Raw genomic sequence first — 129,367 nt, forward strand, 5'->3', positions numbered from 1 at the left:
GGCGTCCCTACATTTTGTTTTTTCTAGAAGGAAACTGAAAAGTGGACTCTTGTGGAGATCTACTTCCTTAGTTCTGTTAATTATTCCCATCTTGGAAAACAGAATAGTATCTAAATCTTCACTAGAGCTGATAGCAAAACCATTTGTTACTTGATTTTTTTTTTTTAAGTAATCTCTACACCCAACGTGCGGCTCAAACTCAAATCAAGAGTTGCATGCTCTACTGACTGAGCCAGCCAATCTGTCACGTTTTCCCCCCATATTTGATAGTGCCTAACACTCTGTTATCATTCCTAGACATCATGATTCTGACACTATCATGTGTGCCTCAGTCACTGCAGGCCAGAGTCTAGTTATAAGCCTTACTGATATACTTACATACCTCTCGGAAACCATATTTACTCAGAACAGTGTGGCTCACCATGTTGAACCGCCAATGGTCCTTCTCATACACTATAGGAGAAGCTGCCAGAGGCATGCTCAGGGCTGACCCTCCAGGAAGGGTATGATCCTGACTGGAAACCTTCCTAGCAGGGGAAGGTATGAAGATAGAAATAGTAAGTGCTGGGCCCCACGGACAGTATATGAGAGTTGGCTTCTGTCTACTTATTACGCTGTGACTGGGGAGGTGCTTCCTGGAATATTCTGGGACTTTGGAGACCACACTCAGAAGAGCAAAGTCTTGCCAGGGATGGCAAGAGCCTTCAGGAAGAGTGTCTGCTGGTATTAATTGTTCCCGAGAGTGAATCAGGGCCTTAGAGTATTGGAAAGACCTTCTTCCTAGCAGTAGGTCAGAGAAGGGACACCATCAACCTCTCTCTGCCCCTTTTTTGGGGGCTGGACATTAGGGGTAAAGGTGTCCAGCAAGAAGTTTCTAGTTATGGGGGCTAAATATGATCCCTTTTGTGAGGACAGCCCCAGAATTAGGACCAGAGGTCTCCCTCTTGTAAAGTGTGAGCTGAAGATGAGAAAATTAACATATAAATCATATTAACTGGTTGCAACACTTCAGACATTTATTTTTCTTTCTTTTTCCCAAAGATTTTAGTACATCCCAGTTTGAAGGTCTCAGGTCACTTTCAACTGTCCCTGGGTTTGATAGGAAACCAGAAACCTTTTTAGTAGACTGCTTTATTCAAAGTGCACTGAGTGTGCATGAGTTGGGGAACAGCGCCTTCTTGTGGTCAGCACAAAAGTAACAGCATTAACATTTTTATTATTATTATTTTAATTAAAGAAGGTGTCATTGCCCTGTTGAGCTGTGCAGGAGCAGAAGTTTGTACAAAGGGCTGAGGAATCCATCCTGGTGTGCTAGAATATCAGTGGAGGTGTTGGGGCCCATCAGGGAATCCACTTGAATTCTAGTCACCCTCAGTGTCAGGGCCCACTTCTGTACATGTGGGTGAGAAAAATTAGATGTGCTCCAATTTGAACTCTGGCTCCCCAGGGCCAGGGCAGCTAAAAGACTGAGGCTAGTCATCCCACTCAGCAAACCTGGATAGCTACATGGATTCCCTACAGGAGTCAAAACTCCCTGTCACATGGGAAACTAAAGGTGAAAGGGTTCCCTGTGGCCTCTGACAAGGAATGGAGAGAATTTGGGGGCCAAGTGAGAAGATTTTGGGACTCAGGCCAGTGTAAAATCAGGACCAATTTAAGGGGTGCTGTAGTACAATAGTCATGGCTAATATTACTTTATTTGTTGCTGTGGTAGAATTTAAGGAAGAAGAAAAAAAATCAGGTAAACAACGGACAAGTGAGGACCTTTGAGAGGGAACAGAGGGCAGGAGTTTCACTTGTAGAAAGTGTTCTGAAATGAGGCAAAAGAGCCCTGGGACTGGATATCACCCTACCAAATATTGCAACCTCCTTAGGTGTCTTCTAAGCACACATCAACATAAAACATATATATATATATATATATATATATATATATATATATATATATATATGTATTTTTTTAATTTTTTAATGTTTATTTATTTTTGAGAGACAGAGACAGAGAATGAGCAGCACGGAAGGGGCAGAGAGAGAGGGAGACACAGAATCCAAAGCAGACTCCAGGCTCTGAGCTGTCAGCATAGAGCCCAGTGCAGGGCTCAAACCCACAGACTGTGAGATTATGACCTGAGCCAAAGTTGGATGCTTAACTGACTGAGCCACCCAGGCACCTCATATGTTTTTTTTTTTTTAATACATTAATTTTTAAGTAATCTCTACATCCAACCTAGGGCTCGAATTCATAACTCCAAGATTAAGAGTCACATGCTCTATTGACTAAGCCAGGTCATTTTCATGTTTAAATAAATATATATGTATATATTTTAACTAATTTGTTTTCCATCTTCTTCTCTAAAAAATGATACCTTTTGGATCTGTTTCACTCACTGCTCTACTCCCAAATACCCCTAAAATATAATCTGGCACATAATGGGCAATTTATCAATTTGTGCTGAATAAATGGTACAACAAACACAAATATTGCTTCTTTCCCTCTCCCATTGTCCAGTCAAAAATTGAGACTACTTTTTGTGACTTTTTATTTTATTTATTTATTTATTTATTTATTTATTTATTTATTTATTTTGAGAGAAACTGTGAGTGGAGGAGGGGCAGAGAGAGGGAGCATGGAATCTGAAGCAGGCTCCAGGCTCTAAGCTGTCACCACAGAACCCAACGCAGGGCTTTAACTCAGGAGCTGTGAGATCATGACCTGAGCTGAAGTTGGACGCTTAACCAACAGAGCCACCCAGGCATCCCATGAGACTATGTGACTTTTGAGACCAGGTCATAAATGGTTAAAAGAGTTGGTTTTTATTTGTTTTTCTTGGATTGCTTGCTCTGGAGAATTCAACTACCATGTTAAAAACATTCAAGCAGCCCTGGGGAAGGGCCCATGTGCCAGCAGCTCAGGCTGAGAGGAAGCAACCTAGCCAGACATTTGAGTAAACTCCCTGGAAGTGGATCTTTTAGCCTCCATCGAGCTCAGATGATCTCAGATGCCCAGGCTTTAAATGTCCCAGCTGAGGACATGGCGGAGAAGAGACAAACCATTCCCAGTGTGCCCTGTCTCAAGTTTTGACTCAGAGACCAATCTACTAAATGTTTTTGTTTTAAGCCACTAAGTTATGGGGTGACCTGTTAAGCAGTAAGAGGTAAATAATACATAAGTGGTGCTATGTAACTTCTGAGAATAAGTCATAAGAACTAGCTTCATGGGCACCCGGGTGGCTCAGTTGGTTAAGTGGCCGACTCTTGATTTTGGTGCAGGTCGTGATCTCACAGTTTGTGAGACAGAGCCCAGTGTCAGGTTCTGTGCTGACTCTCTTTCACACAAAGTAAATAAATAAACTTAAAAAGGAAGAAGAAGAAAGAAGAAGAAGAAGAAGAAGGGTGAGAAGGAGGGGGGAGGAGGGGAGGAGGAGGGGGAGGAGGAAGAGAAGGGGAGAGAAGGGGGAGGAGGGGGACATGGGGGAGGGGGAGGGGAGGAGGAGGATGGGGAGGAGGGAGAGGGGAAGAGGGAGGAGGAGAAGAAGGAGGAGGGGGGGGAGGAGGAGGAGGAGGAGGAGGAGGAGGAGGAGGAGGAGGAGAAGGAGAAGGAGAAGAACTAGCTTCTGCCTGGGTCTCTCAGATGATTGTGGCCCTGGCTGACATCTTGACTATAGCCTTGTGAGAGACTAAGTCAAAACAGCCTGCCTCATCTACTTCCACAGGAACCGTGAACGGTAATAAAATGTACTGTTGTTTTAAGCCTCCTGAGTGCTGGGGTACTTTGTCCAGCAGCAGTAGATAGCTCACACATCACTGTCACAATTGCAACCTCTGCTTTCACTTGTCCCCTTAGCACCTGTCACTATCTCATATACTAGGTGTTTTACTAATTCTGCCTTCTCTGCTAGAATCTAAGATCCATGTTTATTATTTTTTGAATCTATTTTAGTCATTGTTTTACACCCCAGTTCCTCGAATAGAATCTGGTACATAATGGACAATCACTGTTTGTGTTGAATAAATGAATGGCAACAAAAACAAAGTCTTGGCCCTCCCTGACGTCGGAGAGCTCTGGTAGGACTTTTTGTCCCAACAGGGCTAGAGGAATATACCTGCCTTTTTTGCCTTTCTTGCTCCAACTATATTTGTATCACTCCTTGAATTACTCAATGGCATTTATTTGTTCATTCACTAATTAACTGATTGATTCCACATCTTGGGTAGGTAATTTAGAAGGCCTCACCCTAGAAACAGGATGACCCCCCCCCCCCTTTCTCCATGGTAAGAAAGTACAGATATATTCTCTGTGCTGTGTTCTACCCTGAACTCCTGTGGGTATAACCAGAGGTTATAGTAACTGGAGATGATTAGTGGGAGATCTGCCTCTTCCCCACCAAAGTTGTGATGCTCTTTTTTCTGCCTTATCAACCTCCTCCTCCCTGAAAAGGCAGTTTGTGAGCCTAGGAAAATCCTGGCACCTTTTACTTTGATTCCTCACACACAAGCTCCCATCTGACAGCTCTGTTCTCCTTCTCCTTCAACACATTCACACCCACTCCTACCCCAACATAACCAGCTCCCTCCAGCAACAACCCCAACTGTGTCCATGTCACTCCCCTCCCCTGAATCTCAGACACCATGTCTTCCCACTTTAATAAAATTTCAAACATGAAACCAAAAATATACATATTTTGACTATAATTTTCTCTTATAGAAAAGAATATTTAAAATATAAAGGCAGGGGCTCCTGAATAGCTCAGTTGGTTAAGCATCTGACTTCAGCTCCGGTCATGATCTCACAGTTCATGGGTTTGAGCCCATGTTGGGCTCTGTGCTGATAGCATGAAGCCTGGAGACTGCTTCAAATTCTGTCTCCTCCTTGCTCTCTGCCCCGCCCCCTGCTCTCTCTCTTCTCTCAAAAATAAATAAATAAATAAATAAATAAATAAACATTAAAAAATACATATAAAAGCATACAAAGCCAGTGAAAACTGCATAACACCTTACCACCCTATGTGTGAGGGGTAGGAGACATAGGAGTTCATCACTATAAAACAGTGGCATGTAGTTTCACCACTAGGTGGGAATCTTAGGGAGATACTTTATTCCTGAACCGCTGAGAGTCCTTGTGTGCATCCAGGGGAGACAGGAGGTCCCAGTGGAGATAGGAACCTAGACTCCTGGGAGATACTGTTATCTCTGGCACCATCTAAGGTTGATCTAGAAAATGAGGAAGCAAGACGAGTGAGACTGGTGATCAGTGATGAAAAAAAACAAATGTGGTCCCTAAGCGGCTGGAGAAACACTGGGCTTATTCCTTTAGGTTCCTTTAGGGCCACTCCTAGCTCAGTTTCTCTAGATGTCAGACTCTCCCCCTCTTCAGGATTAGAGGTTCCCACCTCTTGCTTTGACCTCTTTGACCCACTGTCTCCCAGCTGCCCCCCATTTGCCTCCTGCTCCTTCAAGGCCAATGGGGAAGATGTGTTAAGCTACTCTCAATACCTAGATGTCACCTTAGAGAAAGGAAGGAAGTCCAAAAGATAATTTTCTTCCTAAGACAGTTATCCAAAAGAGACAGTTTATTTGGAAGAGACTAACATACTCTTAATTCACAAACTTAAAGTGCCCAGTGCCAACTTACGGACTACAACTGGGATATATACTTTGATGGCATTCAGATACTATGAATACCTAAAAGAGTAGGATGTGGCCCAGACCAGAAGGTCAGAGAGGGCTTCCCCAAGAAAATAATACTTGATATCTACAGGGTTAGAGTTATCTAGGTGAAGATGAGGAGGGAAGAGCTTTCCAGAAAGAGAGAACAGAAGGACAAAGGCTCTGTGGCAGAAGGGAGCAAGACAGGAAAAGGGGATTTTAAAAAGCTTTTGGTTAGAGCTGAGAGAGTGAGGTATAATCTCATGGGAGATGAATCTGGAGGGCTGGGTAGGTAGGTAGGTAGGTGTCAGTGCAGGGTCTTATAATTCCTGATGAAGAGCTCTGCTTTATCTTAATAGCAATGGGAAGTCACTGAAATAGCTCACAAAACTCTTTTTTGCTGTAATGTAAAAGATAGATTCATGGGGTTGAAGGAGGGATGGTCCACATTTGATAACAGTAGATCAGTTAAGAAGTTACTATGGCTTATTTTTGTGTGTTTCTGGCAGGGGGAATTTTAAAAAATCTCTTATTTTACTCAAAATAATTCTTTTTTTAGGTTTCCACCTGAATTTGGATCTCATAAATCGCATTTCAAATTGCCCAAATAAATGCCTGTTTGTTTAAATTTTCAGTGAATTCTTTCTTTTAAAGTTTACTTAATTTTGAGAAAGAGAGAGAGTGCGACCAGGAGAGGGGCAGAGAGAGGGAGACACAGAATCTGAAGCAGACTCCAGGCTCTGAGCTGTCAGCACAGAGTCCGACGCAGCACTTGAACTCACGAACTCTGAGATCATGACCTGAGCCAAAGTCGAACGCTTAACCAGCTCAGCCACCCAGGTGCCCCTACTCAAAATAATTCTTAAAAAAATGTTTTTAAGTAAATGTTTGGCCCAACTTGTGGCTCAACCTTACAACCCCCAGATCAAGAGTTGTATGCTCTACTGATTTGAGCCAGCCAGGCACCCCTCAAAGTAATTTTTTTTTCATAATTGAGTTTTTATTGATTGTTAGGATCGGTACAGACATTTCAATTTGTACACAATTCTTTTTATAAATTTTATTTACTTATTTATTTAAATGTTTATTTATTTTGAGAGAGACGAGAGAGTGTGTATGTGCATGTGAGTGGGGAAGGGGCAAAGAGAGAGGGAGAGAGAGAATCCCAGGCAGGCTTCACGCTTAGTGCAGAGCCCAACTTGAGGATTGATTTCACAACCCTGAGATCATGTCCTGAGCTGAAACCAAGAGTCAGATGCTTGGGGTGCCTGGATGGATCAGTTGGTTAAGTGACTGACTCTTGGTTTTGGCTGAGATCGTAATCTCACAGTTTTGTGAGTTCAAGCCCCTTGTCAGGCTCTGCGCTAACAGGAGCCTTTTTGGGATTCTCTCTCTCCCCTTCTCTCTGCACCCCCCCCCCCAGTTAAATAAATAAACTTAAAAAAAGAGAGAGATGCTCAACTGACTGAGCCATCCAGGTGCTCCTATGCACAGTTATTAATGTACGTACTGAAAACCTAAAAAATCATGTTATGATTCTTTTGTAAAAGTTATTCCAGTGACCTTACAGATTACAATTTGGAGGCAAATTTTCCTTAACAGTATATCAAGTACCAATATCTTCAAATGTTCATATGCTATCACATTAAGTCCCATTAATTTACTATTTGATATTATATACACTACATACTCAAATTTTCAATCTCGCACAGCACATTAAAAGGTACTAGGAAAACTGGATTACCAGGACCAAGATGTAACAGAGTGCATAAAATTCTGACAGGGAGAGCCAAAATCAAGGAGTGGTTTTCTTTAGGAAACCATTCTACCAAAACAACCCAGGAATAAGGGTAATTTTTAATGTTCAAGACATATTAAAAATACGACTGACTCCAAATTGTTATTTACCATCCTTTGTATTATAGGCTATAAAAACTACCCCATGTATGGAATGTTAAGCTGGCACCCAGGACCATGAAAGCCTCCCACAGTCAATATTCCACTATTTTCTGGTTGTACCAAAAAAATGATTTCACTTCTTTAAGGACAGAGCATTTACACTTTAAAAAGTGGGATGAGGTGGGATTCTCTCCTTCTCTACAACGTTTCTAGAGCTACTACTAAAAACCTTGCATTTGCAAAATAGTTGATAAAAATATTCCTCTGGATTGTACAAGAAGGGAGACAGGGACCTGAAAGACATGGTAATGACATTAATCAGCCTGGGCTTCTCTCTCCTCTTCATTAGAGGCTGGACTCTCCTGCTTTTTAGTTTCTCCGTTTTCTGCAGGTTAAGTCTTTCGTTTCTTCAATAGCCACTCTGACTTTCTTGTCTGAAGATCTATCCCTCCCTACATCATTTCCACTTTTGCAGAGCAGGTTTGGCAGACAACTGCTCCAAACTCCTCTCGGGCGGCTCTTTCCTCTTTGGGTTGGTGGCGGGGTGCCTGCCCTCCCGTGCAGGGCCAACTGTGTGCGGGCGGTGCAGTGCGGTGCGCGCAGATGGGCAAGTGCGGAGCCAGAGGCCAGCCGGTGCAGGCCCAGTGTGCCTGCGGGCGGGTGCGGAGCCAAACGCGTACAAGCGAGTGGGCGCCTGCGTGCGTGTGTGCGGGCAAGGGAGGGGTCTAGATGCATTCATGTGGGCGGGGGGGAGGGGAGGGGACGGGCTGGCAGGGGGTTGGCTGCCGCCTGTGGGCTGCCCAGAGATTTCTGGAAGCAGGGCTGCTTGGCCGTGGTTAGCTCCTCCTGCTCACGGAGCTTCTCTCAAAATAATTTTCTGTGTGCTATTATTCTGTCGTGTTTTAGCAAAGCTTATTCTAATATTTTAAATAGAATTGTATTAAATCTACATATTTATCTAATCAGTACTATCACCTTTCCTGTATTGAGCTAAACAAATGAGCCATATAAAGCTAAGGCGTCTGTATAAGACTCTTAACCTCAGTCTTTTTGTTTGCTTGTTTGTTTATTTTAAAGTAATCCCTACACCCAAGGTGGGCCTGGAACTCAACCTGGAGATCAAGCTTCTCAGACTGTATGGACTGAACCAGCCAGGTGCCCCAACCTCAGTCTTAACTATCAATCATCACTGCTTTATCTGTAAGGGTTAAATTGTAGTGTCGGGCTAATGCGTAGCTTGAAAAGTAACAGCTTTGTTCTGACATTGAAGGTCAAGAGATAACAGCCTTGCTTTACTCTTGTACATTACGCTTCCTACTCTTGTAAATCAGGCTTCACCAACAAAGGAAACAAAAGCTCAAAGAAAAGAGCATCAGAGGGCAAGGTCAAGGAGATCCACTGGTTGCAACTTAGCGGCAGAAAGTCTAAAATAATCACCTCATCCGGCAACTGTTTCTAACTCATCTGGGAACTGTTTCTCTGTTCTGTTCCCAGGTAATGATAAAACGATGTGATCGTGATCGGCTTTAAAAACTCTGTACCCCGGCTGTTCAAGGCCGCACTCTGATCAAGAGTGTTGGTCCCAATCGGTCGGCCTTGCCTCTCATTGCAATAAACTTTGTTGTAACTGTCATTGGTGCCCGTAGCATTGTTTCAGGAGTCGTGTGGATGCAACATATCTATCTATCTATCTATCTATCTATCATCTATCTATCTATCTATTTACCTAAGTTTTGAAGAGAGCCTGTACGAGTGGGAGAGGGGCAGACAGAAGGAGAGACAGAATCCCAAGCAGGCTCTGCACCATCAGCACAGAGCCCCTAGCCGGCCCCAACTCACCAACTGAGATCATGCCCTGAGCAGAGATAAAGAGATCAAGAGTTGGACACTTTACCGACTGTACCATGCAGGTGCCTCCCATTATCACTGCTTTAAACAGTTTTCTTGTAACTCAAAAAAAAAAAGAAAAAAGAAAAAAATCACCAAGTCACAATTCAACTACCTCATACAAAATAAAAAAAAAAAAAAAAAAAGAAAAGAAAAAACCACAAACCTAAACTAGGTTGAGTTTGAGCCAAGCTCCTCTGCTACTCCAAAATATTCAGTAACTTTCTGTGGTATCTTACAAGCCTTACAGAAAAGCCTCATTTCGTACCTTCCAGTTTTGTTAGAATCATTCACATTCAATATGAATGTATACTGCTTGCAACTAACTAAAAAGCAAGAATTCTTATCTAGGAAAATTCACTGTACTTAATATGGTCTCAATAAAGGAGAAATATTCTCTAGATATTATAGAAACAAATGCTGCCAAAGAAAATGTTTCAACTTTTCTTTCAAAACATGGTATGAGTAGGGAGTGATTGCTGTAGTGCTGAAGGCTAATCTCACGCTGGGGAAGCTAAGGTCCAGTCCAGATAACGAGAAGAGACCTCTGTGAGTACCAGAGGAATTTAGTTGAGGTCCAGAAAAGCCACACTTGAGCAATATGGACCAAACTGAGAAAAGGCCATGCCATCCTGGGATGAAACACAAAAGAGAAATAAGCCTGTCTTAATCAAGAATAAAAACAAACCTAAAGAGATCAAAAGGATTTATCAGTCATTTAACAGCAGGCCAGAACATCTTTTAAAGGATGACAACAACACAATGCAGACCCCTTGTGACATACCACACAAAATGTCCAGGATAAAAAATTATGAGCCATGTAACAGAGGAACAGTATAATCCATAATTAAGGGGAAAAAGCAGTCAAGATAACTTAGATTTGGAATTAGCAGATAAGGGGCTTTAAAACTATAAATATGTTCAAGGACATAAGGAAAAGTTGTAATGAGTAAAAGGTGCAAACTCTAAGCAGAGAAGTGGAAAGAATTAAAAAAAAAAGATGGAAATCCAAGAAATGAAAAAGAACAGTATCTTAAATGAAAACTTCACTGGATAGTTTTAACAGATTATGGGAAATTGCAGAAGAAAGGGTCAGTGAACTCAAGAGAGATCAGTAGAAATGATTGAATCTGAAGACTTGACTTGAGAGAAATACAATGAACAAAAATAGTTGAGTCTCTGTGACCTGTGAGACAACATGAAGTGCTCAAATATATATTCTCCAGAAGGAAAGGAGGGAGAGAGAAAATGGGGGGGGGGGAGCGAGAGAAGGGGCTATCTGAAAAAATAAGGAGTGAAAATTTCTCAGTTTTGGCAACATCAAACCATGGAGCCAACAAGCTCAGCGAACTCCAAGAGCATAAATATAAAGAAAACACCTACATCACAGTTGACCAAGTGCTCTCAGTTTTGTAATTTACCCACTGACCTGACTTGAAAAATTTTAGTCAGGTTCTCTCCTCCCCACAGGCTCCTGAACTTTGGCTGGTTCACTAAGGTTTAGCAATTACTAATGTGTAAAACATCCACCTTTAAAAGCTCATTCTGAGTATCAGCCAACCACAGAAACATTGCTGTTGAAATGCCCTGATTTTGCCAACTGTTCACCCATTACCTGCCCCAGATCATGCTGGTCCTGCTTACCCCTCTCTATAAAAGTCTTTTTCTGTTTGGTTTTGAGACATTTGCAGATCCTGAAGTTGGGGCATCCTACCTAATGCAATGGTTTTTATGAATAAAGTCTCCTTGTCTAAGTACAGATTTGTTTTTGTTTAACATAGTCAAACTGCTAAATATATATAATACATAAATATATGAAACTAAATATAAGGAGAAAAATCTTAAAGGCCAACAGAGGGGGGAAAAAAGACATTACAAACAAAGGATGGCTTCTCATTAGGAGCAATGGACACCAGAGAATACTGGAATATCTTTAGAATGCTAGAAGAAGAAAAAAAAAATAACAAGGACCTAGAATTCCACATCAGTAAATATGTCCATTGAAAATGGGTGAAATTGGGGCACTGGATGGCTCAGTTGGTTAAGCATCTGACTTCAGTTCAGGTCATGATCTCATGGTTTTTGAGTTTGAGACCCATGTTAGGCTCTGTGCTGACAGCTCAGAGCCTGGAACCTACTTCAGATTGTGTCTCCTTCTTTCTCTGCCCCTCCCCCACTCGCTCTCTCTCTCAAAAATAAATAAACATTAAAGAAATGGGTGGAAAAACATTTCTCATAACTAAAAAAGGAGAGAATTTGTCACTAGCATACCTGCATGACAAGAAATGCTAAAAGGGCATTCTTCAGGCTGAAGGAAAATAATTTCAGAATAGAAATTCAGATCAACAAGAAAGAGTGTGGCTCTGTTGGGTGAGCATCTGACTTTTGATTTCAGCTCTGCTCATGATCTCATGGTTGGTGGGATCCAGCGACACACTGGGCTCTGCACTGACAGTGTGGAGCCTGCTTGGGATTCTCTCTCCCTCTCTCTGCCCCTACCCTGCTCTCTCTCCCTCTCAATATAAATAAATAAACTTTAAACAAAAAACAAGAAAGAATTAGGAGTACTGAGAATGATGGGAGGTGTGTCCTTTCTGGCTAAGATGTTGATAGGTAAGCCACATGGATCTCAGAAATGTTAACCACTGAAAATACAACCAAAATAGAAACTGAACTGTACAGGGTAGTTAGGTTAGTGCTGGATAATTCAAGGTTTGAATCCCAACTCCACAACTTACCTGGCACACGACCATGGACAATGTTGTTCATTTGTCAATAATTCAATAAGTATTTAGTGAGCATCTATGTCCAAGGCACTACTCCAGGACCCGGGGATTTAGTAGTGAACAAAACAGACTAAGTTCCTGTCCTTACAGAGCTTATAGTCCAGTCATATAATGACTTCATATTTAAGTTTCTTTTTCTGTGAAGTAGATATAACCAATTTCTTAGAGTTTATTTTGAAGGTTAAGATAAAGCATGCAAAGTGTAAAGTGCTTAGCAAAGCACATGGTACAGAATAAACATACGAAATGTCACCACACCATTTATTTCTTTATTATGGTAACAACCACATCATTTAGTACATTAAGTCTCCACTTATAAGTCAGAGTGAAAGAAAGAATGAAAGAGGGAGAAGAGAAATAAAAACAGAAGATGCAGGTAACCTTAACTTATACCCTCTGTTGTATTTTTCTCTTCTCTGTTTGGCTGCATGATTCTGATTCTCTCTCCTTCTCTGTCATTGGTACCAAATGAATCCTAACCTCCTCTTCTCCATGGCCATTATAGAACTCTTTGTACGCTGAGGAAGAATCTGGTTCTGAGCTGGAGGAAGAGCTGTAACTGTTACAAGTCTGTTATTTCACTTGCAATAAAAACCCAAATATGACTAGTTTATATTTCAGAAGAGAGGCTAAGAATGAATGAAATCCAGGTAAAATGATCTCCTTTGTTCTATTTCTGCTGTTGTCAAATGCAAACACACGACTGTGAAGTTTGGAACGAGACAAAAACCACTATTTTTTTTTTTTAATTTATTGTTAAGTTAGCTAACATACAGTGTACATGGTGTGCTCTTGGCTTCAGGAATAGAGTCCCATGATTCATCACTTACACACAACCCCCAGTGCTCATCCCATCAACTGCAATCCTCAATGCCCATCACCCATTTTCCCCACTTCCCCCCAACCCCCCACCATCAACCCTCAGCTTGTTCTCTGTTTTTAAGAGTCTCTTATGGTTTGCCTCCCTCTCTGTTTGTGACTATTTTTTTTTCCTTTCCCTTCCCCCATGGTCTTCTGTTAAGTTTCTCAACTTCCACATATGAGTGAAAACATATCTGTCCTTCTCTGACTTTATTTCATTTAGCATAATACCTTCCAGTTCCAACCACATTGCTGCAAATGGCAAGATTTCATTCTTTTTGAGTGCTGAGTAGTATTCCATTGTGTGTGTGTGTGTGTGTGTGTGTGTGTGTAGTGTGTGTGTATATATATACATACAAACTATATATATACTATATATATATATATATATATATATATATATATATATATATATATACACCAGATCTTCTTTATGCATTCATAAGTTGATGGACATTTGGGCTTTTTCCATAATTTTGCTATTGTTGATAGTGCTGCTATAAACTTTGGGGTACATGTACCCCTATGAATCAGCACTCCTGTATCCTTTGGATAAATTCCTAGTACTGCTATTGCTGGGTTGTAGGGTAATTCTGTTTTTAATTTTTTTGAGGAACCTCCACACTGTTTTCCAGAATGGCTGCACTCATTTGCATTCCCACCAACAACGCAAGAGGGTTCTCCTTTCTCCACATCCTTACCAACATCTGTTGAAAAACCATTATTTTAATAAGTGAATCCCTAATAGCACTGAACCTTGATAGGAATAAAAAAGTATCATGGCAGGGGCACCTGCATGGCACGTTGGTCAAGTGTCCAACTTTTGATCTCATCTCAGGGCGTGATCTCATGGAGTTTGAGCCCCACATCTGCTCTGCACTGACAGTGTGGAGCCTGCTTGGAATTCTCTCTCTTCCTCTCTCTCTCCCCTTCCATTCCCTCTCTCATTCTGCCTTTGCCTCCTTCCCTCTCAAAATAAATAAACATTAGAAAAATATCATGGCAAAAACCAGCTCAAAAATTAATGAATATATATTATTAAAAAGTATGTTAAAAGCTACACTTAAAAGCCTGGGTGGCTCAGTTGGTTAAGTGTCTGACTTCAGCTCAGGTCAGTGAATTTGAGCCCCCCATTAGGCTCCATGCTGACAGCTCTGTGCCTGAAGCCTGCTTCAGATTCTGTGTCTCCCTCACTCTCTGCCCCTCCCCTGCTCGCACTCTGTCTCTCTCTCTCTCAAATATAAACATAAAAAAATTAAAACTAACTACATAAATAAATATATGTGCTGCCGAAGCAAACACACTAACTAAATAAATAAAAGCTATACGAGACCCAGACAGTTTGCATTCAAATGTTAAAGGAAATTTAAATTTTATTTGGGTGAAAATTTTCAAATTAATGTTAACAAAACATTCCTTGAGTTGATTTTGGAGAGTAATGCTGATTATTGAGTTCTGTATATGGCTCAAGGACCTCCCTCCTCAGTCAGGTCCTAAGATGGGAGAAAAGTAGGGAAGATCATAAGCTCAACTGACTGGTGAGAATAAGATAAGATAAGCTGAGACAAGAATACAGAAGACCCTCATGAAGGTCCAGAAAGGTTTATTAGACCCCAGGAATTTTTTCTAGCTCTAAGTTCTCAAAAGGTTCACAATCATAAAAAAGGATTGTGGTATGGTGACATAATAAGAAATATATATTTGACATTGTCCCTAGTTCCTGTCATAGAGCTTATTAAATGCTTGGAATTTCCTGAGTGATGGGGTGAAGAGGAATGTATTTTGTTATTCATAATAACCCTCTTTCAACCATAACTGTTTTTTTTTTTTTTTTTTTTTTTTTAACTTGGAATTTTAATTATGTATATAAATAGCAACATGAGAATGACGAGCTCTAAGGCTGGACATTATCTCTAGGTGAAAAGATTTCCAATTAGTCCACTTGGAGTATGGTATCACCCAAGATAACAAAGAAGTCTCGTTTAGTTTTTCCTGAAGAAGAAAGCCAATTTACTACATTCAGTACTGACTTCTCTGCCATTTTTTCTGTAGAAATACTGGTTTACCGCATGGAGTTTCCAATGTTTACCTATAACTGATTAAAATGGGCAGAGCCATGGAGCAGTCTACTTATTCCCAGGTGAATTCTTCACATTTCCTGGCTTTTGAAAGTTCTCCTTCCACAAATCTTCTACGACTGTGTATCCTCGTAAACCCCAGTCATATAATTTCTCCCCGCTGACCTGGACAAACACGATGGCTTGTTGTGGATAATAAAGAGAGGCAGCTAATCCCATGAACCCAGGGGGATACACCAACTTCTTTATTTTTGAACCTCTAGCCAAAAGAAGTCCAAGAATGCCAGCAAAACCAATAACACCAAGTCTTGGAAAAAATCCAGGAGGTGCATTTTGGAGATATTCATAGCTGTCTAACCCCCACTGAACCAAGCTCTGCATCTTGGGTTTAGTTTGTGAGTACATTTCCTGACACCAACTTGTGTATGGCTCGCAATAATGTCGGATATGTGAGATGCTTTCTTCAAGTTGGGTCCTTGGCTCATCCACATATTTAGATGGACTCTCAGGAATGGAGTAGAGTGAAAGCTCATTAACCTTCACGGAAGTTTTGTGAGGTGAATCCTTTTTAGGTGATGCATAGACTTTGAAGGTGAGCAGACTCAGGCTGGCTGGCCCCACAGACCTCTGAATTACCTTGAACATGTTGCTGGCAGAGGTGGCTCCCGCGGGGTCTCAACCATAACTGTTTATGATAATGAGGTGACTCTTGGTGGGCTCTAGACAGCTTCAGGATAGGTTGCCAGAGCAACCAACCAAGTGATTAGAAGGTTGGAAGTTTCAGCCTCAAGCCTTCCCTAGAGGGAGGGGAGAGAGGTTGGAGGTTGTGATAATCCCCAATAGCTAGTCCCCAATGGCCAATGATTTAGTTGATCATAACCATGGAATGGAACCTCCATAAGACCTCTAAATGATAGGGTTTGGAGAGCTTCCAGGATGGTGAACACTGAGGTGCTAGGTAGGAGTGGGATCCTTGGAGAGGGCATGGAAATTCTATGGACCCCTACCCCACCACACCTTGCTCTGTGCATTTCTTTTATTTGTCCTTTTCTGAGTTGTATCCTTTATGCTAATCTGCAATAGTAAAGTAAACTGTTTTCCTGAGTTCTATGAACCATTCTAGCAAATTATTGAACTGAGAAGGGGATTGTGGGAATCCCTGATTAATAGCCAGTTGGTCAGAAATACAAAAGACTCAGGCTTGTGACTGACTTCTCAAGTGGGGAGACAGACCTGCGGTACTGAGCCCTTAACCCTAAAATCACCCAATACTACTATTCTACAAACATTTGATACTTAAGAAAGAGAAATTCAGGCCAGTTTGAAAGAATCTAATAAAATAATCCAGAGCATTCAATTACTTAACCTGTAGGGTCTGTTAGTGAAAGAATTTAACTGAACTGTAGGATACCCAGCTCGTGTCTGGACAGTTGGAAAAAAACTCACACATTTGGTGTCTGAAGTGCTAGAAGTAAAAATCAAATCCTATTGGGTTAATGAGCGCTCTAACAAAAGACTTCATGTTTTTATCTTCCCCATTTTTCTCCATCCTCAAAGACACAATATTGGGAGCTTACCACCAGGTAGGGGCTGCTCAGTTTTCCTTCAGGGGAACTGTCTAAATCGCTTGAGGAAGCAGTTTTATTGACATGTTTCTTCATGGGTCTTTTCTTCTTTCTGGCTTTTCCATTCTTCTTATTATTCTTAAATGTCCATAAGAGTAAAGACAAAGGAAAACTTATACAGGAATAAAGACTTCACTGGATAAAGGTGGAGGGTAGAGTATCTTACGACCATCAAAATAGCCATAAGAGCCTCTATTGCTTTGAACCAAACACAAAGAAACTTACATGTTAAATGATATAGATTCTTTAGTCTGTGGTTAAAAATCTGTAACTTCTGATTTCTTATTCTGGAATTGCTTAGAGATGGTAGATACATTTCTTAATACATAAGACACTAAATTAATGCATTTTTGCAAAAAAAAAAAAGACAAATTCAAAATTGAATAAGTTAATTAAGACTTTAAAGTCTTTAATTAAATAATTTAAAGCCTTTAATTTCCCCAAGGCAGAACAAGATCAGTGAGTGTTAAAAGCTGGTGTGTTTGGATAGCTGTAAAACAGAAGACAGTTTATTTCTTAAGGACTTCTTAAGGTAGGTCTTAAGGGGATAAAAGATGCAGAAAACAAAAGAAGGTTATGAGGGTCACTCTTTGATACGGGTGATGGCACTGCTATCAGCTCCCAAGTAGTTAGAAAAGCTAAAAAGTCATTAAAAATATTTTTTAGGGGTGTCTGGGTGGCTCACTCAGTTAAGCGACTGACTTGGCTCAGGTTATGATCTCACAGTTCATGAGTTCAAGCCCCATGTTGGGCTCTGTGCTAACAGCTCGGAGCCTGGAGCCTGCTTCAGATTCTGTGTCTCCCTCTCTCTCTGCCCCTCCCCCTCTCACACTCTCTCTCCGTCAAAAATAAATAAACATTAAAAAAAAATCAAATCTGAAGTAAATATGCCAAAAACCATGAAGATTTGCTGAAAGTAGGGGTGTTTTATGAAAATATATTAAAAATATATATATATTATAATCTGTTTAAATCCAAATCATAAACAGTGACTTCCATTTGTTTAAATCATGGAACCTGGTATTTATATTTTCTTTTTTTAAATGTTTATTCATTTTTTGAGAAAGAGAGAGAGACAGAGCATGAGCACAGTAGGGGCAGAGAGAGAGGGAAACACAGAATCTGAAGCAGGCTCTAGGCTCTGAGCTGTCAGCACAGAGCCGGATGCAGGGCTCAAACTCGGGAACTGCGAGATAATAACCCGAGTCTGACGCTTAACCAACTGAGCCACCTAGGTGCCCCTTGGTATTTATATTTTCAAAATAACAGAGGAGGCATGAAAGATAATTAACCTTCCTAAGGCCTAAAAATCATCTTTGTAAAGCATTGTAATTTAATTATATAGATGAAATATCATAAAATTAGTTACATGAAACCATACCTCCTTTGATATTTTATTCTTGACAATAAGGAAAAACAATGTAGGAGAAAAGTATTTTACTTTGGAACATTTTTCTATATATTATCAGGAATAATCTTCATTTTGCTAGCATTACAGATTAAATTATAAATCTGGTACTTTACATAAAGTTTCTAAATCTAGTATTTAGAAAAATGTAAATTTCTTTTTGTAACGGTAATATAAATTAACCTCCTGCCTCATAATTGATAAACTCACAAGTAAATTTATTTTGGTGGAGTATGAGGAAAATGTCTGTGTGTGTGTATCTGGGAGCTGGTGAAGGTGGTAGGGTCTGTAGTTCTGAGAAGGGTTTCCATTTTAGGAATTTCCCATTTGAGCTATTCTTAAAGAACCACAGTCTAAAATTTTGTCTTGATAGAATATTGTGAAAGGGTATGATTTTATTCTGATTTTACACTTAGTGTTATTTTAACTGTCATTTTATTTTTGTCCTCAAGTGGTAAGGTACAAATTGAAATTAAAATAGTCAAATGTTCTGGAAATAATAACTGAATGAAACAGTGCTTTCTCTTTGTAAGTGAATTTAACTATAAAATGGTAATATTTCAACTTGATCATACTCTAGATAGAAATCATTTGCCATTTCTTTTCTAAAACTATCTTATACTTTAGTTAAGAAGGATAATTTCAGGAGCCCCTGAATAGTTCAGTTGGTTAAGCAACCAACTCTCAATTTCAGCTCAGGTAGTGATCTTGAGGTTCGTGGGTTAGAGCCCCACATCGGGCTCTGCACTGACAGTGAGCGGCCTGCTTGGGATTCTCTGTCTTCCTCTCTCTGCCCCTCTCCTGCTTGCTCTCTATCTCTTTATCTTAAAAATAAATAAACATTTTAAACAAAAATTTAAAAAAGGATAATTTCAGGCCAGTGTGGAAGGAATCCAATAAAATAACCCAAAGCATTCAATTTCTTAATTAAAATATATGTTAAATATTCTATACTAATAGTACAGTCACACACCTGAAACTACTGTAACACTGTATGTTAATTATACCTCAGTAAAATAAAAAATGACACCTAATAAAAATGGTATAGTTATAAAAGATGTCAGTTATATACATAAAAAATATTTGTTAGCTCTACCTTTGTAAAACAATGTAAGAACACAAACCATAATAGATATTTAATATTTACTAATTTGTCATGAGAGCAGGGATGACCTACTTTCTTGGCACTTACTTCTATTTGATGGGAAAATGAAGATATTGAGAGTATAAAGGTAGAAATATCTGGGTCACATATATATTTTTGCCTACAGATTTGATTTAATAAGTATTCTTATTAATATATTTAATGATTTAATAAGTATGATAGATTTAATAAGTATAATAGAGCCAAAATATTGGCTTTCTAAAATTTTTTTTTAATATTTATTTTGGAGAGAGAGAGACACAGAACATGAATGGGTGAGGGGCAGAGACAGAGGGAGACACAGAATCTGAAGCAGGCTCCAGGCTCTGAGCTGTCAACACAGAGCCCGACGCGGGGCTCGAACTCACAAACCATGAGATCATGACCTGAGCCAAAGTCAGACGCTTAACCGACTGAGCCGCTCAGGCTCCCCTAAAATATTGACTTTCTAGAGAGAAAATGTTTGAGAAACCACATTAGCAATCCATCTCAGGAGGTGCTGTGACATTATCTGGTTTCCTTATCCTCCTATCCTCTATCCATTTCAGTTCCAGGATCTCAACCTGATGTAACACAACAGTTTTATATAGTTTTAGCAACTATCATTTTCATGTATAGTTTATGATGTTTATTCTTTTCCATTGGGTTTAAAGAAGATGGTAGAAATGGAAGAACATAAAATGCTTTGTTTTAAACTGGTTTTATAAGACGAACTTGAGTGTAAGAGGGAATTTTCAACTTAAAAAATTTTTCTTGTGTGGTAGAAAATACACAAAATGTACCCTTAACCATCTCTTAGTGTATAGCTCAGCAGCTTCAAGCACATGCACACTCTTGTAAAACTAACCTCTAAAGCATTTCATCTTGCAGATCTGGAACTCTACACTCATCTCTAGTAAAAATAGCCGCCCAAGCCCCAGTGGAAGTGGTATCCCCACCTTCAGTGATAGTGGCTTCTCCACAAACAGTGGTATCCACAGTGGCTTCCATCTGAGAGGATTAATACTGCATTGCCTGAGAAAATGGTATTGGCCTCCTCTGAGGCAGTCCCCCCATAAAACAATGCTGATTCTCCATAGGACCCACCCCTATTACCCCTCTTTGCTTCTAGACCTATAACTAGACTCAAGTTCCAGGAGGCCAGTAATACTAAAGTACAAAGTGTAACCCATGAGAAAGTATGTTACATTCCAAAAGAACTACTTGAGCTTTCTAATTTGTATAATCAGAAATCTGGGGAACATGTGGAAATGGACAGTAAGAGTGGGGGATAATGGAGGAAGAAACACAAAGTTGGGATCAGGTTGAATTTATTGATATGGGCTTACTAAGCAGAAATTTTGCTTTTAATGTCACAGCTCAAAGAGTCAGATATCATTTTTTTAATGTTTATTTATTTTTGAGAGAGAGGGAGAGAGAGGGAGGGAGAGAGAGTTCGAATGGGGAGGTGCAAACAGACAGGGAGACAGAGAATCCCAAGCAGGCTCTGTGCTGACAGCGCAGATGTGGGGCTCAAACTCATGAACTGTGAGATCATGACCTGAGCTGAAATCAAGAATCAGATGCTTAACTGACTGAGCCATCTAGGCTTCCTGCAGCTCAAAGAGTTAGAAAGGGCTCTGTTTGGTTGGCTGGCTGAAATATGGACCAAAAGATGGCCTACAATTATCAAACTGGAAATGCCTGACCTGTTTAGTGCAAAGGAAAGGATTTGGTGGCTTATGGAAATTGGTATGTTAGGGTGAATTTGTTAATAAGGCCTACTCACCCACACTGGGAGGGTCTAGAAGACATATCTTTTACCAACACTTTGAGAAATAAATTTGTGAGGGGAGACTTACCATCCTTGACGAACTCCATGATTGCTTGTCTCTGTAGGCCAGACCTTACAGTGGGAACTGCAACCATTCGCAAAACATGAATGCAATAGGCGTAATTAGATCCCAGAGTAGCAGGGTGGCTACAAGTAGTGGCACAACTGCCAAAGGGAAGTCACAGAGTCAAAATAGGTCCTTGAACCCATCTTGTGGTTATTTCCCTAGTTCTAGAATGCATAATTGTAAGAGACATACTTAGCAGATGGCAGAATATCTGTATTTCCTAACTTGTGGAGTTAGGGCTATGATGGCAGGCAAGGTCAATGGAAACCATTAGAACTGCCTCAAATTAGCAAAACAGTAAATCAAAAGCAATACTACATCTGGGCAAGGACTGCACAGCTTAGTGCGACCATTAAGGATGCAAGGGTGGTGACTCCCACCACATCCTCATCCAATTCTCCTATCTGATCTGTGCAGAAAACACATGGATCTTGGAGAGTAACAGTGAATTATCATAAACTTAATCAAGCAGTGACTCCAATCACAGTTGCTGTACCAGATGTATAGCATCCAGTACATTTGCTTATTACTTGAGCAAATTAATGTATCTCCTGTTACTTGGTATGTAGATGCTAATGTGGCAAATGCCTTTTTCTCCCTATCTGTCCATCAGGCAGGCCCACCAGGAGCAGGCTGCTTTAAACTGCAAGGTTAGGAATATATCTTAACTGTCCTGCCTCAGGGTGGTATCAACTCTCCAGACTATCTCATAAGTTAGTTTTTACTTTTTCTTTCTTTCTTTCCTTCTTTCTTTCTTTTTCTTTCTTTCTTTCTTTCTTTCTTTCTTCCTTTCTCTTTCTTTCTTTCTTTCTTTCTTTCTTTCTTTCTTTCTTTCTTTTGTTTCTTTCTTTTGTTTCTTTCTTCTCTTTTTCTTTTTTTTAATTTATTTTCTTAAGTAATCTCTACACCCAATGTGGGGCTTGAACCCACAACACTGAGATTAAGAGTCCCACCCTCCACATACTGAACAAGCCAGGCACCCCCCCCCCCTTTTTTTTTCAGGAATCTTGATCAACTTTTTTTCCTCCACAAGACATCACATGTGTCTTTTATGGTGATGACAATATGCTGACTGGACCTAGTGAGCAAGAAGTAGCAACTACTCTAGACTTATTGATAAGACATTGGCATGTCAGGAGGTGAGAAATAAATCTGACTAAAATTCAGGGACTTCTATCTCAGGAAAATTTCTAGGGGCCTAATGGTGTGGGACATGTTTAGATATCCTTTCTGGTGCCTGCGTGGTTCAGTCAGTTAAGCACTGGATTCTTGATTTTGGATTAGGTCATGATTCCATGGTACATGGGATTGAACCCCATATCTGGCTCCACATCAAGTGTGGAGCCTACTTGTGGTTCTCTCTCTTCCTCTCTCTCTGCCCCTCCCCAGCTTGCTCTCTCATAAATAAATAAATAAATAAATAAATAAATAAATAAATAAAACATTAAAAAAAAAAAGACATTCTTTCTAAGGCAAAGGGTTGAGTTGTTGGATCTGGCCTCTCCTACAACCAAGAGCACAAGCCTAGTTGACTTCTTTGGATTTTGAAGGCAAGACATTCCTCATTTGGGTTTGTTACTACAGCCCACATATTCAGTACCCCCAAAGATGCTAGTTTTGAGTAGGACCCAGAACAAGAGAAGATTCTGCAACAGATCCTGACTGCTGAGCACTCTGTTCTATCACTTTGACCATATGATCCAAGAGAGCAACTGGTGCTTGCTATGGCAGTAAGAAATAGGTATGCATTTTGGTGCCTCTGGCAGGCCCCTATAGGTGAATCATTGGGCAGGCTTTTGGATTTTGGAGCAAGACTCTACAAGGTGAAAAAACATAACCAGCTGAGATACTTACTGAAGGCAAAAGTAATGCAGAATGGAAAGTATAAGGAGATAGTTATAAATACGACCTATTACCACTTGACTGGTTACAGAAAGGAAGACTGTAAATGTCTAGAGTATTTCTTCATTTTTTTAATGAATATGGTACCATATACACACACATATTTAGCTAATGTCTTTGTTTTCTTTCCTCTTTTATTCCCTTATTATATAACAAAAGATGTATTGATTTTATATTAGTATTTAAGTATTATTAATTATTTTATTTTATTTTTTATCTAAGTTACAGGGTATCAGGAGAGGAGTAAACATCACTCATAAATCCATGATTCTCATCTTAGTTAAAAATCTCCCTGATTTAGAGGTGTCCAGGTGGCTCAGTCAGTTAATCGTCAGACTTGACATTGGCTCAGGTCATGATCTCACGGTTCGTGGGTTTGAGCCTTACATCGGGCTCCAAGCTGACAGTGCAGAGCCAGCTTGGGATTCTCTCTCTGCCTGGTTCACACACTCTCTTTCAAAATAAGTAAATAAATTAAAACAAAAAAACCTCCCTGATTAAAAAAAAAAAGTTTAATTAAAAGGGTAGTCAATCCTTGTTATTTAGGCTGTAATCCAGTTCCTTGGGGAATTGGAGATAACTTTGTCTGGCAAATGTCTACAAAACCAGAAATGGAACCCTAGAAACAATTCAAGCCCATTTATTTTTACCAATATTCAAACCTCACCTTAACTTCTGAAAATATTTAGCAATATTGTAAGATGAGGATATTAGAACAAAATTGCCCTGTACTTAAGGGGAAAAAAGGGGAGGTTCCTGGATGGCTCAGTTGGTTAAGTGTCCAACTTTGGCTCAGGTCATGATCTCACAGTTCATGAGTTCAAGCCCCGTGTGGGGTTCTCTGCTGTTGGCTCACAGCCTGCTTCAGATCATCTGTCCCTCTGTCTCTCTCTACCCTTCCCCTGCTTGTGCTCTCTCTCTCTCAAAATAAATGAACATTAAAAAAAAAAAAAGAAAGAAAGAAAAAGGAAGATAAATAGCAATTACCTGAACACTCTTAAGAAAAAAATGCTTTCTTTTTCTATTTCTTGAGGTTATAAATCCTATCAAATCTTTGAAATGTAAACCCCCAGATCACCTGACATTAAAGAACAAAAAAAGAGAAAGAGGCCTTTTTAAAATACAAACTGCTAAAATGGCTCTTGTGCCCAAACTCTAGCAGTCTCTTTTTTTAAAATTATTTTTATTCTTTTTTAAAGTTTAATTTATTTTGAGAGGGGGGGAGGAGCAGAGAGACAAGGGGGAGAGAAAGAGAGAATCCCAAGCAGACTCTGCACTGTCAGGGCAGAGCCTGACTCAGGGCTCGATCTCATGGAACCATGAGATCATGGCCTGAGCCAAAATTGAGAGTTGGACACTTAACCAATGTATCCACCCAGGTACCCCATTTTTTAAAAATGTTTATTTATTTATTTTGAGAGAGGGAGAAAGTGTGTGCACATGTCAGCAGGGAAGGGACAGAGAGAGAGGGAGAGAGAATCCCAAGCAGGCTCCCCACTGTCAGCATGGAGCCTGATGTGGGGCTCAATCTCACAAAATATGAGATCATGACCTGAGCTGAAACCCAGAGTCAAGACACTTAATTGACTGAACCACCCTGGTGCCCCTAAAATGAAATCTTTTGACAACAATCTGAGATGTTCCAGGGAACTCCTGGAACATTTTAAAGATTTTGTGAAAAATTAAACTAATTAGAATTATTTGGTATGTTAAATTACATGGGAAGCACTGCCAAATAAGTGATAATAAACACTGTTAAATTATAGTTGTGTCGACTGTAATTAAAAGAAATGTTCTAAAATTGTATAAAACCCCTAGAAATCTGATGTCCTGGTATGTTATTATCTTGAGGTGTTGTGTGTCTTGAAAATAAACAAATGTTATAGCCAACTGCATCATAATAAACTCTCATCAAATCTTTAACCATGGTCATTTTTAAGTCTCGTCATTTACAGTTAACTGTTTTACACTGATGCTATTGAAAATATGTTTCCTCTTTAGTGAGATTGATGGAAAAACTTTTGAGTACAGGTTTCTGGTAACCTTAAGATCATAAAACTGAATTAGGTAAGAATTTCCAAAATGAGTGTAAAAATTAGATTCAAAGAAAACAAAAACTAATAACATGGGACTGAATGAACTGAGGAAGATAATTATAGTTCTTATAACTTTGTTAAAACACTGCTGACTTTGAAAAATGCTTTGGGGCACCTGGGTGGCTCAGTCGGTCAAGCATCTGACTCCAGTTCAGATCATGATCTCATGGTTTATGAGTTCAAGTTCTGCAATGGGTGAGCTTGGGCATTGCTTCAGGTGAGCACAAGCCCTGTGTCAAGTGAACATGAGCCCCCCCTTCAGGTGAGCCCTGCTTTTCTCTGTCTCTCTATCTCTCTCTCTGCCCTCACTCACTTGTGCCCTCTCTCTCTTAAAAAAAAAAAAAAAGTTTGTTTCTCCAGATCTATGGAAATCTTTTCTCTTAAAGCAACTGGCCTATAGTAATTTGATAAGTTACACCATTATAAGAAGAATTGAAACATTTATCTTTTCTCCCTACCTGAACCCTCCAGAATTAAAAAACTCAGTGAATATTCTTATATTTTTAAAGATATATATTTATTTGCACTAATTCAATAAGAATTCATTCTCCTTGTAAGAGGACACAATTGGAATCATTGGTTGTATTAGCAAGATTTTGACTGGAATGTTTTATTTGAGGGAGACAGGCATAGACTCAGATATGACTAGATTGCCTTAAGGAACTAAAGTAGAGTTATGGAGCCAATAAAGACTGTTGGAAAAACAACCTGATAAGTTTACTTACAGGGTTCCTAGCAGCCTTACCAGGTAAGTAAAGATCACTTCCTGGCAGGGACAGAACTTCAGGAAAATTTGGAGACCTGGAGAAGAAAGGAATTAACCCAAATCTATAGGTATTGCAGGCAAAATATAATGACAAATATTTGGGTTGGCTTCTGGCCTTGAGAGGCAATTAAAAGTTCAATCTGGAGATTCCTTATGAAAAGTTCCAGCAAAGCAGATTCAAAAGAGTCTATGTGACCATTTGCTATTCTTGCTGCACTTATATAAACAAACAGGACTTGCTTTTTAAATAAGTTAGTCTTAATTTGGATATCTTTAGTAAAAATGAGGGTGGTTATAAAGAGAAAAATTACGTTTCAGTAAGACATTGTCAGAGAACAAGAATTCCTGCTCTTCCCTTAGCTAGACTAAGACTCAAATTTACTTACGACAGATTAACAGGAGAAAACAGAATTTAACCCTATATATATAGGACTCCCCATAGACATGGAAATCCAAAGACAGGCAAAATGAGGCAAATATGTCATCCTGAACTAAGGATAAAGGGGATGGGGTCTGGGACTTCAGAGGGAAGGAAAGTACTTCACAGGGCAATAAGAAGAGCAGATGTGTGGTAATTAGATGTTTGCCACACCATACAGATGGGTCACTCAGATTAAATTTATCTGTTAATAACCCTTCTTCTGGCAAAGACCCCCAATTTAGATTCTTCTGTGTGGTTAAGGGAGGACAAAAGTTTCTCTTGAGTCTGTAGGGTCTCAAACGCCTTCAGCTCAAAATGATCCATATGCCAAAGTGGCACATTCTGGCCACTTCAACATCTTTGTAAATATTAGAATTCAGTTCTGCTAATGGTCTTTGAGGTTTTGTTTTCTATTTCAGGGACCCAGGGCAAGTTGCCCCAAGATGGGCCATTTTGGTATGTGGATTATTGAGCTGAAGGCAACCCCGAAGGCTCAAGAGAAAATTTGCTGCCCTCCTTAACTACATAGAAGAATCTAAATTGAAGGGTCTTTCTAGAATAAGGGTCATTACCAGAGATAAGTTTAACTGAGTAACCCACCTATATGGCAGGGCAAACCTTTGTTTACCAAATATTTACTCTTTTCATTTTTTTGTGAATTGCATTTCTTCCCTTTGAAGTTCCAGACCCCTACCTCCTTCCCCCTAGTTCGGAATGACCTATATGCCTCATTTTGCCTGTCTTTGGAATTTCCATGTCTGTGTGGATTCCCATATGCTATTAAATTTGATTTTCTCCTGTTAATCTGTCTCATGTCAATTTGATTCTTAGTCCAGCTAGAAGGACTTTGAAGGGAACAGGAATTCTTGCTTCTCAACACTTGGCAGAGTCAGTAGGATACTTTAACTTGCTGGACACCACTCGCTGGACACTGCTGCAGCTGAGAGACCCTGGGACCTCTGACATTTAGCCAGCCATAAGTGAGATTTCTCACAATGCCAGCTTCTTGGAATCTCTATCTGCTAAATCTGATGGAGCAGGTGTGGTGAGTCCTTTCATCTAAATTTAGATTAGGAGAAAATACTTATGGAACTAGTTCCTTTGGCTTAGGGACTCTTTTTTGAATTAAAAGAATTTTTTTTGAATGTTTATTTATTTTTGAGAGAAAGACAGAGTATCAGCAGGGGAGGAGCCAAGATAGAGGGGAACAGAGAATCTGAAACAGGCTCCAGGCTCTAAGCTGTCAGCACAGAGCCTGATGTGGGGCTTCAACTCATGAACCGCGAGATCATGCCCTGAGCATTGCTGTAGGGATGCTCAACTGACTGAGCCACCCAGGAGCCCCAAGGCTTAGGGATTCTTTGGTCAAATTTGGTACAGTATTGTTTGGTCACTGATCCATTTCCTCCCTGAGATGGTCTTTGTTTTCCTCTGTGTCTTTTATGTTATCATCTGTTGCTAAGGGACATCTTGGAAGTCAAAGCCACAAAATGGGTGGGTAGAGGTCGATCACTTAAAAGCTATTAGAGCACTCGCCTCCTCAAGGAGACTCCTGTGATAGGATAAGTTGGTCATGGAACAGATCAGATTGACACTAGGTCACCTGACAAGGTCAAGAAAACTTCATTGCAATGAAGTATGCTGTAAAACAACACACAGAATCTAACCTCTCAGCAAACCCTCTTAAGTATTACAGTGGCTCCAAAAGACCCAAGGTTTAGATAAAACTGTTAGAATTTTTTTTTTTTTTCTCTATGTCTTGAGATCTTGGCTTTGTGATCAATGAGAATATTCTCTTTGTCTACACTATCTGGAGGGTGTGCTTACCAGGGTGACCATTGGTGGCCAGTTAAACAGACTGGGGTTCTAAGTCTCTCTGTTTGGCTGTGCCAGGTTTCAGGGGTGTTTTTCTAACCTTTGGCATCTCAACCTTCATTGCTGGATTACTGCTAAAAAGTTCCATTCCAGAAGCACCTGCCTGGTATAACAGATTAGTGTGTCTGTGACTGGCAGCATCTCATGTTTTCATGGGATTCCAGAGACATTATTTTCACTATGCCATCCTTATTGCTTATGCAACAAAGGCCTTTGCTTTCTTAGACTAATTTCAGAATAAATCTTCAGATTATAGGGGCTGCATCATCCATATCCTCTCTGGATGTCTCCTGTACCTTTGGTTAAGCCATTAAAAGGCTTATTGGTTTGAGTCACTATTAATAGATTCTACTTGTCAATGGCCAGACAACAGGTCCTTTGACTATATTAAAACTATATATATATATATATATATATATATATGGCACAAAAACAGACACATAGACCAATGGAATAGAATAGAAACCCCAGAACTAGACCCATAAACGTACGGCCAACTAATCTTTGACAAAGCAGGAAAGAACATCCAATGGAAAAAAGACAGTCTCTTTAACAAATGGTGCTGGGAGAACTGGACAGCAACATGCAGAAGATTGAAACTAGACCACTTTCTCACACCATTTACAAAAATAAAATCAAAATGGTTAAAGGACCTGAATGTGAGACAGGAAACCATCAAAACCCTAGAGGAGAAAGCAGGAAAAGACCTCTCTGACCTCAGCTGCAGCAATTTCTTACTTGACACATTCCCAAAGGCAAGGGAATTACAAGCAAAAATGAACTACTGGGACCTTATGAAGATAAAAAGCTTCTGCACAGCAAAGGAAACAACCAACAAAACTAAAAGGCAACCAACGGAATGGGAAAAGATATTTGCAAATGACATATTGGACAAAGGGTTAGTATCCAAAATCTATAAAGAGTTCACCAAACTCCACACCCAAAAAACAAATAATCCAGTGAAGAAATGGGCAGAAAACATGAATAGACACTTCTGTAAAGAAGACATCCAGATGGCCAACAGGTACATGAAAAGATGCTCAACGTCGCTCCTTATCAGGGAAATACAAATCAAAACCACACTCAGATATCACCTCACGCCAGTCAGAGTGGCCAAAATGAACAAATCAGGAGACTATAGATGCTGGAGAGGATGTGGAGAAATGGGAACCCTCTTGCACTGTTGGTGGGAATGCAGATTGGTGCAGCCACTCTGGAAAACAGTGTGGAGGTTCCTCAAAAACTTAAAAATAGACCGACCCTATGACCCAGCAGGTGGGTAAATTCCGCTAGGAATTTACCCAAGGGATATAGGAGTACTGATGCATAGGGGCACTTGTACCCCAATGTTTATAGCAGCACTCTCAACAATAGCCAAATTATGGAAAGAACCTAAATGTCCATCAACTGATGAATAGATAAAGAATTTGTGGTTTATATACACAATTGAGTACTACGTGGCAATGAGAAAGAATGAAATATGACTCTTTGTAGCAATGTGGATGGAACTGGAGAGTGTTATGCTAAGTGAAATAAGCCAAACAGAGAAAGACAGATACCATATGGTTTCACTCTTATGTGGATCCTGAGAAACTTAACAAAAACTCATGGGGGAGGGGAAGGAAAAAAAAAAAAGAGGTTAGATTGGAAGAGAGCCAAAGCATAAGAGACTCTTAAAAACTGAGAACAAACTGAGGGTTGATGGGGGGTGGGAGGGAGGGGAGGGTGGGTGATGGGTATTGAGGCAGGCACCTTTTGGGATGAGCACTGGGTGTTGTATGGAAACCGATTTGACAATAAACTTCATATATTGAAAAAAATAAAAATAAAAAAATATATTATATATATAATATATAATATAAAGAACTCTCAATTGTTTTATTAGTATAATGACTAAGCGTCAGGGACTCCCTTGACAAGATGAAATCACAGAAATTGGATATAAGACAAAAAGAAATGTCTACATCCAATGTAAATTTCCCTTCTTTAAAAAAAAAATTATTTCTTTTACTTATTTTTTTATTTTAGAGAGACAGAAAAGAGTGGGAGAGAGAGAGAATCCCAAGCAGGCTCCATGCCTAGCACAGAGCCCGACACAGGTGTTGATACCTGAGCCGACATCAAAAGTTGGATGCTTAACCAACTGAAGCACCCAGACACCTCTGAAGACATTTTGAGCCTGACATCTAGATGCCTTTTGGACTGGATAACTTCAGAACTGAGAAGTTCTGGCTTATGGAGCACCTGGGTTACTCAGTCAGGTAAGCGTCTAACAAGAGTTAGATTTTGGCCCAGGTCATGATCTCACGTTTTGTGATTTCCAGCCACGTGTCGGGTTCTGCACTGTCAGAGTGGAGTCTGTTTGGGATTCTCACTCCCTTTCTCTGCCCCTCCCCTTCTGACGTGCGTGCTCTCTCTCTCTCTCTCAAAATAAATAAACTTAAGGGGCGCCTGGGTGGCGCGGTCGGTTAAGCGTCCGACTTTAGCCAGGTCACGATCTCGCGGTCCGTGGGTTCGAGCCCCGCGTCGGGCTCTGGGCTGATGGCTCGGAGCCTGGAGCCTGTTTCCGATTCTGTGTCTCCCTCTCTCTCTGCCCCTCCCCCGTTCATGCTCTGTCTCTCTCTGTCCCAAAAATAAATAAAAAACGTTGAAAAAAAAATTTAAAAAATAAATAAATAAATAAACTTAAAAAAAACTGGCTTGTAATTTGATCCAATCACTAATCACTGTTTTTCTTTTGTTCCCATAGATATGCCTCTTACTGACTACCTGATTATTTGAATCATAGACCTAACTTTGAGAACATCCCTGAAATAACCACCTCCTGAAATGAATTTGACTAAACTGACCTATTGTCAGGACTAAGAGGCTGGTTCAGTGAGATAAAACCACCTACCAGCTAACTCTGAATGTGTGCAATGGTAGGCTGCCCCCAAATGTGCCACTTTGGCTTACTATTTTAAATAAATCACTTAAGAAAACCCAAAGTTACTTAAGAAACAGCCAATGCCAAACGAATACTCTGATCCCCCTAAAAGGGACCATTGCTATACCAGGATGTAAAAAGACAACCTTATCACCAGAGACAGGGATTTTAAGGCTGAGAAGGCTGTCTAAACAACCCGTGTTACTTTTTACTAATTTACTATGCCAGCCCAAATTCTGTTTAGAATTCCTAATTAAAGCTCCTGGACATAAATTTTCTTTGTCCTGTCAATTCCTCACAGATTTATCATCTCTTTGTCTAAAAAGTATAAAACCTTTCTGTCTTGGTCATTTCTTTAGGTCTCAATTTCATTATTGGGTCTTTGTGAACACATAATAAAACTTTAGTTTTTCTCCTATTAATTGGTCTCATGTTAATTTAATTCTTAAACCAGCCAGAAGACCTTGAAAGGTAAAAGGAAAAGTTTTTCCTCTACTACATACTCTCCTTCAACTTCCTATGCCTTGACCCAGGCTGGAAAAGGAGAGAAATGAGTCATAGCCATCATCACAGTAAGCTCTGCCAAATTCTCTCTCACTTGACATGGTCACTAAGAGAGCCAACAAAAAGATATTTGGTCTGGGTGTTGCTAAACTAATATTAAGAATAACTCACATGTATATAGCATTTCGTATGGGCCAGGTACAAAGAATCATATACAAGCTCATTTAATCTTCACAACCTTAACAGGTGGGTACCATTAACACCCCCATTTTGGAGATAAGAAAAAATTAAGGCACTAAGAGGTAATTGTTAGCCAGTAGTTAACTAGTGGAACCAAGATGATTCCTAACTCTTGATGGATTTTATGTCTTAATTTCTCCTTCTGCCAAAGAGGGTGAGGAATACAACTAATAAATGATTAAACACATTTTCTTTAAGGCTCCTTATAGAGTTGTACAAGTTATAATGCCAAGGTTGAATTTAAAATAATAGATTGCAATATAGGAGAGGAAGATGGTGGCAGAAAAGGAAGACCCTAAGCTGGCCTTATTCCACAACTAGATAATGATCAAATCATCCTAAATACCTCAGAAATAGATCTGCAGACTGACAAAACAAACTCCACAAGTAAAGGGAGAGAAGAGGCCACACCAAAGAAGGTAGGAAGTGCACAGATGGGGTTTAGGGGAAAAACAGATTGTGGGTGCTATGGTGGGGGAGGGAGGCATGGTTTCAGAGAAGGGTGAGAGACAGAGGAGCATACAGAGGAACACACAAGGAGAACATTTCTCCAAAGCCATTGGCTTGCAACATGAGAGGGGCTGAATTTCCTGAGTTCTTGTAAATCATGAAGCTTAAAGCCTGGAGCTTTAAAGATCAGCAGTCTTGGCTGCTTGGATAGAGCCTTGCTTGGATAGAGCCCTGAGGGCACTGCCATGCTCCTGGAGAGAAGGCAGACAAACAACCAGCGGGACAGACAGCAGCATGGAAAGTGATTTGAAGTACACTTGGGGTACACAAGGGGAAGATTATTTACTCTTCTTGGAAGGTGTTCCTGAGAGGTAGTGTTCATGGAGATGGCCCTCTGGGGACAAAGGAGCAAACTAGTGCAGCCACTCTGGAAAACAGTATGGAGGCTCTCAAAAAATTAAAAATAGAAGTACCCTATGACACAGCAATTGCACTACTACTTATCCAAAGGATACAAAAATGCTGATTCAAAGGAGCACATGCACCCCATTGTTTACAGCAGCACTATCAACAGCCAAATTATGGAAAGAGCCCAAATGTGCATCAACTTATAAATGGATAAAGAAGCTGTGGTATATTTATACAATGGAATACTACTCGGCAATGAAAAAGAATGAAATCTTTCCATTTGCAACAATGGGGATGGAACTAGAATGTATTATGCTAAGTGAAATAAATCAGTCAAAAAAAGGTAAATATATGATTTCACTCATATGTGGAATTTGAGAAACATAAAAGATGAACATAGGGGAAAGGAAGGAAAAATAAGACAAAAGGAGAGAGGGAAGCAAACCATAGGAGACCCCTAAATACATGGAACAAACTGAGGGTTGCTGTAGGGGAGGTAGGTGGAAGAATGGATTAAATGGGTGATGGGCATTAAGGAGGGCACTTTTTGGGATGAGCACTGGGTGTCATATGTAAGAGATGAATCACTGGGTTCTACTCCTGAAGCCAAGACTACTCTATATCTAACTTGAATTTAAATTAAAAACAAACAACCAAACCAAACCAAAACAAAACAAAACAAAAAAGTCATTCATTATGATCAAGTGGGATTTATTCCTGGGTTGCAAGGGTAGTTCAATATTTGCAAATCAATCATTGTGATACACCAACAACATTAATAAGAGAAAAGATAAGAACCATATGATCATTTCAATACATGCAGCAAAAGAATTTGACAAAGTACAACATCCAGTCATGATAAAAGCCATCAACAAAGTAGGTTTACAGGGAACATAATACCTCCATATAACAAAGGCCATATATGGAAAACCCACAGCTAATATTGTCCTTTAAGGGAAAACCTAAATGCCTTTCCTAGGGTCAGGAACAAGACAGGGATGTCCACTCTCACCATTTTTATTCAGCATATTACTGGAAGTGCTAGCTGAAGCAATCAGACAACAAAAAGAAATAAAAAGCATCCAAATTGGCAAGGAAGAAGTAAAACTTACACTATTTGCAGATTACATGATTCTATATTTAGAGAATCTGAATGACGCCACGAAAAAAACCCTACTAGAACTAATAAATGAATTCAGTAAAGTCATAGGATACGAAATAGATATACAGAAATCTGTTGCATTTCTATACACCAATAATGAAGCAGCAGAAAGAGAAATTACAAAAACAACCCCATTTACAACTGCACCAAAGGAACTGTAAATAAACAATAAACCTAGGAATGAACCTAACCAAAGAGGTGAAAGCCCTGTAGTATGAAAATGATAACACACTGTTGAAAGAAACCGAAGAAGACACAAAGAAATGGAAAGATATTCCATGCTCATGGATTGAAAGAATAAATATTGTTAAAAAATCTATAATACCCAAAGCAATTTAACATTTAATGCAATCCCAATCAAAATACCAACAGTATTTTTCACAGAACAATCCTAAAAATTGTATGGTATCACAAAAGACCCCAAATAGCCAAAGCAATCTTGAAAAAGAAAAGCAAAGTGGAGGCATCACAATTCCAGACTTCAAGTTATATTACAAAGCTGAATTAATCAAAGAAGACTGGTACTGGCACAAAAACAGACTCATAGGGGGTGCCTGGGTGGCTCAGGTTGGTTAAGTGTCCAACTCCTGGATTTCAGCTCAGGTCATAATCTCATGGCTTGTGAGTTTGAGCTCCTCTGCACTAACAGTGTGGAGCCTGCTTGGATTTCTTTCTTTCTTTCTTTCTTTCCTTTCTTTTCTTTTCTTTTCTTTTCTTTTCTTTTCTTTCTTTCTCTCTCTCTCTGTCTCTCTCTCAAAAATACATAAATAAATATTAAAAAAATAGACACATAGATCAATAGAACAGAATAGAAAACCCAGAAATAAACCCACAATTAGATGGTCAATTGATCTTCTATACAGGTGGAAAGAATATTCAATCGGAGAAGGACAGTCTCTAAGAAATTGTGTTGGGAAAACTGTATAGAAACATGACAAGAATGACACTGGACCCTGTTTTGATATCACACACAAAATTAAGACTTAAATGTGAGACCTAAAACCATAAAAATCCTAGAGGAGTACACAGGCAGTAATTTCTCTGACATCGGCTATAGCAACATTTTTCCAGATATGTCTCCTGAGGCAAGGGAAACAAAAGCAAAAATAAATTATTGGGGCTTCACCAAAATAAAAAGATTCTGCATAGCTAATGAAACGATCAGCAAAACTAAAAGACAACGTATGGAATAGATGATATTTGCAAATGACATATCCGATAAAGGGTTAGTATTCAAAATATATAAAGAAATGATACAACTCAACATCCCCCCCTGAAAAATAATCTAAAAATGGGGAGAAAACATGAATTGACACTTTTCTAGGGACCATATCCAGATGGCCAACAGACACTTGAAAAGATGTTCAACATCACTCATCACCAGGGAAATACAAATCAAAACTACAAGAGATATCACACCTGTTAGAATGGCTAAAATCAACAACACAATAAACGAGGTGTTGGTGAGGATGTAGAGAAAAAGGAACCCTCATGCACAGTTAGTGGGAGTGCAAACTGGTGCAGCTACTCTGGAAAACAGTATGGAGATTCCTCACCAAGTTAAAAATGAACTACCCTATGATCCATCAATCGCACTACTGGGTATTTATCCAAGAATATAAAAACACTAATTCAAAGGGATACATTCACCCCTATGTTTATTGTATCATTACTTGACAATAGCCAAGATACGGAAGAAGCTTACATGTCCATCGATGGATAAATGGATGAAGAAGATGTGGTATATACATACAACAGGAATATTATTCAGCCATAAAAAGAATGAAATCTTGCCATTTGCAACAACATGGATGAAGCTAGACAGTATAATGCTAAGCAAAATAAGTCAGTCAGAGAAAGACAAATACTATATGTTTTCACACATATGTGGAATTTAAAAAACAAAACAAACAAGCAATGGGGGAAAAAGAAGAGAGAGACAAACCAAGAAACAGATTTCTAACTATAGAGAATAAACTGATGATTACCAGAGGTGAGGTGGGTGGGGCGATGGGTGAAATAGGTATGAAGACGAAAGAGTGCACTTCCATTATGAGCACCCAGTGATTAAAATAAAAACTTAAAAAAAAAGGTGGACAATAAAAAGTGTTAGCAAGGATGGCTGAAGGGAAATGAAAATGGTAAAGACTTTTTGGAAAAAGTCTGGCAGTACCTCAAAAAGTTAAACATAGAGATACCAGCAATTGTACCCCTAAGTGTATGTATGTGTGTGTATGTGTGTGTGTGTGTGTGTGTGTGTGTGTGTGTGCGTGTACATACTGAAAACATAGGTCTACACAAAAACTTGTACATGAATGTTCATAGCATTATTCATAATGGCCAAAAAGTGGAAACAACCCAAATGTTAATCAACTGATGAAAGCATGAACAAAACAAAGTATATCCATACAATGAAATATTATTTGGTCATATAAAGGAGTGGAGTTCTGATACAGGTATCAGGATGAATCCTGAAAACATGCTAATTTAAAGAAAGCAGACAGGGGCGCCTGGGTGGCGCAGTCGGTTAAGCGTCCGACTTCAGCCAGGTCACGATCTCGCGGTCCGTGAGTTCGAGCCCCGCGTCAGGCTCTGGGCTGATGGCTCGGAGCCTGGAGCCTGTTTCCGATTCTGTGTCTCCCTCTCTCTCTGCCCCTCCCCCATTCATGCTCTGTCTCTCTCTGTCCCAAAAATAAATAAAAAACGTTGAAAAAAAAAATTTAAAGAAAGCAGACAAAACTTCATAGAGACATAAAGTAATTAGTGGTTGCCAGGGACTGGGAAGGGAAAGGAATGGGGAATAACTGCTAATGTGTATGGTGTTTCTTTTGGGGTGACAAAATGTTCTAGCCCTATAGAGTGGAGTTCAATGCACAACTTGGTGAATACACTCTACTAAAGAAATAAATCAATACACTTAAAAAAACAGTGAATTGTCAATTTTAAAAGGTTTAACTTCAGGGCATGTGAATTATTTTGGAATAAAGTTATTATATATATATTTTAATGTTTGTTTATATATATACTAATGTTTGTTTATTTATTTTGAGAGGGAGAGGGAGAGCATGCATGTGACCAGGGGAGGGGCAGAGAGAGAGGAAGAGAGGGAATCTCAAGCAGGCTCCATGCTGTCAGCACACAGCCAGATGTGGGGATTGATCCCATGACTGTGAGAGCACAACTTGAGCTGAAATCAAGAGTTGATGCTTAACCAGCTGAGCCATCCAGGTGCCCCTAAAGTTATTATTATGAAAAGGTGAACAGTACTTTTTCTGCCTTGGAATTGACTCCCCACTTAGAGTTAACACAGAAAGATTCTGAGAGGGTTTAGGTCACAGGAATAATCTACTCAATACCAAAACAGTAATTATTACAAAATGTTTGCGAGCTTATGGCCTTTTAATCCTTTATTATTGTTCCCCTTTCCACACTACCTTTATATAAATGTAAAAATAAATTTAGAAAGAAGACTGGTTAGCAATTTCCCCTGTCTTCTAACAACATGCAGATGAATCTGGATACACTATCACTCTATTAGTTTCCTTTATACATGACGTCTTACAAACAGTAAGTGCCTATTATAGATGCAAAGTGCTGATCCTGCCCCCTGTTCAAGATGTTCTTCTTTTTACTAAAAATCAAATAAAAATGTCTGATTTTCTGCTATTAAGTGATAGCACAGACATTCTTCTTCTGCTACATCAAATCCCACCTTAACAACTGTGAGAACAGTAGACTTTGTTAGAAGAGATGAAACTCTTCACAATTTGGTTATCACTCAAAAATCTACTGGTGGAATTCTCTGTAGAGCTGCTCATCCTACTGAAGGCTTAAAATTGTAACATACACCTGAATAGACCAATATAAAAACAAGTCTTTTTAATAGTGCAGACGTGAAAAGCCCATCAAACTTGACACTTGCTTGGCTTATCTATCCAACACCTGTTTGTGGGGGATAAATTTAGTAATCCCCTGGGCTTACACCAATGGGTTGACAAGTCATAAAGAAACACAAAGTCATAAAATACTGACACCCAAGTTTGGCTAAATCAGATTGGCACCCCAAGAATAGGGGGGTGCAAAGAAACCCTGAGAATAGGGAGGCACAAAGGTGCCAGGAATAGGGAGGTGCAAAGGCACCCCAAAATAGGAGGGATGTAGAGCCCCCCAAAATAGAGTGAGGCAAAGGCCTGAAGTAGAAATGACGTAAAGTTGCCCAATACATAGGAATAACAAGATTAGATATTCAGGGTGAAAGCACCCCAAATTTACTATATAGCAGAAAGTTGCTTTCATAGGAGAATAGGGCCGGGTTAGGTAAATTGGTGAATTGGACCATGGACTGTTGCACTGCAGGCAAAGCAGCTCAGAGAAGAGATGGTTAACAAAAGAAAAGGTGCCTTGTCAACCCTGAGGTTATTCCCCCTATCTGTCTCATCCCCTAGGCTAGCTAAGTTAAACAGAGGTGCTGCCTCATGTCCTCTGTAAACAACCTTCCTCCCAACTGCCCGGTGCCTGGATTTAGTTTTGTATGAATCCAAACCTCTAACCATGAATATCTTCAAGACTCCCTTTCCCTCACGTCTACAAGTTAATGTTCACAGATTCATTGTCCCTTTCTGCACGCCCATTGCCATGTTTGTAAGCCTTCTGATCCTAATAAAAATGGGGCAAGGACCCTTATTCTGGGGTCTTGTCTTTTCCCGGACATTAGCCATCTCTCGCTTTCAATCCTGTGTCTGCTCTTTTGCTGGCCCAAAGAGAATTTTAGATTTATAGAGTCTACAACACCAATTGACAAAAAAGCCATTCTAATACTTGTCAGTACCTTGCAGCCTTTCTGCCTGCCCACTTCCTCACTGTTCCAGCTGACTGAAGCAACACATTGGTGTCTAGTGGTTCTCTCAGAATTCATGTCAGCCAGTGAAAACCCTCCCTAGACACCTTGACATTCCTGGAGATCAGGGATGGGGATGGGGATGAACACCATAATGTATCAAGTTTAAATCAAACTACTTATCTGCTGAAAACAATGCTAATGCCCAATCTTCTTTAAGTCTGGTTGAGTACAGATACCACATCTGCCCATCTGTCTTCTTGAACAGTTTACTAAAACTTCTTAAAAGCCACATTTAACATTGAAATCACCAATCCTGAAATCCTAAAATGAAGCAAATCTAACTGCATCAAAGTTAGCTTTTCATAGGACGCCAATGCTGATTAGGACTGAAATTCTAATCTATACATATGTGAAGACTTACAAACCTTATGATTTAATTTTCCCCATAATTCACAAATAGTTTTCTTTTTATTGGTAAATTGCTGGGTTCTACCACCACTATTAATAAAGCAAATGAATTCTCACCTTTTCAAAGAAATTTAAAATCTCATCTTTTCAATCTAAACTGCTGGGTTCACCTGCAAGAGTGATGTATAATGTGCTATTTCAAATACTTTTCCACCTCTAAAAAGATTAAAATTAACACACACACACACACACACACACACACACAAACAAGCCTGTAACCTTGACTACTATTCTTTCTTAGACAACTATGTTTACTGTAACAGTGGTTTTGTAAACCAGCCTGCAAAAATCAAGAGAAACTTCATGTCAGGAATTCTCAATCTCAAGTTTTTTCTTCCACATATTTTCATAGAAATTTTGTGCTTGTTATCACTCTCTTTCAGCAACCCAAAATAATGTTAACAGAAAAACTTGGATATGTGATTTCTTGAAAGTTATGTCTGCCATTTTTGAGATGTGATCTCCATAAAAATTCCTCATTAGATGCATGATAAATGGAAATTAAATACCTTTATTTCACGGAGCTTTGAGCTCTGATGTTACCATAGCTTATAAGTGTGAATGAATAAATAAATGAGTTTCAACTGAGGCCCAGTTATTACCATCAACTGGTAAAACAACTCATGGTGTTCTGCAATTAGAGAACAGGTTTAAGAATTACTACTTACAAGAACAGGGATGATGTCTTTGTAATGTAACTTCAAGGCTGTTCAACAGTATACCTGGGAAACTAAGGATATTTAGATACATGTCTGATGAGTAGCCAAGACCAACTATGAAACAATTACATAATCAAACTCTTGTACTAACCTAGGATTCAAACTCTGTGGGCCCATGAATGACATTTTCATTGAGGACTTAAGTGGTTGGAAAGGCTTCAGAAGGCACAAACTGAACTTGTATCAGAAGGATGTGGAAAATATGGATAAGCACAGGGTTCATGAGGGCATTCCTGGCATCAGAAACATTAAGTAATTTGTCATGAGGCCCTCTAAGAAAACCACCTAAGTGGACAGAAGGATTCAAGTTGGAAAAGGAAGATGGATGGCTAACTACGAGGCAAATCACAGGGAATCTCAGAGGACTTTTAAGCAAGTTGGGTGTTTGCTCATTTACTCATTCAATAAACACAACTAACTATTTTTACATGGTTACAATGGGATGTCTGGGAAGATTAATTTCATTTACCCTTCAAGGTCCTTCTAGCCGGACTAACAATCAAATTGACATGAGACAGATTAACAGGAGAAAATCAAATTTGGTAGCATACCTATGGGGAATCCACACAGACATGTAAATTCCAAAGACAGGCAACATGATACTTACATGAGCCAAGGAGAAGGGTAAGAGTCTCAGGACACAAAAGAGAGAAAGACCACTAGTAGTAAGGTGAAAGGAGATGTCTGGAAAACAAAGGTTGCCCTGTTATATAGATAAGTTTCTTAAGCAAAGAGGAATCTCCATTAATAGCTCTTTTCCTGGTACAATCAGGCAGTTAAGGTGGAGGTAAAGAACTTTTCCTGAATCTGCTGAGTTTTGATTACTTTTAACTCAAAATAACATTCATGCCAAAGTAGCCCATCTTGGGGCTACTTGCCCTTGGCCCCTACAAGGACAAGTACTGGATATAAAAGAATGAACAAAACACACATCACCTTTGTCCTCATGGATTTACATGAGGCAGAAAAGCAATGCACAAATAAACAAACATGTAACTAATTACAAATACTGATAAGTGCCAACAAGGAAACTAATAGAATGCAGAGAGAAGCTTGCTTCAGATCAGTTGATTAGGGAAGGATTTCCAAGGTATGGCATTTGAGACTAGAGTCTCAAATTTATTTACCTTGTTTATTACCTTGTTTAAAATGGAAAGTGGCTTTCCAGATAGAGGCTTCTACATGGAAGAGCCAGGGTCCTGCAGCTGGGGTGGGGGTCAAAGAATTGAAAGGGACTAGTGCGGCTGCAGCTTAGCAGACATGGAGGAGAGTGGAATAAGGTAATGTTTGAGAGGGAAGAATAACCCAGAGGCTAACAGGACAAGACACAGAGTATGGATGCTTTCTATAACGGAGTGCATGCTTTGTAAAAATGCAAGTACCCATGTGCATTTTACAGAGTTGTTGGGCCATAAGCCATCAGAGAACGTGACTTAGTGGGTTTGAGGTGGGGCACCCAGATTCTGCATTTTTAACAAACATCCCTGCTAATTTCTGATACAGAAACTCTTCAGAAAAGCTCTTGCAGTCATACACTAGAAAAAAATCACCTCTCTCACCTTTCCTAAAGTTCATCTAAGGTAAACTTTGATATAATGGCTTAAATTCTTATCTAGAGAAGTTAGGAACAAGGGACCCTTTAGTTAGAACAGTGCAGACTCAGATCCATGCTACACTCACACATGCTAAACACTGATTCGTTATAATACTCTTTTTCACAAGGACTAACTCAAGGCAATTATCAGCCAATGTTTATCCAGAACTAGATGGCACCTCCCGAAGTGCCACTCTCAGGAGAGAGGCCTGGAATGCACTAATTTTGTTTTGATGACTCCAAAACACCTAAGAGTGTGCAGACTTCCAAGGGCAGGGACAATTGTCTTTGATTTCTCCTAGAACCTGACATAGATGGCTACACAGAAGACATGGTAACTGGTACCCATTTCTGACAAGATTATCAATGAGTAGATGAAAAAGGAAATTAAAATTACTACCATTAAGTATACCCACGATTTTCATATTAGTTTCTTCCTACAAAGAGATCATTTCGAGTTGGATTTAATGTTGCAATTCTCACCAGTCCTCATCTGGAGGAAGCTCTTTGTGGCTCAGATAAAATTATCTCCCACAATTCTTTAGAATTCTGTGTAAAATTACTTAGGAACGGAGTAATTCCTAGACTGCTTCATTGACAATAACAAATGTTCAATTAGTGCTTTACTAAGCACTAATAATCTTTTTTAAATGACGTCCAATTTCTTCTAAACTTTCCAGTGCATTTTATAAATAGCAATTTAACAGACTGGAAGGTATACGTCTCCTAGCAAAGGCCGAGCTGCAAAGGGCTCCAAGCCGCGACAGGTAGATTTAAAGGATCTGGATGGTCTGAGGGCCACCCTCCCCCCAGCCCCTGTGCCCCCGACTCACGTGAGCTACGTTCTCGTTGCAGCCAGAAACTTTCCGCGTCTACACCAGAGTGGGTAAACCTACAGACGTCCTACCACTGGACGCCACTGCGCAGGCGCACTCCGCCCCGGACCACCCACTGCCTGCCTACTCCCGCTCCCTCCCTCCCCCGACGCAGAGTAAGAGGCGGGGTCTCACACGGAACCAAGTTTTCGGCCTACCGGTTCTAGTCTCCCGGTAATGCGGTGCCCTGTCCCTGCCTAAGGTGGATCTGAAGGACCCAAATGCTTGCATAGCGACAGGTGAGCGCGCCAGGATCTCCGGCGTTTTAACTTGTCCGCAACAGGAGTTTCTTGGGCCTCTTCCAGGACTGCTTTCTCAGAAGACACAAATCGCCCTAACCGCAGAATTCTGGGTGTCACAAATCGGCTTACCTGAGCTGTGCAAATGACAACGGAGCTGGGACACGGAGGGTGTATCAGAGAGAGGCAAAAGAATAAAGGAAGGAAAGGGTATTTTAGGCAGAACGTTCTCTGAGTTCAAAGAACGGAAAGTTAAGTAAACTGTGTAGAGGTGAAGTAAGGGATGAATGAGGCTGGGGAGGGACATAGCCATCACTGTAGCCTTAAAAAAGTTGAGGAGTTTGGACTTTATCATAAAAATCATCGAATAATTTTAAGCTGGAGAGTGACTTGATATGTGTTTTAGGGAGATGATTGCTGTGGATCAGAATGGATTAGAAAAGACAGGGAGAACCCTTAGGCTGTTGACTTCATCTTGGGAAGAGGTGTTGGTGGCCTGAAGCAGCACTGGGAATAGAGAGAGGTAGATAGACGCTGCATTTATTTTGTAAATATGTGGTTCCTAATATTACTGCCAGATATTTTGGGAAATAGAATACATAGGACTTAGCAATTGATTGATGTAGGAAGTAAGGAAGAGAGATGTCAAAAACAAATTCTGAATTCTCAGAATTCCCTTTGGGCAGCTGTGGGTTTGGTTTCTTCATTGACAGAAAAAACACAAGAGGGCTGGAGAAGGTTTTCCGGCCTGGTGTGGGGAGTTCACTTTAGGACATATTGAGTTTGAGGTACAGCTGATGAACAGATTAATTTAAGAAAGCATTTCACTGGGGAATTTCAGATATAAGGCAGGAAACACAGCAGTGATCATTTGCGACCTCATTTTCAAAGCTTTTTTTGTGTCCTTTGGTTTATTTATCATTTTTTATTGAGATATAATTGACATATAACATTGTTAGTTTCAAATGTACAACATAATTGTTAGATATTTGTATGTATTGCACAGCGATTGCCACAGTAATCTTGTTAACATCCATCACCATATATAATTACGAAAATTGTTTTTTCTTGTGATGAAACCTATGAAGATGTACTCTGTTGGCAACTTTCAAATACAAAAATATGGAATGTTTCACACATGTGCTTGTCATCCTTTTGCAAGGTCCATGCTAATTCTCTGTATTGTTCTAGTTTTAGTATATGTGCTGGTGACGTGAGCACTAGTTTATTTATCTTGATGGAGAGCTTGTCATTAGGGAACCATTTTGTTCAGGCAGTTTTTTGGGACAGGCATACTAACAATTTCTTGCTCTTTTGTTCTCTATTCCTGTTTTCCTTTCTGAATCTTATCCATACTAAATGTGATGGGCTTAGAACAGTAGCAAAAGGAAGCAACATGGGCCTGATCACTTTTCAGTAAATTTATTCGGTTGAATTAAATGGCCAGATCTGGATGAGAAAGGAGAGAATGGCAGCCTAGAATCCCTAAGCTAAATGTTCTTCTCAGCCTAGGGACCTTGCTTTTCTTCTAAGGCCCCCTTGTTTTATCTTTCTTTTGGGTTACTTCCCTGCCTCATCTGGCTTTCTTTTTCATCCTCATAAATCTCCAGTACCCTGTTATGCAAGTGGATAATAATTTGCTAATTGCTGCACTTATTTTGTACTTGTGTGGTTCTTAATATTACCAGAACAATAGCATTTTCAAAGTCCTTTGCTATTCTACACAACTTTTTTAAAAAGGAAGAAATGGATTCAGGTGCCTGGGTGGCTCAGTTGGATAAGCATCCAGCTTCAGCTCAGGTCATGATCTCACAGTTCATGGCTTTGAGACCCATGTCAGGTTCTGTGCTGACAGCTCGGAGCCTGGAGAACTTTAGCTCCGGTCATGATCTCACAGTTCATGTGTTTGAGCCCCATGTCGGGCTCTGTGCTGACCACTCAGAGCCTGGAGCCTGATTCAGAATCTGTGTCTCCCTTTCTCTCTGACCCTCCCCCACTTGTGCTCTGTCTCTCTCTGTCTCTCAAAAATAAATAAAAACATTAAAAAAAATAAAAAGGAAGAAACGGAAAAACAAGGAGAAGGAAAACACAAGCTCCTGCAGTGTTGGAGTTAGGCCTTGTAGACAGAGTTCCTCACTATCCCTTTTTGTTTTTCCTTTCTTCATTTAACAAACATCTCTTGGCATTTATTTTGTGCCAGAAACTGTTTTAGGTGCGTTCCTGTGGATAGTTGGGGGAGTGGGAGTATATGTTCCACCCACTGTTCCCTATCTTGAATTTATTTTTTACATTTCAAACTTAATTCATGCTCACTGCAATAAAATAATTAAAAAATATAAATGTGTAATAGAAAAAGTAAGTCCTCACCCTATCCACTTCCTCTCCCAATTCATTCCACAGAAGTAATAGTTTTTGCTACTTTGGTGTATTTCTTTTCACACATTTTTTTTGCACACATAAGTAAATAAGTCGTGTGTGTGTGTGTGTGTGTGTGTGTGTATGTGTGTGTGTATGCAGATTCCCTAGAAAAGACCCTGAATTGAGGATTATTTTGAAAATCACTTAAGAAAGTGTTCCCAGAAAGAAGGAACATATGTAAATATCATAAAAGCCATTTATGAAAAGCCCACAGCTAATATCATCCTCAGTGGGGAAAACTGAGAACTTTCCCCCTGAGATCAGGAACATGACAGGGATGTCCACTCTCATTGCTGTTGTTTAACATAGTGTTGGAAGTTCTAGCATCAGCAATCAGACAACAAAAGGAAATCAAAGGCATCAAAATTGGCAAAGATGAAGTCAAGCTTTCACTTTTTGCAGATGACACGATATTATACATGGAAAACCTGACAGACTCCACCGAAAGTCTGCTAGAACTGATACATGAATTCAGCAAAGTCGCAGGATACAAAATCAATGTACAGAAATCAGTTTCATTCTTATACACTAATAATGAAGCAACAGGAAGACAAATAAAGAAACTGATCCCATTCACAATTGCCCTAAGAATCATAAAATACCTAGGAATAAACCTAACCAAAGATATGAAAGGTCTGTATGCTGAAAACTATAGAAAGCTTATGAAGGAAATTGAAGAAGATACAAAGAAACGGAAAAACATTCTGTGCTCCGGGATTGGAAGAAAAAATATTGTTAAAATGTCAATACTACCCAAAGCAATCTACACAATCTGTGCAATCCCAATCAAAATTGCACTAGCATTCTCAAAGCTAGAACAAGCAATCCTAAAATTTGTATGGAACGACAAAAGACCCCAAATAGCCAAAGTAATATTGAAGAAGAAGACCAAAGCGGGAGGCATTACAATCCCAGACTTTAGCCTCTACTACAAAGCTGTAATCATCAAGACAGCATGGTATTGGCACAAAAACAGACACATAGACCAATGGAATATAGACTCCAGAATTGGGCCCACAAAAGTATGGCCAACTAATCTTTGACAAAGCAGGAAAGAATATCCAGTGGAAAAAAGTCCCTTTAACAAATGGTGCTGGGAGAACTGGACAGCAACATGCAGAAGGATGAAACAAGACCACTTTCTCACACCATTCACAAAAATAAACTCAAAATGGATAAAGGACCTGAATGTGAGACAGGAAACCATCAAAACCCTAGAGGAGAAAGCAGGAAAAAACCTCTCTGACCTCAGCCGCAGCAATTTCTTACTTGACACATCCCCAAAGGCAAGGGAATTAAAACCAAAAATGAACTATTGGGATCTCATGCAGATAAAAAGCTTCTGCACTGCAAAGGAAACAACAAAACTAAAAGGCAACTGATGGAATGGGAAAAGATATTTGCGAATGACATATCAGACAAAGGGCTAGTATCCAAAATCTACAAAGAACTCACCAAACTCCACACCCAAAAAACAAATAATCTGGTGAAGAAATGGGCAGAAGACATGAATAGACACTTGTCTAAAGAAGACATCCAGATGGCCAATAGGCACATGAAAAGATGCTTAACGTCACTCCTCATCAGGGAAATACAAATCAAAACCACACTGAGATATCACCTCATGCCAGTCAGAGGGGCTAAAATAAACAAATCAGGAGACTACAGATGCTGGAGAGGATGTGGAGAAATGAAATCCCTCTTGCACTGTTGGGGGAATACAAACTGATGTAGCCGCTCTGGAAAACAGTGTGGGGGTTCCTCAGAAAATTAGAAATAGATCTACCCTATGACCCAGCAATAGCACTGCTAGGAATTTACCCAAGGGATACAGGAGTGCTGATGCATAGGGGCACTTGTCCCCCAATGTTTATAGCAGCACTTTCAACAATGGCCAAATTATGGAAAGAGCCTAAATGTCCATCAACTGATGAATGGATAAAGAAATTGTGGTTTATATACAGGATGGAATACTACTTGGCAATGAGAAAGAATGAAATATGGCCTTTTGTAGCAATGTGAATGGAACTGAAGAGTGTTATGCTAAGTGAAATAAGTCATACAGAGAAAGACAGATACCATATGTTTTCACTCTTATGTGGATCCTGAGAAACTTAACAGAAGACCATGGAGGAGGGGAAGGGAAAAAAAGGGGGGGAGCCAAACCATAAGAGACTCTTAAAAGCTGAGAATAAACTGAGGGTTGATGGGGGGTGGGAGGGAGGGGAAAGTGGGTGATGGGCATTGAGGAGGGCACCTGTTGGGATGAGCACTGGGTGTTGTATGGAAACCAATTTTACAGTAAATTTCATATTAAAAAACAATTAAAAAAAAAAGAAAGTGTTCCCAGGGTGCAATATTGTGATTTATAAGAAATATTTATTTCATCATTTAGATGACCAAATTTATCTAAGATATGTTTTCATCTATGGTTCTTGGCTTACAACTCACAGCTCCCCAAAAACCCTTGGTATTTTCTGAGCAATAAGAAAACTGGAAACATCTTTTGTTATAATATTTGTCCTCTTGTCCTCAGTTCCTGAAATCACTTCAGAGCCAGAAAGGTGTAATGGATGTCTTGTTATTCATAACAAGCTCCTGTCCATCACAAATAAGATTATGTTAATAAGATGACTTTTGGAAAGCACCTGCAGATGGGGGCTAGTTGCCAGGGGAACCAACCATGAATAGAGGTTTGGAACTTTCAGTCCCACCTCCTGATTTTCACAGAGGGGAGAGAGGCTGGAGGTTGAATCAATCACCAGTGACCAATAATTGCATTAATCATGTCTATGTAATGAAGCCTCCAGAAAAGCCCAAAAGGAGGAAGTTCAGAGAGCTTGCAGTTTAGGGAACCAGAATGCTTCCATATGCCAACATGCAGGCCCCAAACTCCAGAAGGACATAAGTTCATTTGTTTGGGACTTCACTCTATGTATCTCTTCATCTGGCTGTTGTTTTTACCCTTTAATATCCTTTGTAATAAATCAGTATTTTAGTGAGTAAAGGTTTCCTGAATTCTGTGAGCCTCTGTAACAAATTAATTGAACCCAAGGAGGGGGCCATGGGAATCTCTGATTTATATCTAGTCAGTCAGAAGTACAGGTAAGACCTGGACTTGCAATTGGCCTCTGAAGTCCAAGGCAGGGTGGGCGTGGGGTTTGTAGGAACTTCCAATCTATAGCCAGTTGGTCAGAAGCACAGGTAACAACCTGGGCTTACGATTGGTATCTGAAATGGAGAGAAATCTTGTGGGTCTGATTCCTTAATCTGTGGTATCTGATGCTATTTTGGGTAGATAATGTCAGAATGTATTTGAATTATAGGATACTCACCTTGTGTTACAGAATTGTTCAAAGTGTGGGAAAAACCTACATGCCACCACATTGGGACTGGGTATAGGACATATTACAGGGGAACTGATAAAGAAGTTGGGAAGTGAGATAGGGAAAAGATGAGAGCCAAGGAAGATGCAATATTAGGGACATCTGCAGAGGACTGTTTCAGCCTGATCCCATAGGGGAGTTCTGGAGTATAAATTATATATCAGAGTTGTCTCGACCAGAAGGATGGGAGATGGACTTGCACTCTCTCATTCATGATTTTCACTGGTTAAGGGTCATCCAGTGGGATGAAAAGGCACAGACACATTTAACTCTCTGCACATACAGGCAAAGCCATTCTAATTGGCTAAGCAAGGATGGTTCTCCAAACAAGAACCACTGGTGCAGGCATTTGGAAGTGAAAGCTGGTTGAAATTGATGTGTGTGTACAGAGTGGTACAAAATGATCTGAGGAGGTGTATTAGGGTACTCCAAAGAAATAGAATCAACAGGATGTATATGCATATAGATATTTATTTTAAGGAATTGGCTCACATGTTTATGGAAGCTGGCAAGTCTAAAATCTGCAGACCCAGAGAAAAGCCAACACTACAGTCTAAGTCCAAAGGCCATTATGCTAAATATCCAGGAAAGAGTCAAAGTGGTGTTCAAGTATGAAGGCTATCAGGCTGGTGACACAGAAAGAAGCTGATGTTGCAGAATTCCCTCTTGATCAGGAGAGGTCAGTCTTTTTTATTCAGACCTTCATTTATAGGATGAGGCCCACCTACATTATGGAAGGTGATCTGCTTTACTCAGTCTATGAGTTTAAAATTTTTTTTAATATTTATTTATTTTTGAAAGAGAGACAGACAGAGTGTGAGCAGGGGAGGGGCAGAGAGAGAGAGGGAGATACAGAATTCGAAGCAGGCTCCAGGCTCCGAGCTGTCAGCACAGAGCCCCAAGTGGGGCTCAAACCCATGAACCATGTGATCATGACCTGAACTGAAGTTGGACGCTTAACTAACTGAGCCACCCAGGCACCCCTCAGTCTACCAGTTTAAATGTTAACCTCATCCCAAAATGCCCCCACAGAAATATTTAGAATAATGTTGGAAAACATATTTGGGTGCCAATGCCCAGCCAAGTTGACATATAAAATTAACTATCACATCTGCTCTGTTTTAGTTCTTACTCTCTCCTTGATGCCTAGCCCCATTCCACCCTAGCCCTACTCCACAAGTTCTCTCCTCATGGTTGCAGAATGGCTCATACACTTATACCACACTGATCATAGGAAGGAAGAAGGATCTTTCTTAGTAACCCCAAAGGAAGAGAGATGATCTTCAGCAGGCCTCAAGACGGGTGGATAATACTGGATGTGGTAGATTGTTGCTGTAATGACACCTAATTTGTTTAAACCTCCCTGAAGTACTCCTTTAGGCCAGTTGCAGGTCCCAGGAATGTAAAGGCAATGGGTCTGTGAGGGCACTTCTCACTGCTGCCACATTCCCTGAAAGTCTGAGGAGGACCCAAAGGAGCACTGATCCAGAGGCAAACTGTTCTGAAATCTACCATCTGGTGCCAGATTTTGGAGCTTCAGAGTCACAACAGAGATTCCAGAAGGGTTCACTGGAGACCTGTGGGTTTCTTTTGGATACTTCTTTTCAGTTTACCAAGAAACCAGTTTCAAGAGTTCCCACGAAAGTTATGTAGGGAAGGAGGGATTAGAAGTAGACAATGTGGAGGAGGAAGGCAAGGTTGACAAGGCTCTGGGCTATAGGATCCTAGGGTTCAAATTTCTACTTGAGTTTCCTTGTGTTATAAACCGTAAAGTATAAACTCTGTCCCTGAAAGCCTTGTAGGGATCTCACCCCTGAGGGATTGAGGGAGAAATTGTGAGTCTCTCCTTATGGGTTCTGTATCTGTCAGGACAACTTCACACAAACTCCCTAGCTCATCCTTCTCATAAGTGAATAATCAGTTCCCTTGCCTGTTACTTCCTGGTGTCCACCTGCCTTGTCCTTAAAATTCAACTCTAGTCCCATGTCTTTAGAAAGGGGTCCTCTCCTCCCCCCAGTTAACTATTATTTTTTCTTCAGCACCATGGTTTTGTACTTCATGATGTCACTTGGTATCATGTATTCCTCCTGCTGCTTGGATTTTGGCTCATCTAATTATAGTCTTCTAGAGAATACAGAAGAATTTCTAGTGGAGAACAACTGTACAAATGATAGAAGAATTCTCATTAGAAATAGTTGAGGCCAGAAAGATGTCAAAAAATCATTATGGGGGAATGACTTCTTTAAGTGCTGAAAGAAAAAACAAAATACCAAGGTGGTAGACTTATGCCCACTCATATAGTAATTATAGTAAATTGCTAAACAGAAAAAGAAGGGTACAATTCCAAAGAAGATGGAATAAGCACGTTCTACTTTGTGTCTCCCACTGAATGCAACTATAAATTCTCAACAGAATATATATAGCAGCTATCTAAGGACTCCGGAAATTAAATAGCAAGAATAACAACACAGTTTTAAACAACCAATGGGTCCAAGAAGAAATCACAAGGAAAATCAGAAAATATTTTAAGATGAAAACAAAATGCAACATACCAAAACTGATGAGATGCAGCCAAAGCAGTACGCGACAGAAAATTTATAGTTGTAAATGCCTACTTAAAAATAAAAGATCTCAAATCAATAACCTAACTTTACATCTTAAGTAACATCAAACAGAAGCAAACCAAACCCAAAGCTAGCAGAAGAAAGGGAATAATGAATGCCAGAGTGGAGAATTAGAATAACCATAAGAATCAATGAAATCAAAAGTTGGTTCTTTGAAAAGTTAAATAAAGTTGACAAACTTTACCTAGACGAAGAAAAAATGACGCAAGTCATCAAATTTCAGAATGAATGTGAGAACATTACTACAAAACTTACAGAAATAAAAAGGATTATGAGAATACTATGAATAAATGTACACCAACAAATTAGACAAAACTAGATGAAACAAACACATTTCTAGAAATCCACACATTGCCAAAACAGAACCAAGAAGAGATAAAAAATCTGAACGGTCATATAACAAGTAAACAGAATGAATCAGTAATCAAAAATCTCCCAAAAAACAAAAGTCCAGGACCAGAGGCCTTCCCTGGAGAATTGCACCCAACATTTAAGGAAGAATTAACATAAATCCTTTATAAATTACTCACCAAAATAAAAGAAGATGTAATACTTCATAATTCATTCTATGAGCCCAGTCTTCCCAGATAAAAAAGCTAAAAAAGACACTTCAAGAAAAGAAAAATGTAGTCTAATATGCCCTATGAGTACAGATGTAAAAATCCTTAAAAATACCAGCAAACTAAATCTAAGAAGATTATATACCATGACCAAGTGGAATTTATCCCAGGAATGCAGTCATGGTTCAGCAAAAGAAAATTGATTGATGTCATATACCACATTAATAGAATGAAGGTAAGAAACCACCTGATCATTTCAATTGACACAAAAATCATTTGACACAATTCAATGCCCTTCCATAATAAAAACATTCACCAAACTAAGAATAAAAGGAAACTTACTCAACATGATAAAGAGCATTTATATACTAATCTACATAATAGTACTCAATAGTCAAAGGCTGAAAACTTCCCACTAAGATCAGGAACAAGAAAAGGATGCCTGCTTTTGCCACTGTTATTCAACACTGTACTGGAAATTCTAGGCAGTACAACTAGGCAATTAAGAGAAATAAAGGGAATCAAAACTGGAAAGGAAGAAATAAAACTATACTCTCTGATAACATGGTACTATATATAAAAAATCCTAAAGAATCTGCACACAAAAAATGATTACCGATAATAAAAGATTTTAGTAAAATAGCAAAGTACAGTATCAACACACAAACACCAATTGCATTTTTATACACTTGCAACGAATATTCTGAAAATGAAATTAAGAAAATAGTTCCATTTATCTGACATCAAAAAGAAAAAAAATATACTTAGGTATAAACTTAACCAAGGAAATGAAAGATTCATACAGTAAAAACTACAAAACATTGCTGAAAGACACAGATAGAAAGACATCCCCTGTTCATGGATTGGAAGATGTTAAGATGTTAATGCATCTAGATTCAATGCAATCCCTGTCAAAATCCCAATGACTTTTTTTTGTTTTTTTGCATAAATTGAAAAATCTAAAATTGATATGGAATCGCAAGGGACCCTGAATAGCCAAAACAATCATGAAAAGGAAGAATAAAGTTAGAGGACTCATGTTTCCAGATTTCTAAATTTACTACAAAGCTATGGTAACCAAATAGTGTGGTATTGGCATAAAGACAGACATGTCAACCAATGGAATGGAACAGAAATCCCAGAAATAAACTTTCACATATATGGTCAGATGACTTTCAATAAAAGTGTCAAAGACCATTCGTGGGAAATGACAGTCAACAAATAGTGCTGGGAAAATTGGATATCCACATCCAAAAGAATGAAGCTGGACCCTTTCCTAATACCTAGTCCTCTAATATACAAAAATTACTCAAAATAACTATAAACCTCTTAGATTTATAGCGGGAAATCTTCATAACATTGGATTTGGCAATGATTTCTTAAATACGACATGGAAATCACAGGCAGAAAGGAAAAAACAGACAAACTGGACTTCATGAAAATCTTAAAATTTTGTGTATTAAAGGACACTATCAATGAAGTAAAGGCAACCCAAAGAATGGGAGAACATACTTGCAAATCACATATCTGATAAGGATTAATATCCAGAATATATAAAGAACTCCTAAAACTCAACAACAACAAAAAGCAAACAACCAATTCAAAATGGCAAGGAACTTGAAGAATAGACATTTCTCCAAAGAAGATCTACAAAGAGCCAACAGGCACATGAAAAGATGCTCAACATCAGTAGTAATTAGGAAAATGCAAATCAAAGCCACAAAGAGATGCCACTTCATACCCATTAGGATGGTTACTATAAAAAAACAAACATAAAACAAATGTGATAATGTGAAGAAATTGGAACCTTTGTGTATTGCTGATGGGAATAAAAAATGATGTAGCCCCCATGGATAACAGTGTGGAAGTTCCTCAGAAAATTTAACATGGAATTACCATTCAATAGAGCAATTTTACTTCTGGATATATGCAGAGAGTAATCAAAATTAGGGACTTGAACAGATATTTGTACACCCATGTTTATAGCAGCATTATTCAATAGCTAAAAAGTGGAAACAACCCAAGTGCCCATTAACAGATGAATGGACAAAATGTAATAAGTACATACAATGGAATATTATTAAGCCTTAAAAAGGAAGGAAATTGTGACATGCTACATATGGATAAGCCTCGAAGCCATTATGCTATATGAAATAAGCCCAACAAATTGGGCAAATATTGTATGATCCCACGTATATGAGGTATTTAGAGTAGTCAAATTCATAAAGACAGAGGCAGAATAGTGGTTGCCAGGGGTTAGGAGAAAGGGAAATGAGGTGTCATTGTTTAATAGATACAGTGTTTCAGTTTGGGATATTGAAGAAGTTCTAGAGATGGATAGTGGTGATGGTTGTACAATGATACGAATGTACTTAATGTCACTGAACCGTACACTTAAAATGGTTAAAGTAATTTTCATGTTACGTATATTTAAAAAAAATTTTTTAATGTTTTTTTCTTTTAGAGTGAGACAGAATGCTAACAGGGGAGGGGCAGACAGAAAGAGGGAGACACAGAATCCGAAGCAGGCTCTAGGCTCCAAGCTGTCAGCACAGAGCTCCACATGGGGGTCAAACCCACAGACCATGAGATCATGACCTGAGCCAAAGCCAGACTCTCAACTGACTGAGCCACCCAGGTGCCCCTATGTTATGTATATTTTAAATGCAGTTTTAGAAAATGTTTACTTATTTATTTTTGAGAGAGAGAGATCGTGAGCCGGGGAGGGGCAAAGAGAGGGAGACAGAGAATCTTAAACAGGCTCCATACTGTTAGCACAGAGCCTGATGCAGGGCTCGAACTCACAAACCATGAGATCCTGACCTGAGCCAAAATCAAGAGTTGGATGCTTAACCGACTGAACCACTCAGGTGCCCTAAATGCAATTTAAAGTAACTTCTACACCGATTGTGGGTCTCAGACTCACAACCCAGAGATCGAGAGTTTCATGCTCTACCGACCAAGCAATCCAGGTGCCCCTATCTTATATATATTTTATCACAATTTTTAAAAATGCAATAGCTAAGACTTCAGCTCTGCCAATGATAGAGTTACTTGTATCAGTCTGGCCATCACCAAAAACAGACATAAAAGTTGACATAATAGGAAGCAACTATTTTCAAGCATTGTAAAATAGGCATTTCAGGCCAGGGATACTTGAGAGAACAGAAATGCACATTTTTAGTCCCTCAATCCCTTAGCCCTTTGCTTCACAAGGTACTCTTCTGTTTTGTACAAAGAGTTGGAGCTCGAGTGCGGTAATGGTCCTGCTGGACTAAAGAAGTAACTGGAATTTGTAGGACAAGTTTCTTAAGACAAGGAAATTCTGGTTTGTGTGTGTGTGTGTGTGTGTGTGTGTGTGTGTGCGTGCGCGCGCGCACGTGTGTATGCATATGTGCATGTGTGCACACATATGTTGTAGAGGGAGAGAGGGGTGGCAGGGGTCTGGTTTTAATTCAAAATGGGTCCTTGGCCAAGAGCAGGGTTGAATGGATGCAGGCCAGGTTTCCATGATGCTTACTGTAGGTTGTTTGTTGTGAGACTGAGAACTAAATTACGGTATCAGCTGTTAGACACTGATGGAAGATGTAAGCACTTCTGGCCAGCTGTAGTAGAGAAACCTAGATAGGACCTTGGTGTTTCAGTGAAACCATAGAAAAGTCAGTCCTTAGAAATAAGATTACACCTTGGAGAAAGACCATGTCCTAGAATTAAGTTCAATATTATAATAGACACATCTTATTAAAGATGAAAACAAAGCCTTACATGTCAAAAGGATCCACCAGTAACTCAACTGTCTGCCTGAACAAAATTCAAGATCTACAAATATAAAACAGAATCTCTACAATATATCATCCATAATGTCCATCATCTAATCATTAATTACTAAATACATGATAATGTGACCCAAATCCAAGGGAAAAAAATGCCAATAGAAAAGACCCAAGATGATTTAGATCCTGAAATTAGTCCCTATGTATTTTGTAGCAGCTATTTTCATATAAAGACATAGGTATGGACATAATGAGTGAACAGATGGAGAACTTAAGCAGAGATATATATGATAATTATAAAAAAGGGAATTCTAGAACTGAAAAGTTGAATATGTGAAATGAAAAAATATCACTGGATGGGCTTGATAATTATTGGTGAATATAGAAAAAGTTCATGAACTTGAAGAGACATCAATAGAAATTATCCAAACTAAAGATTAAAGGTAGAAATAGATTGAAGAATTAGAAACAGAGCCTTAGTGATGTGTGGGAAAATAGCAAGTGATCTAACATGTGTAATTGGAAACACAAAGGGAGAAAGAAGGGAGAATGGCAAAATATGTATTTGATAATAGGAAAGACAAACTGAAGAAATAATAGCCTAAATTTTTCAAGGTTGGTGAAAAACATCACATCACAGGCCCCCAAAGCCCAACACCTAAGCTGAGAAATATGAATAAAACTACACCTAGGTATATCATAGAAAATCTCTTGAAATGAAATATAAAGAGAAAATGTTAAAAGAATACAGAGGAAGGGTGTCTGGCTGCCTCAATCTCTTGATCTCAGGGTTGTGAGTTCAAGCCCCACATTGGGTGTAGAGTTTACTTAAAAACAAAATATTTTTAAAAAATGTTTATTTTTGAGAGAGAGAGAGAAAGAGCGCACAAGTATGGGAGGGGCAGAGAGATAGAGGGGACACAGTATCTGAAGCAGCTCTGAGCTGCTTAGTGCAGGGCCTGACGTGGGGCATAAGCTCACGAACTGTGAGATCATGACCTGAGCCGAAGTCTGATGCTTAACCGACTAAGCCACCCAGGTGCCCTAAAAATAAAATCTTAAAAAAAAAAAAAGAATACAGAGGAAATAAAAATGCATGGTCCATAATGGGGAACATCCCTAGAAATGGCAGTAGACTTCTTATCAGAATTAAAATCTGAATGACCTCAAAAAGACCATTATGAGAGAATGACTTCTTTAAGTGCTGAAGGGGGAAAAAAACCCCAAGGCTGTAGACTTAAGCTCACCTATATCAGTTATTATAGTAAATGGACCTAACACTCAAACTAAAAGATGGAGGCTTTTAGGCTGGATAAAAAAGCAAGTTCCAATTATATTTTGTCTAAGAGAGGTATTTTAACTGCAAAGACACAGGTTGATTGAAAGTAGAAATGTGAATAGTGATAGAGCATACTCTGTAAACACCAAGCATGAGAAACCTGATACAGCTTACTAAAGTAGGACTCAACACCGTGGGTATTGCCAGAGATAAAAAGAAACAATTCGTGTGAGAAAGCATCAAATTATCAGGAGGACATAGTCATAAATATGTATATACATACCTAATAGGAAAACTTCAAAATATACAGTGCAAAAACAGAGACTAAAAAGAGAAACAAAGACACAATCTTCCTTGGGAATTTGACACCCTTCTCTCAGTAACCAATAGAAAAAAGTAGCAAAGAAGTAGCTCTAGAAAGGATATAGAAAACTATATGTAGATCTATGTAGAAAACTATACTGAACAACTTCAGAATACACATTCTTTTCAAATATATGCAAAACACTTACAAAGACAGACCGTATTTTGGGCCACAAAGAAATTTGAAACAAATTCTAAAGATTGAAAGGTTAGAGAATGTTTTTCTGACTATAGTGAAATTGATTTAAAAACCTATAATCTTGGGCTGTTGTTCTCTATGTATTGGAGATTTAAATATATTCTCATGCAGTATTTATGGCACCTCCCACAGGCAGTTAGTTCCTTGACTGGGAGTCAGTGAGGTAATGAAATTGCATTCAAGCCGTGCTTATTCTATGAAGCCAGAGATACCATGTGGAACAATTGTTTCTGAGTGGTCCAATCACATTTGTTATAGTTCTTGGGAAATAGAAATGCTACCTGTATGTAAGAAATTGTATCACTGAGGATCAAGCTATGTCTCAAATAATGATCTCTTTTCTAAATTTTTTGTTTAATGTTTGTTTATTTTTGAGAGACATACAGAGAACAAGTGGGGAAGGGGCTGAGAAAGAGACACAGAATCTGAAGCAGGCTCCAGGCTCCAAGCTGTCAGCACAGAGCCTGAGGCAGAACTCAAACCCATGAACGGCAAGATCATGACCTGAGCCAAAGTCAGACATTTAATGGACTGAGCCACTCAGGTGTCCCTGTTTTCTAAAAGGCCTGGGTTCTGCAATCACAGATAGGCAGATGAGAGAATTTCTCATAACTCTTCATATCCCTATGCATCTTTATAATGATCTTCTATCACATAGAAGTATATGTGTCCCTTGTATCCTTAAAGATGCCTTGGGAGATCTCACTGACAGAGAAGTAAGGGATATGAGTGGGTTCTCAATGAAACACTTAAATACCTAGAACTTGCCTACAGCTATAGTGAGATACTGACCTCTGTTCAAAGATGGTGGCAACAGATGTCTATCTACAGGAGTCTTCCAGATAGGTACATGACACACTTCCCTTTCTGTTACAGAGTTCTGCAGTCATCTTCAGAATAAACTCAGCCTGGTTCATGATTTCAATGGAAGAAAAGTCCAGAGATAAGAGAGTTTAATAAGAATTTAGGGTTTTATTTTATTTATTTTTTGCTCTCCCATCTTGGAATGGCCAATATCACAGGGCTTTGCACCTTCCCACAAGCTCCTTTTTAAGAGGAAAGTGAGGCAAACATGTTTATGTTTAGTTTTCCATTTTCTAATTTAATTTTAATTTTTATTTATTTTTAATTTTTAAAAAAATGTTTATTTTTGAGACAGAGAGAAAGAGAGAGAGAGAGAGAGGCAGAGAGAGAGGGAGACATAGAATCTGAAGCAGGCTCCAGGCTCTGAGCTGTCGGTATAGAGGCAGACATGGGGCTCAAACTCATGAACCTGAGCTGAAGTCAGATGCTTAACCAACTTAGCCACACAGGAGCCCCTATTTATTTTTTTTAGAGAGAGAGAGTGGGGGAGAGAGGCAGAAGGAGAGAGAGAGAGAGAGAGAGAGAGAGAGAGAGAGAGAGAGAGACACCCAAATGGACTCCATGCTCAGCACACCTGATGTGGGGCTTGATTCCAGGACCCTGGGGTCATGACTCGACCTGAAATTGAGTCAGATGCTCAACCGACTGAGCCACCTAGGTGCCTCAGGTTTATTTTAGGTTTCTTATTTCCTACAAAGTATTCAGCTGTTGAGGATATTTTAGTCACAGCAGAAGTGTCTCATTCCTTGGTAGAGGCATAAAGTCCTTTAGAGTAAAAACAAATGAAAGACAGTATCTTGAAAACAGACTGTCATCATACTCTAAATCTCTGGGAAAATAGATTTTAAAGGTGCTTAGCACTTCACTTCCCCCTGAAAGCTAAGTGGGGGCAAGGAATGGGGGAGTGTGAATCTCCTTCTCCTTTTACTTTTTCCTGCAGGAAGAAGTGAGAGACCATTCTGTCTAAGAGAGGGGGAAAGGGAAAGGAGAGACAGGAGAGGCATTGAGAAGGAGAGAGTCTGGGGGAGGTAGAGTTTAGCACAAGGCACCCTCATGTACACACCCCTATATGGGACAGATACTGGCACCCTGCTGTGCCACTCAAAGTGATTTCTATCAGTCTGATTCCCACCTGTAATCATTCTGTGAAGAGTGCTTTATCTCTGATTCACAGAGGAAGAATAGAAGTCCAAGGATGTGGAGTGACTTTGCTGAAGTTACATAGTAAGTTGGTGCTGGAACCTGGACAAGACTCAAACCTTCTTATCCCTAGTTCAATTTTCTGGATGGAAAAGGAAGTTGTAACCCCTTCTTCCTTTCAGCTCCTGTTCTGTTTCCAAAAGTGGAAGGGGACAAACCTTTCCCAATCTCCTCCCCTGGCACCACCTGAGATAGGAGATGGAGGGAAAGGCTGGCCCTGGCACCTCTCATTAGTTCCCACTTGCATCGCCTGTTGTTCACCTGCAAGCATAGAAAGGGCTGTGGCTGAACTCTCTCTCAGTGAGATAGTTTATTGTAACCCCCAGTGTCTTCCCAGAAAACCCCAAATCTTCTCATCTCTCATTTCATCTCTCACAGTCCCTTCTATTCACTTGAGACCCTGTATACGATATTTTCTTATTATGAACTCTGATAATGCCAGTAACAAACTCTGCAGCGATGGCAACAGAAACAGCAGGCCTGCCCACAGATCCCAGTGTACTACAGGCCCTCTGGAAATGGGACTGCATATAATCTGGGCCCTTGAGCTCAGCAGACTTTGAGTCCCTCAGTGCATGTCTAACTTTACCAGTATTGAACCGCCTTCAGGATGCTTCCTTCAGGATGCTTCTTTTTCCCTGCCAGAAATGAGAGGTTTTGTGTTTTCATATGACTAGCATTTCTGTTTCTCTCTGTGGGCATTCCTTTGACCATTGATACTCTCATACTCCTGGTCTTAGCTCAGGGGCTCCATGTCAGTAAAAATGAAAGCCCAGCCCCTTATGGTGAGCTTTCTTTGGGTGAAGAGCAACCAGACACAGTGAAGCTTGAGAACAGACCTCCCCTAGTTGGGAGGGACAGATTTGTAATAGACCAGCTTCACGTCTGAGAATCACCCCAGTCCCTTCTCCTAAAGGTCTCTTTCCTGATAAAGATCACCTGAGGATGATACCCACCTTGGATGGTTGTTGAGAAGATGAAATGGAAGGCAAACACCAAGTATCTGGAGTTCTTTATGACACATAGCAGATGATCAGTAAGTGTGAGCTCATTGCCACCTGTCTTTTTGCTTTTGAGTCCCAGATCCTGTAGAGCCAGGCAGGCGGGAAGATTGCCAAGGAAGCCCAGAGCTGGTCCCTTACCCCTTTCCTGGGCTCCTCTCCCAAAAAGCCCTGTCTCGACTATACCCACAGCACTGACTGGGAAGAGGGGAGTGACAGAGTACATCCCAGGTCTGAGTTGGGGATCTCAGGGATGGGATAAGGGTGGGGACAGGTATTTCCTAGGGAAGGTGCTGAGGGCTTTATATTTATATGTCTATATTTATTAAACATGTTTTCTTGAATAATTTAGTAATTTCCTAGAAACATTTACATGTTGGAAGTTGTTTTACATGAATATTGTGGGTATGGCCCTACTTTGGCCTCCTTGCTATCCTAAGGAGGTGGTTGAAGGTTCTCTGGCCCACTGCTCTGAAAGCCAGCCCAAACACATGTCACCTTCTCATTATTTCTTTTCTTGGACCTGTATTGTTGCAAGAGAATTGTTCAATGTTTTACCAATAGCATTAATGTGTGAGAGACATTGCTGTGTCTTTCAACACTTCTCTGATCATTATATTGTTTATTTTTGTCCTAATGATGATTGGAATAGTTCCTTTAGGTTAAAAAGTGAGAAAAAATGTTGAAGAGAGAAAACAAGCTTAAAAATGTTTTGAGATTCTAATCTGAATATTGTCAAGGACTATTTAGTGTTCTCATTACAGAAAATTGACATTTATTCAAGTTCTTTTTTTAATTTTTTTTAATGTTAATTATTTTTGAGAGAAAGAGCACGAGTGGGGGAGGAGAATACAGAGAGGGAGACATAGAATCTGAAACAGGTCCCAGGCTCCGAGCTGTCAGCACAGAGCCCGACACGGGGCTTGAACCCACAAGCCGCAAGATCATGACCTGAACCAAAGCCAGACGCTCAACCTACTAAGCCATCCAGGCACCCATTTTTTTTTTTTAATTTTGTTGATATTTTTTTATTTTTGAGAGAGGGGGAGAGAGAACAATTGTAAGCAGGGGAGGGGCAGAGAGGGAGGGGGACACAGAATCCAAAGCAGGCTCCAGGCTCTGAGCTGTCAGCACAGAGCACAACGGGGGTTTGAACTCACAAGCCATGAGATCATGACCTGAGCCGAAGTCTGACGCTCAATCGATTGAGCCACCCAGGCACCCCTCAAATTCTTCTTAATGTCAGGACTAAAACTTTATGTTTGTGTTCTCATAGATCATACTAACTTTTTAATGACTCTATTTCTTTTTTTCCCCTAGTGAATAAGATCTAATTTGAAAAATCTATTTATCATTGTCATAAATAATTGATGCCATAAAATATTTACCCAAGATATGCTGTTAAAAAGAAAACCACAGGGGCGCCTGGGTGGCTTGGTTGGTTAAGCGTCCGACTTCGGCTCAGGTCATGATCTCACGGTCCGTGAGTTCGAGCCCCACGTCAGGCTCTGTGCTGCCAGCTCAGAGCCTGGAGCCTGTTCCAGATTCTGTGTCTCCCTCTCTCTCTGCTCCTCCCCTGTTCATGCTCTGTCTCTCTCTGTCTCAAAAATGAATAAACGTTAAAAAAAAAAAAAAAAAGAAAAAGAAAACCACAGGCTCAAAGTGGAGTCATTTATGCCAGACCACTGGGGCTTAAATCCTAACCTAATTGCAGTTTCAACTTCCTCCAGAAATGTAGTCTTAGCCAGTCAGTCAGGACTTTTCTGGTCAGCAACAGTAAGGTAATCTGTCACATAGGCCCTCTCTATTCCCCAAAAGAAGATGAGGTAATCCACCTAATAAGACTCGTTTGTCCCCAAAGGAAGATACCTCACCCAAAATAATTTTTTTTTCTGTTTATGACTTTGTTGTTCTGCCTTTAATAACCTTTCATTTTCTGTAGCCCTTTGGAATTCCCCTCTATTTGCTAGATGGGGTCCTGTCTGATTCATGAATCAATTAATGAATCAATTTTACATCTTTAAAATGTAGTTGGTTGAATTTTTGTTATTTAACACCCAAAATATTCTAAGTAGGTGTAACTTAGTAAAAACAAAGTTCCTATAATATAATGACCATATGTCCCTAATTCGGTAATAAGAGAATGCTCACATGATTTAAGTAGAGTCATCTCTGGGATGTGAGTAATTTGCATGATAACCATTTTCTTATTTTGGGTTGTGTATATTTGTATGTATTATGTACTTTTGAAAAATTTATTTGCTTTTTTTTCTTTCTTTCCTGAGTAAGCCCTGCAGATTACAGATACCATTCTTTTGTATGTTAAAGATAAAGCTATTAAACAACAGATTTTAGTTGGTAAACTGGTAATATCCAATTGCGACAGGGAACAGATTCCAGAGAGAACTGAACTCAACTTCAATTTGTACAGAGGTGACTGGGAGTTTTAAAGGAAGAAGGAGGGAACAGAAAGGGGGTGAGTTGGAGCTCAGTAGAATGAGGGAAGTGAAAAATTACAAAAAGCAGAAGGGAGAATTGGTCCATTTGAAATCCACCTGGATTTGCTAACTGGCACTCGTTGAAATTAGGCTCTTACCCTCCTACAGAGACTGAGAGACAGGGGTCCTTCAGGTGTTGGCTGGAACAAATTCTTTTGGCAGCCTTGAGTTTTTCAGGCAGGCCCTCTAAAAACACTCTTAGTGTCATCCTAAGTATGTGACCTTGAGCTGTTAGAGACTTAGAATTTTGTTCAAGTATTTATAGGGCAAAGTTGATAGACCTAGTTGAAAAGAAGGTATAAAGGAGCCTAACTGGAATTTGGGGTAAAGGAGAAAATCTTTTAAATTTAGTACTACTGTGCTTCATTTTAAATTATTTTACTTAAGTTTCACAGCCTTATTCCCAATAGATACCTCTACAAATCTAAATTCTCTTGGCAGCTTTAAATATTATTTTATTTTTATTAAAATTAAAAAAAATATTTTTGAGAGAGACAGCTCGTTTTCATATGTGATCTCAATTATTTTTACACCTAAGAGCAACCCAGTGCCTATTCAGATTTCCTCGACAGTCTCCAAAGCCTTTGACAGCTGTTGTTTATTCAATCGGGATTTGATCGAGGACCACGTATTGTATTTGGCGGTAAACTTCAAGTTTAAGCCCTAACGTTTGGCGATTCTGAGAAAACCTGGGAAGGAGAGATCGTCAAGATCACATCTTTCAACTGTTCAGATAGAGGATACGCTGCCAGGTCACTTCAAGGCGCGGGAGCGGAGCTTTACGGGAAATGTAGTCTGGCGGTATGGACCTGGCTCGTCGCGCAGCATCCTGGGAACCGATCCGGGCTCCATCTGCGCATGTACTTACCTTATCCTACCTCTTTGCGTCAGTGCTTTCCGCGGTCCGGTGGTCAGGTGGCGCGATGGCCTGGGTTCCAACCTCAAGTGAGCGCATGGGGCTGATGCGAAATCTGGGAGGCTTTGGGACCAGCATGGAGGAGGGGGCTTGTGGCCGGGGAGAAAGGAATAGAAGCCTCGGGAATTCCCCAGGCCGGACTCTAAATGCTTGAGCCATCAAAGACCTCTGGGGGACCCCTGGTCCCCATTGGGCACCTGGGGCACAGGTGGGGCTGAATGACGCCAGAAGCAGGTGAGGGGTTGGGTATGCAGAGACCCTCGGTTCGAGAAAAGCCCATGGCGGCGGGAAGGGAAAACTTGTTTATAATTCCCACCGTGAGCCCGAAAGCGCGGAAGAGCTTTCTGCGGTGAGAACCCGATTTCTGGACCTAGAAAGACCCGGGGTAAATTCCAGTTCTGTTACCCTTGTAGGCAGGGGCGGCCGAAGGAACCAGAGTAAGCGTCCGGTTTCTCTTCTGAAAATAATGTTTGTTATGCGAGTTAGAGAAGTTATTACCTGTAAAGCAAACAGCCAACTCAGAAGTGGCAACTGCTATTATATTCGGAAGACACACTTCTATTCACTGGGTGGCTTATGTAAACATCACAACCATTTTATGAGGTTGGCTAACTATCCACATTTAAAAAAGAAAAGGAAGCAAACGAGGCTGAGGTTGGCAGAGCCATGTGCTCAGGTTACAAGCTAGCTGTGAGGAAGCTCTGATTTAAGGGCAGGTGTGCTTTAAATCTCAGGCCTCGTCTAAATATCACACCTGCCTAAAACCACCAATACAGCCTTCACAGCACCTAGCAGAGTGACCTGTCCCTGAACACCCAGCGATAAAATTGAAGGAGAATGTGAATGGACTTAGAACATTGTCATATGTAGTCTGGAATTTCTGGTGCCTCATCAGAATCCTTGGTTCAGATAGAGGCTCCTAGCTTTTCCTGCAGTGGCAGATTGTCTGAAATCACAGTGAATTCCAAGAGTCAAGTTTGTAGCCCTAAAGTGAATTTGTTTCCCTGACCCAGGTCCCAGATCTTGGGAAACAAATTTATTTTAGAACAAAGCAGCTCTTGTGATGTTCGAATTGAGGTCTCCAGGAACAGCATCCCTGTTCTTTTTTTTTTTTTTTTTTTTTTTGCATTCATGAGAAACATATTTATTTTTTAATTTGCAGCAGCACAATGCAAGGTACACTTTCTTACAGATGTTCACTCACTTACATCCCTATTCACTAATGTTGTTTCTCTTTTCTTTTCTATCCCTAAGGAACACCTCAGTGAACTGAGCAGGGTAAGGAACACCAATGGTATTTAAATTATTTTAAAAGTTTGTCCTTTCAAAAATATATTTTACATGCTACCCTTTATTGATTTCAGCAAAGGGAACTTCTGAGAGAAACACAGAATGATGAACCCAAGGTACTAAAATTTTTCTTTAAATAGTGTGGCCAAAAAAAAAAATGTATTCTTGCAGTGGGAAAATTATTTAAGTTTAGAAAAAAGAAGTTTTTCTATGGCATTTATAGTTTCTTAGAACTTTTCAGATATTCAAAATGTGACTTCTGCTGAGAATTCTAAAGAATACTGATTTTATTGATGTTACTTTACACCTATGGGGAGATGAAACATTAGTATGAATGAATGGATGGATGAAGGAAGGGATGTGTGCTTGCATGGATGTGATTGTGGACTGGCCAATTGTTTGTTTTGTTTTTTTTTTAAATTAATTTATTTTTTTAATATATGAAATTTACTGTCAAATTGGTTTCCATACAACACCCAGTGCTCATCCCAAAAGGTGCCCTCCTCAATACCCATCACCCACCCTCCCCTCCCTCCCACCCCCCATCAACCCTCAGTTTGTTCTCAGTTTTTAAGAGTCTCTTATGTTTTGGCTCTCTCCCACTCTAACCTCTTTTTTTTTTTTTTTTTTTTTCCCTTCCCCTCCCCCATGGGTTTCTGTTAAGTTTCTCAGGATCCACATAAGAGTGAAACCATATGGTATCTGTCTTTCTCTGTATGGCTTATTTCACTTAGCATCACACTCTCCAGTTCCATCCACGTTGCTACAAAAGACCATATTTCATTTTTTCTCATTGCCACGTAGTATTCCATTGTGTATATAAACCACAATTTCTTTATCCATTCATCAGTTGATGGACATTTAGGCTCTTTCCATAATTTGGCTATTGTTGAGAGTGCTGCTATAAACATTGGGGTACAAGTGCCCCTATGCATCAGTACTCCTGTATCCCTTGGATAAATTCCTAGCAGTGCTATTGCTGGGTCATAGGGTAGGTCTATTTTTAATTTTCTGAGGAACCTCCACACTGTTTTCCAGAGCAGCTGCACCAATTTGCATTCCCACCAACAGTGCAAGAGGGTTCCCGTTTCTCCACATCCTCTCCAGCATCTATAGTCTCCTGATTTCTTCATTTTGGCCACTCTGACTGGCGTGAGGTGATATCTGAGTGTGGTTTTGATTTGTATTTCCCTGATAAGGAGCGACGTTGAACATCTTTTCATGTGCCTGTTGGCCATCCGGATGTCTTCTTTAGAAAAGTGTCTATTCATGTTTTCTGCCCATTTCTTCACTGGGTTATTTGTTTTTCGGGTGTGGAGTTTGGTGAGCTCTTTATAGATTTTGGATACTAGCCCTTTGTCCGATATGTCAGTTGCAAATATCTTTTCCCATTCCGTTGGTTGCCTTTTTGTTTTGTTGGTTGTTTCCTTTGCTGTGCAGAAGCTTTTTATCTTCATAAGGTCCCAGTAATTCACTTTTGCTTTTAATTCCCTTGCCTTTGGGGATGTGTCGAGTAAGAGATTGCTATGGCTGAGGTCAGAGAGGTCTTTTCCTGCTTTCTCCTCTAAGGTTTTGATGGTTTCCTGTCTCACATTCAGGTCCTTTATCCATTTTGAGTTTATTTTTGTGAATGGTGTGAGAAAGTGGTCTAGATTCAACCTTCTGCATGTTTCTGTCCAGTTCTCCCAGCACCATTTGTTAGAGACTGTCTTTTTTCCATTGGATGTTCTTTCCTGCTTTGTCAAAGATGAGTTGGCCATACGTTTGTGGGTCTATTTCTGGGGTTTCTATTCTATTCCATTGGTCTATGTGTCTGTTTTTGTGCCAACAGCATCCCTGTTCTTATCCTCCTCGCTAGACCTTAAGAGCAGAAGCAAAAAGCAGAGCTGTCAGAAGTAGTTCTTGATCCTCCCTGCTCAGATTTGGAGATGTTGCCACATCCAGAAGCCACCACACTGTGTGATGGTGGGGGATCTGGGCCACCTTTGAGAAGAGGAAGCTGGGGTGGCCCAGAAGTATGTTGCTCAGGAACTTGCACTTGTGAGGGTGAGATCTGGGGTTAAGGGGTAACCAGCCAGAGGGTGGAAATTGTGTCCTGTTGTCAAAACTTAAAAATAGCCAGTTATTTTACCAGGAAATTGAGTTTATTTGGGAATAGCAGAGGAATTGCAATGGGGGACAAGCAAACTATGGCAAACCATAGGCAAGTCCAAAGAGACAAAGGGAAGGTAAACTTTCACTAGGTTTTGGGAGGAAAATGGGGAGGGTTTGGAATAAAAGTCCATTGGAAAAGAACAAGAGTTTGCGGTTGTGGCACTTATTGGCTGCAAGCCAGTGGTTAGTACCTATTTGCTGGGTTGGGGAGGGATCTTCCGTCTTTTTCTTAAAAGTAGGAAATCAAATTCCTATGTGCAAAGTAAGATGATTCTTAACCTTGTTCATGCAGGAAAAGGAGCATGTGTGAGAGCTCCCCATTCAGGGCTTCCTGACTCCCATTTTAAATGAGGTTTCCTGCGTTTGTTTTGATACCACTCTTGCTAAATGGCCGTCATTCCCTTCATTCTTCACTGTTTACGGATGCTGCACTGCTCTCATACGTGTCCTTCACAAGTGACCATCACCACAAGTAACAATATTGACTTATCTTGAACTCAGAGAATCCTAAAATAAGGGCTAATGAAGGCTTTCCTTGGTTATCTGCTACAGACTCTTAGAAGCTGTAAAGAAATTGGATGTTAGTGGTGACTTGTCAGGTGACACCTATTTTGTGGCAGAGCCAGGAGGAAAACACAGTGCAGTTCACTTTCTCACTGGTAAGTCATCAAAAGCATCTTATGAAAAGGACCCTTTGAGAAACTGTAACCCAGTGAAAGTTAATGAAAAATTCTTGCCTTAAAGCATTCCATAGTCCTTTTATTGGGCTTTCTGTGGATTTTCTCTTTTAAGAGCTAAGCAATGTTACTAGGAAAATAGTTAAGTGATACAGCCTGAATATTTTGTTAATTTTAATGAAGGAGCAATGCCTTATCCTTCATGTACTTTATGCATTAAATGAATACTAGTTCTTGCGTTGTTTCTGTTGATCATTCAGAAAAAAAAAAACCCACTAAGTTATCATTTAACCGCAGAAAAATTTGTTTAGCCAGTGAAAAGCTGTAGGTCTTAGGCCACATGATGTTTTCTGAGTCTTACATGGACATGTGTCTCTGCGCGTTCTTCCCCAGGCCTCCCAGCTGAGTCTGTACAGCCCTCTGCACTTTCCCAAGAGCAGCAGCATGAACACATCTCAGGTGAGCTCTTTATTCTTTCTCCACATTGCACTGTATTGATTTTATTTTATTTATTTATTTTTAAAAAAATTTTTATGTTTATTTATTTTTGAGATAGAAACAGAGCATGAATGGGGGAGGGGCAGAGAGAGAGAGAGAGACACAGAATCTGAAGCAGGCTCCAGGCTCTGAGCTGTCAGCACAGAGCCCGACGTGGGGCTCGAACCCACCAACCGTGAGATCATGACCCGAGATGAAGTCGGACGCTTAACCTACTGAGCCACCCAGGCGCCCCAGCACTGTATTGATTTTAATGGGGCTTATAAGGGTCTGTACATTAGATGGAAAAAGAGAAATAGGGATAAAGCTAGTTTTGGGAGAAAATATACAGTTTCAATATTAGCTCTTAATGTTTGTTGTTGGTTCTGGGTAGGTAACCTTTGTTGATGATTATATTCCCTCCAGTTACCAGTTGGGTTAGATTTCAGTTGAGTCATGAATGTGCTTTGAATTATATTGAGAATTTTTTCTATATCTATTGAAATAAAGACATAGCTTGTTTCCTTTAATCTGTAAGTATTGTGAATAGCATTATGAATTTTTAAATATTGTCGATTTCCTGTACACACCCTTGCTGGTGAATTGCTTGTATACATGTTGGCTGTGATCTTTCTGCTGGTACTTATTTCTGTATCGTAATTTAGGTGAGCCTAATTTTTCATGTGTTCCTTTCCAATTTTGGTGTTGTGGTTATATTAGCCTATAAGTATAGGACACATTTTTACTTATTTTTTTTCTTTGGCTAATGTTTTTCCCCCTGTATTTTATATGAGAAAAATTGCCTGTTATTGGTTATTGCCTGTTATTGTTATTGTTATTGGGGGATTTTTATGTGAAGATTTTGAATATCAAATCAGTTTATTAAATGGTCATAAGTCTCCTGTGTCTCTTACCATGTGTCTTTCAAAGAGCAGAAGTGTTTTAATCAACTTTTCAAAATCTTTAATCTTTTTGCTTTTATTATTTATGCTTTTTTTTGGTCTTGGTCATATGTAAAAAATCTTTTCCTAAGCCAAAGTCACAAAGATTTCCTCTCCGGTTTCTAGAAGTTTTATAGGTCTATGATCATTTTGAGTTCATTTTTTCTTATGGCACAAGGGATAGGCCAAGATTATTTATTTAGTTTTGTTTACATAGTCTGACATTTGTTGCAAATGTTGTTTGCGTTGTTGTTGCAAATGTTGTTTACGTATGTCTAACATTTGTTGCAAAGAATACACCTTCTCCACTGAATTCCTTTGGCACCTCTTTTGGGAATTATTTGACTTTATATTCTTTGTGGTTCTGTTTCTGGAATCTGTATTCTCTTCTTATCTGTGTTAGTCCTTTTGCTAACATCATACTGCCTAGATTACTGTTGTTTCAAGAGAAGTTTTTTTTTTTTTTTTTTTTTCAATGTTTATTTTTGAGAGAGAGACACACACAGTGTGAGCAGGGGAGGGGCAAAACAAGAGAGAGAAACAGAATCTGAAGCAGGCTCAGACTGAGCTGTCAGCACAGAGCCTGATACAGGGCTCAAACTCATGAACCATGAGATCATGAATCATGAGACCTGAGCTGAAGTTGGATGCTTAACCAACTGAAACACCCAGGCGCCCCTAAGGTAAGTCTTGAAATCAGTAATGTGAATCCCCCAAACTTTTTTCATAATTGATTGGATATTGGATATTCTAAGTCCCCCTTTACCTCTTCATATAAGTTTTAGAATCTGGCTTCTTTCTGTCTTCAAAATTTGCTCTGATTATGTGTGTGATTGCAATGATTATATACATCAGTTTTAGACCTCCCTTTTGTGTTTCAAAATCATGTAACCAACAATGCAGTGTAAAATTCCATCTGTGTATTCATATATATATATATATATATATATATATATATATATGTATTAAATTTACATCCAAGTTAGCATATAGTGCAACAATGATTTCAGGAGTAGATTCCTTAATGCCCCTTACGCATTTAGCCCATCCCCTCCCGCAACCCCTCCAGTAACCCTCTGTTCTCCATATTTAAGAGTGTCTTATGTTTTAATGTTTACTTATTTTTGAGAGAGACAGAGACAGAATGCAAGTGTGCGTTAGGGGCAGAGAGAGAGGGAGACACAGAATCCCAAGCAGGCTCCAGGCTCTCAGCTGTCAGCACAGAGCCCGACTCAGGGCTCGAACCCATGAGTTGTGAGACCATGACCTGAGCTGAAGTCGGACACTCAATAAGCCACCCAGGTGCCCCTAGAGTCTTTTATGTTTTGTAACCCTCCCTGTTTTTATATTATTTTCGCTTCCCTTCCCTTATGTTCATCTGTTTTGTATCTTAAAGTCCTCATATGAGTGAGGTCATATGATATTTGTCTTTCTCTGCCTAATTTTGCTTAGCATAATTCTAGTGTAAGATAATGATAGGGCCATAATAGGCATACTTTATAAAATTTTGTTTTAAATTCTCAACAGTAAACATAATATGTATTAGTTTTCCAAGGCATTTTCCATATTACCGGTTTTTGAGCCCCTCAGATTGAATAGAAAGTGTGTTATTACAGGTATCAGTGTCATTCAAGGACGTGACTGTGGAGGTCACCCAGGAGGAGTGGCACCAGATGGATCCTGCTCAAAGAACCCTATACAGAGATGTGATGCTGGAGAACTACAGCCACCTGGTCTCATTGGGTGAGCAGAACTTACCATGTGATTTCCTCAAGAATGCAATTCTGTTTTCTCCTTCCTTTTTAATTTTTAAATTGTATTGGGGTATAATTAACAGAGTAAAAGTCAGTAGCTTTAAGTGTATAATTGTGAGTTTTAGAGATGCCTGTAGGTGATTACTGCCACCAAATAATGATAAAATATTGCTGTTACTCCGAAAAGTTTCCTTGTAGGTATTTGTAGTCATTTTTTCCTGAACCCTCTCCCTGGCTCTGTCAACCAGTGATCTACTTTCTATCGCAATAGTTTTTTCCTGTTAGAATTTTATGTACATCATATAGTATTTACTTTTTTCTTTTTTCATGTAGATTTTGGGATTTATGCATGTTTTTGTACGGATCATTTTTTATTCCTAACTAGTATGCCTTTGCATGCATCTACCACAGTTTATCTTCCATGTATATCCCAGTTGATAGAATAGAGGTTTTTTCCTTTTGGGCTGTTAGGAATAAAGTTGCTCTGTCCATTTAGGTATGAGTCTTCGTGTAGACATTTGTTTTCATTTCTCCTGTGTAAATACCCAGAAGTATGGTGCTATTGGTCTTAGAGTAACTTCATAAGAAACTGCCAGATATTTCCAGTGTGACTGTGCCAGTTTGCATACCCTTTAGGGGTGTATGTATCATAGTTCTAGTTGCTCCACATCCTCACCAACATTTGGTATTGTAAGTTTTGTTTTTTTTTTATTTAAGATTCTAGTGGGTGTCTTTGTATCTTACTGGGTTTTAATTTGTATTTTTCTGATAATTAATGAAGTTGAACATCTTTTAATGGGCTTTGTGGCTATTCATATATTTTCCTTTTTCAGGTCTGTTTAAATCTTTAGCCCATTCTTTAAAAATTAGGGTGTTTCTTTTATTCTTTTTGGTCTTAACTGAGGTGGAAGAATTCTTCATGTAATCTAGATATAAGACCATTATCAGATAAATACTTTGTTAACGTTTTCTACCTATCGTATGCTTTTTCTAATTTTTTTAATAGTGTCTTGGAAGAGCAGAGTTTTTCATTAGTTTTTAAATGTATCATTGGTTTTTCTTTTATATTTTATGGTTTTTGTATCTTTTTAAAGAAAGTTTTACCTAATCTAAGGTCAGTAAAATTTCCTCCTATGTTTTCTTGTTTCCTCCTATGTTTTCTTCCTCCTATGTTTTCTTTAATTTCTCCATATGATGTGAAATAAGAGTTGTGGTTCATTTTTTGCATTTCTATGTCTAGTTATGTTGACACCATTTTCTGGAAGATTACTTTTCCATTCAACTGCCTTGGCACCTTTGTCAAAGACAAATTGACCACATTTCTGTAGTTCTAGATCTGGAGTCTGTTCTGTTTAATGGGTCTGTTTGAATATAGCACACCTTGATTATGTAGCTTTGTGAAAACTTACCAAATATTGAATATTTAGTTCTCCAAATATGTTTTTCATTTCAAAATTATTTGGATTATTGTACATTCTTTGTTGTTTCCATGTAAATTGTATTTTTCTTAAGTTTATTTATTTTGGGGGGAGAGCAGGGGGAGAGGCAGAGTAGGTGGAGGTGGGGAGGAGAGAGAAAGAATGAATCCCAAGCAAGCTCCACGCTGTCAGTGCAGAGCCCAACAAGGGGCTTGATCCCAGGAACTGTGAGATTATGACCTGAGCTGAAATCAAGAGTCAGATGCTTAACCAACTAAGGCACCCAGGCGCCCCTCCATATAAATTTTAGAATCTCCTGTCCATTTTTTCTATAACTTTGCTTAAAATTCTGGTTGAGATAGTCTTGGGTCTTTAGGATAGTCTGGGAAGGATTTATATTTTAACAATATGGAGTCTTTAGGAGCGCCTGGGTGGCTCAGTAGGTTAAGTGTCTGGCTCTTGATTTCAGCTCAGGTCATGATTTCATGGTTCGTGGGACTGAGCCCTGCATCGGGTTCTTCACTGACAGCATGGAGCCTACTTGGGTTTTTCTCTCTCTGCCCCTTCCCCACTTTCTCTCTCTGTCAAAATAAATAAACATTTAAAAAAATTCTATAAAAAAAGACATAAAACAATATTGAGTTTTCTGATACCGTGGGTTCAGTTCCAGACCATTGAAACAAAGTGAATATTGAAATAATTTGAGTCCAAATAATTAGATTGATTTTTTTCAAATTCAGAATGAATTTTTTGGTTTCCCAGTGCATATAAAAGTTTACGTTCACATTATGCTATAATTTATTAAGTGTGCAGTAGCATTAGGTCCAAAAACAATGCACATACTTTTATTAAAAAAATACTTCATTGCTAAAAATCACTAGCCATCATCTGAGCTTTTTGCCGGTGGTGAGTCTTGCCTTGATATCGATGGCTGTTGACTGGTCAGGGTGATTGGTGGTGAAGGTGGGGGTGGCTGTGGCAATTTCTTAAAATAATGCAACAATGAAGTTTGCCACATTGATTGATTCTTCCTTTCATGAATGATTCCCTGTAGCATGTGATGCTGTCTGATAGCATTTTTACCCATCATAGAACTTTTTTCAAAATTAGAGTCCATCCTCTCAAACCCTGCTACTGCTTATCAACAAAGTTTATGTAATACTCTAACTTTTTTTCATGCTAACAATTTTCACAGTATCTTCACTGGGAATAGATTCCATCTCAAGAAACCACTGTCTTTGCTAATCCATAAGAAGCAATTCCTCATTGTTCAAACAATTCAGTCACATCTTCAGGCTCCACTTCTAATCCCAGTTCTCTTGCTGTTTCTACCACATATGCAGTGACTTCCTCCACTGAAGTCCTGAACCCCACAAAGTCATCCATAAGAGTTGGAATGAAATTCTTCCAGACACTTCTGCTAGCTTCAAATTTTTATTCTGCAGCTTCCTTACCTTTTTCAGGTTTCATAGAATTGAAGAGAGTTAGGGCTTTGCCCTTGATTAAGCTTTGGCTTAAAGGAATGTTGTACCTGATTTGATGATCTATCCAGACCACTCAAACTTTTTCCATATCAGCAATAAGGTGGTTTCACTTTCTTATCATTCATTTTGTTTGCTGGAGTCTCACTTTTCATTTCTTTCAAAAACTTTCCCTCTGCATTTGTAACTTGGCCGACTGTTGGGCACAAAAGGCCAAGCTTTGGGGCGCCTGGGTGGCTCAGTCGGTTAAGCGGCCAACTTCGGCTCAGGTCATGATCTCGCGGTCCGTGAGTTCGAGCCCCGCGTCGGGCTCTGTGCTGACAGCTCAGAGCCTGGAGCCTGTTTCAGATTCTGTGTCTCTCTCTGTCTGACTCTCCCCTGTTCATGCTCTGTCTCTCCCTGTCTCAAAAATAAATAAAACGTTAAAAAAAATTTAAAAAACAAAAAAAAGGCCCAGCTTTCAGCTTATCTCAGCTTTTGATTTGCCTTCCCCACTAAGTTTAATCTTTCCTTGCTTTTGATTTAAAATGAGAGATGTGCAACTCCTCCCTTTACTTGAGCACTTAGAAGCCATTGTAGAGTTATTAATTGGCCTAATTTTAATATTGTTGTATCTCAGGGAATAAGGAGGCCTGAGGAGAGAGAAAGATGGGGAATGGCCAGGTAGTAGAGCAGTCACAATGCACATTTATGGAATAAGTTCTCCATTTTACATGGTTGTGGTGCTCCCAAACAATTAGAATAGTAACATCGAAGATCATTGATCACACAATCGCAGTTACAGATATAATAATAATGAATGAAAAAATTTGAAATATTGTGAGAATTACCAAAGTGTGACACAGAGACATGGAGTGAGCAAATGCTATTGAAAAAAATTGTGTCAATAGAGTTGCCTGATGCAGGGTTGCCACAGGTCTTCAATTTGTAAAAATTTCAGTATCTGCAAAGCATAATAAACGAGGTATGCCTGTATCTTTCCCTTTATTTACGCCTTTAATTTTTTTTGGAGTGACAGCTTTCATTGTACTTGTTTTCTGCATATTTGGTAGATGGGTTTCATGACTTTGATGATGATATAAATGGCATTTATTTTATAATTTGGTTTTCCAGTTGTTGGGTGTAAATAGAAATCCAGTTGCTTTATGTATATTTACATTGTGTGTTGTAACTTTGCTAATCTTATTTATTCCAGTAGATTTTTTGGAGATTCCCAAGGATGTTTTACATACACAGTTATGTTATCTGTGAAAAAGGATAAGTTCATTTTGAAACTGTATGCCTTTTATTTCTTTTTCTTTAATAACTATGGGATTACCAAATATACCATTAAATACAAGTGGTGAGAGAAGATATTCATGTCTTGTTTGTAATCTTAGAGGTAAAGAATTCATTCTTCGTTGTGGCATAATTAACTGTTTTTTTTATAGCTGTGCTTTATCAGTTTCAGGAAGTTCTGTAGTCTGCTGGAATTTTCTAAAAGATTTGTTTTAATCATTGTGGAATTTGTCTAATATTCTTTCTGTATCTATTAGAATAATCACATGAGTTTTCTTTTTTTATCCAGGTAGTATTCTGAATTACATAAATTTTGGAACGTTCAACCAACCTTGAATTCCTAGGATGAATCCCACTTGTTCATAACTTTTTATAGGTTTTCTGCACCAATATATTGAAATTTTTAAAAAATTGTAGTTCCATATAGTTACAGTTACGTTAGTTTCCAGTGTGCAATATACTGATTCAGCAATTCCATGAATCATCCATTGCTTGTCATTACAGATGAACTTCTTAATCCCCTTCACCTTTTTCACCCATATACCTACTGACCTCCCTTCTGGTAGCCATCAGTTTGTTCTCTACAGTTAAGGGTAGTTTGTCTTGGTTTGTCTCTTTTTTTTGTTTTGTTTCTTAAATTCTGCATATGAGTGAAATCATGTGGTATTTGTCTTTCTTTGACTTATTTTGCTTCACGTTATACACTAACTCCATCCATGTCATTGTAAATGGCAAGATTTCATTTTTTTTTTAAGCCTGATTAATATTGCATCATGCATATATACCACATCTTGTCCATCTGTCAATGAACACTTGGGCTGTTTCCATAATTTGGCTATTGTAAATAATGCTGCTATAAAGGGATGCATGTGTTCCTCTGAATTAGTGTTTTAATATTTTTGTTTTGAGAGAGGGAGGGAGAGTGTGAGTGGAGGAGGGATAGAGGAAGAGGGACAGAATCTTAAGCAGACTCCACACCCAGTGGAGGGAGAGATCATGACCTGAGCCAAAATCAAGAGTCTGACGCTCAACTGACTGAGCCACCCAGGTGCCCCAGTATTTTAATAATTTGGAGTAAATACCAGTAATGTGATTACTGGATTGTAAAATAGTTCTATTTTTTTTTTTTTTTTTTTTTTAATTTATTTTTGGGACAGAGAGAGACAGAGCATGAACGGGGGAGGGGCAGAGAGAGAGGGAGACACAGAATCGGAAACAGGCTCCAGGCTCCGAGCCATCAGCCCAGAGCCTGACGCGGGGCTCGAACTCACGGACCGCGAGATCGTGACCTGGCTGAAGTCGGACGCTTAACCGACTGCGCCACCCAGGCGCCCCAAGTTCTATTTTTTAAAAATAATTTTTAATGTTTATTTCTGAGAGAGAGAGGGAATGAGAGAGAGAGCGAGCAAGCATGAGCAGAGGAGGGGAAGAAAGAGAGGGAGACACAGAATCCGAAGCAGTCTCAAGGCTCTGAGCTGTCAGCACAGACCCCGATGTGGGGCTCGAACTTGTGAACTGCGAGATCATGATCTGAGCTGAAGTGAGGTGCCACCCAGGCGCCCCCAAAATAGTCCTATTTTTAACTTTTGAGGAAATTCTATTCTGTTTTCCTCAGTGGCTACACCAGTTTGCATTCCTGAAAGCAGTGCAAGAGGGTTACCCTTTCTCCACATGTTCACCAACACTTGTTGCTTGTGTTTTTGATTTTAGCCATTCTGACAGTTGTGATGTCATATTGTAGTTTTGATTTGCATTTCCCTAATGATGAGAGATGTTGAGCATCTTTTCAGTGTCTGTTGGCCATCTGGATATCTTCTTTCGACAAATGTCAGTTCATGTTTTTGTCCATTTTTTAATTGGATTATTTGGTTTTTTGGGTGTTGAATCGTGTAAGTTCTTCATATATTTTGGATGCTAACCCTTTTTCAGATATATCATTTACAAATATTTTCTGTTCTGTAGGTTGCCTTTTAGTTTTGTTGATTGTTTCCTTTGCTGTGCAGAAGCTTTTTATTTTGATGTAGTCCTAGTAATTTATTTTTGCTTTTATTTCCTTTGCCTCAGGAAATGTATTTAGGAAAATGTTGCTACAGCTGATGTCAGAGACGTTACTGCCTATGCACTATTCTAGGATTTTGATGGTTTAATGGTCTTTAATCCATTTTGAGTTTGTTTCTGTGTATGGTATAAGAAAGTGGTCCAGTTTCATTCCTTTGCATGTTGCTCTCTAGTTTTCCCAACACCATTTGTTGAAGAGACTGTCTTTTTCCCATTGGATATTCCTTTTTGCTTTGTTGAAGATAATTGGCCATGTAATTGTGGGTTTATTTCTGGGTTTTCTGTTCTGTTCCATTAATTTATGTATCTGTTTTTATGCCAGTGTCATTGTTTTGGTGACTACAGCTTTGTAATGTAACTTGAAATCTGGAATTGTGATTCCTCTAGCTTTGCTTTTCTTTCTTTTTTTTTTTAAATTGTTTTAAATGTTTATTTATTTCTGAGACCAAGAGAGACAGAGCATGAGAGGGGGAGGGGCACAGAGAGAGGGAGACACAGAATCCGAAGCAGGCTCCAGGCTCTGAGCTGTCAGCACAGAGCCTGATGCGGGGCCCGAACTCGCAAACCGTGAGATCAGGACCTGAGCCAAAGTCGGTTGCTCAACCGACTGAGCCACCCAGGTGCCCATCTCTTTGCTTTTCTTTTTCATGATTGATTTGGCTATTCAGCATCTTGTTTGGTTCCACACAAATTTTAGGATTGTTTGTTCTAATTTTGTGAAAAATTCTATTGGTATTTTGATAGGGATTGCATTAAATGTGTAGATTGCTTTGAGTAGTATAGACATTTTAACAATATTTGTTCTTCCAACGTGAACATGGGATGTCTTTCCATTTCTTTGTGTTGTTTTGAATTTCTTTCATCAGTATTCTATAGTTTTCATACTACAGGTGTTTCACTTCTCTGCTTAGGTTTATTCCTAGGTGTCTTGTTAGTTTTGGTACAATTGTAAGTGGAGTTGTTTTCTTAATTTCTCTTTCTGCTGCTTTATTATTAGCGTATGGAAATGTGACAGATTTATGGCCTAATTTGTGATCTGTTCTGGAGAATGTTCCATGTGCGTTTGAAAAGAATGTATTCTGCTGTTTTAAGATGGAATGTGCTGAATATGTTTGTTAAATACATCTGGTCCAGTGTGTCATTCAAAGCCATTGTTTCCTTGTTGATTTTCTGTTTGGATGATCTGTCCCTCAATGTAAGTGGGGTGTTAAAGTCCCCTGTTATTATTGTATTACTATCAATGAGTTCCTTTACGTTTGTTATTAACTGTTTTATGTATTTGGATTATCTCATGTTGGGTACATCAATATTTACAGTTGTTATATCTTGTTGGATTGACCCCTTTGTTATTATATAGTGTTCTTCTTTGTCTCATGTTATAGTCTTTGTTTTAAAGTCTATTTTGTCTGATACAGGTATTGCAACTCTGGCTTTCTTTTGAGATCCATTTACATGATAAATGTTTCTCCATCCCGTTGCTTTCAATCTGCAGGTGTATTTCAGTCTGAATGTGTCTCTTGTCAGCAGCATATAGGTGGGTCTCTTTTCTGCTCTGTCACCCTATGTCTTTTTTTTTTTTAAGTAATCTCTATCCCCAATGTGGGGCTCAAACTTATGACTCCACAATTAAGAGTCACATGATCTATGACTAAACCAGCCAGGTGCCACTCACTCTGTCTTTTAATTGGAGTATTTAGTTCATTTACATTCAGAGATTAATTATTGAGAAATACATATTCATTGCCATTTTGTTACTTTTTTAGTTGTTTTTATAGATTTTCTCTGATTTTTCTTCTCTTGCTGTCTTTCATACATTGTTGACTTTCTTTAGTGATATACTTGGATTCCTTTCTCTTTGTTCTTTGCATGCCTATTACTGGTTTTTGTTTTGTTGTTAACATTAGTTTGTATATAACATCTTCTGCATATACCAGTTTATATTAAGTTGATAACTGTTTAAGTTTGAACCCATTCTTTACTCTTCTCCTCTCCATGTTTTAGATATATGTTGTCATATTTTACATCCTTTGGTTAATGAATACCTTGACTGATTTTCACAAAAATAATTGTTTTTCCTGTTTATGCATATTTTACTTTTCATGTTGTCACTTATGGTCTTTCTTTTCCACTCATAATGTCCCCTTTGATATTTTTTGGTAAGGCTGGTTTAGTGGTCATGAACTCCTTTAGTTTTTGTTTGTCTTAGAAACTCCTTATCTTTCCTTCTATTCTGAATGATAGGCTTGCTGGATAGAGTATTATTTAAAAAAAATTTTTTTTAATGTTTGGTTTTGAGAGAGACAGAGTGCAAGTGGTAGAGCAGCAGAGAGAGAGGGAGACAAAGAATCCAAAGCAGGCTCCAGGCTCTGAGGTGTCAGCACAGAGCTGATGCAGGGCTCGAACTCACGAACCACGAGGTCATGACTGAGCTGAACTCGGACACTTAACCGACTGAGCCACCCAGGCACCTCTGGATAGAGTATTCTTGACTGCACGTGTTTCCTCTTTCAGCACTTTTGAATATATCATGCTACTCCCTTTCCTTCTTCTGAAAATCCACTGATATCCTTATGAGGTTTCCGTTATATGTAACTGTGTCCTTTTCTTTGCTGATTTTAAAACGTTTTCTTTATCACTGCTTTTTGCCGGTTTAATTACTATGTGTCTTGGTGTGGATCTCCTTTGATTTTGTTGGGTCATCTCTGTGCCTTCTGGATCTGGATATCTCTTTCCTTCCCAGATTAGGGAAGTTTTCAGCTATTATTTCTTAAATAAATTTTCTGCTCTCTTTTCTCTCTTCTTCTGGGATCTGTATAATATGAACGTTATTACTCTTTTTTTTTTTAATTTTTTTTTTTAATGTTTATTTATTTTTGAGACAGAGAGAGACAGAGCATGAACGGGGTAGAGTCAGAGAGAGAGAGAGACACAGAATCTGAAACAGGCTCCAGGCTCTGAGCGGTCAGCACAGAGCCTGACGCGGGGCTTGAACTCACGAACCGCGAGATCATGACCTGAGCCGAAGTCAGACGCTTAACCGACTGAGCCACCCAGGCGCCCCCAACGTTATTACTCTTGATGCAGTCACTGAGTTCCCTGAGACTGTTTGCGATTTGCATAAATTTGTTTACTCTTTTTTGCTTTGCTTTCTATTAGTCTGTTTTCCAGGTCATTAATTCATTTCTCTGCTTCATGTAGTCTATTCTTTTTTTTTTTTTTTAATTTTTTTAAATGTTTTTATTTATTTTTGAGACAGAGAGAGAGAGAGAGCATGAGCAGGAGAAGGGCAGAGAGAGAGGGAGACACAGAATCTGAAGCAGGCTTCAGGCTCTGAGCTGTCAGCACAGAGCCCGACGCGGGGCTCGAACTCACAAACTGTGAGATCATGACCTGAGCCGAAGTTGGACGCTCAACCGACTGAGCTATCCAGGCGCCACCCCCCCCCCCCCACCATGTAGTCTGTTCTGTCAAGTGTATTTTTAATTCCATTTATTGTGTTCTTTATCTCTGGTTCTTTTTTTTATCTCTGTGTTAAGGATTTCACTGATGTCCTCCACTCTTTTCTCAAGTCCGTTGAGTATCTTTTTGATCATTACTTTAAATTCTCTATCTGGCAATTTACTTAATATGTGTTTTTCTTAGGTCTCTTGTGGTTTGGTCCTGTTCTTTCACTTGGGACATGTTTCTTTGTCTCCTCATTTTGTCTAACTCTTTCTGTCTGTTTCTGTGTGTTAGGAAAGTCATCTAGGTCTGTTGTTCTTGAGGGTAATGGCCTTACGAAGAAGAGGTTTTGTATTCCCTGGCAGTGGAGGGCCCTCTGTTCCCCAGGACCCAGTGTCTCAGGGCATGTCTCCTATGTGTGTTGTATGTACTCAGCTATTGAGTCCTGGCCTTTTTACTTCAGTTTATTGTTTGTATAGGCTCTCTTTGCCTGTTGTAGGCAGTGTTTAGTCCCCAGCAGAAGGGTGTATTTTAGCTAGCTGTGCTCTGGTCTGCTTGTGAAATGAGACCAGTCCCTGCCCCACTGGGAATGAGGTCCCACAAAATGGCACAGATTCTGTGCAGGTCTTTTGGAGGATGGGGCCTGGAGCTCCAGCACTGAGGTGAGTGTGACTGGGAATGGAGAAGATACAATATTACATTTGTGACATCTCCTCTGAGGAGATTTATTTTGCACACTTATTCAGGACATACAGATACTCATAAAAGAGCTGACAAAAAGGAATGAGCTACTCTTCCATATTTTTTAAAAGCCCTACCATCTCTGTTAAATTCTTGGGAATTATTAGCTCTTTGCACTCTCCACACCTCAACATTAAAAAGAGCTGAACATGTTTTGGTTTGTTTTTTTCTGGTGACAACATCTTCCTCTTAACAATTTTACGAAGTTTGTTTATAATATTAGTCACAAATTATCCCAATTATGATGGGGTTCCCTACAACAAAAGGCTCTATAATTTGTCTAAATTGTAATATAATAGGCACTCCTGTTAGTGTCCTTGAGAGACTCTTTGGCAACCTCCTCTCGTACTTCTTGGAATTTCTGACCATCAAGCTTACCATAAAATGCCTATGAGCTTCTGATGTAAAAACCACCATCCTCTTTGGCCCTGTTACATGCCATTAGAGCAGCATTTGTGGAGCTCTAGACTCTAAGCAGCATGCTTGGTACTCCTGGAAGTAAAAGCTCTCACAGACTCTGTACCCAGCTGCTCATCATACCTTGGATTGTGGACGCAGCATCCCTTTGGATTCGTTGGGCCACTGAGACCATCTTGTTGAAATGCATGTGGTATTTATAGGATAGATAATGAACGTGGGCTCTGGTGTATCCCACATGTAAGAGGAGGTGTCCTCAGGTCCTTGCCTACCTAGGGAACCTTTTGGGATCAACTGAGTAAATAGCAAACAGAGTTCGTATGCTGCAGATGGCAGTGCCATTGTGTACATAATGGAATTTGCTGGACAGCTGCTAGTTTTCATCCTTCAACTGGGATATTTGATGATGAAGATGGGACCCAAGAGTCACTACAAGTGGCTAAACTTCAAGCATTCATTTTTTTTAATGTTTATTTGAGAGAGAGAGCATGCGTGTGAGTGGGGGAAGGATAGAGAATGGAGAGACAGAGAATTCCAAGCACACTCTGTGCTGTCAACCGATGTGAGGCTCAAACTCACAAACTGTGAGATAATGACCCGAGCCAAAGTTGCACGCTCAACCGACTGAGCCACCCAGGTGTCCCAAGCATACATCTTGGCCTCAGAGAATGCCCTGGCTGACCGTTGTCCCCATCTGCAGTTTTATAGACACTTTGGCAGTTGTTAGCAACTTGGATGTCTGGTTCAACCAATGACAGTCACAATGCCTTGTCCAGGGTAAACCCCTTTGGGGTAAAAAAGTGGAAATTTCTAGGGGTGCCTGGGTAGCTCATTGGTTGAGCATTCGACTTTGGCTCAGGTCATGATCTCGCGGCTTGTGAGTTCAAGCCCTGCGTCAGGCTCTGTGCTGGCAGCTTGGAGCCTGCTTCGGATTCTGTGGCCTTCTCTCGCTTTGCTCCTCCCCTGCTCATGCTCTGTCTCTCCCTCTCTCTCAAGAATAAATAAAACATGGCACAAAAACAGACACATAGACCAATGGAATAGGACAGAAACCCCAGAACTGGACCCACAAAAGTATGGCCAACTCATCTTTGACAAAGCAGGAAAGAATATCCAGTGGAAAAAAGACAGTCTCTTTAACAAATGGTGCTGAGAGAACTGGACAGCAACATGCAGAAGGATGAAACTAGACCACTTTCTTACACCATTCACAAAAATAAACTCAAAATGGATAAAGGACCTGAATGTGAGGCAGGAAACCATCAAAACCCTAGAGGAGACAGCAGGGAAAAACCTCTCTGACCTCAGCCGCAGCAATTTCTTACTTGACACATCCCCAAAGGCAAGGGAATTAAAAGCAAAAATGAACTATTGGGACCTCAAGAAGATAAAAAGCTTCTGCACAGCAAAGGAAACAATCAACAAAACTAACAGGCAACCAACAGAATGGGAAAAGATATTTGCAAACGACATATCAGACAAAGGGCTAGTATCCAAAATCTATAAAGAGCTCACCAAACTTCACACCCGAAAAACAAATAATCCGGTGAAGAAATGGGCAGAAAACATGACTATTCTAAAGAAGACATCCAGATGGCCAACAGGCACATGAAAAGATGTTCAACGTCGCTCCTCACCAGCGAAATACAAATCAAAATCACACTCAGATACCACTTCACGCCAGTTAGAGTGGCTAAAATGAACAAATCAGGAGACTATAGATGCTGGAGAGGATGTGGAGAAACGGGAACCTTCTTGTACTGTTGGTGGGAATGCAAACTGGTGTAGCCGCTCTAGAAAACAGTGTGGAGTTTCCTCAGAAAATTAGAAATAGATCTACCCTATGACCCAGCAATAGCACTGCTAGGAATTTACCCAAGGGATACAGGAGTGCTGATGCATAGGGGCACTTGTCCCCCAATGTTTATAGCAGCACTCTCAACAATAGCTAAATTATGGAAAGAGCCTAAATGTCCATCAACTGATGAATGGATAAAGAAATTGTGGTTTATATACACAATGGAATACTTTGTGGCAATGAGAAAGAATGAAATATGGCCTTTTGTAGCAACGTGGATAGAACTGGAGCATATTATGCTAAGTGAAATAAGTCATACAGAGAAAGACAGGTACCATATGTTTTCGCTCTATGTGGATCCTGAGAAACTTAACAGAAGACTATGGGGGAGGGGAAGAAAAAAAAAAAAGAGGTTAGAGAGGGAGGGAGCCAAAACATAAGAGACTTTTAAAAACTGAGAACAAACTGAGGGTTGATGGGGGTGGGGGGGCGAGGGTGGGTGATGGGTATTGAGGCGGGCACCTGTTGGGATGAGCACTGGGTGTTGTACGGAAACCAATTTGATGATAAATTTCATATTAAAAAAATGTAAATTTAAAAAATTTAAGATATCAAAAAAAGAATAAATGAAACATTAAAAAATATATGAAAAAAGGTGGAAGTTTCTTGCCTCAAAGATACCCAAAAATGCAAATCAAGATTACACGTCATTGTGGCCATACTAAAACCATAATACTAATACAGAATCACCAAGACACTCCTCACTTTTTTTGAAGCTTCAGACATCATTGATGTTAACCAAAACACTTAATTCACTTCTCAAAATACTTGATGCCAGCCTCCTGAAAAACTTTCACATTCTTTATAGCCTTAGCCTCAGTGCAGCATTAGCTTATTATGAATAATCCAATTAGGGAAAACATGACACATTTCAATTACCAAACATCAGAGGTACTTTGTAATAGAATCTCTTCTTGATGTTCAATTTCTCACAGCTCTCAAGCCCTGCCGCCTCTTCTGCTTCTGCCCCATGTAGGGGCAAGTTAATAAGAAAGCTCATGTGTATTCTCCCTTGGCACCAATTGAGAAGTTCAGGCCCTGCAACTACAGCTCTCACATGCAGAAGCTTTCATCTTTGCCTCACCTCATCCATGAGATCTTGACCTGAGCTGAAGTCGGATGTTTAACTGACTGCCACCCAGGCGCCCCGAGAAGTTCCATTCTACTCCTAGTTGGTTGAATGTTTTTGGCATGAAGGAGTGTTGATTTGTGTCATAATGCTTTTTTCTGTGTCTTTTAAGATGATCACATGGTTTTTATGTTTTATTCTGTTGATACCGTGAATTACATTGATGCAGTTTTGTGTATCACAGCAACTGCATTCTTGCATTCCTTGGTCATTCCCATGACCAATTCCACTTGGTCATGGTGTGTAATAAATTTAATATGTTGCCATATATCAGTTTGCTGGTATTTTGATGGAAATTTATACATCTGTATTCATAAGAGACAGTTGTAGTTTTCTTGTGATGTCTGAGAGTATCAGGGTAATGCTGGCCTTATCGAATGAGAGAAGTGTCCTCTTTTCTGTTTTTTGTGAGGGAGAGATGATAAAGAATTGTTATTCTTTGTTTTTAAAAATTTTTTTTAACGTTTTATTTATTTTTGAGACAGGGAGAGACAGAGCATGAACAGAGGAGGGTCAGAGAGAGGGAGACACAGAATCCGAAACAGGCTCCAGGCTCTGAGCTGTCAGCACAGAGCCCGATGCGGGGCTCGAGCTCACGGACTGCGAGATCATGACCTGAGCCGAAGTCAGCTGCTTAACCGACTGAGCCACCCAGGCGCCCCTCTTATTAGTTCTTTAAATGTTTGGTAGAATTCAGTAGTAAAGCCATCTGGGCATGGGCTTTAATTTGTGGGTAGTGTTTGTTCAACTTCCACACATTTGTGAATTTCCCAAATTTCTGTTACTGAATTTTTTAAAAAGTAGGCTTCATACCCAGCGTGGAGCCCAATGCAGGGTTTGAACTCATGACCCTGAGATCAAGACCTGAGATGAGATCAAGAGTCAGAAGCTCGGGGTGCCTGGGTGGCTCAGTTGGTTAAGTGTCTGCAGGTCATGATCTCATTCATGGCTCATGGGTGTGAGCCCTGCATCGGGCTCTGTGCTGACAGCTCAGAGCATGACAAATGCTTTGGATTCTCTCTCTCTCTCTCTCTCTCTCTCTCTCTCTCTCTCTCTCTCTCTCTCGCTGCCACTCCCCTGCTTGTGCTCTCTCTCTGTCTTTCAAAACAAACAAACAAAAGTCGGATGCTCAACCAACTGAGCCACCCAGGTGATTTCTAATTTCATTCCATTGGGATCAGATACTCTGTTATTTCTGTATTTTTAAATTTATTAAAGTTTGTCTTGTAGCCTAATACATGACCTGTCTTAGGGAGTGTTCCATGTGCATTTTAGAAGAATTTGGATTCTATTGCTGTTGGGTGAGTGTGGTATGTATGTCCATTAGGTCTAGTTGGTTTATAGTGTCATTTATTTCCTTACTGATTTCCTATCTGGTTACGCTATATATTATTGAAAGTATGATAATGAAGTCTCCAACTATTATTTTTTAATTGTCTTATTTCTCCATTCACTTGTCAGTTTTAGCTTCATATATTTTGGGCTCAGTTGTGAGGTGTGTATATGTTTATAATTCCTATACCATCTTCCTAATGGATATATTCTTTTGTCATTGTAGAATGTCTCTCATTATCTCTAGTAACATTTTTCAACTTAAAGTCTATTTTTTGGGAGGTCATCTGGCTGGCACAGTCAGTAGAAGGGGTAACTCTTGATCTCAGGGTTGTAAGTTTGAGCCCACATTGGGTGTAGAGATTACTTAAAATCTTTTAAAAGAAATGTATTTTTTTTTAATATAATCACTTTCTTAAAACCATTCATGCTTGAATGAAATATGAAGTATCTTTTCCATCTTCTCCCTTTGAACATCTTTGTATCTTTAATATGTATCTCCTTAGCATATAGTTAAATATAGCTTTTTTTTTTTTTAAATGTAGTCTGACATTCTCTGTCTTTTGTCTGGATTGTTAAATTCTTTCACACTTAATTGTTCTTATTTGATATAGTTGGATTTTTGTTTGCCATTTTATATTTTTTTTTCTGTATGTCTCCTGTCTTTTTTGTTATTTTCTATTCCATTTTCTACTGTTTTGCAGTATGTGAATATTTTTTAATGTAACATTTTTAATTCCTTTTATAATTTTTTTTCATTGTATGTTTTAGAATTTACTTCCTTAGTAGTTGCTCTAGGGCTTACCAAATACACTTGAATTTACCATTCAGTGCCATATAGAAAAGTTACTCCTATGTAGCTTTATTCCTCCCCCATTTTGTGGTTTCATTGTCCATATTACATTTGTCTATGTTAGAAACCCAACAATACTTATATATAGACATTGTTTTTATCCAATTATCTTTGAAATCAGTGAAGAGAACTTTAGTGTATCTTGTAAGGTGGGTCTGCAGGCAACAAAATCTCAATTTTTCTTATCTGGGAATACTTTTATTTGGCTTTTATCTTATTGAGTTTTCCTGGATATGGGATTCTTAGTTGAGAACCCTTTCTTTGAGTAGTTCACTGCCTTCTGACCTGTTCAGTTTCTGATGAGAAGTCTTATTGAGGATCCCTTGCCTTTCCAGTCTGGAAACACAGATTTCCCACTTCTGTGTGTGTTGGTGATTTTTTTTTCATTCTGCTTTTTTTTTTTTTACAGTGTATATTTTTATTTATTTTTAATTTACCACCAAGTTTGTTAGCATATAGTGCAACAATAATTTCAAGAGTAGATTCCTTAATGCCTGCCCCTTACCCATTTAGCCCATCCCCCTTCCCACAACCCCTCCAGTAACCCTCTGTTTGTTCTCCATATTTAAGAGTCTCTTACGTTTTGTTCCCCTCCCTGTTTTTATATTATTTTTGTTTCCCTTACCTTATGGTCATCTGTTTTGTATCTTAAAGTCCTCATATGAGTGAAGTCATATGATATTTGTCTTTCTCTAATTTAGCTTGGCATAATACCCTCTAGGTCCAGCCACGTAGTTGCAAATGGCAAGATTTCATTCTTTTTGATTGCCGAGTAATACTCCATTGTGTGTGTGTGTGTGTGTGTGTGTGTGTGTGTGTGTGTGTGTGTGTGTATATATATATATATATATTACCACATCTTCTATATCCATTCATCCATTGATGGACGTTTGGGCTCTTTCCATACTTTAGCTATTGTTGATGGGGCTGCTATAAACATAGGGGTGCATGTGCCCCTTTGAAACAGCATCCCTGTATCCCTTGAATAAATACCTAGGAGTGCAATTGCTGGGTCATAGGGTAGTTCTATTTTTAATTTTTTGAGGAACCTCCATACTGTTTTCCAGAGTGGCTGCACCAGTTTGCAGTCCCACCAGCAGTGCAAAAGATGCTCTTTCTCCACATCCTCGCCAACATCTGCTGTTGCCAGAATTGTTGATGATAGCCATTCTGACAGTGTGAAGTGGTATCTCATTGTGGTTTTGATTTGTATTTCCCTGATGATGAGTGATGTTGAGCTTTTTTTCATTTGTCGGTTGGCCATCTGGATGTCTTCTTTGGAGAAGTGTCTATTTATGTCTTTTGCCCATTTCTTCACTGGGTTATTTGTTTTTTGGGTGTTGAGTTTGCTAAGTTCTTTATAGATTTTGGATACTAACGCTTTATCTGGTATGTCATTTGCAAATATCTTCTCCCATTCCATTGGTTGCCTTTAGTTTTGCTGATTGTTTCCTTCGCTGTGCAGAAACCTTTTATTTGGATGACGTCCCAATAGTTCACTTTTGCCTTTGTTTCCCTTGCCTCTGGAGACATGTTAAGAAGTTGCTGCAGCCAGGATCAAAGAGGTTTTTGCCTGCTTTCTCCTCGAGGATTTTGGCTTCCTTTCTTAAATTTAGGTCTTTCATCCATTTTGAATTTATTTTTGTGTATGATGTAAGAAAGTGGTCCTATTCTACTTCTTTCTAATAATTATTTTCCAACCTCAGGTAGTTTCCACATGCATCTTCAAATTAGTACTCATTCAAAGATGGAAGGAGGGATCCTTTTGTAGATGTCCATAGCTCTTTCTCATTGCGGCTGATTTTCATTCTGTGTTCAAACTTACTGGGCTGTGATATGTGGTAGTCATTGCATTCATGTCATTCTTCCCCTTTTCTCATGAATTACTGATCTGTACTGCCTATTGTCCTGTGTCTAAAAGTTTCAAATATTTTTTATTGCTTTTGAGTTGTTTCATGTGGGGGAGGGTAAGTTGGTTTCTTTTATTCTATCATGCCCATAATTAGAAATCTCCATTTGATTTTCTGAAGCCTATAAATGTGGGTTATTATTAGAATTTAATGTTATTTAGGCTTGTGATTTAGGAATTTAAGGAGGTCTTTTTCAAGCATCTGAAAATATTTTTTTACTTCCCTAAAGAAAGGGTCAGGTGGGTAGCATTATTGTGCCACTTGTAAAGCTGCACCTTCCTTCACATTCAAAATCATCAAAGCCCTTACAGTGAATCCATGTCCTAAAATATTTCCCATTTACAGGATATTGCTTTATAAAACCAGAAGTAATCTTCAGGTTGGAACAAGGAGAAGACCCATGGTTATTAGAGGATGAATTTCTAAACAGAAGTTACCTGGGTGAGTTTTGGAGTACTGGCAAAAGGTATTCCTGGAAAACTAAATCCAGAATGAGAATAGTTAACAGTGAGCACCTTTGGAATTTCAGAAATGAGTAGATCCAGTAAAATGTGGGTGCAGAGGGTGTAACATAAGGGATACATGTGATTATTTTCATTTGTTCATATTTTATACTAGGCAACAGGGTATATTCATTTATACATGACAAGTCAAGTGATTTATATTTAACCAGTGCAAAGTTAAATACTAAGTAAGATTATAGAAGTAACTAAAGTGGAAGATTTAAAGGATGGGAAGAGAGGGGATATACTGATTTGATCAGTGGTTGTGTAGTAGGAAATCACTAGGTATTGCCTAATTAATAAATAAGAATTGCATGAGATTTATAATTATAATTTAAGTTCTATAAATGAACTGTAAATGCAAAAATATGACCTTTCTTATTAGATGGAAAACAGTTAATTGTACACAGAAGAGACTTATCACTGAAAATATTTTTTATAAAATAAATATGTATACATTAACATGTAAACAGCATAATATAAAGTTAGATGAATGTGTCTGTCATATCACTGTACATAGGCTAAGGTTAATCTGTTAGGAAAAAATGGTATGGGATGCCTGAGTGGTTCAGTCGGTTAAGGGTCCAACTCTTGATTTTGGCTCAGGTCATGATCTCCTGGTTCGTGGGATCAAGCCCACGTTGGGCTCTGTGTTGAAGGTGTGGAGCCTGCTTGGGATTCTCTCTTTCCCTTTCTGCCCCTCCCCATGCGCATGCATGCATGTGCGCCCTCTCTCTCAAATAAATAAACGTTAAAAACAAAAAGAAAAAATGGTATGAGATAGTATCAAAGAGAAATACCTAAAAAGAATTTAGAATGTTTATAACATGAAACAATATCAAGGCAATATACATAAAATATAATACAGGCTTAAGTTATAGGACTACTGGAAAGGTTTTGATTCACTTAAAATTTCATACAGTAATAAAAGAAACACTTTAATAAAGCTAAGTAAGTTAATGTAGAGAGGAGATGCCAAGGCTGCAAATACCTGTGTGCCAATTAAATTATAAAGATTCATAAAACAAAACTGAAAGAGATATGAGGAGAAATAGGAACACATTAAATGTAATAGGCCTATATGTACTGTTCTGATTTCATAACATAAAATTGACAGCAACTGAGATTCTAGAACATGAGTTAGTAAATCATGTTCCTTATGCTAAATCCACCTATTTGCCTGCAATTTTTGCAAATAAGCTATTTGTTGTGTATTGTTTTGTCTGCTGTTGTGGTACAACAAAATGACTGAGAAGTTGTGACTGAGATCATGTGGCCCACAATGACTAATATATTTACCGTCCAACCCTTTATAGAGAAAGTTTGTTGACCCTACTCCAGAAGATATAAATAGCATGTTTTATGACATGAGTCTAATACATATTTATATATATCTTTCAAACTCTGTACTCTGAAATCATAGACCTTCTTTGAAGTGTCAGTGGAATAACTAAACATTTTGTGTCAAAAGGAAACAGTAAATTCTGCAAAGTGAAAGTAGCAGTTTATTTAAATTTTTTTTTTAAATTTTAGAGACTGAGTAGGGGAGAGGGGCAGAGGAAGAGAGAGAGAGAATCTTAAGCAGGCTGCACACTCAGCATGGAGCCTGACACGAGGCTCGATCCCATGACACTGGGATCGTGACCTGAGCCAAAATCAAGAGTTGGACACTCAACTGACTGAGCCACCTTGGCACCACAAAGTAACAGTTTAACTGCACTAGAAATTGTAGACAATATAAGACAAATTAAAATCCATTTGAAAACAACAACAAAAAAATACATATATAGTTTTAAAAAAATCTATTTGATCAAGTGATTTTTAAAATCAAAATTATAAAGGTATAAAATTCAGTGTATTTGTGAACCAATGTCCACAGGTCTCCAAGAACTCAGAAAAGTTGCTATATTCAAGCTTATAGTTTATACTTGTTCTGAATAATAGTAATTCATGATAGCTGCACTTTCGATTTCGTGGAGGAAAACTTTATTAATTATAAGGGAAGGCGAATATAAATAATTAAACAATTATAGTAAACATAAAGAGGGAGAGAAGTATAGAGAACAAAGGGCTGCTACATGAAATCAGGTACTCACAACATCCAACCTTCTGGCTGGGGAAGCCCTGTGGTGGACAGCCCGGTTGGAGTCCGGATTGAGGGTCCTGGGTGGAGCATCCTCAATGCTGGATGAGGGTCCTGGAGGAGCATCCTCCACCTCAGATGAGACTTCACCTCACTATTCCCCCCAGGGCAGTATATATACTATCTGTGATTTATAGTTAGTCATTAAGTTTGCCTAAGTGCACACCTGAGTAGGCTGTTACTTTGTTTCTCTTATCTTTTCTCACAATCTTAGGAGCCTGGTGGCAGCATATTTCTCTTCCCTCCCTGATCCATTCTAGGGGGTCAGCCTGGTCTGGCTCAGGGAGGTGAAGCAAGTTAATCCCTCTTGGCATCAGGAACAGAAGGGCCAGTTCTGATCCTGAGGGCAGATACAGAGAACAAGCCAACTAAGCCTCCCATGATTGTGTGTGTGTGTGGCTCTGGGCACAAATGCATGACAAGTCCCACAAACAATTTATATACAGAACAATACTACAGCAAAAAGTTACAGATAAAATCAGCAAAGGTGAAAGGCACATAGGGCAGAATCAGAGAGGGAATAGATGCAAACCTCATTTTCTTCTCCCTGTGAAGTTGTGTGAACAGTAGTTAATTCTGCCAACAGTGACATGTGACAGCATACTGAGGTATTGTTAACCAGGGAAGTTTACCCAACCTTTAGTATCCAAGGGTTTTATTGGGGGTCAGGCATGTAGGCTTGGAGTGACCTTGGTTACTTAGGCTCCAGCCCTTCCAGAGGTATACTGATACGGCTAGCCTTAGGTCCCAACTATAAATCATATTGTGAGTCTGAACTTTTTGATGTGGTCCAAGCCCCCAAAGTATATAAAGATACTCTTATCATGCAGGGCTTGTAGGTTATTTTCCAGGAGTTGGTCAAAGGCCAGTCATTTCTTTGAAATGTGCAGGGTTTGAACACCCCAAGCCTGCTGAGTTAACCCTTTATTGCACAGAACTTTTAGGCTATGGGTATAGCATTGCTTAATAGAAAATTCAAAGAATAAGAATTTTGAGAAGACTAAGCAAAGCAGAAGTAATGTATTTAAAAATAACAATTGGAAAAGTATAATGGCATAAATGAAATAGGCTAAAACATGATTCTTAGTATAAAAAGAATTAAATAAAATCCGAGCAGTAGTTAGCTTATGCTGGGAAAAGGAGAGAAAGCATTATTTGGCAAGTTGCAGTGCAAACATATTTAGAAATTAGGCTGTGCAAATATTGAAATTTTTAAAACTTAGAGCAACATGAAATAAAACAGATAAAATAGGTATATCATGTTCATACATTGGAAGACCTTTAAACTGTTTTATTCTAACCAATTTGTTTAAACACAGGATGGTGTAAGATCTTTTCTAATAGGTATTAAAGAGTTGTAAATCTGTTGTAACTGGTATAGAGTGGCACTGGTGTGTAGATAATTATGGACCTTTGAAAGAGAATAGACAACACAGAAGCAATTGCATATTTTAAGGACAACTATTTATGAAAAGTGTGACAGTGGCATTTTGTCCCAGCTTTATATCCTTCCACAAAAGTCACTTTTGAGTGGACTGAATCTGAATTGTATGAGGCAAAACTAAATAATTTAGAAATACAGGAGAAAATTTTTATTATTCTGTGTAGGGAAAATTTAAAACCAAAAAAACATTGAATATATGGGAAAAGACATAAACTGTATTAAAATTCAGAATTTCTTGACATCATAAAAAGCATTAAAAGAGAAACCACACTGTAGCAGAATCTGTACGTGGAACCAAGGCAGGGCTAATATTCAGATAAGAAGATATTCTGCAAACCTTTGAGGAAAAAGGCAGGCAACCCAACAGAAAAATGGGTATAAGACTTAATAAGGAACTTCCCAGGTAGAAATCCAAATGTTAAGTAATGGGGAAACTATTTTACCTACACCTCGTCAATTGTGAAAGAAACGCAAATGAAATGCAGTGTGCTACAGCTATGCGTTTATTTATAAGACTGGCAGAAATTCCAGGTTTGGGAGTATTGGGAGTCAGTGAGAAGGTGAAATATCAAAGTACCTTCTCTACTGCTGTGCACTTGAAATTGGTGCAATCACTTTTTTTTTTTTTTAAGGTTTTAACAATTTTAGGTTCACAGCAAAATTGAAAAAGAAGGTACAGATATTTCTCATATGCCTCCTGCCCCCACATAAGTGTAACCACTTTTTAAAACATATTTCATTGGGGTATAGTTGACATATAATATTAAATTAGTTTCCAGGTACAATCACTTCTGTAATGGATGGACCTTTGTTCCTAGCTATATTCTCTTGAGAAAGTGTGTTTCTGTGCTCTAGGAAGAATGTGAGGATTTTTTCCCCCTGTAATGAAAAGCAAATACCCAGGAACAGATGACTGAAGAAGTAAGTTGTAAATAAATTACATAAATAGGGAATTTTCCAAGTTATAGCTCCAAGCAAGTACATGAATGAATCTCACAGTTTTGAACAAAAGAATTAATGATTCCATTTATGTAAAGTTAATTTTTTTTAGAGTTGCACATACATGTAAGTGTATACAGAAATGTGAGGAAATGATTTTTGTTGAATATTTGAGGGAAATGAGTTGTCTCGAAATGTGAAGGAAGTTGTGCCCAGGAAAGAATATGTGAGGTCTCTGGGAGCCAGGCAGCTTATATACCATGCACTAGAGAGTGGTTGTATAGGAATTCATGTATGTCATCAGTTAACTTATACTGAAGAGATTTATGTGTATTTGTTTTAGTTTTCATTTTTTGAAGGTTAGAAAGAGACAAAGTAATGTGTGGGGGATACTTGCTATATATATTCCTCACAGATTCGTTTGTTTCTATAAAAGTTCAGATCTGGTCATTTGCTTTCTTAGTATGAACCTTCATGACCCTGTTTATAATGGCATTCTTCATCTCAAGCACTTCATACCTCTCCTTGTTTTATTTTTCTTCTATGCACTTATCAACTCTTCCTATTTCTGAAATCATATCTGAAAATCTCCACTTACCTGTACTATTTGACATTGTCATAAGGGTTGCTTCTTTTTCCCATACATTTTCTGCTTTCTGTGATGGTAGTAATCATGATTCCTGAAATCATTCCTCTTTGGTTTTAATCCCACTTTTGTCTGTGCTTCTCTAAGAGCTTATTCACATTTGCTGGCCTGTTTAAAAGTTATTATCTTTAGTGCTTCAAATATAATGAGGCATGGAATAGGTATTTCCTATATCCATAAATGGATGTTTATGAGTAAACAGATTTTGATTCCCAGTTTCTTTCTCCTCCTATGGCACATAAACCTAGGGTTTACATAATACTTAATATATGAAATTTGAAGTACTTACATTTTAGTGACTGTCAAATTACGAACCCCTCTTGTATTTCTTTGTTGCCTGCCACAATGTCAGGGCTTAAGCCAGTCTCCTAAGTGTTATCCATCCATGTGACATGCTTCCACACACCACTTTTCATCATCATATGTTTTTTCTGTACAGGTTCTTAAATAAATTCATTAATTTTTAGCATCTGTCTCTGAACAGTCTGTCTTATTTCTGCTCTTCTTCCCTTCATGCCTTGTCCTTTCCCATAATTTAAGCCTTTTTGCTTAATCCTGATGACTTTGCCCCACCTCAGGGCAGCTGTACTTCTGTGTCGGGGATTTGGATTCTTTGTTCTCAGAATGGCCAAACAAAATCTAATTTTTCCCTCACAATTCAAAAATCCTTGTCTTTTTCCACTTCTTTCATAATATTTGGTCCTACTGTCCTGCTTGCATAACTTCTTCCATAAGTTTTGTCCTACTCTCACGCTCTCATGTTTTTCCTACTATCCTCCTATCAGGAAATCACTTTCAATTTCTGAATTGACTATCTCTGTCATCCTCATACTGATCTTTCAGCACTTCCCAACATTGTAGTTTTCCTTTGTACTTAATCTTTTCATATTCTCACTGCCTATGACATTACCCAAAACTATAGCTCTGCTCTATAACACCTCGATTATTCTTATTCCTAGTTCAAGTTAATTGTTACATAATGCATCAAGTTCATCTTGCTCCGAAGTGACCAAATAACCTATGTGGCACATAAACATAGGGTTTACATAATACTTAACATATGAAATGTAAAGCAGTTACTTTTAGTGACTATTAAATTATGAACCCCTCTTGTATTTTTTCTGTTGCCTGCCATGATGTCAGGGCTTACACAATCCAGTCTCCTAAGTATTATCCATCCATGTGACATTCTTCTACATGTCACTTTTCATCATTATGTTTTTTCCATACAAGTTCTTAAATAAACTCATTAAATTGCTTAGCATGCCTGACCCAAAGTTAAGATCCCTCTCTCTCTCTTGTTTTCATTACTGCACATTGTAAGTTTTGGGTAAGATGCCTTCTTCTATAAAATGATCATGCAACATTTTAGTTTACTTTAATTTCTCCTTTTTGTAATCTTCCAAAGAGCACTTTTCCCTGCCTAGAAATCCACTAAAAAGATTTATTCTTCTATACTCTAGTATGTAATATAAATAAATACTTTACAATTGCATAGTGGACTAACTCCAAAACCAGATAGAGGAGAGGTATTTCATATTGATGCATACTGAAAGCACTATCCCAAATGCAGATGCCCAAGTTAGGTTTTTGTTCCCCTATCAGTTATATATAATTAACATGTAATTATTTAGTTACATGTAATTACTTATTCTGCTGTATCTTGGGTTACCAGTCTCATGAAATTGTGCTTTTTTGGTTTTTTTTTTTGAGAGGAGAAAGTGTCAGTGGGGGAAAGGGGCAGAGGGAGAGAGAGAATCTTAAGCAGGCTCCACGGGAAGTGTGGAGCCTGATTTGGGGCTCAGTCTCACGACCATGAGATCATGACCTGAGCCCAGATCAAGAGTTGGATGCTTAACTGACTGAGCCACCCAGGTGCCCAGAGATTGTGTGCTTCTTAACTAGAAAAAATATATAAATTCTTACTCAGTGTACCTTAATGACCTGAAAGTTTTCTAAATGATGTAAGCTCAAAAGCATGTTTGTAAAAGTCTTCTCACTGAGGTGTCAGTAGTTTGACTCACTTAGCACAGTCTTTTTCCTGAGCTCCAAGATTGTCCTTTGTTGATGGCGCAAACTCTTCTGGCCTAGCTTATAGCAGAGCTTTCGAGCAAGCATCAGAGTTAAACAGAAACCACCTTTACATATCAGAATTGTAATGGCTGTGGCTAATTTGTTACTAATTTTCAAATGGGAAAAGTCTGATGTAGGTTCGTAATAAGAATAATGCACTGACAAGGAAATTTGATTATTTCTGTGATAGAAAAACCTAATAAAGCTATTTTTAAAGAACAGTTTAAGGCAAAATTTCTTTAATGACAGTGTAATAAGCCTTTTTACAAAGAAGTATTACATTTGATTCATTAAAATGCATGAATAAAATTTTATAGAGGGAAATCTTGTCATATAGCAATAATCCTGAGACATAATACATCAATAATATACCATTAATGTATATGAATATCAAGTAAAGAGATTCAGTAAGTCTGGAGTAGAGCTCAGGGAAGTAAGTCTGAAATCCATTCCCAGTTGAAAATTACTGACCTGAAAGATACTAGAGGTGTAAATAAGTAAAATTTTGGCCAAGGAAACATTGAAAATCATAACAAATAACTGACCATTCTATACTTTTATTGACTAATATTATGGAAAGTATTGTCAGCACTCTGATAAACATAGGAAAACTTGTTAGAAGTTTCTGTTTAATTTTCTGTGAATGTTTTGAACAGTGAAGGCATTGACAGATCTATACAAATTTATTTTGCATACAATTTCCAAAATATTTGTATTAATAATATTTTACATGTTCAAATTCAACACAAAGCAGGGTGAGCATCTCTTCTGATTTGTCTGTCTTTCCATGGAACTCTTGAAATAGTAACACATTAAAGAAACCTGATTAATTCTAGTATTTCTTTAATTTTTATTTGAAATAATGTAGATCAGAGGAAGTAGCAAAAATAGTGCAAATACTTAGGGTACCCTTCAACCACCTTCCTCCAGTGGTGACATCCTGGTAGCTGTAGTAGAGTATCAAAACCAGGAAACTAATGTTGGTACATTATTGCTAATGTACACACACACACAGCTCTGTGCAGTTATAGCCCACGCATAGGTTTATGTAACTGCCACCACAGTTAAGATACAAAATTGTGAACATTACCATAAAAGAACGCTGGTGCTACCTTTTTGTATTCACACTCCCCCACCCCACCCCCCAAGTGGTTGCCTTTGTCTCCCCTGGTAACCACTAATCTCTCTATTTCTATAGTTTTGCCATTTCAAGAAATAAATGGAATCATGCATCATATAACATTTTGAGATTTGCTTTTTTGTACCAACCATAATCCATTTGAAATTTAAATTATTCCATGTATCAATTTCTTTTTTATTAAAAAAAATTTTTTTTAATGTTTACTTATTTTTGAGAGAGAGAGACAGAGCATGAACAGGGGAGGGGCAGAGAGAGAGGGAGACACGGAATGTGAAGCAGGCTCCAGGCTCTGAGGTGTTAGCACAGACCCTGATGCAGGACTTGAACTCACAAACCGTGAGATCATGACCTGAGCCAGTCAGATGCTTAACCAACTGAAACACCCAGGAATCCCTACAGGAACACAATCTTAAAGTTGAATTTCTTGAATTGGAAGTCAGATGCTTAACCGACTGAGCCACCCATGTGCCCCCCCCCCCCATGTATCAATTTCATTCTTTTTTAAGTCTGAGTAGTACTCCATTGTATGATGTGCCAAAGTTTCTTCATTTATTAACCCATGGAAGGATACTTGGGTTGTTTCCAGTATTTCTCTGTTATAAATAAGGCAGCTGTGGGTATTTGTATGTATATTTTTTGTGTGAACGTAATTTTCATTTCTCCGGGATAAGTACCCAAAAGTTGCAATTTCAGGCTCATGGGGTAGGCACATTTTTAATTTAAAAAGATATTGCCACTGATTTTCTGGAGAGGCAGTACCATTTACATTCTTAACATCACGGTGTGAGATACATTTTTTTTCTGAATCATCACCAGCATTTGCTATTATTTCTATTTTTTATCTGTTTCAGTAGGTTTATAGTGATATCTTATTGTGATATCTTGTGTAGTGAAATTTAGTTTCTGCTTCCCTAATGGCTAATAATGTTGGATGACTATTTATGTGCTTGTGTGCTATATGTATATCCTTCTTTAGTGAAATACCTGTTCTGTCTTTTGTCCGTTATAAAATGGACTTGTTGGATATGTGGCTTGCAAATATTTTCTGTAGGTCTTTCATAGTACAAACATTTTTCATTTTGATGAAATCCTATTTAATGCATTTCTTTTAGAATGGATTATTATTTCTTCTAAGAACTCCTTGCCTAGCCCTGGGTCTCAAACTTTTTCTTTTTTTTTCCTCTCAAAAGTTTTATAGTTTTATGCTTTACATTTAAATCCATATTAATATTTTTGCCTATGGATGTCCGGTTGTTTACCATTTGTTGAAAAAAAACTGTCCTTTCATTGAATTGCTTTTATACCTTAGTCAAAAATCCATGGACTGTGTTGGTCAGATTTTTGGTTTTCTTTCTTTTTTTTTTTTAATATATGAAATTTATTGTCAAATTGGTTTCCATACAACACCCAGTGCTCATCCCAAAAGATGCCCTCTTCAATGCCCATCACCTACCCTCCCCTCCCTCCCACCCCCCATCAACCCTCAGTTTGTTCTCAGTTTTTAACAGTCTCTTATGCTTTGGCTGTCTCCCACTCTAACCTCTTTTTTTTTCTTTCCTTCCCCTCCCCCATGGTCTTCTGTTAAGTTTCTCAGGATCCACATAAGAGTGAAACCATATGGTATCTGTCTTTCTCTGTATGGCTTATTACACTTAGCATCACACTCTCCAGTTCCATCCACGTTGCTACAAAAGGCCATATTTAGATTTTTGGTTTTCTTTTCTGTTTTCATTGATCTATGTTTACATTTCCTTGTCAGTACCACACTCTTGATTACTGTAGCTACTTAATAAGGCCTAACATATCATAGACTTTATTCTTCTTTGACAAAATTTTTTCAGCTATTGTGGTTTCTTTGCCTTTTTATATATAGTTTAGAACAAGATTATCTATATCTATATATATATATATAACGAATCTTGCTGGAATTTTGGTAGGATGTGCATTAAATGTATAGAACAATTTGGGGGAAATTTTCTTTAGTAGATTGACTCTTATAGTCCACAACAAAGCTTGTTTCTCCATTTATTTAGATCTTTTTAGATCTAAGGTTAGATCTTTATGTAGATTTCTTTCATTAGTGTTTTGTGACTTTCAGTACACAGATCCTGTATGTGGTATTTTAAGTTTATACCTAGGTAATTTTTTTTCTCTTTTTTTTAAATTTTCTTTTTTATTTTTTAAAATTTACATCCAAATTAGTTAGCATATAGTGCAACAATAATTTCAGGAGTAGATTCCTTAGTGCCCCTTACCCTTTTCGCCCACCCCCCCCCCACATCCCCTCCAGTAACCCTCAGTTTGTTCTCCATATTTATGAGTGTCTTCTGTTTTGTCCCCCTCCCTGTTTTTATATTATTTTTGTTCCCCTTCCCTTATGGTCATATGTTTTGTATCTTAAAGTCCTCATATGCGTGAAGTCATATGATTTTTGTCTTTCTCTGACTAATTTCACTTAGTATAATACCCTCCAGTTCCATCGATGTAGTTGCACATGGCAAGATTTCATTCTTTTTGATTGCCGAGTAATACTCCATTGTATATCTATACCACCTCTTCTTTATCCATTCATCCATTGAGGGACATTTGGGCTCTTTCCATACTTTGGCTATCGTTGATAGTGCTGTTATAAACATGGGGGTGCATGTGTCCCTTTGAAATGGCACACCTGTATCCCGTGGATAAATGCCTAGTAGTGCAATTGCTGGGTCGTGGGGTAGTTCTGTTTTTAATTTTTTGAGGAACCTCCATACTGTTTTCCAGAGTGGCTTGCACCAGCTTGCATTCCCAACCTAGGTAATTTTTAGATTTGACTATACAAATATATTTTATATTTTTCCCTGAAGGATATCTAGATTAAGACTCATGCAAAGTCAGAAATGTGGTGTAAATTAGGAAAGAAGGTAAGTGTAAGATTGTTTTTTGAGTTTCCCTCCCTAAGTGGGGGAAGATAGCCTGACGAGACATTGCTGAAAATATTCTGGTCTTATAGAATTGTAGAGTGATAGTTTCAACTTCTTAAGTATATGCAGGTAGTGTAAAATTTTGTTTTCTAGAAAGATACCTCTTAACTCTTTCATTCTCCTCACCCTCCCACCCCCCTCACCATCCCCAGGTAGTGGGCTCTGGACCATCTTAGGTTTAGCAGAGGCCTGACATTACATAGAGTATGGGTAGCAGGATGGTTATAGTCAAATATATACAGTATTTTTTAATGATAGGTAAATATAATAGATATTTCCATAATTTAAGGGAGCAGGTTGAAATGTGATTCTTAAGGTTCTCACAGTTGGTAGACCAGATATGTTGAAAAGTACATAGAAAGCTGAGTTAAATATGGGACAAGGTTAAAACTAGTTTCAAGAACATGAGTGTGCACGTGAAAAGGTGAAACTTTGGATTTGGTATCAATAAAGGTTTACTTTTGAACAAACTAATACAAACCAAAATACCAGAACGTTGAGTCTAATCCAGGTGAAAACATGTCTTCCTCCAGTCTCTTTTACACTTTATATTGGGCATTTATGGTTTTGAGAATAAGGAGAGGAGATATTTGTGCCATGAATTCTTGGTGTTTATATGTGGAATGGAAATAGGGTCCCTCCAAATGGAAGCATGTTACATAATGAGTGTCCCTCCATTTTAATCTATATATTTGATAGTATAAGAAATAGATTCTGATGGTGGCCTTAATTCATACCCTCTCTCTGCTGGAACCCTTATGAAACCCTTGGGCATGATTTTTTAAATTCTCAGTTTGAATTCATTCTCCTCTTGATTTTCCTGTTGCTAGTAACCAACTCTCTTAAAACCCTTACATTCCCAATTCATCATTCCTTTTGTTTATACCCACTTCTCTTCCCAAGTTTGAAAGTTATATAATCTAAATGCCAAATCCTTATGATATTCACTTCCAGATTCTCTCCCCACTCCTTTTCCACTACAGTGGAATCTCTCCCTGAAGGAAAGTGAATATAGTTAATATGTACTGTATTGTATACTGTGTTGTTGGGAGACTTAGCCGGAAACAAAAATGTCAATAACTTAATAGGGCATTTGTATATAAGTCCTTTTTATATAAAAATTTTAAGTTTCATAAGGAATTTTTAACTTTCTCATTTTTAGGAGACTGCCAACTTGGTCTTTTAGAGAAGAGCCAGGAAAGCCAACACAAATATTTCTGTCAAGTCTTATTCAACAACAAGAAAACATTAACTACAGAGCAAGATAAAATTTCAGGAAAACTAGTTCATCAGGGCATAGACATTTTTCCTTCAAGAAAAATGCTCTCTAAATGTGACACTGATGTTCCTACATGCTTGGATCTCTATCTTTTGACCCCATATAGTTACTCAACCAAAGAGGCTTATGAGTTTAATGCATCTTCTTTCAATACTAGCAATGAGAGAACGAATAGTGGAGAGAAATATTTTGATTACAATCAAGATTTGCAAGTGTTTAGTCATGTGGAGGAACTTATTCAGGATCAGACTTTTCAGATTTTGGGGCAGTCTTTTGAACATAATGAACATGATAATGCTTTCCATGATAAGGCAACTTCCATTAAATGTAAGAGTGCCCACATACAAGAGGGATCTTATAAATTTGGAAAAAACTTATGTGATAAATCAAACATTGTCTCTCCAAATATTCACATAGAGAAGAGTCATTCTGAATTTGATGAAGATGCATGTATTAAAACCGGGAACAGTTTTAGTAAGGTTACTCCACTTCAGAGAACTGAAACAGGAGAGAAAACTTTAGGTCAAAAAGCACATTTCAGAGAATATCAGAGAACTCACACAGGAGTGAAATCCTTTGAATGTGGAAAAAACTTAAACCACAATTTAGCAATTACAGTGCAAGAGAGGACTCCCACAATAGAGACATCTTGTGATAATGACACTTATAGGGAAACTTTCAGTTCTCAGTCGGCTTTCAGTCTACATCAGAGAATTCCCAGAAGACAAAAACAGTATGAGAGCAATGAATGTCAAGAATCTTTCTCTAGAAGTTCATCCCTCATTGTACATCAAAGAACTCCCACAAGTGAGAAGCCCTATGAATGTAATGAATGTGGGACAGCTTTTTCCAGGAAATCATCCCTAGTAGGGCATCAGAGAAAACACAGAGCAGGGAAACCCTATGAATGTAAAGGATGCAGGAAAGCTTTTACCTATATGGCATGCCTCAGAGTGCATCAGACAATTCACACAGGGGAGAAACCCTATGAATGTAATGAATGTGGGAAAACTTTCACCCAGAAGTCAAGCCTTGGAATAGATCAGAGAACTCACACAGGAGAGAAACTCTATGAATGTAATGAATGTGGGAAGTCTTTGGCCTACCAACAACACTTCAGAGGACATCAGAGAATTCATGCAGTGGAGAAATCCTATGGATGTATTAAATCGGGTAAAACTTTGAGCCATAAGGCAAGCCTTGGAATGCATCAGAGAACTCACACAGGGGAAAATCTATATGAATGTAATGAATGTGGGAAAACTTTCACCTGCATGTCGCACCTTAGAAGACATGAGAGAACTCATACAGGGAGGAAGCCCTATCGATGTATAGAATGTGGGAAAACTTTCCTCTGGGAGAAAATCCTGAAGATACATTGGAGAATTCACACAGGGGAGAAACCTTATGCATGTAATGAATGTGGGAGAGCTTTTACCTACATGTCACAACTCAGAGCACATCAGAAAAAGCACACAGGGCAGAAACCCCATGAATGTAATGAGTGTGGGAAGGCTTTCACCCGGAGGTCAAGCCTTGCAATACATCAGAGAACTCACACAGGGGAGAAACCCTATGAATGTAATGAATGTGGGAAAGCTTACAGTTGGAAGTCTAGCCTTGAACTACATCAGAGAACTCACACAGGGGAGAAGCCCTATGAATGTAATGAATGTCAGAAAGCTTTCACCCAGAAGTCAAGCCTTGTAATACATCGGAAAAGTCACACAGGGGAAAAACCCTATAAATGTAATGAGTGTGGGAAAGCTTACACCTGGAAGTCAAGTCTTGCACTACATCAGAGAACTCACACAGCAGACAGACTCCACAAATGTAATGAATGTGGGAAAGCTTTCACCTGCATGTCACGCCTCCGAGGACATCAGAAAATCCACACAGGAGAGAAACCCTATGAATGTATAGAATGTGGGAAAACCTTCCTCTGGAAGTCATTCCTGAGAATACATCAGAGAATTCACACAGGTGAGAAACCCTATGAATGTAATGTATGTCGGAAAGCTTATACCTGGAAGTCAAACCTTGAACTACATCAGAGAACTCACACAGGGGAGAAGCCCCATGAATGTAATCACTGTGGGAAGACTTTCACCCAGAAGTCAAGCCTTATAATACATCAGAGAACTCACACAGGAGAGAAACCCTATGAATGTAATGAATGTGGAAAAGCTTACACCTGCATGTCACGCCTCAGAGGACATCAGAGAATTCACACAGGGGAGAAACTTTATGAGTGTATTGAATGTGGTAAAACTTTCATCTGGAAGTCAATCCTGAGAATGCACTGGAGGAGGCATACACAGGAGAAGCCATACGAATGTAATGAATGTGGGAAAGCTTTCACGTACAAACACCACTTTAGAATACATCAGAGAATTCACACTGGGGAGAAACCCTATAAATGTAATGAGTGTGGGAAAGCTTACACCCAGAAGTCAAGCCTTATAATACATCAGAGAAATCACACCGGGGAAAAACCCCATGAATGTAATGAATGTGGGAAAGCTTTCACCTGCATGTCACGCCTCCGAGGACATCAGAAAATCCACACAACGAAGAAACCCTATAAATGTATAGAATGTGGGAAAACATTCCTCTGGAAGTCATTGCTGAGAACACATCAGAGGAGGCATACACAGGAGAAGTCCTATGAATGTAATGAGTGTGGGAAAGGTTATACCTGGAAGTCAAGCCTTGAACTACATCAGAGAACTCACACAGGTGAGAAACCTCATGAATGTAATGACTGTGGGAAGACTTTCACCCAGAAGTCAAGCCTTATAATACATCAAAGAAGTCACAGGGGAAAAACCATATGAATGTAACGAATGTGGAAAAGCTTACACCTGCGTGTCACGCCTCAGAGGACATCAGAGAATTCACACAGGGGAGAAACTCAATGAATGTATTGAATGTGGTAAAATTTTTGTCTGGAAGTCCGTCCTCAGAATGCACTTAAGGAGGCATACACAGGAGAAGCCATATGAATGTAATGGATGTGGGAGAGCTTTCACCTACAAACACTACTTGAGAATACATCAGAGAACTCACACAGGGGAGAAACCCTATGAATGTGTTGAGTGTGAGAAGAGTTTTGTTCGGAAATCGGTCCTCATAGCACATCAGAGAATGCATGCAAGGAAGAAATGCTGAATGTAATTAACGTGAGAAAGCTTTCATTTCCAATTTAACTTTCTAACCTTATGAGAAACCTCATTCTCAGAAATGAGTCTCAACTTAATGAAAGCATTAGAAAACTCCAAAAGGCGAGAAGTCTGATAAATGTGGTAATGTGGGAAGATTTTCAGTGGGTTGTCAGATGTAAAAAGCTAAGATGAAGAAAAATAGCTTTACTTTCAGGTTCAGTGGCTGGGCCTATGTAAATTTAAAGACATTAACAGGAAAAGAAAGTTTATTTCATAAACACATGGAGGGATCTCACAGAAATCAAATGAAAACCCGAAAGAAGTGGTCAGACCTGGAAGCTTATATACCACTTTAACAAAAGAGCAATACATTTGCAAAGAAGTGTCCAGACAAAGGAAACGGGTTTTGAGCTTTTAGTGATGGTAAATTGTGGGAAAGTAAATATATGGGAAATGAATGGAACACAAAGGTTATTTCAGTAAGGTGTGTTTATGCAGATATTGGTGCTATCTCTTTTCTTTTGGGAGACGGGATGGGGAACACCTTCATAAAAAGAAATTTATGCCCTGCCTTTAGGTGGATAGGGGGAGAGCGAGAATTTTTTGCGTTTACAGTTTTTAAGTTGCTTTTGGTTCAAAATAATACATATGCCAAAGTGGCATGTTTTGGGGGGGGTATATTCTGATCCCCTTCATCACATGGGAGAAACCATATAATTGTGATGGATGTAGGGAAGATTTCCACCAGCAGTTGACCATCAGGGTCAGAAAACTCATGGAATTGATCATATGAATGTAATGAATTTAGAAATACTTTCATCCAGACAAAATATTATATTACATCAGATAATTTAAACAATATAAACAGCCCTGTAAATGTCTTGGAATGCTTTCAGCCAGAAATCATACTTTTGAGAACATCAGAGAGAACTCAGAGGTTGAAAGTGTAAAGATGATGTATGCAGGGAGATTTTTCAGCCGCAAGTCAGGGCTAAGAAAAGATAGAACTGAAAGGGGCTAAAACTTATTAAGCTAATGAACATGGATGCTCCTCAGGAAGTTCCTCACTATTCATAAGAGAACTGTCTTACTCTGTTGAGGCAGCTGTCAGAAAAATATCCTAGACTGGGTGGCATAAATAGCAAGCATTTATTTTTGCTAGTTCTAGAAACTGGAAAGGCAAAGGTCAAGGTGCTTGTAGATTTTGTTGTCTGGTGAGGATCCACTTCTTGGTTCACAGATGGCCATGTTTTGTCCTCATGAGGAGGAAGGGAGCACTTTGGGACCTCTTATAAAGGACACAAATGCTGTTCACGAGGACTTTGCTCTCATTACTACCATCTTTCAAGGGCCTCCACTTCAAAATACCAGCACATTGGGGATTAGGTTTGAACATAGGAAATTTGGAAAAACACATATATTCAGTCTAGAGCAACAGCTTACACTGGAAGGAGACTTGAAATGTACATATAGTTTTTCAGCCACCAAGTATATAGACCTTGTTGGACATTAGGAAATTCTCTGGGGGAAAGAGCCACTGGAGGTAATGAATGTAGGAAACACTGTTAATTCAACTCTCAGTAAACTTCCATTGTGGAGAAATGCAGGAAGTAATAATGTGAAAGGTTTTTTTTTTGTCAAAAGATTGAATCTCACTAAGAGAATGAAGAAAATCTAGAAGGTAATAAATGTGTGATAACTTCAGCCAAAAGCCACCTTTCTCTGGACAACAAAATGCATTGAGTGGTAGAGACCTAATAGTATATTACCCAGATGAAAAATCTTATGAAGGTAATGGATTTGGGAAATCAGTCTACAATAAATTCTATGTAGTAGAATGTGGATGCTGGTGTTAAAATAAATCCTGTCGTAGACTCTGGGTCTGGAGTTCTCTCTTGTCCAGCAAGAGAGTGGACACAGGATTAAAATGTGAGAGAGGCTAACGTCCGGGAGGAGACAACCCCAAGTAAGGGCCTTTTGCTCTATTTTTATGAGGGTCAGAAGGCTTATAAGTGTGCACAGAGAAACAATGAAACCGTGGATTAACTCAAGGACACGAGGGAAAAGAGGGTATTAAAGATATGCAGTGTTAGGGGTTTGGGTCAACACAAAACAAAGTCCTGGTGCTGGACAGATGGTTGTTCACAGCAGGCATGTGGCGCCACATCTGTTTATCTTAGCTAGCTTAGGGGATAAGACAGATAAAGTATGCTACCTCAGGGTCAATAAGGCACCTTTTTTTTTTTTTTTTTTTTTGCTAATTAGCTCCTCTCTGGGCACCTTCACCCTGCTATGGTCTATAGCCCTGTTTACCTATTTTGGTCCTTTCTTCCTGTGAAAACCGCTTTCTGCTATTGTACTAAGTTGGGGGTGCTTCTGCCCTGAATACCTAAGCTTGTTTACCTAAGATTACCTAAACATTGTGGAGGTTTTCATTCTGAGATTTACTGTTTCTATACCTTTCTATGTCCTATCCTGGGGGCCTTTGCCCTGTTTACCTAATCTTGTTTACCTTATCTTGGATGTGTTCATCCTGTGGCTATTTCTTTATGCCTTGTTAACCCATTGGTGCAAGCTCAGGGAATTCCTAAGCTTATTCCCCACAAAATCCCATGAAAGACATCTTCATCCTTTATATTCTGTGCGGTCTCCTGTCTCTACACTGAAGATGGAAGAGTGCTACCACGTGGAAGGAAGTGGGCTCAAGAATTGCTGTGCAGAGGGGCGCCTGGGTGGCTCAGTCAGTTAAGTGTCCAACTTTGGCTCAGGTCATGATCTCATGGTTGATGAGTTTGAGCCCCACATAGGACTCTGTGCTGACAACTCAGGGTCTGGAGCATGCTTCAGATTCTGTGTTTCCCATCCCCCCCTCCCCCCCACCCATGCTCTTGCTCTTTGTCTTCAAAAAGGAATAAATGTTAAAAAAAATTAAGAAAAATTGCCTTTGCTAGCAGTCTGACTTTTGTAAGGAAGAAAAAAACCTCTGTGTTGTTTGTAACTCACATATGCTAGACATCTCAGCTAACACGGGCTATGAATATGACCGTTTGAAAAGTGCAAGTTGGTATGTATCAGAAAAGCCATATGGGAGGAACTGGCAATATCCTGAATGACCATTAGCTATTAACCACAACTCTTGATTATTGCCAAGTAAATAATAGGATTTGTTTCCTGTTTCTTTTTGATTATATTATATACCTTTTGTAGTACTAGGAGTGTTCAGGATATCTCAGTACTTTGTACCAGGAATCACATGCTGCTGATTAGTCCCATTCATACTGATTGGATAATATGGTTAATGTAGTATCTTCCTTGTTTCCACAAAACTCATTTTATCCTTTAATATCTTGTGAGATGATACATTCAGGCTATACAAATATCCTCTTAGTTTCACTCATTAAGCATTTATTTCTGATGTTGCCCAAATCAATTATTACTATAGTTGCAAAAACATGAAATTTTTTCCCCATTATTCCTCTGCATATCATGGTATGGAAATTTTTTGTTTTTTACAATTTTTTATTTATGTCTGTATACTCAGATTCTTCATTTGGTAAATTATAATCTTTAACTCTTGTTACTGACATATTTATTTATTTTATGCTCAAATTATCTGAGATAAGGCCAGCAGAATTTCATTCAAATTAGCTCTTGTGTCCTTTGATATGTTTCTAATGTCATTTTGCTTTTTCAAACCACTCTTTTACTCCTTCTGATCATGATAACGTTTAAGCTTTGTAATAGTTTACATTATATATAGGCCAAGTCCTTTATTCATTTTATCCACCCAAATCTTAAGGTTTTCTAAAATACTTAGAATTTTAAGCCATCTTTAAACAGATTTTAGAATTCTGATTGGAATAGCATTTAATTTCATGTCAGGTACCCACGAGACATAACCAAGTCAACCAGTTGGTTTAGTTTTGTTCCTGACAAACCCAGAAACAGTCCTAATGATACGAGGTCAGTTCTTTCCTGCTTTTCCTTTTTGTGAGCACATGTCCAGAGGATGCTCCCCAACACCACTTCATGCACTAGAGAATGTTATCAGCCCTAAGCATTAATGATTCTTCATACCATATGGATCTTTTTTTAAGTTTTTTTTTTTTTAAAGTGTTTATTTTTTAGAGCATGAGCAGGGGAGGTACAGAGAGAGAGAGGGAGATACATAATTGGAAGCAGGCTCCAGTCTCTGAACTGTCAGCAGAGAGCCTGATGCAGGACTCCAACCCACAGATCATGAGATCATGACCTGAGCCAAAGTCAGACACTTAACTGACTGAGCCACCCATGCACCCCCATATGGATCTCTTTTTTTTTTTTTCTGTCTCTATAAATTGTTCCAACAAATGGTACATTCACCTGGGGATCCTGGTGAGATAAAATTTTGTTTATCTGCTTTTATATCATTTTCTTAGTACTGTAGGCACATAAACCTATTTACAGGTTTTTGCACTGTTGAATGCAATGATATGCTTGAAGAGCATTCTCAGCTTTTCAGTGCTCACCCAGGTAACCATTTCCATGTGTGCCTGGTTGAATTACTACGAGTTTCCTGCCTGTTAAATTGACTGTAGGTAACCAGGACACCAGGCAACCCAGCTATATAACCCACCTAGAAGGAAGGAATCTGGGGTGTGTTGCCAAGGTAGATGGCAGCTGCTTCTTTTTCAGGCTTAGGCTCCTCTGCTAGAATCTTGAATGGGAGGCCACGGTGAGTACATCTTCAGTATAAGGTAAGTAGGTGAATTGCAAATATATATGTGAAACTACTTATATGTGGTTAGCACCAACATGCTTTAGGAAGCTCGAAACAACCATTGAAGACCTGTTCTCTGTGTGTCAGTGTGTGTTAAGGATGCAGGCAATGATGCCAAGGATCTGTTTGCAAATAAACGTGGATCCTTGGCCTAGGGTTGATGTGAGTATATGCAGGCTAAAGTTCCATGAGGTTTAGCAGATACTATCTTTTGGTTGAGAGCTAAACAATGGTATCAGATGTGTAGTACTGAGAGATGTAGGCATTTGGGGCCATACGTTGTTGAGGAGCACCTTGAGCATTCAGTGAAAATCATGTCTGAGGAGTTGGACTATATCCTAGAACAGCCTCAACAAACAGGTCTATGGGTCAAGTCTGGTTCGATTGCCTGTTTTTGTACAACTTACAGGCTAAGAATGGTTTTATATTATTACATAATGCAAAAAAAATTAAATGGATTTTTTTTACAGGTGAAATGATGTTAAAAATTGTTTTTTTTATTTTAAAGTTTTATTGAAAAGCATCTTAATTTGCTTATTTGTCTGGCTACTTTCTTTCACACTACAACAGCAGTTTAATAGTTGCAACATAGAGACTTTCATTGTGGCACTTGGGTTGCTTCACATTACTGCTCAAAGTATTAGAAATCCCAGCATTGCAGTTATAACCTGGCAGCATTTTGTGTTTCACTTTAAGTGCCATATTGCAAAATTTTAAAAAGTTACTGGTGAATATCATGTCAAAATAAAAGATGAAAAATTGACTTTTAAAGTACAGTGGGATGTAGGTTTTGTTGAACTGGTTGTCAGTGCTTTTAGAAATGAAAGTAGTGACATTCTAGATGTGTTCAAAGTGTACTATGTGCATACGTAGTACATAGGCATAGGCATTATACAAAGCCCTCATCAGAATACTCCCATCTCACAGGTAAGCAATTGTCATGAAAGAAGATTTTAAACAGAGCATTTCATTGCCTAATTCTCATGGTAAAGAAGAAAAAGTGGTTGCTGTTAAACCAAGTTTTCAATAGCTTGGTTATTAGCCAGGAAAGGGAAACTTCAGTAATGATGAATTAATTAGATTGTATGTGATTGCAGCAGTTGAATTTGCAAATCCAGAGAAAAACTTAAGATTCTTAAGATTCTCTTTTGGTGATGATACATACCTTAAGAGTTGAGGACAGTGGGAGCAACATTAACAGTAAAGAAACATCAGATATTTTAGGTGCCTTTCCTTGGCTGTTGGTGAAACCAACAGTTGATTACCAGTACTGCTCTGTTGCTGTTTATTCAAGGTATCGATTTAACTCTGAAGAATTAACCTCTATGAACAGTCTGTGTAGAACAAAAACAGTTGAAAATATTTTAAAACAAGTTGTGAAAACACTCAACCTGAACAGGAATCTGCCAGGATGAGTAACAACTGATGGTGGTAAAAATATGTGAAGAGCAGGAAAAGGTGTAGTTGGGGAAGTTTAGAAACTGTATTCACTTCCTTTAAAAAAAAATTATGTTTATTTGGTTTTGAGAGACAGAGTGCAAGCCCGGGAGGGGCAGACAGAGAGGGAGACAGAATCTGAAGCAGGCTCCAGTCTCCGAGCTGTCAGCACAGAGCCTGTCATGGGGCTTGAACTCAACAAACCATGAGATCATAACCTGAACTGAAGTCAGACTGAGCCACTCAGGTGCCTCACCTCTTTTTTTTTTTTTTTAAGTTTATTTATTTTTGAGAGAGAGGGGGAAGGGCAGAGGGAGAGAGAATCCCAAGCAGGTTCTGTATTACCAGTGCAGAGCCTGATGTGGTGCTCTATCCCATGTACCATGAGATCATGACCTGAGCTGAAATCCAGTCAGATGCTTAACTGAGTCACCCGGGTGCCCCAGAAACCTTATTCATTTCTATTCATCAAAAGGTACATTGCCAAAAGTATTTTAATATGTCAAGTTAATGAATTGTGTGAACAGTAAAACTTCACTTACTCTCACGGACTTAATGAGATCCATGAATTTTTTTCAGAACTAGAAGCTGAATATTTTGACTTGAACTACCACCACAGATTGCCAATGATTTAGTAGCAGTAAATACTGTGAATTTTTTTTGAGCTCATATCCATGATTAAAATTTTTCTGAACAAGAAAAATGGCCCTTAGCACTGTTAATAGACTGTGCATATTTTTGCAAATTAGCTTTTGCCACAGACTTGATTTCTCTGGATTTAAGTTAGAAGGTAAAACAGTACTTCTGTGTGAAGTACTGTGGTAGTCATTTCAACAACGAGTCATAAATAATATCCAAACACTATATACTGTGTAGTCAACAAATAAGATCTCCATTCCCACATTTTCCAGAATCAAACTATTCTAATAGCATTTTTTTTTTTTTACTTTAATGCAAGTATGAAGAAAAGTTCCTTACTTAAAAATGTATTCAGTTCTTGGGGCTCCTGGGTGGCTCAGTGGGTTAAGTGTCCAACTTTGGCTCTGGTCATGGTGTCACTGTCCGTGGGCTCAAGCCCTGCATCAGACTCTGTGCTGACAGCTGAGAGCCTGGAGCCTGCTTTGGATTCTGTGTCTCCCTCTCTCTCTGCCCCTCTCCTGCTTATGCTCTGTCTCTCTCTCTCAAAAATTAATAAACATTTTTAAAAAATTTATTCAGTTCTGTATATTTGAGGAACTGCTATCTAATATTGGAAGTGATTATTCTGCAATATAATAACCTCTTGAGAGGCAAATATCTAGAGAAATCTCAGACAATTCTGTAATACTTTTCCTAGTAATAAATATGCTCAGTCAAAAGCAGTACTCAGTATTTGTTTGTATGTATCTGTGTGGACAGACCGTTTTAAAGATGAAATATATAAAATCTCATTACAGATCGGCATTAAGTGAACATTTGCAATTTTGATAGAACAGTAACTTTGAACTCTAATCTTAGAATTTAATTCTCATTAGTAGACCTGTATTGCATAAAGTTGTACTTATTTTTAAACTTAGAATTTCATGACTATCAATTTTGGCTAAATTTTTTCTCATTAAGGATCTGTGTAATAGCCTTCACTTTGGCTCTTCACAACATCTAAAATATGTACTATTTTACTCCTTGCAGAAAAGAAAAATGCTCAGATGCTACCCTAGTGAAAGGAACTGAAGTCAGAATTGAGTGTTGTAGACCATAATAGAATTAATGTGTTCCAGACCACACTAGACATAATGATACAGAAGTAACAGGTCTGACAGATCCAGTTGGGTTCACTGGTAGTCAAATTGCTGGCCTGAACAAAACTCAAATGTTATATATTGGAAGTCAGCATAATCCAGTGGAGTGAGTTGAATAGTGTCTCCCCAAATTTGATGTCCATTTAGAACCTCTATGGAGGTTCCATAAACTCTATGGAAATAGAGTCTGTGGGTGTAATTAAGGTAAGGTTTGAGATGAGATTATATTGGATTAGGTTGAATCCTAAATCCTCATGAGAAACAGACCAGGACATGCCAGGACACTGAAGACAGGAAGAGAGAGGCAGTGATGTGTCTGCAAATGGAGGAGTACTGGCATCCACCAGAAGCTAGAAGAAGAAAGGAAGGATCCTATAATCTTGAGTGTGGCCCTGCTGACACCTTGATTTTTAAATTTCTGTTTTAGGCCACAAAGTTTGTGGTAATTTGTTAAAGCAGCCCTAGGAATTTACCCCATCTACAGTCTCCATGACATATTATGTAAAGTGTTTAGCCTAAGTCAGTAATTTCCTGACATGCATGATGTGACCCAAAAAGAAGAGAAATAAGTGCTACTAAAAATGGTCTGAATTGACCCAGATGTTGTAATTACAAGACATGGATTTTGAAGCTGCTCGTCTAATATGTTTGAAGGTTCAAAGGAGAAAAATGAGGGAACAGGTGGGCACCTCGGCAGAGAAGGCAAGTATAAAAATAAAAGGAAATTCTAGAACTGAAAAAGTATGTGTAATGTTAAGCCAGGGGTGAGTTTAATAATATAGTGCAGATTATAGATGTATATCAGCAGTTATGAATTGAAAATTTGAAAGAAAATTGTTTTAAAAAATTTAAACAAGGCCTTAGTTATCTTTGGAAAATATCAACTGATCCAACATGTAACTGAGTGAAAAGGAGAGTTACAAAATATTTCATGTGACAGGCAAATTATTTGAAGAAATAGTGGTTGAATATGTGCAAAATTTGGTGAAAAATACCTTACACATTAAAGAGAATTTCAGCAAACCCAAATAAGTCTAATAAGCAAACTATACCAGTACCCTGATAAAGATAAAATCATAAGAGATTCCAAAAAAGGTAGTAAACAGGTGTGGACAACCACATAAGTGACCACAGACAGCAGAAATGGTGGAGGCCAGAACATAAAATGACCTTTTGAAGTGATGGGGGCTCGATTCAAAATTCTATGCCATATAATTCAAAAGAGGCTGAAAGTTGAGAGTTCACTACTTGAAGACCTTGTTCTAGAAACAGCTATTTGCCTCCCAAGATCAGTGGTAAGGAGTTTGGTTGTCACAACTCAAAGTGCCTGGAATCTAGTGCAGGAAGGCCTAGGGTGCTTCTAAACCTCTTACACTGCACAGGATAGTCTGCCACTACACCCAATATAGCAGTAGTTCCGGGGTTCAGGGCTGGTCTAGAGGAATTGTCCCAGAACATGCAATGATGGTAAAACATGGAGCTTTCCACTGCCTGCTTCTAGATTTATGTTGAAATAGTGCAGGCAGCCCCCTGCCAGGAGTTAAGCTGCACAAAATTAGAAGGGGCTTAGACCCCAGTGTTAAGTAAACATTCAGTTACTTCTATGAGGGTCTTAAGTGCTCCATGAATTACAGGAATTTTAAATGCTCAAACGGAAAAAAGGGCAATGAATAATCCTAGGAAATGCAAACTGCTCTTGGGATTTAGGTTTAGGCACCAGCTGAAGAGGAAACGGAGTCAGGATCTTGGCATTGGCTCAGAAAATGTGGTTGGAAGAGCTCATCAAACTCCACACCCGAAAAACAACCCAGTGAAGAAATGGGCAGAAAACATGAATAGACACTTCTCTAAAGAAGACATCCGGATGGCCAACAGGCACATGAAAAGATGTTCAACGTCGCTCCTTATCAGGGAAATACAAATCAAAACCACACTCAGATACCACCTCACGCCAGTCAGAGTGGCCAAAATGAAGAAATCAGGAGACTATAGATGCTGGAGAGGATGTGGAGAAACGGGAACCCTCTTGCACTGTTGGTGGGAATGCAAATTGGTGCAGCCACTCTGGAAAGCAGTGTGGAGGTTCCTCAGAAAATTAAAAATAGACCTACCCTATGACCCAGCAATAGCACTGCTAGGAATTTATCCAAGGGATACAGGAGTACTGATGCATAGGGGCACTTGTACCCCAATGTTTATAGCAGCACTCTCCACAATACCCAAATTATGGAAAGAGCCTAAATGTCCATCAACTGATGAATGGATAAAGAAATTGTGGTTTATATACACAATGGAATACTATGTGGCAATGAGAAAAAATGAAATATGGCCTTTTGTAGCAACGTGGATGGAACTGGAGAGTGTGATGCTAAGTGAAATAAGCCATACAGAGAAAGACAGATACCATATGGTTTCACTCTTATGTGGGTCCTGAGAAACATAACAGAAACCCATGGGGGAGGGGAAGGAAAAAAAAAAAAAGAGGTTAGAGTGGGAGAGAGCCAAAGCATAAGAGACTGTTAAAAACTGAGAACAAACTGAGGGTTGATGGGGGGTGGGAGGGAGGGGAGGGTGGGTGATGGGTATTGAGGAGGGCACCTTTTGGGATGAGCACTGGGTGTTGTATGGAAACCAATTTGACAGTAAATTTCATAAAAAAAAAAAAAAGAAAGAAAATGTGGTTGGATTTTTCTGATCAGTTGCACTCAAGAAATTTCTCTTTTCCCAAGATACACCCCTCCACCCCCAGAGCTCTGCCAAGTAGGAGTCAGGATGGCAGCCACTGTGGTTCTTGAAGACGAAGGGAAGGACTCCAGGTACTAGTCCTCTCCTCCGTGGCTCCCAAAGTCGGGAGATGTGGGCAGGCCTCCCTTGCACACCCTCAATGGACGGTCTTGTTACTCTCTACAGACCCCAGGAAGGAGGTGGCCCTGAAGGACACTGGCTCGTGTGCAGTGAGCGCGTTGGCACAGGAGGGACTCAAGTTCTCTCTGCCTTTGGGTCAGGCTATGACCCCCACCGAAGGGCTCAGGCCCGGGGGAGTGGGGTAGGGGTGCTTATCAAGCAGGGGTCGCGGACAGCAGGAGCTGCGGGGTGCGGGGAGGCTCTTGTAAGCGCAGCCGCAGTGGCCACGGGCCTGCGTTTAAGGGGGCGCGTGTGGAGCCGCTTGCTGGTCTGGTCACACTAGGCCGGACCGCAAACAAGCCGCGCCCCCTGGTTCTCTGCGCCAGCGGTACTGGCGTTCGACGTCCAACTCCGGAAGTCCGCTGGGCCCAGCGTGTGAAGAAGGGTCGCAGTCAGATACTCAGGGATACTAGGGGGAGACTCTGCTGTGGGCCCCGCCTCCCACACGAATGCGGTGCGCAGCGGCCAAGGCGTCAAGGGGACAGCACGGCCCGGCCTCTGAGAACTATGCCCGGCGAATACCCCGGCGGCGGGCCCTCCGCCACGACTGTCCACACGTGACCTTTTTCTCCTTAGGGGTACGATTTATGGAGGGAAGGAGCGCCGCTTCCTCCCAGGCTCCGCAGCCCCGCTCAGGCCAGGAGCCCGGGAGGCGTCTCCGTGGGCCAGCGGCGCCCTGGCCTTCGTTTGGCCCTCGGGGTCTCCGTCCCAGCACAGCGGTTGGCGCGAGTTGGGGACGGCCGCGGGCGTGACACTCGTCAGCACGAACCGCGAGCACAGCGCGAGGAGGACTTCAATCTAAGGCCCCCGAGGACAGGCCGGAACTAAGGGCTGTGCCAACTGGAGGGGCTGCGAGTCTGTGAAAGCCCCCGGGAGACTGAGCATGTATAATCCATTAAAATGAGTTCAGTTATGAGCTAAAGAGGTAGGAGATTTCATACTGCTCCTTGACCTAAAAATTCTAAATCTTGTTACTTTGACCCACACGTGTCTATATGTTATATAAACTAAAGAGAGGAACGGTGAGAAAATTGTCCGGTTGATTCCTCTCCAACATTTCCGCCCTCCCCTCATGCCTCTTCAAATAAAAACAACACATGCAGAGCCTTAGGGTTTTTACTGATGGATTATTGGGGCAATTCTTTGAATTGACTGTGAAATCCATTAATAGGGCCCATTAGCTTTTTTTTTTTTTTTTAACTTAAAGCCTTTGTTTTCAAATAATTGTAGATTCACAGGCAAAGTTAGTACAGAAAGGACCTTGTACACTTCATCCAGATTCCTTAAATGGCAACATTGTACATAATTATGGCACAGTATGAAAACCAGGAAAATGACATTGGCACAATTCTAACAGGCTACATGCTTTAGATTTCAAGTTATTACACTATGTGGGGTTTTTTTTCCATTTAAAAATTTTTATCACTTTATTGAGATATAATTGACATATAACATGTAATTAGTTTCATGTGTATGATATAATTAAATGTATGTATATATATATATATATTTTTTTTTTTTTAACGTTTATTTATTTTTGAGACAGAGAGAGACAGAGCATGAACGGGGGAGGGTCAGAGAGAGAGGAAGACACAGAATCTGAAACAGGCTCCAGGCTCTGAGCTGTCAGCACAGAGCCCGACGAGGGGCTGGGGGGCTCGAACTCATGGACTGTGAGATCGTGACCTGAGCCGAAGTCAGACGCTTAACCGACTGAGCCACCCAGGCGCCCCAAATGTATATGTTTTGAAGTCACATTAAGTCTAGTTAACATTACCACATAGTTACAATTATTTTCATGATGTGAACTTTCAAGGTCTACTCACAGCAACTTTCAAATGTACAGTACAGTATTATTAGACACTACACAACACTATGCAATTAATTAATTTATAATTTATTTTTACCTTATGACCCCCTTCACTCATTTTTCCTATCCCCCAACCCCAGCCTCAGGCAACCACCAATCTATTCTCTGTATCTATAAGCTTGGGTTGAAAAAAACTTTGTTTTAGATTCCATATATAAGAGACTATACTTGTTTTCCTCTGGGGTTTTTCACTTAGCATAATGCCTCTGGGTCCATCCATAGTTTTGTAAATAGCAAGCTTTCTTGTTTTATGTATGAATAAAATTCCATTGTGTGTCTGTCTGCATCTGTGTATCTATATACATACCATAGTTTTTTTTTGTTTGTTTTCATAGTTTCTTTATTCATCCATGGATGGACACTAAGGTTGTTTCTGTATTTTGGCTATTTTAAATAGTGCTGCAGTGAACATGGGGTTCATATACCTTTTTGAGTTAGTGCTTTGTTTTCTTTGGATAAATACACAAGAATGGAATTGCTGGATCATACAGTAGTTCTATTTTTAATTTTTTTGAGGAACTTCCAAAATGGCTGCATCAATTTACATTCCTGCCAGCAGTGCATCAAAGGTTCCCTTTTACCACTTCCTTGCCACCACTTGTTATTTTTTGTCTTTTTGATAATGCCATTCTAACAGGTGTGAAGAAGTATCTCATGGTTTTGATTTGCATTTCTCTGATGATTAATGGTGTTGAACATCTTTTCATGTATCTATTGGCCCTCTGTAAGTCTACCTTGGAAAAAATGTCTATTCAGATCTTCTACCCATTTTTAAATTGGATTATTTGGGGTTTTTTTTTTAATGAATTGTGTGTGATCTTTACATATTTTAGATATTAGTCCCATACTAGATATATGATTTGCAAGTATTTTCTCCCATTCAGCAGGTGTCTTTTCATTTTGTTGATGATTTTCTTTGCTGTGCAAAGCTTTTTTAGTTTAATGTAGTTCCATTTATTTATTTTTACTTTTGTTGCTTTTGCTTTTGGTGTCAGATTTAAAAAATCATTCCCAGGGAGCTTATTGTTTATGGAGTATTTGTTGTTGTTGTTTTGTTTGTTTGTTTTAGGGGTTATATGGTTTCACGTCTTTAATCCATTTTGAATTAATTTTTGTGTATGGCCTAAGATAGTGGTTCAATTTCATTCTTTTGTATGTGACTGTCCAGTTTTTCTAACACCATTTAGATGAAAGACTCTGCTGTACACTCTCAGTGTATATTCTTGTCTCTGTTGTTGTAAATTAATTGACCACATATACATGGGTTTATTTCTGTGTTCTCTATTCTTTCCCATAGATCTATACATCAGTTTTTATGCCAACACTATACTGCTTTAATTACCTTAGCTTTGTAATATAGTTTGAAATCTGGAAGTGTGATACCTCCAGCTTTGTTCCTCTTTCTCAAAATTGCTTTGGCTTTTGGGACCTCTTTTGTTTTCATACAAATTTAGGATCATTCTAATTTTGTAAAATGTGGCATTGGAGTTTTTATAGGGTTTATAATAAATCTATAGATTGTTTTGGTATTGACATTTTAACAATACTGATTCTTCCAATTCATGAGCACAGAATATCTTTCTATTTATTTGTGTCTTTAATTTCTTTCATTAATGTCTTATAGTTTTCAATGTACATGACTTTCACCTTCTTCATTAAATTGATTCCTAGGTTTTTAAATTCTTTTTGATGCAATTGTATATGGAATTATTTTCTTAATTTTTCTGGTAGTTTGTTATTAGTTTTATGTATTGATTTTATGTACTGTAACTTTACTGAATTTTAATATTAGTTCTGTTAAAGAAGAGACAACAGACCCAAAATGGAGATATTTGTGCTAAGCCCCATGTCACCAAACCAACACTTAATACCTAAGTTACTTACAGTTTCAACATCTCCCAGGAAAGGAATCTTAAACCAGTTAATTTAGAATTCCCAGGTCAGCACTAGTGAGGTAATTTGGCTGAGAGACCCTTGCAGTCCTCTAAAGGAAAGTGATAGACCCTCCCTGTCCCCTAAAGGAAATTCATCAAAACCAATCTGCTTTTGTTAGTATAACTTACTTGTCCTGATCCTTTCTGCCTATAAAAGTCTCATTTTGTACAGTTCCTCAGAGCTCTTTTTGTCTGGTATGTGGGATGCTGTCTGATTCATGAATCAGTGAATAAAGCCAATAAGATCTTTAAAATTAACTCACTTGAATTTTTTGAAATAGTTTTAAGGGTTTTTGTTGTTGGAACTTTTAGATTTTTCTACATATAGTATGTCATTTACAAATAGTGACATTTTTACTTCTAGTTTGAACGCTTTGTTTCTCTGTCTTGTCTAATTGCTGTGGCTAGGACTTCAACAGTTAGTTGAATACAAGTGGTGAGAGATGGCATCCTTTTCTTGTTCTTATTTTAGAGGGAAAATTTTCAGCTTTTCACTATTGAGTATTATGTTAGCTGTGAGACTGACATGTATGGCCATTTTTATCTTGTGGCATATTTGCTCTATACCCACTTGGTTGAGAGTTTCTATCATAAATGGATGTTGTGTTTTGTCACATGAGTTATCGACATCTGTTGAAATTATCATATGATATTTATCCTTAATTTTGTTAATGTGGTTTATCACATTGATTTGTGGATGTTGAACCATCCTTGCCTCCCTGGAGTAAATCCTACTTAATCATGGTGTATAATCTTTTTAATGTATTGCTGAATTCACTTTGCTAATGTTTTGTTGAGGATTTTTGCGTGTAGTTTCATCAGGGATATTGGTTTATAATTTTCTTATGGCATCTTTGGTTTTGGTATCAGGGTAATGCTGGTATCATAAAATGAGTTTGAAAGAGCTCCTGCCTCTTTTATTTTTTGGAAGAGTTTGAGAAGGATTGGTATTATTTCTTCTTTAAATGTTTGGTAGAATTCACCAGTGAAGCCACTTGGTCCTGGATTTGTGTTTGTTAGGAAGTTTCTTTCTTCTTTTTTTCTTTCTTTCTTTCTTTCTTTCTTTCTTTCTTTCTTTCTTTCTTTCTTTCTTTCTTCCTTCCTTTTGCTCTTTCGCTCTTTTGCTCTTTCTCTCTCTCTTTCTTTCTTTCTTTTTTAAAGTATACTCTAACCCCAACATGGGGGGTGGGCAGTGATCAAGAGTTGTATGCTCAACTACCTGAGCCAGCCAGTGCCCTTGTTGGGAGGTTTTTTATTACTGATTCAATCTCCTTAATCGGTCTGTTCATTTCATCATGATTCAGTCTTGGTAGGTTATATATTTCTAGAAATATATTCATTTCTTCTAGGTTGTCCAATTTATTTGTGTATAATTATTCAAGGTAGTCTCTTAATGAACATTTGTATTTCTGTTTTTATCAGTTGTAATGTCTCCTCTTTCATTTCTGATTTTATATGTTTGAGTCTTCATTTTTCATGGTGAGTCTCACTAAAGGCTTGTCAATTTTATCTTATCAGTTTTATCACATATTTAGATTCATGTAACTACTACCACAGTCAAGATACAGCACTCTTTCATTAGGTTTCCATCTCTATAATTTTGTCATTTCTTATAAATAGAATCGTATAGTGAAAAACGTTTTCAGACTGGCTTCTTTCAGCGTAATTCCCTTGAGATTCATCAAAGTTATATTTAGTAGTAGTTTATTCTTTATTGTTGGTTATTACCCAATAACATATAATATGAACATACCACAGTTTGTTTATACATTTACCCACTGAAGGACATTTGAGTTTCTACTTTTTAATTATAACAAACAAATGTGATATAAACAATGTGTACAGGTTTTTATGTGAACATGGTTTTATTTCTCTAGGATAAATTTCCAGTTGCAAGATTGCTTGGTTGCATGCTAACTGTTTAATTTTGTAAGAAGCTGCAAAAGTATTTTTCAGAGAGGCTGTAACATTTTTTTTTCATTTCTATCACTAATATATAACAGATCTAATTGTTGTGTATCCACATTAGCATTTGTTATTGGAAATATTTTATTTTAATTATTTAAAGCTTATTTACTTATTTTGAGAGAGAGAGAGAGAGAGAGAGAGAGAGAGAGAGAGAGAGAGAGAGAGAGAGATTGAGCAGGGCAAGGGGCAGAGAGAGAGGGAGAGAGGATCCCAAGCAGGCTCTGCACCATCATCACAGAGCCTGATACAGGGCTCACCTGAGTTGAAAACAAGAGCCAGTCACTTAACCTACTGAGCCACTGAGGTGCCCTAATTATTGGAAATATTTTAAAGTTTAGCCATCTAATAAGTACCTCAATGTGGTGTTAATTTGTAGTTCCCTAATTTCAAATGATTTCTCCAATATATTATTTGTTTATTTGCCATTGTGTCTCTTCCTGGGTCTTCATTTATGGAGGTGACTGAGTGATGACATGGAGAGGTCATTGCCATTGAAAGAAAATTTTAATATTACCCACAGTTCTGTTCGAAATGAGAGGCACAGCACACCATGCAGGGCGAGGAATGGCAGGTTTGGTAAGGTCACAGAAGACAGAAGCAAAGGGAAAAAGCCAAGCTCAGAGCCTGTATTGGGGTTTCTGTGGGAAAGTCAAGGCTGGGCAGAGTAAATAGTTTAGCATTAATTTGAGTAATTCCAGTGGTCTTTATAGGAGTGGTTCCAATTTACCAAGTACTCAGCCCTGGGATTATTAAGGTTGAAGAAAAATGCCTCCTGGGGTGTACTGGCCAGATGGAGATACAGCTCTGGATAGTTTTGCATAGCAGCTGAGTTGTTGGCTATCTCTGAAGAATTGGCTAGCCCTTGGAGGGGACAATCTCTCTCCAGCCAGAAAAGATATTTAAGATGTCAAAACGTAATATACAGAAAATTAAAAATTAACACACATTGGCATGTTCTCATTGGTAAAGTTGCTGTTCATGCCTTTTGTCCACTTTCTAATTGGTTTTGTTACTATTTAAATCATTCTTTGTATAGTTGTGATACAAGCTGTATAAATGGTTTGCAAATGTTTTCACTCAGTCTGTGGCTTATATTTTCATTCTCTTGCCATTGCCTTTCACAGAGTAAATGTTTTATTTTGATGTTCAACTTCTCAGTTTTGTCTTATTGATCATGATTTTGTTGTCATGACTAAGAACTTTTTGCATAACTCTAGTTAGAATATTTCCCATATTTCCTCCTACAATTTTGTATTTTCACATTTCATATTGAAATTGTGTGTGTACCGCATATATTATATAATTTTTTGTGTTGATCTCCTAACCCGCAACTTCAATTGATTTATTCTAGGAAGTGTGTGTGTGTGTGTGTGTGTGTGTGTGTGTGTGTGTATGTGTGTCCCTTGAGATTTTGTACATTTATAGACAATTATGTCATATGTAATTATGTATTCACTAATATTTTCCTTTTCTTATTTATATGCCATTTATTTATTTTTTTCTTACCTTGTTGTGCTCGCTAGCCTTCCAGTACTATGTTGAATAAGAGTGACGAAAGTGGACATCTTGGCCTTTGTCCTAATTTTATGAGGAAGCATTCAGTCTTTCATGATTAAGTATAATGTTAATTATATTTTTTCAATAGATATCTTTATCAGGTTGGTGACATTCTCTATTCCTAGCTTGCTGAGGTTTTTCTTTTTAATTATAAAATGGCATTGAATTTTGTCAAATGATTTTTTTGCATTGATGTGATGTCATGTCATGTCGTTTTTAAGCTAAGTACAGTGGATTACATTAATTTATTTTCAAATTTTGAATGAGCCTGTCATTACTGTCATAAACTTCACTTTGATGTGATGTATATTTGTTTATATATATTACTAGATTTGATTTGCCACTATGTTTTTGAGAACTTTTGAATATAAATTTATGAGTGATATAAATCTTTAATTTTTTTTAATGTTTATTTTTGAGAGAAAGAGAGAGAGAGACAAAGCATGAGCAGGGGAGGGGCAGAGGAGAGGGAGACACAGAATCCAAAGCAGGCTCCAGGCTCTGAGCTGTCAGCACAGAGCCCAACGTGGGGCTCGAACCCACGAACCATGAGATCATGACCTGAGCTGAAGATGGTTGTATAACCAACTGAGCTACCCAGGCACCCCATAAATCTTTACTTTTTGAATTATTATCTTTTTTTGTGTTTTCATGTAAGTAATACTGGACTCATAAAATGTGTTGTGTTTCTATTCTATTTTCTGGAAGAGTTTGTGTAGAATTGGTGTTAATTCATTGAGTATAGAATTCTCCACTGCAATCAACTGGGCTTGAGCATTTCTTTTCTGAAATGCTTTTTACTATGAATTCTACTTATTTAATAGTTATAGAAAAGTTTAGGTTATCTGTTTTATCTTGAGTGACATTTGGTAATTTTTGGCTTTGATGGAATGACCTAATTTCAGTTTCCCTAAGTTGTCAAATTAACATGCAGAGAATTGTTTCTGGTGTTTCCTGACTATCCTTTAATAATCCTGACTATCCTTGAGTATCTGTGTGTAGTGATATCTTTTTCATTCCTGAATTTGGTATTTTGTATTTTTTTCAGTCATGGTAAAGTTTTTTTCAATTTTAGTTTTTCTTTTTTTGAAAAATTGTTTAATGTTTATTTTTTGAGAGAGAGAGAGAGAGAGAGAGCAGGAGAGGGTCAGAGAGAGGGAGACACAGAATCGGAAGCAGGCTCCAGGCTCTGAGTTGTCAGCACAGAGCTCATCATGGGGCTCCAACTCACCAACTGAGCCGTGAAATCATGACCTGAGCTGAAGTTGGACACTCAGCTGACTGAGCCACCCAGGCACCTCTGATCTTTTCTTTTTTAAAGTTTATTTATTTTGAGAGAGACAGAGAGAGGGAGAGAGAGAGAGAAAGAGAGAAAGCGAGTGTGAGCAGGGGAAGAGCAGAGACAGGGAGAGAGAGAATCCCAAGTAGGCTCTGGCTGTCAGTGCAGAGCCCTATGTGGAGGTTGATCCCATGAAGCATGAGATCATGGCCTGAGCCAAAATCAAGGGTCAGACACTCAAGTGACTGAGCCACCCAGGCACCCCTCAATTTTATTGATTTTTTCAAAGGATCAACTTTAGTTTTCATGGGTTTTTTTTCCCTATCATTTTTCTATTTTCAGTATCATTTAATCTTGCTCTTATGTCTTTGCTTCTACTTGGCTTTGGATTTTTTATTCTGTTTTTCTGTTTATTTTCTGGGATAAAAGTTTACACTATTGATTTAAACCTTTTTTTTTAAATTCAAGTATAATTAACCTACAGTGTTATATTAGTTTCATATGTACAATGATTCAACAATTCCATACATTACTCAGTGCTCATCACGATAAATGTATTCTTAATCCTCTTCACCTATATCATCCACCCCCCACCCTCTTCTTTTCTAATGTAAACATTCAGTGGTATAAATTTTCCAGTCAACACTGTTTTAGCTCCAAGGCACATTTCACCCATTTTGTCATTCCCCCCATTCCTCCTTTGGCAATCATCAGTTCATTCTTTGTGTTTACAGATCTGTTTCTGTTTTTGTTGGTTTGTTCATTTCTTTTGTTTTTCAGATTCCACATGTAAGTGAAATCAAATGGCATGTGTTTTTCTCTGTCTGACATATTACACTTAGCATAATACCCTCTAGGTCCATTCATATTGTTGTAAATGGCAAGATCTCACCTTTTTTTTAATGACTAATATTCGTGTGTGTGTGTGTGTGTGTGTGTGTGTGTGTGTGACGTGTTCTATGGATGTTGCTTCTGTTCTACCTTGGCTATTATAAATAGAGCTACAATAAACATAGGGGTGCATGTATCTTTTTGAATTAGTAGTTTTATTTTCTTTGGGAAAATAAATACCTAGTGGTGGAATTACTAGATTGTACAGTAATTCTATCTTTAATTTGTTTTTAACTTTATTTATTTATTTATTTATTTATTTATTTATTTAGGGAGTGGAGGAATAGAGAGAGAGGGAGACAGAATACCAAGCAGGCCTTATGCTTTCAGTGCAGAGATCCTTACCTGAGCTGAAATCAAGAGTTGGACACTCAACTGACTGAGCCACTCAGGCTCAGATTTTTGAGGAATCTCCATACTCTTTTCTACAATGGCTGCACCAATATATGTTCCCAGCAACAAGGCATGAGGGTTCCTTTCTATTCACATTCTTGCCAACCCTTGTTATTGTCATTTTGATTCTAGCTATTCCGTTCTGACAGGTGTAAGATGGTATCTCATGGTTTTGATTTGTATTTCCCTCATGATGGTGATGTTGAACATCTTTCATGTTTCTTGGCTCTCTGTATATCTTCTTTGAAAAAATGTATATTCAGGTCCTTTGCCCATTGTTTAATCAGATGATGATGATGCTTATGTTGAGTTATATAAGTTCTTTACATATTGTATATATTAACCCATTATTGAATGTATCATTAGCGAATATTCTCTCCCATTCAGTAGGTTGCCCTCTTGCCTTGTTGAGGTTTTCCTTCGCTGTGCAAAAGCTTTTTCATTTTGGTGTAGTATAAATAGTTATTTTTGCTGGTCTTTCCTTTGCCTGAGGAGACATATCTAGAAAAATGTTTCAAAGGCTAATGTCAAAGAGATTACTGCCTATGTTTTCTTCCAAGGTAAAAATCTTGACAAGTGTTTTTTTTTTTTCCTTTCATTAAGCTTAAATAACTTTTTCTTTCCCTTTGTAAGTTCCTCTTTGTCCTAAGGAATATTTAGAAGGGTTTAATTTCCACATTTTTCTTATCCATTGCTCATTTCTAGTTTGATTGCACTCAGAGGATATAGTTTGCATGATGTCAGTTTTTAAAATTTTACAATTTAGGGGCATCTGGGTGGCTCAGTCGGTTGAGCGTCTGACTTCAGCTCAGGTCATGATCTCATGGGTTCGTGAGTTCGGGCCCCGCAACAGGCTCTGTGCTGACAGCTTAGAGCCTGGAGCCTGCTTCAGATTTTGTGTCTCCCTCTCTCTCTGCCCCTCCCCTGCTCATGCTCTGTCTTTCTGTGTCTCAAAAATAAATAAAAAACATTAAAAAAATTTAAAATTTTACAACTTATTTTATGTCATAGTATATGATCTATAGAATGTTTAATTGGTTCTTAAAATGTGTATTCTGTTGCTGGGTGGAATGTTCTATAAATGCAAATTGTATCCAGTTGATTGAGGTCTTATTTTTTTTTATTATGAAATTTATGTCAAATTGGTTTCCATACAACACCCAGTCTGCCCTCAATACCCATCACCCACCCACCCCTCCCTCCCACCCCCCATCAACCCTCAGTTTGTTCTCACTTTTTAGGAGTCTCTTATGTTTTGGCTCTCTCCCTCTCTAACCATTTTTTTCTTCCCCTCCCCCATGGTCTTCTGTTAAGTTTCTCAGGATCCACATAGAGTGAAAACATATGGAGTCTGTCCTTCTCTGTATGACTTATTTCACTTAGCATAACACTCTCCAGTTCCACCCATGTTGCTACAAAAGGCCATATTTCATTCTTTCTCATTGCCACAAAGTATTCCATTGTGTATATAAACCACAATTTCTTTATGCATTCATCAGTTGATGGACATTTAGGCTCTTTCCATAATTTAGCTATTGTTGAGAGTGCTGCTATAAACATTGGGGTACAAGTGTCCCTATGCGTCAGTACTCCTGTATCCCTGGGGTAAATTCCTAGCAGTGCTATGGCTGGGTCATAGGGTCGGTCTATTTTTAATTTTTTGAGGAACCTCCACACTGTTTTCCAGAGCGGCTGCACCAGTTTGCATTCCCACCAACAGTACAAGAGGGTTCCCGTTTCTCCACATCCTCTCCAGCATCTATAGTCTCCTGTTTTGTTTGTTTTAGCCACTCTGACTGGCATGAGGTGATATCTGAGTGTGGTTTTGATTTGTATTTCCCTGATGAGGAGCGACATTGAGCATCTTTTCATGTGCCTGTTGGCCATCCGGATGTCTTCTTTAGAGAAGTGTCTATTCATGTTTTCTGCCCATTTCTTCACTGGATTATTTGTTTTTTGGGTGTGGAGTTTGGTGAGCTCTTTATACATTTTGGATACTAGCCCTTTGTCTGATATGTCGTTTGCAAATATCTTTTCCCATTCTGTTGGTTGCCTGTTAGTTTTGTTGATTGTTTCCTTGGAAGTGCAGAAGTGTTTTATCTTCTTGAGGTCCCAATAGTTCATTTTTGCTTTTAATTGCCTTGCCTTTGGGGATGTGTCAAGTAAGAAATTGCTGCGGCTGAGGTCAGAGAGGTTTTTCCCTGCTGTCTCCTCTAGGGTTTTGATGGTTTCCTGTCTCACATTTAGGTCCTTTATCCATTTTGAGTTTATTTTTCTGAATGGTGTAAGAAAGTGGTCTAGTTTCATCCTTCTGCATGTTCTCCCAGCACCATTTGTTAAAGAGACTGTCTTTTTTCCACTGGATATTCTTTCCTGTTTTGTCAAAGATGAGTTGGCCATACTTTTGTGGGTCTAGTTCTGGGGTTTCTATTCTATTCCATTGGTCTATGTGTCTGTTTTTGTGCCAATACCATGCTGTCTTGATGATTACAGCTTTGTAGTAGAGGCTAAAGCCTGGGATTGTGATGCCTCCTGCTTTGGTCTTCTTCTTCAATATTACTTTGGCTATTCAGGGTCTTTTGTGGTTCTATACAAATTTTAGGATTGCTTGTTCTAGCTTTGAGAAGAATGCTGGTGCAATTTTGATTGGGATTGCATTGAATGTGTAGATAGCTTTGGGTAGTATTCACATTTTAACAATATTTATTCTTCCAATCCATGAGCACGGAATGTCTTTCCATTTCTTTATATCTTCTTCAGTTTCCTTCATAAGCTTTCTATAGTTTTCAGCATACAGATCTTTTACATCTTTGGTCAGGTTTATTCCCAGGTATTTTATGCTTCTTGGTGCAATTGTGAATGGGATCAGTTTCTTTATTTGTCTTTCTGTTGCTTCATTATTAGTGTATAAGAATGCAACTGCTTTCTGTACATTGATTTTGTATCCTGCGACTTTGCTGAATTCATGTATCAGTTCTAGCAGACTTTTGGTGGGGTCTATCGGATTTTCCATGTATAATATCATGTCATCTGCAAAATGAAAGCTTGACTTCATCTTTGCCAATTTTGATGCCTTTGATTTTTCTTTTGTTGTCTGATTGCTGATGCTAGAACTTCCAACACTATGTTAAACAACAGCGGTGAGAGTGGACATCCCTGTCGTGTTCCTGATCTCAGGGAAAAAGCTCTCAGTTTTTCCCCATTGAGGATGATATTAGCTGTGGGCTTTTCATAAATGGCTTTTATGATGTTTAAGTATGTTCCTTCTATCCCGACTTTCTCGAGGGTTTTTATTAAGAAAGGATGCTGAATT

General features: G+C 38.8%; 2 protein-coding genes, 1 long non-coding RNA gene and 1 other non-coding gene across 4 annotated transcripts; 2 read left to right on the forward strand and 2 right to left on the reverse strand.

Annotated features, from left to right (window-relative positions):
• Window positions 1-14,913: 14,913 nt before the first annotated feature.
• On the reverse strand, window positions 14,914-15,831 carry LOC109251626 (MICOS complex subunit MIC26-like). Its single transcript, XM_053908630.1, has one exon. The coding sequence runs from the start codon at window positions 15,800-15,802 to the stop codon at window positions 15,206-15,208; it is 597 nt and encodes a 198-aa protein (XP_053764605.1). The 5' UTR covers window positions 15,803-15,831; the 3' UTR covers window positions 14,914-15,205.
• A 26,760-nt stretch (window positions 15,832-42,591) lies between these two features.
• On the forward strand, window positions 42,592-107,908 carry LOC109251643 (zinc finger protein 658B-like). The gene is given in 7 exon segments (XM_053907871.1): window positions 42,592-42,909; window positions 67,777-67,883; window positions 68,295-68,360; window positions 70,936-71,062; window positions 89,335-89,430; window positions 102,004-104,938; window positions 104,940-107,908. Coding segments are annotated over 6 exon segments (3,657 nt in total). The 5' UTR covers window positions 42,592-42,909; window positions 67,777-67,802; the 3' UTR covers window positions 105,292-107,908.
• On the reverse strand, window positions 43,816-43,920 carry LOC128778785 (U6 spliceosomal RNA). Its single transcript, XR_008424496.1, has one exon. It is a non-coding gene; the product is annotated as a U6 spliceosomal RNA (small nuclear RNA).
• On the forward strand, window positions 74,430-86,623 carry LOC109251646 (uncharacterized). The gene is made up of 2 exons (XR_002073612.2): window positions 74,430-75,353; window positions 84,701-86,623. It is a non-coding gene; the product is annotated as an uncharacterized LOC109251646 (long non-coding RNA).
• Window positions 107,909-129,367: the final 21,459 nt, after the last annotated feature.

The sequence above is a fragment of the Panthera pardus genome, unplaced genomic scaffold, assembly GCF_024362965.1.
Source record: "Panthera pardus isolate Hobbes unplaced genomic scaffold, ASM2436296v1 HiC_scaffold_20, whole genome shotgun sequence".
NCBI classification, from domain to species: Eukaryota; Metazoa; Chordata; class Mammalia; order Carnivora; family Felidae; genus Panthera; species Panthera pardus.

Coding starts and splice junctions, on each gene's coding strand:
- LOC109251626 (XM_053908630.1), bottom strand. CDS start 15,802: ATGTTCAAGGTAATTCAGAGGTCTGTGGGGCCAGCCAGCCTGAGTCTG.